General features: G+C 45.5%; 5 protein-coding genes and 2 long non-coding RNA genes across 10 annotated transcripts; 5 read left to right on the forward strand and 2 right to left on the reverse strand.

The window, feature by feature from the left end:
- Window positions 1-936: 936 nt before the first annotated feature.
- LOC135396082 (myosin-9-like) lies at window positions 937-62,144 on the reverse strand. 2 transcript variants are annotated; one of them, XM_064627121.1, is made up of 17 exons: window positions 61,902-62,143; window positions 61,770-61,842; window positions 61,611-61,666; window positions 60,233-60,341; window positions 60,034-60,105; window positions 56,655-56,705; window positions 37,001-37,162; window positions 29,603-29,694; window positions 28,386-28,472; window positions 26,013-26,202; window positions 17,538-17,609; window positions 16,273-16,496; window positions 14,189-14,381; window positions 13,106-13,242; window positions 5,822-5,939; window positions 1,971-2,018; window positions 937-1,907 (listed from the first exon to the last, which is right to left on the reverse strand). In XM_064627121.1, exons 1-17 carry the CDS (start codon window positions 61,937-61,939, stop codon window positions 1,875-1,877), a joined length of 1,755 nt encoding a protein of 584 aa, XP_064483191.1. In that variant the 5' UTR covers window positions 61,940-62,143; the 3' UTR covers window positions 937-1,874. The 2 variants fall into 2 exon arrangements, with proteins under 2 accessions (XP_064483191.1, XP_064483192.1); XM_064627122.1 differs by lacking the exon at window positions 37,001-37,162 and having other exon boundaries at window positions 61,902-62,144.
- Window positions 38,685-50,329, forward strand: LOC135394509 (neprilysin-1-like). 3 transcript variants are annotated; one of them, XM_064625283.1, is made up of 4 exons: window positions 38,685-38,831; window positions 40,180-40,248; window positions 45,201-45,431; window positions 48,346-50,329. In XM_064625283.1, the coding sequence occupies exons 1-4, from the start codon at window positions 38,775-38,777 to the stop codon at window positions 50,266-50,268; spliced, it is 2,280 nt and encodes a 759-aa protein (XP_064481353.1). In that variant the 5' UTR covers window positions 38,685-38,774; the 3' UTR covers window positions 50,269-50,329. The 3 variants fall into 3 exon arrangements, with proteins under 3 accessions (XP_064481353.1, XP_064481354.1, XP_064481356.1); XM_064625284.1 differs by lacking the exon at window positions 45,201-45,431; XM_064625286.1 differs by lacking the exons at window positions 38,685-38,831; window positions 40,180-40,248; window positions 45,201-45,431 and adding an exon at window positions 47,018-48,277.
- Window positions 62,145-62,283: 139 nt separating the features above from the next.
- On the forward strand, window positions 62,284-77,281 carry LOC135394510 (coiled-coil domain-containing protein 22 homolog). Its single transcript, XM_064625287.1, has 14 exons — window positions 62,284-62,455; window positions 62,664-62,835; window positions 62,913-63,045; window positions 63,360-63,484; window positions 64,945-65,011; window positions 66,706-66,851; window positions 66,964-67,152; window positions 69,785-69,961; window positions 71,167-71,403; window positions 72,810-72,911; window positions 74,354-74,461; window positions 74,534-74,629; window positions 75,915-75,974; window positions 76,981-77,281. Exons 1-14 carry the CDS (start codon window positions 62,406-62,408, stop codon window positions 77,167-77,169), a joined length of 1,851 nt encoding a protein of 616 aa, XP_064481357.1. The 5' UTR covers window positions 62,284-62,405; the 3' UTR covers window positions 77,170-77,281.
- A 3,196-nt stretch (window positions 77,282-80,477) lies between these two features.
- On the reverse strand, window positions 80,478-87,160 carry LOC135394511 (uncharacterized). The gene is made up of 3 exons (XM_064625288.1): window positions 86,741-87,160; window positions 86,490-86,682; window positions 80,478-81,370 (listed from the first exon to the last, which is right to left on the reverse strand). Exons 1-3 carry the CDS (start codon window positions 87,022-87,024, stop codon window positions 80,546-80,548), a joined length of 1,302 nt encoding a protein of 433 aa, XP_064481358.1. The 5' UTR covers window positions 87,025-87,160; the 3' UTR covers window positions 80,478-80,545.
- On the forward strand, window positions 82,891-83,895 carry LOC135394513 (uncharacterized). Its single transcript, XR_010422923.1, has 3 exons — window positions 82,891-82,946; window positions 83,075-83,140; window positions 83,665-83,895. It is a non-coding gene; the product is annotated as an uncharacterized LOC135394513 (long non-coding RNA).
- On the forward strand, window positions 85,129-86,718 carry LOC135394512 (uncharacterized). The gene is made up of 3 exons (XR_010422922.1): window positions 85,129-86,239; window positions 86,298-86,381; window positions 86,443-86,718. It is a non-coding gene; the product is annotated as an uncharacterized LOC135394512 (long non-coding RNA).
- Window positions 87,161-130,695: 43,535 nt separating the features above from the next.
- On the forward strand, window positions 130,696-140,867 carry LOC135394514 (uncharacterized). The gene is made up of 5 exons (XM_064625289.1): window positions 130,696-130,872; window positions 132,232-132,411; window positions 132,513-132,788; window positions 134,042-134,230; window positions 140,457-140,867. The coding sequence occupies exons 1-5, from the start codon at window positions 130,827-130,829 to the stop codon at window positions 140,465-140,467; spliced, it is 702 nt and encodes a 233-aa protein (XP_064481359.1). The 5' UTR covers window positions 130,696-130,826; the 3' UTR covers window positions 140,468-140,867.
- The last annotated feature ends 3,312 nt before the right edge of the window (window positions 140,868-144,179 follow it).

Raw genomic sequence — 144,179 nt, forward strand, 5'->3', positions numbered from 1 at the left:
GAAATATTCACTTCTCACGTTGCTCGCTTCGACGTTGTGAAGTTTGGTTGCCAGCGGACCGATGGTCGATCATGACTAGAGCTGAGCGCGGGTATACCCGCGGGTACCCGCAGTTGCCCGCACATCCTCACGATTTGCGGGTAGGAATTCGCGATCGCTGCGGGTAGCGGGTAAAATGCGGGTGTACCCGCAATGCGACCGCGGGTAATGCGGGTATACCCGCATTACCCGCACTCCATGGCCAACTAAGTGATCCCTCTCTCTCACACGCGAGCTCAGCAGTGCGCTATGTCGTTGTCAAATCCATGTGCCAGACTGCAGCAGGCAAGTGCTGGCGGGCGAGCTCGATTATATTAATGCATACATATATGGCTCTCTGTTGAATTGCAGTTTTATTGGCATACGATTGAAGCCGTCCGAGACACGTAGCCAACCCTCAGAATTTCCATTGTTTTAAAATAGAAACAGCGGTAAAGTGGACGAGGAATGAAAGTGGCCCGCGATAGTAATAACGTGTGGCTTTCCTGTTGGGGTGGGAATGCACTTAACAAACTAATGTGATGCCTTTTCAGCAAGCGGACCGCGGACAGGCCACCCACCGGCATTGTCGAGGCTATGTTCCCCCGTTTCAGTGATACCATAATCGCTGGTATATCGTGCCCGCATCGTCATCTTCATCACCCAGAGGGTGAACAAGAAAACGGGGGCTCGAGCTGGCGGCCGAGCGCGTGTATACCGCTCACTTCCCCCTGCGGGTCCCAATGCGTGTATACAGACAGCACTGCGGGTGCCGGTCGCCCAGACCAATTTCTTGCGGGTGCGGGTCACACACGCGCGGGTACTGCGCGGGTCCAAGTTTGCTTACCGGCACTCACCTCTAGTCATGACGTCTTCCCTAACTCGTGTTGCCGTTCAGGAACAAAAAGGAAAAAGAAGTAAAGGACCATTTTATGCATCGCTCATGAATATACATTAGGCGTCATGTAGGACGGGGAAATATGTTAGCCACAAAGAACAGACAAACAAAAACAAAAGACAAATGAGCGCGCGGCCCACAGTGCCCTCCAGTGGCAACAGAGGCGTGTGCGCTCTTCCATGAAGGTGTACTCCTAAAATTTAAGAAGTGTAAAAAAATATATCCTAATCCTGTCTATGTTCACAAGTTCCGAGGATGATATACGCATCCTATAATACATGTCTGCTCATAGCGAATTTCAGTTGCAGATCTGGAACAGCTTTCTTTGCTCCCGAGCGGATAAGCTCGGATTCATCCGGAACGCAAACGAAGCATCATCCCCATTTTTTTCTTATCACATCACATTTCACATCACATCAACCGAAGCACCGTCATCACTTCCCGGTCCTTACGAGGATGAGCAACAGCGAGCGTTTGGGTCGACTCGCTGACTTTACCGGACGTGGGTGACAACTTTCGCAAGGCTCTTGAATGGAGCGCGATTTTTCGCCGGTGGATTCGGATTGGATCCTTTAGCGCGCCGCACTTTGTTGCTCTGTAGCGGATTGAGTTGCTCGCTCCAGACTGACCAGTGAAATTCGCCACAAAATACAACTGTGTCGCACGGAGTCGTCCACAAATGCATACTGTGTCCCAAAGTGTCATAAAAAGGTGTACACCTCTCATTTTCCACACAGAGAACGATATCCTTTGGAATGATGGTTAACCAGGAGACTGTCATGCGAGGAACCTCCGTCTTTGGAGTGTGCGTTGTCCATAGCTGTCTCCCAGTTCTTTGGCGTTGGACATCGCGCTTCGCTGCTGAGTAAAGTTCGCGAAGTTTGTCACGTGCGAGCTTGTGGCATATGGTACAATGCAGAGGTGAGGTACGACAATGAGCAGTGGCAATGGAGGGGCCCTAGAGGGGTGCTGAAGGGGGAAGAATTCCAGCCTGAAATATGAAAGACGAAATATCATAGAAAAGCATCATAGAAATAGGAAAACTACGACTTACCACAACTTTCTGCAACTCCTTCCTGTATGTTGCTCTTTTCTTCTTTTCCTGAAAGTTTCGAAGGCGAAGAATGAGAGGCGAACTTGCCGATCTGTTGTTGGTATACAGTGCGGTGCATAAATATTGGGACACCTCTCAAAATTACGGTATCGCCTCCCACGCGCGGTTTCACATTTTCAGAGCTCTGTTATCTGATTCAGCATAGTTGAGAACAGCTGTTTGTTTTTTACAAAAAAATTTTTTCGTGCAAAATGTTCACAAATTTTCAAAATTTGAATCGGTGTAAAATTCTAGCGACACCCTGTGAGAGTGGCTGCTGAATTTAGCTCATGGTCTTACATGTCGGTCGGTCGCAAACGCCGCCTGACCGAGAAGAAGCAAAGCGAAGCTTCATGCAGCCGGAGTGAGTGTTCGGCGCGTCGCTGCGCAACTGCATCAGCCTTTGTTGTTGTTTGTTCAAGAATGGTTGTAAAAATGGGCAATTCAGTTCCGGAAGTCCCGGGAATCTGTCCAGGCGTGATGAGGCGAGGTTGGGCGCATGTTCAACAGCACTATATCAGCCAGCCAACTGAAAGCAGAAAAGGGCCTTGCTGTTTGCGCTGTCTGAAATGTCCCCGCGATCCTGTGCATCATTCACCGTAAGAAAGACATCGTCCGGGAAACCATGAAGGGTGCTCTGAGGCCCATCGATTCTCAGAAGCGCGCTCGAGTGAACTTTGCCCGCCAGCACATCAGCACCGATGAAAGCAAGGCCTCTACCCATAGGCGTGGCTCTCTAAAGTTTCACGCTTCAGGTGATCTTCGGCGATCGACTCCCGTCGATATTGGAGTCCAATACAGTATTGGAGGCATTTGCGCGAGGACCTGCTTTATCATTCCAAACGAAACCTCGGTGGCGGGTCAGTGATAGTTTGGAGCTCCTTCTGCAGCACGGGCGCGCTCGCCTTCGTCAGCTGTAGAATGCCCTCAGTATTCAGACAGTCATCCATACGTAACTTCTTCCGTTCCTTCGTCGTCGGCATCGTCAGGGTCTGGTCTTCCAGCAAGACAATGCTGCAATATACTTCGTCCTAGAAGTTTCTATATCTTAAATACTTTTTGAGACACCTGGTATCGAAATCTTAGCATATTTTTAAAAATCAGTTGTAGGAAAGGATGACACCAAGTGAGAGAACAAGTGTTTAATGCAACACGAGCGAGCAGCTATCTACGAGCTCGAGCTCTGATGATTCACCAAGATGGGCGCAGGTGGCGTCAGGTGATCCTCATCCTCTTCGCAATTTCTTATATTCTCCCGCGGCGGAGATATGGCGAGCATCTGCCTAGGTCTCCAGTTTGTGCAGGATCCCATTCACGCAATACTGAAATCTATGATAGCATTTGAACCACACGGACTGAGAAACCTTTGTTAGCCCCAATAACGAAAAATACTCACACCTTTGCGCCGTTTAGGTGGATGTTCTTTCCCCGGTGTGGACAGGTATTGTGATGATCCTTGGGGACTTGATTCAGACGACACTGAGCTCGTTATCCAGTACGTTGAAGAGATTCAGCGTACCCTTCGTAAATTCGATCATGCAAATGTCCGCTACAAACACGATCAGTCGATGGCACCACATCGTCTTTCCACTCCGGCGGTCCGATTGCTTCGTGGCATCAATAGCTGTCCGTCTCGTCACTGGGAAGCATGAGACATTGGATACCAGGCGAATATTGACGTAAATTAGGGCAACCAACTATCCAACATCGTCTCGGCATGTCGACGAAAACCACAGGATGCGACTGCGATAGACTGCGACCATCGCGCGGAAGCTGCCGTGTTTCCACTCCCGATGAACGCATACGCGGGATCCTACGGCTCGGCATCACGTCACGATGACGTGTTGCCGAGCCGGCCGTGGTCCCGTCAAGTTGCCCGTTGTGTCTCCGCTCGGCAGCTCGCCACGGCGCGGCGCCAGCTGTCCTCCCTTCGCCGCTCCGTTTAAATTCGCTCCCGAGAATACTCCTCGCATGATGAAGGTAGAATTTTGGTTCTAGACTCGGAAAAAGGTTTTCTTTCTGATAAAAACGAGAAAAAAATCATTTCATAGTCCCTTTAAGGCTTTATCAACTGGCATTCCTCAGGGGTCAATTTTGGGCCCCTTCCTTTTTCTTATGTATATCAACGACCTTCATCTCTGTCTGTCTGAGAAGTGTTTCTTATATGCCGACGACACCAATATTTTTGTTGAAGACCCCACCATTGCAGGGCTGTTCGTGAAGGCTGATAACGTTTTAACTAAGTTTTCCGCATGGTTGACTGTTAACAAACTCGTTCCTAACATAGATAAGGCTTCATGTGTAATCTTTCGCCCACGCCAAAAATGACTTGACCTAAGCCAATACACATTGCATTTTTGTGGGCGTTCCATGTCAAGAACGACATCCGTGAAATTCTTGGGGGTTACCTTGGATGAACATTTATCGTGGACTAACCATATCCAGTTTGTGCGTTCCGAGGTCACGCGGGCTCTGTGCTCTTTCAAGAATTCGATACCTGGTCCCCGTCAGCCGTCACTTGTCTCCTAATGGTTTTACATGCTCTAGTCCAATCGCATATTTCTTATGCCCTGGAAGTTTATGGGCTCACTTATTCATCCAGCCTGCTTCCTCTATTCCACGCTCAGAAGAGAGCAATGCGCATAATGATGTTCGCACATCCCCGCGATAGTATCTCATTTGCATTCCAGTGTCTGTCTAACCAGAGCATATACAATTTACTGAAATACAAAGTTGCCATCCTAATCTACAGATTATGCAACGGCATGATCTCAGATAACCTTATTTCAATCACACATCTACAAAAACCTTATTCGCTGTGGTGCCGAACCTGGTATGCTACAGGTACCTCAACCTCGAACGAATTACGGGATTTATTCAATGAGTTATTTCGGATCATGTCTGGAATTCGTTGCAGTCTCATATACGGTCCCTAACATCTTTTCCCCACTTTAAGTATCTGTTACGCAGTTTCTTACACTCCCAGCATAATGCCCCATCATCACTCTAGATGTAACCATGTGATGAATTAAATGATAACATATGATGTTTTGGTTAAAATTGTTTTTCTCAACAACTGTATATGCTTCTATGCACGTAAGGCTGCTCAATAACTTACTTACCAGTCTGTTTATTGTCGGGTAACTCCCCGTGTGTTCTTTAGTTCTTCAGTAACTTATCAGTGTGTTAGTTCTCGGGTCATGTACTTTTATTTTTACTTTTTTTTTAAAACGCATATCGATTTAACAATATCTTAATCACAACTAAACTGTATATTTTAGCTGTTAATTCTTGAACTGTGTTGGGACTGTACTACAGGGCTTGCCCTCACAGTCCCGCTTTGTCTACATTTTTGCAACATAGACTAAATAAAGATTACCAAAAGATTACCCCCGGATCCGCCTTCGATTCTGGTGCCGCAGGCATCGTCACTAGCCGCATTTACATGAGCTCGGCACACGCGCTTCGAGTTGGGCTGTCGGGTTCGACTCGCTCATGTAAACGCCTGTCGGGCCGTGTTGACCCCGAGTCGCGTCGAGTCAACCCGACAGCAGGGGGTAGGTTGACTCGACACGACACGCAAGAGCTAGGCTCGACGCACGACCGCTAGGTGGAGCTGCGGCCGCCTCCGGCTGGAGGGAATTCACGTAAACAGCGTCGCGTCTTCGGGTCAGCGGGTTTGACTCAACCCGCTACACAACTCGACAGGAGTTCATTCAGGAGTTCACATTCGATGCAGGGCACGCAAACCAGCATAAAAGGCACTAACCTATCAAACTCTGGCAAACATGTGACATATGATTGTAAAGTACCTTATCGAGTTTTCTATTTAGTTCTGCGTTGGTCCTCTTGAGTGAATCCGTCTTCGCATGCGTGCGTCTGCATTCTGTATCCAAGTCCATCGAAAGCTTCGCAGCTTCACTTTTCCACCTGCAAACAGGAATGCGCGATGCTGTGTTGAGTGGGGCACTGTGGACAGAAGGCGAATGTCTTTTCATTATCCCCATAACGGAGCAGTGCAGGACCATCTTTCTGATCGGAGTGGTGCATGGCTATAGATACGTTTTCATGCAAGGACTAGGAATAGATCATCTGCACAGCGCACCGCAGACGTCGGACCCCAACGAAACGTGCTTTCCATTTTTTTTTTTCTTCGCAAGCTTCCCCGGGCGGGATCCCTAGATTGAGATATGACGAACAGAGCACAGTCTTTAGGTAGTTAACTCTGACTTTCCTCTGCGCGCTCTCTATTTGTATCCCTCAGCGCTCACTTTCCGCATGCCTCGACATACCTGCCGCATTAGTTCATCGAATGGGTCTTGATGTGACTTTTCCAGCGCAGTGGTCACATTCAGCCCACCAACGCTCTGCCCTCAAAGCTCTCTTCGCCTTTCTGGATACCACAAGACTTGGATCCTTATTGTGACGGGGCTCATTATTTCATTTCCCGCATCACCAGCAATGGGGTAGAGTATCGCCCCATGCGATGAAACTCCCCATTCATCATCTCATAAAGTTGTTGTTGTATATCCCTCAGCCCCATGTCTCTACAGCAACAACTTTATTTTAAGATGATAAATGGTGAGATGAACTAGGGAGGTGATAGAACGGGCGAGAGTCCAACTGACTAAGAGACCCGGAGAGTGCGGTTCACGAAGGTTCGTTGTGGGCAATGAAGAAGGCTGTGCTCCAGGTCCTCTAGAGCACCGCAGTGACAGCATCTGAAAGAGTCAACCTGTCTCGAGCGGTAACGCCACTGAGCTGTAAAAGCCACATCAAGTCGCATTCGATGAACGAAGCATCACAACATCAAAATGCATCACTGCATGCATTACAGCATTCATCATACTCACGTATAGCGCTCATCGGTTTATTTTGTGCTGGCGCCAGGGACGAGACCAAACGTCGACATACTCAACTGAATCACGAAAGTATCAAAACTTGACAAGAAATGGGAAGCGAATGTCCTCGTCTGCCTAATGTTGAAGAAAACGCTAGCTGGCTTTCGAAACTCGATATGACTTATTTGCCAAGTGCACGTTATGTTGAAAGGGGCGCACTGTGTCTGGGGATCTTTCATAGAGGGCACCAAGAGTTATAAGTGTTTTGTTTGAGAGAGAATTCGAGAAGAATGTCGGCCGTATTCACGAACGAGAACTCGAAACTCGACTCGAACTGCTCCACCTTGCCATTCGAGTGGATGGGGTTCTCCGCGCGTTCCTCGAAAATCTCGGTGTAGAATCACTGTTACCTTAGGAGCGCCCTTCGAGATGAGTTTGGCCGGTGTCCAGGGTTCGGAACCGTTATTTTGGGAAGTTTCGGTTCCGGCCCATGGTCATGGCGGACGACCGGTCAACCGCTGCGTTCATCGGCTGGGTTTTGAGTAGACATCGTCGTTTTGAGCTACGATGAGCTTCTTCACCAGGATGCTGACGGCGACCGCCAGCGCGCTAGTGTGCTGCGATGTTGTCGTCTTTATCAGTACATTGCCCTCAGCGAAATGCAGAATAGAGAGCTGTGACAGCAGGAACGACGCAGAAAGAAAGCAGCGTTATTTTTCGTGTCAACTGTGTCATGCGTTTGCACCTCAATGTTGCACTGCATATATGCACGAAAAATTCAATTTATTGGTCAAAAGCAGCTACGTACTTGAGTGCTCAATAAAGCCCAAAACACATCACGTCCAAATTTCGAGCTCACGCCGCAAATTAATACAGGTTACGTAAGAGATTCGCTGACACGTCAGCTGTGTTTCTGGAGCATACCAGCGCAAGATGCACAAGAACAGTCCTCTGCTGAGTTTCAGCAAGTGGGGTTGTCATACCGGCTGTCACATCTTATGTAGAGCGTGGCGTAGGCAGATTCTGCAGCACCCTAAAGCGATGCTGTTTTGCTCGAAAACTCAAATTGTCCATTCACCTGTCGTGTAAATATCATGCTCCTCCTGCTAGTCTTTCTTCCAGCGGCTCCTCTTGTTGTTGTGGCGCTTCCTGAGGTACTTGACACAACGTGGTCAAATATTCGACGCTAGCCCTTCTCATGTTTTGCTCATGGCTTCTTTTGCCGATATTGGATGATGAGGACCCGCAGCAGTTCCCGATCCCCATTCCTATACACATATCTCACCGTTGCACACTCACTGACGTTTGCGACGCTAGTAGTTTTGACACCACTCGCAGAGACAAAAGCGTCCAAGTCCAGCTCGCTGTCACGTTTGGCTTTCTCGGAATAACTACGGGTCAAAACAGTTTCCACAAATGGAGCCTTCCCTACACCCGCCCTTAAGACACCCGCTTTTAGTGGCCTACAGCATGGGTCAAGCGGCGAGTGCATCTTGCGTGTCGGATGGCGGTAGTCGATCACGCCGCTCAACAAGCTCACCATAGCTGAACTGGTCGGTGGTTGTAGTTGCCAGACCAGAAAACACTTCTGCGCGTTGAACTGTTCACCACTAATCGGCTCCTTGAGTGGAAGAATTATGCTTTTCTCCACACGTAGGAGACGGCGGAACGTCGAGTCGAGTTGATACTCGACTCGATTGGTTACATGGACGTGTCTCGGAAATTCCTCCGTCAAAGTGATCCTCGAGGAACCGTCATCAACTCCAGCTTCACTCTTGTTCTGAACCGTCTTTCTATTACCATCGGAAGCATTGATTTCTGTACTTGATGCACATTTATGGCGCAAAAGATCAATATGTTTGTTTGTTTTATTTCGAACACTGTGGGTTACAAACATTAAGACAAGGTTTGAGGCAGGCAAGGAGGTTTCAGGCAGGTTTCAGGCAAGCCTTACGGGCCGTATTCTTAAAGGAGCCTCGACTCCACGCTTAACACGAGCTGTTCCTCGAGACCGGTTCTGTGCTTCAAAAATGGTCCATCGTGAGGCGGAAACGTGCTTTCCCTGAGCACTACACAGTAGGGCCGGTGTTACCTTGGAACCGAATGGCTCCCTCAAGAGGAGGGGCGTTCCTTTCCTCCACTCACTGGAGTCGAGGCGGGATGTTGAGTCGGCTGTCGTTTGCGAATACGCCCCCTCAACACACCTAAAGACCCTATAGTGCAGTTTGAGTATTCTACCACACCTCCTGCACATCGTCCAGTCCATCTTGGGCACACGAGAAGCAACACCACACGTTGGCGCATGACTTCTGCCGGAAGTCGCTGTACTTCTTTTTTTCTGTTCATCGTAGAATTAAACCGAACGCTCCCAGAAACTGCCAGCCTTTCTTTTCTCTCTCTCCATTTGCTGTTGTTCACGCCCACGATACCACACTGCCGGTTCGACGCCGTCGATACAGTCAAGTTGAGGCCAGAGATCCCAGGTCCAAAACGCTTTATTGACTCTGTCAAGTCTTCAGTTGTTCTGCCAAATCGACACCCCAGCTCGCGCTCGCAGTTCACCACGAGAGCCACCCAAGTGTTCACTTCCTCATCGTCAAAAGCAACGTGACAGATACTCCCTCAAAGTGCAGTACTGCACGGAGCTTCTGCGCGTGTCCTAGACAACACCCCGAGGATATATCCTCGCGATCCCGTCACGTCCGAAATCACGAGATATCCCGTCGAAACTCTGTGTGAACGTCCTATGGATATCTCAACGGGACTCCATCTGGAATATGCTATGCAAGTTGGTCAGCCTTTCGCGCAGCCCATCAGCTTTTCCTTTTCCCCTCGTGCACGTAGAAAGGTATCACTGAATCACCGGGATCGAACCCGCAATGTGGTGGAGGTAAACATTGCTTCCAGCACCGTGTGTCGGAGATTTCCGGAGGACGTCAAAAGAGCCCCAGGTGGTCGAAATTATCCACAATCCTATTCCCTGCGGCACGTGCAACATGTCGCCAAACTATAGGCAGACAAACCTTCCGTGTAACATGACAGCACCATTATTATTATTTCATTGGATCGCTCTCAAATAAGGTACCACAACAACTGCACGTGAAGTCCACGTTGCTTCATCTTTTTCACCATAGTGCTGTGGCCCGTCCGCGACTGCCTCCTTATTGCTGCTTTCTGAGTGAACCATAGAGATAATATAGTAGGAGTGAACAGACGCTTTGTCACGTGCTTTCTCCAACCTTTTCTTTCTCTCATGTGCAGAGACGTATAACTGTCGTAGTGTATATCCCCTAGACATCTGACTTGGGATATGTTCTGGACTCTATATGCGGAGGAAACGTGGACGTGTTCTTGTTCCCTTTGAACACGTTCCTAGTTTAGACGATTTCAGCAAGTTCCCGATCAACACGTTCCCACAGTTAAAAGCGGCGCTAAGCTCTCTGGGACTTTTTTGAAGCCGTCTATTAGACGTGCGTCTTCTTTTTTCTTTCTTTCTTTTTTGGGGTTGTATTTGGCGCCGCCCGCAGGACCGCATCTGAAGCAGCGCAGTCGACCGGTCGCCTCGCTAGCAGACGATTCTCAGCAGCAAATAAAGGTGCTCGGCTGAGCCAACGGCGCAACACGCCAGAAGTTGTTGAGAGAAATCGCCGCGCATTCTCATAAGCTAAATTTTTCAGGAAGTGCGCGCTTCCCAAACGAAATGTGTTCCGTGACAGACCGAAGTAGTATCCATAACTTAAAAACCCGAGACTAGGGGACATGGATCTATACCACTATGATGGATCTATACCACCAGCTCGCTTGCTACCTCTCTATCCTCTCGTTATCGAAGTAGTATGTTCGTATCACAAGGTAAAAAATATACGACGCCTTCCATGTTCCTTTAATAGATGCACTGATTGATGCATGGCCTCCATTGATTCATTAGCAAGTGCATTTCCCCTACCGGTGCTCTCGCCAGGTTGTGTGCACACAGAGAGTTAACTGCAACCAGAAACACGAGACGAAGATGTGACATTATTTGGGCCATTCGACCGGCTAGGGATTCCAAACACACACTCGCTACTAAGTCCTGGCTATATGCCGTGATGTCATTAAGTAGCTGAATCCTGTCTTCTGGCTCAGGTACAAAAGCAACATCCTTGCGCTTCAACTTCAACATCAGTGTAACCCTGGCTCGTTCCATAAGACAGAAATTCGTATGTGCATACTACTCCGTAGTTTCTAATGCGTTAGCATTAGGAGTGTCAAAATGAAAAAAAGCTGTATGTATGTGTATGTGTGTGTCCGTGTATGAGATGGTGAAGCCTCATCGAGGCAGAGGTATAAGTGGACATGTAAAGAGGATATAAGAGCGTAAATGTAGGTAAATGATTTGAAATTGAAGTGGTCGAAGGTAATTAACAGTAAGAGGTAAGGATAACTGAAAGTAATTAGATGTATTTAAAGGCAATTAAAGCAAGAAAGTTGAGTTTAAGCGTAGTGGGTAAAGGTAAAAGTAACTTACATCTCCATTTTTGCTTTATCACATCACCATCTAAAGGTAATGAATGTAAGATATATGCAATTAAGAGAAGGATGGAACGAAATTAAAGATTACCGAAGGTAATTAAATGTGATTAATGGTAGTTAATCTTAATTAAAGGGGAACTGAGAGTAATTAAGGCAAATAAACGTAATTAATGGGAATTCAATGAAATTCACGATTATCTCAGGTATCCTGCGGTTACCGCTGGTAATTAAAGGGTAATTGAAAGTAATTGAGGCTAATTAAAGGTTAAGTAAATGAACTTTCATATAGTAATCGAAAGTGTCGAACGAGAAGTCAAGTATAGACCGGAGGCGGACAACCGGAAGTCGAGTTGAACCGGAAGTGGATACCGGAAGTCAAGTGTAGATGGGAAGCGAATAACCAGAAGTCGGGTTTAGACAGGAAGTGGACAACCGGAAGCCAAGTATGGTCTGGAAAAGGCGTCTAATGCTAACGCATTTCTCTCGCATTTACATCTAAATCGCCACTGGGCTTTCTATTTATTTTTTATTCAGTGTTAGCGTCGCGAAGCAACTGTGGCTATGAGTGTCCTACAGTCATGGACAGATGAAGGGAGGACACCAGGAAGGAGTGGGAGACAGGGGGTTAGTATGCGTCATGGGCCGACTTCGTACTCCGTAGCTACAGGGCTGTATCCATGACGTCCTGTACTCCGTAGTGGCTCACATCGCGCTGAGGTTTCCTAATCGCGCTGCAGATCACACACGCCGTACATAGAGATGCGAGGCAAACGAAAACGAACAAAATGGAAGTATAGAAAACCTGGAAAATTTACAAAAAGCGTTCTTTCTTTTTTTCGTTTTTTCCTCAACGTCGGAAAAATTGCTGAAAATTTCCAATTCTCCCCCCCCCCAAAAAAAAAAGTTCTGGCAAAATATAATGAATAAACGAGGCTAAAATTACCCGTTTACTCGTTCTTCATGGACAACTATTGCACAAGTTCTTTTAACGTGAGTTACCCCATATTCTGCATTTTTGAGTTAGACCAAATAAAAGATATTCAACTTTTTATATACTTATATCATATATCATATCATACGTATACATATGGTGAATGATAGTATTTTTATGAACCTTCGTCACTGAAAAGTTAGTTTATCTCCTTCTTTTTCTTTCAACTGTTGATCAAAAGAAATGAGAGAGCCGTTCTTCCATTTCAGCTGGTCAAAATTACAAGGCAATTTCGATCCCCACACAACGACGTTTTGCGTTCGCTAGTTCCGGTAACCTATATTTGTAATTTATGCGTATTACGCCATGAGTGGTGCTCTAATGTTTGTTAATCAAACTAAGTTGCGCAAGATCGAAGATTTCGTTTTGTTATCAATCGTTAAAAATTGAAAAATCTTCTTCTTCTTTTTTTTCTGGCAGTTCAAAATTTCTTGAAAGTTTGAATCTCCGGTCATATAAGATGTGGCGGTGTTCCGTCGAATATGGTCGTCGCTCAAGCAAGAGTATAATAGGGCATATAAATCATGATCTTTACGATTTTTATGGTATAGGGCGTTCGACCCCCCATATGGTTCTAGGTCACTGCAATGCGGACCAAACACTGGCATGGAAGCCGTGGAAGCTGTGGATGGGCAGAAATAAAATATTTCGCGCTGAACGTCGCGATAGTTGTGTGCTTCGGTGTGAGAAGTTTACACGAGGGATCACTTCACTGCTCCTTTAAACTGCTTTGTACGTCCTCACAGGCTTACTTTTCGGTTGTCTTCATCTGTGCGTCCCACAAGGCTTGAAGGTCGAGCAGGCGCTTTTCGCACTCGTCTTTCGTACGTTGGAGCCTTCCGATGTTTTCGGCTTCGCGCTGGTTCATCGTCTCCTCCAAAAGTGTTACCTGACAAAATAGATCACATTTTTAACAAACAAACAAACAAACCAACAAAAAACCCTCGTGAGGCTTTCCTTTCTATGCTTGTTTGTTCCCTCATGAAGAGGGTTGTTGCACCCACGACTTACTAGATTATAACGACCGTGTCATAATCGGCAAACCCTATGAGGAGGCCATCCGCACGATCCGCTGGGGGCGCTACTCATCGGCCCGCGAGATCTACATTATGATTGAACAATGAAAATTTGAATTTTGAACGCGCAGAAGCGGACATACGACCACCGTAGTAGACGACAGCAACAGCTCCTATGAAAACGCGTAGAACGATGGTGATATGGACGCAACTTTAGAAAGAAGTATCTCCCGTGGGACATCCACCGCTTGTACTAAAATACCAAGGTAAGCTAAGGTACAAGGTATTGCAGAAATTGAGGAAGCGATAACCGGGCCGATCAGTAGCGCCACCGCTAGCTTCCAAACGCGGCGTTGGGAAGGGGTGCCTATGACATGGTCGTTATAATCTAGTAGGGCGTGGTTGCACCTAACCTGTCTCATATAATACAGGGTGGTCCACCCACCAACCATGATAGAAATTTATAGCAGATAACGTAGGCACCGGAGAGACATGCGGTCGAGGGATCTTTTTTTTTTTTTTCAAAAACATTTGCCACATATTGGTACCATTTTTATGTCATTTCGAATGATGCAAATTTAATTTCTTGAATTGAACTCCGAAATTTCCCAAAGACAACTTAACGCTTTGTTTGCGGAAATGTGTACCTCGTGAGCACCTGTAACGCAACGACACTCGCTGAAATAAATTTGTAACAATTGAAATTTTATTTATAACGATAGCAATGCCTGATTGCTTATAACGATTTTCTTTTGTAACGATTTATAACGAGACAAATAATGCTCTATGTGCAAATGATCACATTCCTAGCGTTCACACCTGTTCCTGTAGCTGCTTCCTCTGTGTAACAAGTTCCGCTTCCAACATCTGCGCCCTCTGTTTGTGCTCCGCCGAAGAGCGTTGGAGCTCGATCTGAGATGCTATCAAGGCGTCCGCCTTCATGTCCATCTCGCGCAGAGAAGTTTCCAGATGTTCAACTTCGCGTTCCTTTGACTTCATCTCGACCATGTATCTGAAACGAAATGCCTTTCACTTTCCGTTCCCTTCGACGGGGCGATAGCGGAAGTGGCAGTTATTGGCGAGGCGTCCACTGTGTTTCGAAAGGCAACTTGGCAGAAAAAAAAAAAGAAGAAAAGAACGTGCGTAAAACATATTAAAGGGGCACTAAAATGCGAAAACAAGTTCACTTCAAATTACGTTACACGCTATGTTAATTTCGTACTTGTTATCATAGTTGAAAACTTCGATTCGGTTACGGAGCTAGAATGGAAATAATTATACCGGACTCTTTCCTGCTTCGGCGATAAGCAGTAAACGTCGTTTCAGCTCGTGCGTCCACGTCTTTAGTTCATACTGAGCGTGCCACGCCATGGAGCAGTTTCGGTGAAAAACATAGTGCGCGTTGCCAAGCGGACTGGCGTCGTTGTCCGAAGGACGTGAAGAGAAATGTTGTCAGTGGAACATTCACCACAACTGTTGTGGGCTACAATTCAGTGAATCGGTGTTGAAAATGCAGCAATGTGCAGCATGCCGCGCATATACGGAACACGACAATCGGACCCGTTCCAAATCCACGCGCGCACGATAGGTATGCGCGCTCTTCTCCTGCTGTCTCATTTGTTGCCGCCAATCTTTGCCTCCTGGGGACTCCATTCCTTGCCGCCAAAGACGGCTCTGTTTTCATTGCGTTTTCCTTCTAAACGGTAGTGCAGTGCCAAGTAATTTTGCTCACATCATACTAATTGAAACACGAACTTCCACTTGAGAGCAAGTTATATCGATATCGATGTCAGATGGGGCAATAACTGTCGAGTAACCATGTACAAGCCAGGAAAAACATCGAAAAACGCCGATTTCGTGAAAATCAATAAGCATCGAAAAACATACGCCGAATCTGTTCAAAAATAAAAACCGAAAACGCAGAACCCTAGTCATGATGTAGGAAAACTGAGGGCACGGACAATCCTACATCTTCCAGCCTCAGCTATCCAAAGGAAAAAAGAAGTAGTAGAAGAAAAAGACAAAGAGAAAGAAGGAAAGGAAGAGGAAAAGCAGAAGGAAAAGAAAGAGAAGGAAAGAAAAAGAAGTAAAAAAGAAAAAGAAGAAGAAGAGGAAAAGAAGAAGACGAAGTAGGAGGAAAGTGTCATGTCACAAAATTGACATTGCGCCTCGCGAGGATTGTGTGGGCTGCGGATCTGGTGATGGGGATGTAAGTCGGATCTGTGTCTCTGTGCAGTACCTGTTATTGAGGGCCCGTGTCTTTGTTCTTTTCGGCAATTTTGTATAGCAAAAAAGAAAAAAAAGTCATCTCGGCTAACGACGGCAAGAAGCATGGAAAGCACTTCGACCATATATTTTTTTACCGCGTGACATGAACAAACTACCTTCGGGAACTGTCACGCAAAATATTTCCTTTGGGAAGTGAGAATCTCCCGAGAAGAATAGTGTACAAGATTGCGCGCAGCGACGGCGACCTCGCCGAGAAAGAAAGAAAGAGAGAGAGAACGAAGGAAAAAGAAGGCGCGCGCCTCACTATTGGTTGACTGACGTGACGTCGCAGACTGGCAGCCAAGGGAGGCAGCTTTTCTCTCTGGCGAGATTGAAAGCTCTATCGCGCACCAGACGGCGCGCTGCACTCGTACTTTTTTGTACGGATATGTATCCCAGGGCATGATCTTCCTAATATCTCCTCTAGCTGTACCTATTTGTTGCGAGTCTTTCCATGCTCCTTTAATGTGTCATGCCACAGTAATTCAAGCAATCAGAAATGAACGATGAAGGATTCTGCACATGTAACCTGCAAGTCCAGATTTAATTTTAGATAGCGGTGCGGTTTCTTTTATTTTATTTTTTTTCGAAAGCAATCACAAATGCGTACTAAAACTCACCAGAGAAGGCTTTACCTGTTTTGTAGTTCGGCAAGTTGTGCTTTTTGGGCTTCGAATTGGAACTTATACTTGTCCCGGTCTCGTTCAGCCTCAACAAGTGACTGACTCAACGTCTTGTAGACTGGCTCCATTTTGTCCCGTAGCATCGCATTGTCGCTTGAAAGTTTCTCAATTTCTTTGTCTAAGTTGTTTTTCTCTTGAGACAGACGATCCAAGGCGCATTCTTTCTCGCAGAGCGTCTAGTAGGTAGGAGATGCGATATCGCGAGTCAAGGTGAAATACAAGTGAAGTATTGAAAGCTAAGACCTGTTTCTAAAGGCCTGCGCTATAAGGTTTTAACGACGAAGGGTACACCATCGCGTTCCCTATTCCCTGGTACTGAAGAAGGAACGCCACACATCATGCACACCGGTGTTCAATGACCTATGGTTCAGCCACCCAGAACAGTTCATAGGCTGCGTTTGTTGTTGTAATGGCGCATGCAACACTATATTCACACGATTGACATTCCTACGGAATAGTTCCATTGGAAGAAAAAGAAAAAAAAAAACTGGGCATGACGCCAGGATATCAGGAGTGGCGTACTGTGCACATAGCAGACGACATTCATCGGGCCTGTCGTCTGCTACGAAATATCTTGCGGCACAGGATATTCCTAATGGTTAGAAGAGCACGAAAAGACATGTCGTTGAACGCGTGCTCTCACGCACGTGGTAGCAGAAAGCTATGACGACTTCCGCTGAAGTATTCCGGGGAATGTCGTTCGTGTGAATACGATATATGTGGTTATAGTCTCTCACGAGGGCGACTTGTGCGAAAACCAACAAACCTGCAATACATGATAAAATGGCGTAGAAGCGCTCAAACCAGCAAACGTTTACCTTGAAAGTTACAAAAATATAAGGACAACTTTTTTTTTCACCCAACCAACAACAATTCCTTTCTTTATTTTGTTTTGTAATAAATATATTCCCGCTTCCCCCTTATAATAAACTACTTCGTTTTACGAAGTAGTTAACAATCACTCAAACTTCGACATTCGGCCTTACTGACAGCAGCGTCAGCAGTGCGCATGACGGCAACGTTTGGGTGGGTCACGTAGAATGTGATGTACTCCCGCCAAGGTGAGAGCCTCACCACTGAAAGCCCAGTGCGCAAAGCCAGTGAAAAGATGCCCATTTTTTCCCCATACTTCGTTCTGTTCGAAGCCCAAGAGAGGCCAACGAAACTCCGCCGGTTGACCTCCACTAAAAGTGCGTTACACGTATAAATAAGCATACCGATTGTAAATGTTCAATTTGCTGTGCAAGGTCCTTGATGCAAGAGTCCTTTTTCGCTTGCACTTTATCTATCTGGAATGGAAAAAGAACATCGAAATAAACAGCCACACAAAAGCGATTTCAAGTATATTGAAATGATTTTGCAAAGTTGAGTTCGAAGCACTTATCTGAGTGATTTTGTTCGGAAGGGATGATTAACAGAGAAGACAAGTAATGACGGGCTCCGCAAGGTCTACGCACATTTCTATGGAAATTTTACGGCACAATTTCGGGGGTTCCATAAGTTAAATTCAGTCCCATATCCGTGGCTCCTGGAGATATGATCCGCTAGCAATTCCTAACGCTTTTCCAGGGGTTCAGAAGCTAAGTTTACACATTTGTCTGACTTTGACCTAAAATTTTAATCCCCAAAGCAACATGCAAACAGGTATACTTCCGATGTTGCTTCGGAGTAGCAATTATACCTCGTTTCACTATGATGTGTGAGCTCCAATGCTGTTCCATTGCTGCTGTAACGAAGCTCCTTAAAGGGATACTTCGGAACGATGGGTGAAAAAATTGCTGCACATAGTAGTTGGTGCAACATCCACTGTATACCTGCCATCAACTTCGTTTCTTTCTCATGTGACAAATTATGCCTCAAATAAGCGAGTACTCAAGTCGAAACAGAAACGTGGAGAGGAGTCGCGGAAACTTTCCCCTCCGAAGGCCAACGCGTTACGTCACCCTGCATAGAGCGGACAAGGAGTATACCACGCCGGTCGTAGCCGTCGTGTTACATTACCGAAACAAAACAATGGACGAATATTCGAGATCAGATTACTCAGACACAGATGGAAAGAAACAGCGGTCACCTGCTTTCCTGAGAGTCAGGAAACGGCGCAGGAACGATCCCCAACAGCACCGGATATCCACTGGATGTACGATGTCCTAACGTACGTGGTCGGATTCGTCTGTCTGATGGCTATCCCTCTGATATCCAGCGTGGGTGAAGAAAATAAAACGCGGAAATGATATCCTCAGGATATCCAGAAACGGACATACGCGGTGATCTATGCCCCAACAACACATGGCAGACCTAACGATGCCTGATGTACGTCTGAAGCTGGATGTTGGAATATCTCTTCTTCTTTTTGTCTGAGATTCAAGCGCTGGATGTGACATATTTAGTGAAACTAGCATTTTTTGCACCGTTAGAGTGGATCGACAGTTCCGAATTACGGGACAACATGCCGTGACTGAAATCGGAATCTGGAATTTCATAATTTTTGAAACATAACTGACAAGAAAAAGTGACTGTAGCTGTGTGATCCCCCACCCCTGCAGTTAGAGTGCCCTATAAACGTGCCTTTCCTTTTTTGGAAACATCAAAGAACCAGCATAGACTGTTTCATAGAATATTCGAACTTGGCAAGTGCGCACAACATGTCAGACAACCGACACAAAGCGAACAACGAACGATGAGAGCCGTGAAGTTGAGAGGCTCTCCCGTTGGAGAAGTCCACGAGGATCTGAGCGTAGCATTTACTGTGGTAAGAGGGAATACCAGCCTTTCCCACGTACATTTTCAATGGCGCGCGATTTGATGCTTTTTCTCAGCAATCAACGGTAAAATTTTTATACCTGTGGTATCTTAAATCCCCATTTTTCTTTTTCTATCACATCACATCACCTGTGGTATCGAGGAGAGGACGACAAGATCTGGGGCGTGTAGGGCCCGGAATTTTAGAATTTATTTTAGGTTCTTGTGCATACCCTCCAAGCTTTGATCATAAAATAAATGAGAACAATTTCAAAGTTCCAAGCCCCACCTGTTACTGATGTTGTCGTCCCCTTTCCAGTAAGACCACTCGCATTAAAATCTGACCGCTGGTTACGGAGGAAAAGCTTCAAATATGTCCCACACAGAATGCATATGGGGAGAGGGAGAAGGTATGCCCTCTTAACCATAAATTTAATGTAGTACAACAATTTCGTCTGATTAATTAAATTATTCACATTAGTAATATAGCGTGCGTGCTTTAAAATTAAGAATAGATTATGCCTGGTTTATTATGAGCATTAGCTGGAAGACATGCCCATAAAACGTCCCTCCCCCGTCCGCTTAACGTCCCTATAGATATCTTTCAGACGTCCCAGAGGACTCCCTCTTTCTCTCACTTGGATATGTGACCGTACATATATTGAACGAAACTCGTTATCTCCAGCATGTCCCAACATCCAGCTTCAGACGTACATCAGATATCCCGAGTACAGCCTTGGGGTGGATGTCTGTCGGATATCAAAGACGAGTCTTTCTTTCTCTCACTTGGACCTGTGAGCGTACATATATCGGACGAAACTCGTTATCCCCAGGATATCCCAACATCCAACTTCTGACGTACATCGGATATCCATAGGACAGCCTTGTGTTGTTGGGGTTTCTATCCTGTTACTACTTCCTGCTCCTGTACAGGGCGCTACATCATCTTGGACAATTAAGCGATGGAAAGCGACAACTGCTGGGCTCATATCGTTATGATGTAATCACTAAAGTAAAACATAAGAGAGGGTAGCATAATTGGCTTTCTCTGTCAACTGAAAGTGTATTTGTCAGCTCACTAACCCCATCGCTGGTAAACCACTTGTTGCACACGTAACGACGTGTAGGGGCACGTCGTGCCAAAAATAATTCCGCAACAAGAAAAAAAAAAGAACTTTGACGGAGAAACCGTGACACCTAAACGAGCTCAGATGATGAAGACAGCCGGTGCATCTTTTGGGCAGGCCTGGTTCAGCCGTATACCATGATCGTCGAGGTTCTTAGGTAATGACCATTGGGACAACATGTGGGCATCGCCGCATATCTATAGGCTTGGAATCACCATTGGTATAGCCGCCTGTACACGTGCACATGCGATATTTCATATGAAATTAGCAAGGTCTACTCTGTAGATACTAAGGTCTCACTTTTCCTGTAATACACCTACCCCATGGCCGCACTCTTCTTTTGTGTTACGCAAGAAACCGCCATCATCATCTTCCAGGTGATCTGCCACCGACTAACTGGCAGAAATACTTCAAAATGGAAAGTACGACGAGTGTTTTATGAGAAGACACAATGTCCACCAGAACATTAATCCAACCGGATGACAAACCCATGTGCCCTTTAAGCCGATATAGGACGTCTCTGCGCTTATTGGGCGTTGAATGCAGTGTTGCCAGGTCACCTAGGCGGAAATTCAGGTGGTCGGCACCAGAAAATTTAGTAGAATTCAGTAGATCTACTAAAAACAACTTTATTGCAAAAGAAAAGGGGCGAAACGCTCCTCCGCGACTCGACTAGTGGGCCACATGCATGATAAATCACGAAATATCACGATATATACGCGATAGAATAAGAGAACATACCTGTTATTTGGAGTACACAGTAAAGACGTGCTTGCACACCGTGATGCCATCATTTGCTCTCATACATAAATGTATTCGTATAGCTTCTACTGAGACAACATTCACAATAAAGTTATATCGTTACTTTTATGGCCCAACCACCTCATGTGAGATATGTTCAGTTGCGGGCATTGACTGTCTTGTACTGTGAGCATCTATGTGATTATGTTAACGCGATTATGTTAAACCCTAACATGCGCTTTCCGCTGCAATCGAACTGGCAGAGGTATGGGTTGACGGGGTATCCTGCGGAATATATGCGTAGTTCTGCAATGTATATGCTGTAAATTGTTTTACTTGGGCAGCCGCTCGCTTTTTTTAAAGGTGACTGCCTGGAGCCGCCACATAACACGTAAACCCCTCACTGTGTCAAATAGGGGACTTGTGTAAGTGTTCCAAACATGAACGACATGACTTTCCCGCATGTACGCGAACAATGATGGAACTAGAGTCACTAAATAAGCTACGCTTCCGAGTATCGACACTGAGTTCCAAGAGCGAGCATGCGCCATCTTGTTTCCGCGCCTCGCTACCCACGCGCATTTTAGCGCACGATGCCATCTATCGTGCGCGGGTGAAATGTTCCTTTCGTTGTTTCGTAAATTGGAGTTCGCAACGTAAAACCGCGTTCCAGGCAAAAAATTCAGTACATTTAAGCGCATTTTGATCTTTTTTCAGTATTTCAGTCGACCGACTTGAAATCCAGTAGATCAAGTGAAATTTCAGGAGATCTGGCAACACTGGTTGAATCTCAAGGAGAACTCAAGGAACTCATGTTTAGCGCACCTATAAAATTATTTCACAGGCCACTATAAATGGCTGCATCAGATCAAGTACACGGAGCGTACACAAGCCCTTCAAACGAGTATATTTTAGTGGCTGGTTACTCCTCCAAACGGCCGAAACCTAGACGAGGAAGAAGAGTGCATCGAGGCTCGCCAACCTCAGACCCTCCAAAGGGAGCATGGCTGAACATCAAGACCCCAGCCGCTTGAAACTCCTCGAGTCCCTGGCCAAAAGGAGCCCTCACGACTTCGGAAACACCGTCATAGAGACTACAAAATTCGCGGACGGTAGCAGTGGCAGTGCCCTAGCGTCGTTACCCAACGGCATCGTTGCGATGTGGTTGATCATGGTCGTCCTCACAGTTATTCTAATTGGAGTCTACATATATTACCTGTACAAGCCACACGAGAAGTCCGAGAAGTCGGCACAAGACTCCGAGACGACGGCCAAGCTCCTGGACCAGGACGAAGAAGAAGTCATCAACATTGACTTGGTGGGTGACGAACGACGGCGGAAGGCAGTGCAAGACCTTATGATTGGACTCAACATGAAGTAAGGAGGCACTCTGCTTAACGACGCATTGCCGAGGGACTCGAGATCGTCTCGTGGGTGCTAATGTTTAAGGGTCTGTAGGGCTGTTCTTTGAAAATCTCTTAAATGTGCAAGAGTAAACGTTCGAACGAGTATAACGCGGTTGTGTGCAGTTTCTAGTATACAAGAACGATGCGATGGGGAGGTGTCTGTTTCACTGTGCTGTGACGTTGTGGGGGCATGTACCGCATCATGCGGATCTGTCCAGTGGTTTTCACAATATCCGCTTTGGCATACAGGCCCTAAAGGGGTTGTTAGATCGAGACCAGAAGTGAAGTACACGCCTATCTTCCATCGCTTTCAATAGACCTCTTGCTGTTTGTAAACAAATGACGTTATAGTATTCGACAGCGCGCGCCACCAATTTGGTACAGTTGAACTACGCTCGAAGGTAGAGGTGAACAAGGTCGCGCCCGAAAAAGCCACGGTCTTGAGGGGATTACGATGGTCCCTGAAAGGGACGTGACCTTCGGTCCTACTTTTCTTTCAATAGGAGGCAGCGAACAAGTGTCCATTCGTGGAACCCAGCCCTCCCCTTCTGATTTGTTTCAGTTTCAGTCTGTCCACCGACGTCATGATGACGTTGCTTGGGTAGAGGTTTATTAGAATGTTCAATGTTCACTGATGAACTTACTGTTAAGTTACTGCGTCACGTCGTTGTGCAGGGGCTTCAAAGGGGGAGCGCATAGTGACAGTATAAACGAGGCAAATCTATGCGGGCGAACAGCCTGTTACTGGAGCTCGGCAAGTGACTGCAAAAGCAGACTGTAGTATTTCCTTTAAAATGCATGCATCATAAAATGCCTGACTAGCTCTGAAAGGGAAAAACTATTATAGAAATCATGTTTCGCTATTCCTTAACTATACAGCCACATTTCTGGTTTTTATAAAAACAATATGATCATGCTAAGAATGGCTATAATTGTCCATTAACGACAAGACGGGTCATTTATTCAGGATGGCTGTTGAATAGCCACTGAACAGACCCAGAACCAATGCGAATAACCTTGACACGTCTTTCGTGTGGAACCTGTCAGAGCTGCGTTCTAGTATTTCTAATTATCGGATATCTTTCCAACAAAAAAAAAAAAGACCACTGCCTTAGCTGCATCGTCATCCCTAGAGGGCAACGCATAGAAGAGCTCAGTCTCATGTGGTACTATTGAAAAATACGTTACCATTAAAACTTTAAAACCCTTTGGGAACTCCTCTTCACAACGGTACACAACCCTTCACAAACGCTACACGACCCTTCACACGACACTACAACACTAAGACATGGTCCTTTTGGCCCTTTGGTTTTTCTGGTCCTTTGGCGCACACATTTCTTACCCCATTGCACCACCACAGCTGCACTGGCGGCGCACCGCGTCGCGCTCTCTACGCGCCCTCTCCTCCTCTCCCTCGAAGCGCCTCTCTCAACTTCCGTGGCTACAGACAGACCACGCCGCGATTCTTTCGTAGCGAGGACTCTAATGCTAAAGCATTAAGAAATAAATACGAGAGGGCGTCGTATCACAGGCAAACTGAGCGAGACAATTAAGCAGTAAGTTTGCTGGTGAGTGAGGCTGGTCCGTTTGCTTCAAAAATAGAACCTGTTTCTACCACAACAAACCTAAGGGCAATCGAGCCCCGTAGGTTCCAATGGATCTGTTCTGGCTCCGTTGAAAACACGTGGAACTGGTGCAACGCAGGTGCAACGCAAGTGCAACGCATGTTGGCAACGCATAAGGCGACGTGCAACGTGCAACGCATGTTGGCGCTGGAGGTGATTTTGCGACCAAGAATAAGCGTGGTATAGTTCAATAATAGCAATTGTAGTAATAGCAATAGTAGAAAAAAAAAAGCAAAGAAAACCTCTTGTCCTGGTAAGCTGAAGTTGCTGTTCGCTCTTCCTCGGTGCCTCTGGTGTGTGGGGCCCACAGCCCAGCGTGACACGGAGGAAATCCCACATGCGACAACGCAAGAAAACGAAGCGAGATCTTTAGACTAGACAAAGCTACACCTGAGACCAATGGCGTAGCCACGGGGGGGCTAGGGGGGGGGGGGGGCTCGAGCCCCCCTACCTGCCACGGACCGACCCACACAAATCGTGCAAATCCGAGAACATAATAGATGTGGGGGGGGGGGGGGACCAGTGTGAGGATCGCGAAAGTTCTTGCAGTTCATGGCGTCTATCTAAGAAGCACTCTTGAATGGTTTTCAAAGTATGAGCTTTTCAAAATACTTCCAATCTCGTGACACCACCTCATTGGTCATGACAGCCTATACATGTAAGCGTACTGTAAACGTCTAAATCAACTATTTTCGTTCCTTTTTTTAATGCTCAGTTTAGCAGTGTGCACAAGTATGTGCGTGTTGTCGACACAGGATCAGCGGGGGGGGGGCGAGTTTTCGTATCGAGCCCCCCCCCCCCCCCTACCTTGGAGGTCTGGCTACGCCACTGCAGGCTGAGACAACTGATGTTCTGAGGCTGGAACAACATAGAAAGGACAAATACATGCAAAGCCTCAAATTGCCTAAGAAATTAACGATGAAAGCCCTGGACCGGTAATCCAAAAGATGTGGGTTCGAGTCCTACAGCTGGCTAACCTTTTCAGTGATTTCCATCTTTCAAAGCTACACCGTTTCCTCAACATTTCTGTCACCATCTATAAATCTCGGTGGAACAGAATCATTTCAGGAAAAGCAAAAGGGCGATTTTGCCCCACACTGTTACCTGAAAATGTGGTTTTAAAAAATCGTGAAGGCACGTCAACGTCCTGTACTCGTTTGGTGTTCAATTTGATACCTTAATTACTACTTCGCTACGCTGAATGGGTGGAGAAAACATCCCCCCTCCTCCTTACGATGAGGGGTAACGCCACAGTCAAGCTGGCCTTCTCATAACGTCTTGACCAGGGGCGGAACCAGGGTGTCCCCAATCCTTACAGAGTACCTCAATTGATCTTAGGCAATGTACGTAGCATGCTGTCCAAGACCATCCCCCCTTCAGCAAAATCGTAGATCCGCCCCTAGTCTTGACCCATATTCCACGAGACAAGACGCGCGTTAAGGTATACCAAGGTGAGAAAAATCTTCCCTTTGTTTCTGCGCATTTTCTGCCTACACGTTTGGTGACTGTCACATTTGTAGCTGTATGACACCATACCTGGCGCAAAATTTAAAAAGAAAATTATTGTGTATAAGAAGGATGTATCAGGGATTCCTCAGGAGCCCCTGATATTGCAATGACGTAAACCGTCTACCATGCAATTTTTCCCACACTTCTACTTTATCTGTGCGCTGATCTAAGGAAACTGCTAGGATTAAAACAACGTATGCGTGGGAATTGTCATCCGGTCGTATCACGTCCATACTCATATTTGAATGCGCTGTACTTTCGCGCTGCGAGAAATCACGGATCGAACAACGAATGTTACCTGAGTAGATCGAATGCAGCTGAACAATTTGCAGGGGCCATTTCTAGCGTCATAGACTGGTTTACAAGTAAGTTCTGACATTTGCAAATTGGTCCGTTAATGTGACAGAACCTTCAGCTGCACGACCATTCACTATTGTTTGCTCACAGACAACAGCCGGTGCACGAAACCAACAGACTACAGCCATAGTTCTCGATACATGTCTGCAGAAATGTCAACCGTGCTGATGTTAGTCGCATTTGATTACCTCATTCTTGGTCCGCTGTGCCGCCTCTTCCACAACGCAAGCTAAGGAAGCCTGAAGCTCTTCAGCCTCCTGTTCCACCTGGGCTTGCTTTAGAACAGCCTGTTGTTTTTCTAGAACAGCCTGCTCTGCTGCGCGGATGCTTGCGTCAGCGTGCTCCAAAGCTTCTGTCAGACGCTCCTCCAGAAGCTTGCTGCGCCATAGAAGATTGTGTTGAGGTACGGCGATACGAAGACGTATATGCGTTACAAGCACCACATGAGAATGCAAACTGAATCATAATTCTACAACCGAGATCCCATAAGGAGCAATTTAGAGTAGCTTGTCACGTTTCCAGCTACAGTCAGTGGCGGATCCAAGGGGGGGGGGGGGGTTGGACGATCGTCCCCTCAAAACCTCAGTTTATACATTAGATTTCCCTCTTCTCCCTCCCCCACTACGCGCTCCGACAAAGCAACCGCCCCCTCCCCCCAAACCGCCGGTATGGATCCGCCCCTGGCTACAGCGTTCTTCCCTTTGCGAATTGACCTCTACCGAAGAAACGTCACCGTGACGTAATCATGACGTTGGTAGACATAGTGAAACCGAAACAGCGCGGGCGGAGAGCACCGCCGTTTCACAAAGCCATATATTCCTTCACAAAGGTCACGTGTGGCTTCTTCGTATTGTACACACAAATGGGTTCACGTTTTAGTCGCGTTCGTTTCTTCATTCGCGTTCCCAGTCCACCGTGGAAAGAAAAGAAGGTTTCATCCCAAAAGTTGCATCGTCTGAAAGTCAATGTCGTAACCCTGTGCGGAATGTGGTTTGTTATTACGACTGAGTTCGTGCTTGCTTTGTATAGAGACACCACGTGCACTCCGAGAGGGCTACCGAAAAGTTAGGGCTACCGGTAGAATGGAGCAGAATAAGGCCATACAACTAATAACATATAAAGAATAGCAAAAAAAAAAAAAAAATCTTACAATATGAGAATCCACATTCAAACGTGTCTTTTTGTGACTTATTGATTTTTGCTATAGTAGTTCTACTCTACCAAGTTGGCGGCGCTGTCATACCATCTGACGTCATTTGTTTGTAAACAGGGATAGGTCTATTCCGATTTTCCAGGTATACAGGGTGTCTCAAATAACGTGCTTTAGGATTCAATAAAAGATGCTCAAGGGTCGTGTTGTGTACTGGCAGGCGGTGGGTTCGAATCCTACCGCCGGCTGTGCTGTCTGAGGTTTTTCCTGGGTTTTCCGAAGACTTTCCAGACAAATGTCGGAACAGTTCCCCCTGAAGTCGGCCCAGGACGCATACTAACCCCGCTGTCCCCCCACTCCTTCCTGCTGTCCTCTCTCCATCTGTCCACGTCCGTACGCCGCTGATAGTCACAATTGCTTCCTGGCGCTAACACGAAATCAAAAAATAAAAAAGACGCAGCGACCTACGCGAATGAAACCGACTGAATGTTTTCAGCAGTCGCGTATTGTAGTCACCGGTATTTTTTCATTGCGCTTAAAATTAATTAAAATTAGTTAGCTAACTTTTGAAACATCGGTACAAGACCCGAGGGAACGTTGTAGAGTGCCTGAGAAACACCCGACCGAGGTGTTTTCAGCAAGTTTAGCTTTATTTGATTTTTTTAATGCGGTTTTTTAATAGCATTAGAGTCCTCACTAGGCAAGAATCGCGGCGTGGTCTGTCTGTAGCCACCGCGCGGCGCACATGCGAGGTGAGTGGAGAGGGAATGAGAGGGGGCGATGTGTTGCAAGCACGTCGGCAGTGCCGCAGTGCTAGGCTGTGGTGGTCGACTGGTTCGAATGTGTCTGCTTGGGCGCGCCTTGGGTTATGAAAGCTGTGCAGCCACTTGACTGTGGCTAACAACTCTTACCCCCTACAAAGAAGAAGAAAGCGGCAGCGAAAGAAGGCTGACGCCGCGAGACGGCGCCGCCAAGCTGAATCGGAGGAAGCCCGAAAGGCTCGTTTGGCTGCGAATGCTGTCTTGCGTTAGCGTTATGTAAGGTCGTGTGAAGGGTTGTGTAGCGTTTGCGAAGGGTCGTTGAAGGGTGTGTAGCGTTGTGAAGGGCAGTTTACAAAGGGTTTTCAAGTTTTAATACTAACGCAATGGATCGACCACGTTTTTTTTCGCGCTCGTAAAAGAAAGACCGCGAAATACAAAAAAAAAGGTATCTTGTGACGATGCGCATTGCTAAGTTCTATAAAACATAACCAAGTGCTTATTAGAGCACCGAAGAAGCACTGGCTGGCCACTGTCCATTAGGCAAAACACTTTTTACGTCCTATGCACTCGCTGTGACGAGACAGTTCTTATTTCTTGGGTGCCCCAAACCTCTTGGGTACCCCACTCTAAAACTCCATAAGACAACTTACTTTTTGTTAGAGCTGTCCTCGAGTTCCTTAGACTGTGCCTCGCACTTGCTCTTCAAATCGCTTACTTCTGACGTAGAGTGATCAAGCCTAAAAAATGCAGCTTCATTTATGATTGTATACGAGTATGTGGCAAACAAGATGTAGGGAGTTCCATCGACATTATAGTTTTGCTGGGTACACAGTATAGCAAGCATGCAAAAATCAGAAAGGCTTCTAACAGTTAGACTTTTCCAAAGAAAACTCAAAGCAAACACGTTTCCGCTGCAAGCTGGTACTGACATAGTTCTCCACGTGGGGCGCATGAACTTATCACGCCGCCAGGAGGCAGCGCTCGCGCGGCTCTCACCCTATATACGTAAAATTTCTGGATGCACGAAATCTCCCCTTATCCTGCCATATGTACAGGGTACTGAGTACTTGTGACAAAAGTTTACGGAACACCGGGGTGTCGCATTTCTCCATTGGGGCGACACCCTATAGCAGTAAACAGGAGCGCACGCACATACTCAAGATGGATAGGATAGGCCGTTCCGACGAAGAAATACGCCACTGTCGTGCTCCGTGAATCTTTGTCCCAAGCTGTACATATAGAAACCTTCATATTTCTGTGATGCATGTAAGAAAACTATCTCACCTTATACTTCTGTCATTTAACAGGCATTTGGTGGGAAGAATCTTGAGCAACAGCTCTACAGACATGAGATCGTGGAAGAGAAGAAATACGTGGGACATGCAACACCGGCATGCAGTGCGCTTAATCAGGAACAAGTATACGAAAATTACGTACCTACGCTAAATTATTCATTCTAGACTTTTGATACCGATTTTTTAAAAGAAATACTACGCGCAACATCGATAGTATGAATCAAGTATTTTATATTAGTGTGTTATAAGTACGTTCGATAGTCTATATGTACACTGCGCAGAAAAATAAAAAAAAATACAGGTAATAGGACACAATGGACGTGGGAGACAAACTAAACTAAAATAAAATAGCTGCCACCATTACAGGATAATCAAGTATAGCCATGTCACGCACGTGTCCACGCCACGTGGTCATGTTGTGTCATGTATAGTGGTGGTTGGCCCAATAAAGCTATCACATTAAAGTGAAAGAAACGAAAAGCCCAAATAAGCACACAACGGCAAGTGATTCGCTTAAATTTTCAAAGCAGAGACCAAACTCATTCAATATCATACAACTGTTGTACTCGTACTTCGTTCTCAATGCCAGTTGACTTTCTTCCAGCTGTAGCAGCCTTTCTTGTGCAGTTTGCAAGTTCTGGAGCATTGCATCCAAGGTTTTTTGCTGAAAAAAGCGGAAACTACAAAAGTGAATGACGCCCTATTTGTTGCATCGCTGGTATATGAATTGCTCGTATAATTTCCTTACATGTTAGCCACAGTGCAAGGTGTGCACGCATATCATTCGATCATGTGTATTTGCTTTGTGAAAATGTCCTCAAATTGATACTTCTCAATCTAGCGTGCGCTCCCTAGATATGGCAGTCGCCAAGCTTGTGGCACCATAAGGTTTCTCTAGCATTCACCCCCTTGTAACTGAAGAGCTTAGAAGTATTAATTGCGAGTTTACACCGGCGAGACACCTGTGGTAATAAACACGATGATTAATTTTGCTCTTGTGGGGGTTGTTTAACGCATGCTGAAATCTGAACACATGGCATTCCGCATTTAACGTCCTTGCGGAGGACAATGCATGTAGTAAACGGTTTAATTACTCCTCCGTTCGACGGGCAGCTGAAGTTTTTCTGCTGGTTCACAAGCCCCAGCACGCTGCCGCCCCTGCTGTTCCGCCGCGATCACCCTCTCTTCTTTTTAAGTGATGAGAGAGGTCAGCCAATATTTGGCTTGCTACACTGTTTTTAAAAAAAATTATCAGGGCGCAAAAAATGCACACATAAAAATCCACACAAACATAGGACAATGGAAATAGCGCGGAAGCACACGCGTCACAGGTCCCGCAGGTTTGCGGCCGGAATTGTAGCAGGTAGCTTGCCGCCTTGCGGCATTTCTCCTCTGTAGACCATGCACCCAGAACATTGCACCGAGCAATGGTAAGTCGCCGGCTGTCCAGTGTGGAGAGACGCTTTTCTAGGATATTTCTCTCGTCCTCGTATTTCGTGCAGTACAGTAGTAGATGGATGTCACCTTTGCTTGAACTGTATTGTGTACACGTAGGGCCGTAGGTCGTGTTTAGCGTATACCTGTAAGCTCTTGTGAAAGCTGTACCAAGTCCGAATCGATGAGTGAGTACTGCGTCGGCTCACTCTTCCAGGCTCTGGTTTCGTTGGCTTTGTACTTCTGCGTCCCGATTTATCACTTATCCATGTGTTTTGTAGGCACATTTTCCCAGCGATTCGCCTGTGTGGTACAAGTACTTGGCAATATTCATTTTCTCTTGGTGTATCGGAACTATTAATTATGTTGGTACATACTTATACCTCGGCACATGCCAGTACAAGTCTCATGGTTTACGAGTGCATTAATTTCCTTCGTCTTGTGCCATACAGCCACAAGCGTTTTAAGAAACTTCCAGAACCCTCCACAGGATGGTGTCCACATCGTCCTCTTGTACCACTGGATCTTGCCTTGCTCGTGAACCCCACAGCCATGTTGATATTCTGTGCTCTGTAGATCACCTAGCTCATCGAGTCGATTTTCGCTTGGAGTTCGTTCTCATCCACCACCACAACTACACCGCACCTTGGATTCATTGGTGGCTATATCCCTGGCCCATTTGTGACCAAACAGTGGGCAGTTTGTGGTCACCACATAAATTGGGCCATCTGAGCTGGGGTAAGGTTCTTACAGATTTACGCTGCAACAGTACGTTATGCAAAATAATATCAGTCTCCAAATTATATCAGCGTCCTTGCTTTATCACCTGCTTGACATGCTGCCACACAGCAAGGTGAAGTAGGCATTCCGTAGACAGAGTGCAAAGCGGACGTGGCAAAGGAAGAGACCAGAGTCATGGGCGTACCGAGAGGGGGGCAAGGGGGGGGGGCACGGCCTCCCCCTGGAATTCCAAGGTCGTTTGTGAAAATAGTGCGTTCTTTAGTCATAGGTCGTAATGAGTATCCTCAGATGTCATAATAGGAATAACTGAACACCCTCACAGTCCGCAACGTACGTCTCCAGAAAAAGAGGTGGATGGGGGGGGGGGGGCGTTGCCCCCTTCCCCGCTGGAAGCACTTTGCCCCCCCCCCTTGTAAAAAATCCTGGGAACGCCCATGACCAGAGTGGTCTCTTCTTTTGCCACGTCTGCTTTTTTCCTTTTTTTAAAGGAATAACAAGGGCCTTTCAAGCTTGATCAATAGTCTTGCTCGAGAAAAATGAGCGAGTAAATGTAATTGAATAAAACTTTCGGAGGATATAGCGCCATCCTTCTCCGGTCAGAGACACGTGCAGCAGCGCCAGCTATTATGGTGGCGAGCAGTATGGAACAGCGATACATAATCAGCCTTCTGGTGAAAGAGAACGTCAAAGAAGCAAGGAGACAAGCAAGTGGAGCAAGGGGTCACGATTAATGCCCAGTACTACACGTTGATAAAGGGTGCCGTGCGAAACGCGTTTCGCAAGAAAGTGCCCTGAGATGTTGTCCGGGATGGTCATTCCTCGTTATGACAATGCCCGGTCCCACTCAGCGAATTTAACGGAGGCAACCATAGCCGAAATGCGCTGGGAGGTTTTGCCTCATGCCCCTTACAGCCTACCCAAGCAAGCAATGGCCGATGGCCGACGGTTGGCAAAAAGTTGGATGACAGCTGGCCAACGACTCCTTTAGCCAGCAAACGTTTGGCTAGCCGTCGGCCAGGGGACAGATCCGTACCAAGAAACGAGCTCGTTGGCCAAGCACGGCTAGGTTGGCAGGCCAAGCTCTTGCCAAGCTTGGTCCAATCTCGATATGTCGCCTTAGGGAGAGGGTAACGCAGAATGATGTAGTAGTGCATAAGTTCGACTTTCGATGGACCAATATACGAGGGGCGTTCAAGTCAAACCGGGACTTTCTGTCTCCTGAGTGTACAAATGGCTCCCGCTACTTCTTTTTCATCATTTTCACACGCGACAGGCCTCCGCGTTCACCACGTAGTGCTCCAAAGTTTGTGCAAAACAAAAGACACGTGCTAAACAAGATGGCCGACAACGAGGTGAGCGCGCACATCGAACAGCGAATTGTCATGAAGTTTCTCGTGAATGAAGGCGTAAAGTCATCTGAAATTCACAGAAGACTTCAAGGTGAGTATGGCCACGGTACACTTAGCCGCAGCAAAGCGTTTGAGCGGTGCAAATGTTTCCGAGACGGCCGTACATCAGTGCAGGACGATCCCGGCCGGGGCGGCTCAGAGCCCAGTGTCAGAGTTCCTGAGAACATCCAACTTGTGGAGCGCCTGATCCTCAAGGACCGACGGATAACATGTCTCGAACAGGCTCGAAAGACGGACCTTTCTGCGGGAACGTTGAACACTATCATTCATGAACACCTCCAGTTTCGGAAAGCCAGACCTCATCACCAAAGGAGTCCTCCTCTTACAGGACAATGCACGCCCGCATACCGCGCATCTCACGACACGCACCTTACAGGAACTTGGCTGGGAGTTGCTGCCACATCCCCCTTACAGTCCAGACCTCGCCCCCAGCGATTTCCATCTCTTCGGGCCACTGAAGGCGTTCCTTGGGGACCGCCACTTCAGCTGCGACGACGAGGTCAAGATTGCGGTCCGATCATGGCTGCTACGCGGCGGTAAGTATTTTTACGCTGCTGGCATTCAAGCCCTCGTGAAACGCTGGGACAAGTGCACTAGTGCAGCAGGAGATTACGTTGAAAAATAAAACTAATTTCTCGCCCGTAAGTTCATTTTACTTTTGCAAAAAATGAAAAGTCCCGGTTTGACTTGAACGCCACTCGTATGTATGACTCAAACCAAAAGCAGTGAGAAGCAGAGACGTTATCTTCATGGTGAGTTAATACGACAAGCAATTCATCATTTCAGTGTTGTTTGTGCACGCATCGAATTAAACTTAGATACCTTACCCTTCATTTTGACTAACAGGAAAGCAGGACTCTCGAATTTCTGGAAGCTCGCAAGACAACCTATGTATGTAGTATCTGTTCTTCCTCAGGAAAGGAATGCAATTGCTTTTCTTTGTGAGCTGTTTGGTCCTAGTGGTCTCGGACATCTTGCGAGCTTTATGATTCTCCCTCTCTGTTTTCTGTTCTTTCTTTTTTTTTTTTTTTTTTTGCACTTTGAACGTCGTGCACATTGTCCGTTGTGGGAAATTTTGTGCTAAACGTCGTGCTCACTGTCCGTTGTGGGAAATACGAGGAACCAATAAATAATGATAAATCGTTACCTTATGCCGTGAGACAATTGAGTATGAATGTGAGCGACGCCGCAGGAATGCTTTGGTCTGTATCTTGTCCTGCGTCTGCTTCGCCAGAGCGACATCATGAGCAGAACCGAGCTCAAGGATGTATGTAACGAGGTAGTTTCGGCGCGTTGGTAAGAATCAACCATGATTACGAGTGCGAAGGAACAGGAACAGAAAGGACTAGACACAGATGTCTCGATCCCCAGTCATTGTACGAATGATCCTTATATAGACACAGAAAAATAACCTGTCGAAAAATATTTTTGTTTTTTAGTTCTTCAGCTTGTCCTTAGGTTGCACCTCTGAAAAGTTAATCAAGAAGATCAGGAAGCCTTAGTCTTGAAGATACGAGGGGTGTTCAAGTCAAACCGGGACTTTTCATTTTTCGCAAAAGTAAAATGAACTTACAGGCGAGAAATTAGCTTTATTTTTCAACGTAATCTCCAGCTGCACTAATGCACTTGTCCCAGCGTTTCACGATGGCTTGGATGCCAGCAGCGTAGAAATCCTTACCGACGCGTAGCAGCCATGATCGGACCGCATTCTTGACCTCGTCGTCGCAGCTGAAGTGGCGGCCCCCGAGGAACGCCTTCAGTGGCCCGAAGAGATGGAAATCGCTGGGGGCGAGGTCTGAACTGTAAGGGGGATGTGGCAGCAACTCCCAGCCAAGTTCCTGTAAGGTGCGTGTCGTCAGATGCGCGGTATGCGGGCGTTCATTGTCCTGTAGGAGGAGGACTCCTTTGGTGATAAGGCCCGGCCGCTTTTGCTTCAGCGGCTTATGCACATCCCTGAGAACCTTGCAGTAATATGCATTATTGATGGTGGTACCACTGGGCAGAAAATCAACATGAACAACGGCAGCCTTCTCCCAGAAAACCGTGGCCATGACCTTACCCGCAGATGGGGTGCTTCGGAACTTCTTGGGAGCTGGCGAGCCCGGATGCTTTCACTATTTTGATGCGCGTTTAGACTCAGGAGTGAAATGATGCACCCACGTTTCATCGCACGTGATGGTCCGATCAAGGAACGGCTGTCCTTCAGTGTCGAAACGGTACCTTGGCCCTTGGGAGATTTCCAGACTTCTCTGCGGTCAAACACGGAGAACTGCCTCGGGACCCAACGGGCACTAACTTTCCGAAAGTGGAGCTGTACATGAATGATAGTGTTCAACGTACCTACATGAAGGTCCGTCTTTCGAACCAGTTCGAGACATGTTATCCGTCGGTCCTTGAGGATCAGGCGCTCCACAAGTTGGATGTTCTCAGGAACTCTGACACTGGGCTCTGAGCCGTCCCGGCCGGGATCGTCCTGCACTGATGTACGGCCGTCTCGGAACCGTTTGCACCACTCAAACGCTTTGCTGCGGTTTAGTGTATCGTGGCCATACTGAGCCTGAAGTCTTCTGTGAATTTCATATGACTTTTCGCCTTCATTCACGAGAAACTTCATGACAATTCGCTGTTCGATGTGCGTGCTCACCTCGTTGTCGGCCATCTTGTCCAGCACAGGTCTTCTGTTTTGGACCACCACGTGGTGAACGCGGAGGCCTGTCGCATGTCAAAATGACGAAAAAGAAGTAGCGCGAGGCATTTGTACACTCAGGAGACAGAAAGTCCCGGTTTGACTTGAACAACCCCCCTTAGGAAAGGTTCAGAAAAAAGGTTCTTGCACCATGAAGAAGTCTCGAAGGACGGTTATTTTTCTGTGTGAACGCTTTGAGGTGAAGCAGCTTCCACTGGAGCACCCCTCCCTATCGGCCTCGACTCTGCTCTGAGAAAGTTTCTTCTTCGCTCTGATCCATCTCTCTTCGTAACAGATGCTTTTTGTACCGAGGGCACTTTTGGATAAGTTAAAGGTAACTTGTCTCGCACTATTCGTAGCCACTCCTCACTTTCGGGTTTTGCAACGTCTGTAGAACTTACAACAAACTGCCTGTTCAGTCCCCATTTCCCCACTCCCGCTCATCGCGAATATACTTTGGAATTGGCCAAGGTGGCAAGAACGATTTCAACGATAAACCGGCTTGGCAACTTCAGTCTTCGCATTTCTCTTGCAAGCTGCAGCTCAGGGTTCCGCTTTGTAGAAGGAACTTCCGACCCCACCTAGCTCAGGCTTCTCATACACCAGCCTACCTGCACTTACGCTGTATTGTCTTCGACCACACGTTTTCCGAGGAGCCCAACCTCCGACGGTGAAGCGCTGTGAGACAGGAATTATCCGCAGGGTCTTCTATCCAGAGCGCTGAGGTATGCCACCAGTTTCTATCCGACTGCACAAGTGATCTGATAGCCCGGTGCTTTCGCTGGAAACCTCACCCATACTCGGCAGAGGTAGATATTCTTATGCATGGGTCAGGGTGTGCCCTACTGGACCTTCGCCTTTACCATATCGTCGTTATATCCTTGCGCTCACTGCATGAATGACTTCCGTCACTATAGAAGCATCCCTTCAGTTTCTGTGGTTCGTCTTATTAGAGAACGGACGCTGAGAGACCCCTCTGCCGTCCTTTAATTCTTGCAACTTTATGATGGAAGGCTTGAGTGTTGTAAGCTCACGTGTGTCCATCAACCTCTTGCACCTCCGGCAGTGGCACTACCAAGTCTTCCGCTCCATGTCAACTCGAGGAGCATGAGTGCTGTCTCTAACAACAGGACACCAAAGTACAGCTTGACGTTTACATGAGACTGTCCTTGTCATTTCTCGAGACACCATCTCTGGTGCAGCAATAATTAACGGCTATCTAGTGGTCCTACACGGTTAACCAATCATTACCATACCAGGCTGCCACAAAATCAGATACTGGCTTCGAACAAGTAGTCGTACACCGTAACAGTAACGCGGGCACGTGCCGATGCACAATGATCAGTTTCACTGAATGACACTTGCATGAACTGCAAGCTGCAATCGTATTGGAGGCACACGGATGCACTTACTTCGTGCTTTAGTAATACAAGTAAACATTTCTAATGAGCTGCAAGAACCTTAGTAGAATCTACGACCACTACAACCGTCATAAAAATATATGAGAAAGCGTTTTTTGCACACGCAATCGTGAAATGAAACAATAAACAACAACAACTTAATTTCGGGATGATGGGTGGGGAGTTTCATCGCCGGGGGCGATGCTCTACCCCATTGCTGGAGGTGATGCGGGGAATGAAATAATGAGCCCCTTCACAATAATGAAACAATGAAACAATAAAACATGATATAGACTATACCTTCTCCTGTAGCTGGCACTCGGCATGCCCCACAGAGCTATGTTGAATGAATGCCTTGGTGGAAGCACGACGAAGCTCATCCTGTGCCTTGTGTAAGTCGTTACGTGTCCTTTCCAGTTCATTCGTTATCTCTTCTAAAGCCTTGGTGTACTCGCTCCTTAGCTGTAACATTGAAGAGCTACGAATTTAACGAACGTAAGATACGTATAGCCGCACTGCATCTTTCCGCTGTATTGGAACAGCGTAAACGACAACAGGTGAGGAGCAAGGACTTCTTCCCACCTATAATATTTTGCCCACCAGTTCTACGGAGTGGCTACAAGAGCCCAAAGTGCGTGCTAAAGAAACTGTCGTAGAAACCGTACTGCTATAGAAATCGTAACCGGGTGAGCATCATGGGCAGCCTATGGGAAAGTCCTGCGAAACAGAGAAACTGAAAGTTTCAAGACACTCTGGATGTCTGAGCATCGTTCTTGCACACACACACTATGCCCCAGCTCCTATAGTCACCGTTCATCCCCGCGGATAACACCATCACGGATACGTCCTCTAAGTTACGGCAGATCGTATGCACAGGACTGAGAACTGACAATAGCTGTAAATCACGTTCCGAAGAGTGGCAGATCCAGAAGGAAGTGGGGGCGATCTCACCCTCCCCCCCAAAGCAGTGGGTTAAACGTTGGGTTTCCTCCTCTTCCTGCCCTGGTACACGCTTCGATACAGATGCTGCCCTCCCCCCAAAAGTGAGGGTCTGGGTCCGTCCCCGGTTCGGAGCTTACGTGTTCGCCTTCTATTAGCTACGAGCAGAGGTATGACGATATGTTCGAGTTATGGCTGAATTCTCCAAAACACATAATAAGTATCGATATGTTTGAGAGTGCAAGACAGTGCAGACAGCATGTTAGTTGACATGAAACATGTCGATGCAACGTTGTCCGCGCCCATCATTGTCTGTTTCGCGTTGCTTCGACATGTTTATATGTTTCAAAGCCTTGGTCATTAGCCTCTATTTCGAGCAGAGACTGTTCTACAAGAAGCACGGCCAGGAGAATAACAGTCTCTGTCCGAAATATGGTCTCCTGACCCCAGGCTTCATTCAAAGTACACCGGAACCTGGTGCTAGCCGGTGCGAATGAAGGGGATCTAGCGACGTACACTTCACACGAGTGGCTCAAGCAACTGAAATGAGAACTTTGTACGTCCGGCTCCAAATATTCTAGGTGGACGACGTTGACGTCTTCGAAGTTCGAACGCGATATCACTTTCCATTATCAGCATCTGTCCGTCCCTGCAGCACTTAGACCTATGTTACTGTCCCGTCGCTCTTCCGTGGTCAAAACACAAGTGAGCGCGCCTATAGCACAGCAACGAATGAAAGTCGCGCCATTGCCCTGAGGTAGAAGAAGAAGAAGAATGAAAGTCCACCGAGGGGTTGTGCCAGTGGGTTGTGCGCTTTCCTAAAAGCAAGCGTTACCATTAATCGCTTGTAGTGACCCAGGGACGGTTGTCATGTGTGCCATGACCACCGTAATAGAGCGCTTAAAAACAATGGAGCTCCAGGCGGTCGGGGCCACCAGCTTCCACGGAAATTTCAGCGTAGTTACAAAATAAAATAACAAGTTATTCATGAAAGAAGCAAATGAGGTCTCACTGACGGACGGACGAAGAAGAAGAAGAAGGAAAGTCGCGTGTTGGAAGGCGTGCTTGTGTTTCGTGAGACAAGTGGCGTTGGCGTTCGCGAATTAGCGTCAGTTGGTAGTACTTACCCCTTAAAATGAGTGAGGCGGCGGAACCCCAAGGAGCGTTGCCAGAAGATGGAGGTCGCACCCCGGTAAGGCATCGAACGTATAGCTTCCGATAACATCACAGAGATCCACAAGGGGGGCATGTCCTGTGACACTTCAGTTTTTCTCGTGGGAAGCGTACAGGGAACAGGACGACTTTCAATTCGCGGAAAAGGTTTCTGCGTGTTTTTTTTTCTGTGAAGCCTGGCAATAATGTGCTTTCAAGATTTTCGTATCCTCGCTTAAAGTCGCAAAAAAAGTACGAGTTTGGCTCCTCACTTTCATTACGCTCCCTATACTTCCATTCTGTATACTAGTTGTGTCCAAAGGAATAGGCGCAACGCATCCAAAACTGAATGAGGAAATGATTCTGTGTATTACATGCATCTAAATGGTCCGAGCTCTAGTTTCATTCCTTTCCATATTATGTTTTCTTCTTAAACCACACGTTAAACTGTATTAAGTGTTCCACAGTGGAAATTACTACCCATTTTCAACACGACCGGGTGCCATGTTTCCACAATGGAGGTTCAACATTCACGAGCTGCTGGAGTGATGTTTACAGTAACGAGTACTGGTTTGAGCAAACCGTTCAGATACTGAACGCATTTCCTGCGCGTTGCAATATAGTTCGCGATAATTAATTTACTTCAGGCTGTAGATGCGAAGGTTACGGTAATTGAAGACAACTTGGCGGGGTCTGTGTAAGTAATGTAGTGATTAGCTGTGTAATGTGGTACAAATCGCGGTATAGACTTGCTCTCGGGTTGTGTAAGAAATCTCATTTACAAGCCCGCCATCCTCGAGCAACTATACAGGCAACTATTTCGCCTCTAATACCTGAGCAGAAGGTGTGTAGCGTTCACTGACCGGGGAACCACAGGCAAGGGTTGACCACGACGGCGGAATAACAACCAGTGGCAAATCCAAGGGGGCGGGGGGGAATCGCCCCCCCCAAAAAAAAACGTCAGTTTATACATTGGATTTCCCCTCCCCCCTCCCCCATTACGCGCTCAGACAAAGAGACCCTCCCCCCCAAACCGAGGGTCGGGGTCCACCCCTGGATACAACTCGTCTGACCACCAAATGACTGGTTCGCATCGAGACAACGTTGCCCTATATATGCAGAATAAGTTTCTGGCATTTACTCAACTTGTAAGAGATGTTTCAATCACGAGGGAACACGGCAATATTGTGAATGCCAGGCACCCTGCGTAGCAAGGTGTAAGGAAGTAGTAAACAAAATACTGTCGAGATCTCTTTTACTTGAGAGCGCATATCTGTCCTTCAACGCACGAGTGCTTTTGTACTTGCCTGGTTTATCGTTCTGCGGGAAGCGCGTTCTGGGAGCAGTTTATATTCGTTGTGTGTGGTTACAATGCCATTCATTTATAGTTCCAGCGTCCAATGTCGACTATCGAAGCCCAAATGGTGAGGGCGAGGGCCCGGCATGCTATGAAAGAGGTACGTATGGAACGAGGTATCCTTGCGTTATGAAATAGGTGCGAGTATACTTGCACTGATCATGGATACTTGCGCATTATAATGAAATTATAAGAACCGGAACCGAACCGATATTTCTTTCCCGCACCAGAACTGGAACGAACCACTTCCTTTTTTTTTTTTTTTTTGCCGTATTGGAAGAACTAAACCGCAACCAGAGCTCATGAAACGTAGTGTCCGAACCGGTCTGGCAAAAGGTATTCAGTGTCATTCAAAACTCTCCGTCCCAATGTATTTCCTACATGAAACAGTTTTTATGCTTTTTCTCGGTAAGCTCCGCGCAGATTTTGACGCGGGTGGTTTCATCATAAAGAGGAAGACGAGATGAAGATGAAGAGAATTATGTTAGTAGATTTCTCATACATGTCGTATGTATTTTACGGCGACGTCACGAATGCGAAAAAAATACACAATTTTTCTCCTCCCTCTTTGAACAGGTTTTTATTACACTTCTATATCCATTTCGAATAAAACTTTCCATTTACTTTCTCTGGAAATATTTCAGGAGTCTATAGACATCAAATTTATGTCTACCACTTTCCGTTTTTATAAAAAAGCATGAGATGTAAGTACGGATAAATACCGTCTCAAAGCCCGGTAAACCGCATCATTCTGTGTCGCCCTCTAGCCGTAGCACAGGAAAAACCGCGGGGAACATTTTGACCGTATCCATCCGCCGACCATGCGGCGCGCACGCGCACCGTAGTGTTTTTCGTTTAGTTCGCGTAGTTTTTCGGGGAAGAAAATTCGGCATCTCGGGCGAGCTTTGATTACGACTTCTCCGTGATCATTCCTCCATTTGGCAACTAGCGCTCATATTCATCTCTGGAAACCCCAATTTTGTAATTGCATCTGTGTTGCCCTTCAAGAATAGTGATTTTCCTAAAATACGCATAAATTTGGCTCACATGGTGTCCAGTTCTTCAGCTTTTCCACGACTGAATTTCACGTTTTCAAGTTAGGATTGAATTAACTGAAACCTCAGCATCGAACACAACGAAATCTGGAGTAAAAATTTACGCTTCAGAAGTTCTTCTAAAACCCACATAATAAGGAGGCCGAACTGCACTTTTTTGCAACACTCAAACAATAACGTGTTATGTTGTCAGGTGACCATTGTTACAATTTTTCTACTCTGTGTCCTTCTATTTTTTGTCGAATCATTCCTCTTGGCGTGTGACTGTGTTGGGAATATCGCGACTCCCGCTGCGAAGCCTTGCTGCCGCTCGACCATTCCATATCATCTTTGTTTGGTTTCGGTGTGTCGACCCGAAGCCTTTATCGCCCTTCACCTCCTTTGTACGGTTTTGCAAACTGATGGCACACCAGAAGAAAGGGAGTCCCCTATCACTGGGGTTGTCGACTGACATCATTTTTCTGAACGGGTGTAATGTGAAAGAAAAAGAACGGAGAACGTGGGGGAAAGGAGCCTTTCAAATATGTTACTGAAGTTTCCGGGTTATAACAAGAAGTCTGTTCTACGACGGAAATTTTGAAAAGTCTTTTACACCAACGCCTTGCAAATGAATTCAGATATTTGATAATGCTTACTTACCAGAGATGTACATATCAAAATGTCATTTTTGCATGAGTTATTATCAAGGTAAATTGCATGTAAGCCAGTGCAGAAAAAAAAAAACAAAGGAATACCGTGTCGAGCACTAGATTTTCCAGACTGGCATTGTAAGCGCTGTGCATAGGCAATGTTTATAGCCTAATTTACAGCCGCTGGTAGATCGAGTTGAGAGCCTCCGAGATACCGGCATCCGTACTATCCGATCACACTTGTACGTCGGCATACAGTAAGTATGCACTAGTAAAACAATACGAAGAGCAACTAAAAATTCCGTAATCAGTCAGTACAGACGCCAGTGACTTGTGAAACAATTCTAGCATAAATATATAACAACAAAATAAAAATAAAGTACTCATATAGCAATAGGAGACAAGCAAAAAAACGTGAATGTCTCGAATCGAACTGCGGACATTTCGTGGCAAAGTCCGACACTAAAACACAAACAAACACACGTAAACAAACACAAACACGAGCCTTCGTGTTTGTGTTTGTTTACGTGTCTTGCCCATCGCTCAGGCTTGCCTATCATGGAATTTATCCGACACTTTACCTCTCGAGAAACAGTGCAGAGGGCGCGGGCCGCCTTAAACTCGCGAGGTCAACCATGCACAATGGGGATTATTTCGGGAGTCGGAGGCGAACGGCGTGATAAAAACGGCGAGCGTGGCGCCATCTAGAATCGGGAAAATCGTGAATCGGAGTTGCTCCCCGAGTGGCAAACTCGACAATTATGGAGAAAACAGAATTCAGGCGAGATGGTGATCCATCCCAAGGAGCACAATATCTAGAGGTGTGCGCGGGTGCGGATATGTCCGCGGTTATCCGCAGGTATCCGCACGGTTTGAGATTTGCGGGTAGAAATTCAATGTCTGTGCGGTTGTGGGTAAAATGCGGGTGTATATTCAGCAATGCGTCCGCGTATAGTGCAAGTAAACTCGCATTACCCATTACCTGTTGTGGCCCCACCTAGTTCATTAATTTTGGCATTTCCCTCGGGTTTCATGGAGAAAAATACCCGAATAAGTAAAATTTTTTCACATATTATGATGATTTGAGCTTTCACCGGAGCACCTGTGGTCGGAGCTGAACGCGGTCGTGGAAATGCGTTCTCTTTTCTGGTTTGTTTCGCTGTTTTATTATGTGCGAGTCTAAACTCAGTGTGGCTGCAGGTGGCGGGTAATTGCGGGTAAACCCGCGTCATGCGCCGCCTGCTGCGATTGTGGCTGGTACATCTGCGGGTGCGGTGCGGGTACGCATTTACTTATCCGCGCGCGCCTCTAACAATATATTGGCGCAATATTGGCTGGATATTGGCAACACTGGTGAAATACTGGATCAGTATGTGGGCTAGTATTTTCAATATTGGGGGCCAAGGTGTTGCATTGCACGGAATGTTGTGTGCCTGCGTGTTCCTTCGTCTCGGGGGTTCCGTCGTTCCGTTTCCAGCGACAATACACGCAGTCGTACTAACGTCGTAAGGTGCTGCCGGGTGCAGACGTGTCTGCTGTGTGCGCTGCCGGTCAACAAGGGCTTACATGTAACGGTCTTTGTCGTAGACGATTTCACTGTGAATGTATCAGTCATTCCGTCCGTCCATTATGTACTGCGAAACAATGATCTCTGTTTGTGCGAATACAGAATTTGTACAAAGTGAGTCACAAAATAAACAATCTACTGATGTATCCTCGATTACACCTGCTGCTACGCCCTTTTGTTGTTCCGGTGTCAGTCCCAGTTCACCGCCGGAAAAATAAAGAACTGAATTGAGCTAAATCGACAGCTACGTGATAAACTTTCTCAATCCTGTTACCACAGTCTACATCAGTGTTTGCACTCCCGCTGACACTCTTCGAGTTGAAACGAACGTGGTCGACTCTGTGTCGTAGATATTTTATTGCCACATATACGTGGCGTCGGAAGGAGGAGGGTCTGCACATATCACTGCGCGTTTCTGTGGCTGGCCGGAATAATGTTTCCGTGAACAACCTTCGCTCTTAGTTTTAGCTTCCGCGAACAAAGCCGCTCAAAACCACACTCCCGTGTAGTACTCATGGAGGATTGTAGCCCCTGGTGACCCGCAGAATTGCTCTATTTAAACGTCTTCAGTGAACAACTGTCACTAGTAGCTATGATTAGAGATAAGCGCGGAAAACACTGACAGTATCCACACGGGACGCACGCAGGTGAGATCCGCGAACACATCCGCGGTCATTGCATTTGTTGGAAAATCTGCATTTCACGCCAAGTTCTACGCTCCGCAAAATGCTTTTTAGTTCGCAACATATACACACTGCTCAGGAACCATTTATGTCAGCCATAGTTCTCCAACAATAGCAGCTCAACGCGCAGTAAATTGCCATTACTCACATTACTGTGCGACACCATTCTGGATTCACTGCCTGCTCTTAATTATGGCTCCTCCTAAGGAACGTCGGAAGAGACACTAATGCTATAAAAAACGCAATTCAAGGAATGGGCGCCGCCATTAGTGCTGCCACCCAGTGGTAGTCACAGGAACTGTGCACGTGTGGACTGCCGTTTGCCGAGTTCCTTCATTTTGCCGTGTGTGTTTTCGTTCATTTTCGTGTCCGTTCGTGTTCATTTCATGCCGGTTCTTTTCCTCCCCATCGGGAACTGGTGTAGAACAGATATTGCATCGGCCAGCACTCCTCACGTGAACAAATGTGCATATCGCACGCGGAAGCAAACAATATTCTTTTTCCTTGATCTTTCGAACATGGATACGCTACTCAGATGTTAACCGGGTGACTAGTTATGCTCATTAAAGACGGCGGCCACCAGTATTCATCCCAATGGGGAGAGCGATTTTGGCAGTCCACACCTGTTATGTGTCGTCGCTGGGAACGAGGCTATAAGGAGCTCACGGAGACTAGTGGTTTGCGAGTAACGCGACAAGGTTTTATCCTCGCAGATTTCAAACCCTTACATTTCCACCCGCAAATGGTGCGTTCCTTGCCATTTCATAGCTTCGCAAGTTCTCTCTTGCTCCGCCTTCGCTTGCGCAGAGTGGGAGGACACCGCGCCGATATCCGCGCATATCCGCGGATATAACTGTACTAGGACACACCTCTATAGGAATGATGCCCCTGTCTAGCTGCCTTGTCCAGAATGACTGCGCGCATGATTCGAGCGAGTAATGACGTACACCAGCGAATGGCGGTGGAGGTCCGCCATCGGCATTCGCTGACTTTCGTCAGCTGCCGCCTTTCAGAGCTTGTAGCGCTCGCCATGTCTTTGGTCTCGAAATGAGTGAGGTGACAATTACTTGAGTTCAAACTTTATGCATGCATGCCTTTGACATACTTGTCTTTTTTAGGAGGAACACCGAGCTAAAGAAATGGGCAGCCTGACGTTCGCTGTGATCTCAATGAGTGTACTGTTGGCTGCCGCGCTGGCTGTCTTATTGTTAATCTGGATTATAAAACTACAGCAAGCGTCGCACCGCCCAGCGCACAATAAGGACCAGTTTTACGGGCAGGTGCCAATACCGAAATTGATGTACAAACCTCATTCACGTGATCATACGGAATACGACGAGAACGATAAGGTAAGGGCAGCGTACGGGACAGAAACCCTTTGTACCTATTAGAATAAAAGTGTGTTCACACGAGCGAACCACCGAATATTCTAGTGGAAGAAAAAGCAAAATCTGCTCACGGGACTGAAGTTCCGCCACGTCTTATGTTGAGGATTCGCACGGTGCCGGAATATCGGGAGTGGGGGGCGCACATAGCAGACGACACCGTCGGCCCTGTCGTCTGCTACGGAATACATTGTGGCTGAGTCGCAGGATACTTTCCATTGTTAGAAGAGCACGAAATGACATAACGTTGGCAACAGAAAGCTATGACGTTTGCCGCGTTTTCTGTTCAGGTATGTACTCTGGGGAAGGTCGCTCTTGCGAATGCACGGCAAGAAGAAAAGTCCGAACCTTTAGGGTTGTCCAAGCTTGCTTTCTGCTATTAAAAAAACTTACATAAAAGGAGAACTGCGACAGAGCATTGCAAGTAGAGGTGTGCGCCGATGCGGTTTTCGGCGGCGGCTGGCGGCGGCGGCGTTGGGCCCATTTTTGGCCGGTGGCGGCGGCGTGAATCAGCGTGAATTGGCGTGGCGGCGGTGGCGACGTGATCATTACTGCCGCACTTTTCCAAAATGACATTTTTTTTGCGAAATACCCGAAATATCCGTGGTCATAACGGTGTCCGTTTCAGTTTCTTTTCTCTGTAGGTGCTAAACGACTTATAGTTATAAGTAAGAGAAGGCTTAGAAAGAATACTTATTCTGGGCTTTACGTCGCCAGAGTGGCCCTGAATTATTATTATCTTTCCCGGTGTATGATACCAATCCGGTGCTTCCTAAGCATTCTATCACTTATAAGTAGCCTAGCACCTACAGGGAAAAGAAACAAACGGACACCGTTATGAGGCCCAGAAAAAAAGACAAAAAACAAAAAACGAGACTGGGAGTGAGAATGAAGCACGAACAAAACCTCTTGTGCGCATCGTTCTTGTATTGACGTGCGTTCACACGATGGGAGACACGCATCTTAAACGTTAATACCGTCGAGAATGAACCGGCACGCTTGAAGAAACTTCTGCTATCCAATTACGGCTTTGCTATCCAAGCCCGACAGTTACTGGCTGCAGCTCATGAACATTTTGCAACAAAGGGAGTAGTATAAAAGCCAATTTATAGGACGTCTTTATAGTAATAATTGAAAGTAACTCTTATGAGGCTGAAACACACAAACAGGCCCATTGACTTGAGACTTTCAATTGTCCGTTGAAGTGCACATGGCCCGTTATTATGTGGGCTCCGCTTGAGTCACACGACGAGGCAGAAGGCTGATGTCCACCGATAGATAGAAAAGAAGACCGCGGTGTATACCAAAGAAGAGTGGATTCCCCAAAATCACATCACATCACATTTTGTAGCGCATTTGGGAGAGGGAAAACTGTGTGACATCTCCCCCATGTAACGTTTCCGTATAAACCCCTCTGAAAAATAGTAGTGAGTTTCAGTGCAGCGTACGCTATCGCCTTTGCGTACGTAGGGGATGACGCGGTGGCTCTGCGCACTACGCGAAGCTCTTTTATATTTTGCACGTGCGCAGAATCACCAACGATCGACACCCTTTACGTATACGGAAAGGCGATAGCGTACGATGCAAATTTTCTTGGCTACGTTATACTCACAGAAGACGTCATTGTCGGGTGACAGCCTGGCAGGTGCAGACATGGACAGTAATGAAACGACAGTATTGTTGGCTTCGAAGATCGAACAGTAACGGAAGAAAATATAAAAAAAATACGGCTTATTGGGCCTGCGACTACGAAACAGTTAACCACACATATGACGTGGGACGTCAACCACACAACTTCGCAATGTCTGCAGTCCAATCACATTAGCAAATCGTTCGTAAGCAAAGCTCGATTTGGTGATAGAAGACTGCCACAGAAATGACAAGGGACTTGCTGGTCCTTCTCCGCCTGGTCTCTTCGCAGGGCAATCGCAACACATCCAGCATATGCTCAGGGTCCACACTGCGAAAGTGTACAGTGGACGCGCGTATAGTTAGCTGTTCTGTAAACAAAATCTGTCCAGGTAATAGCTAAAATTCCAAGAACGTAGTTGGGTCACGTTTGATCAAAAGGAGAAAACCATAGTGTGTTGACGTGCTATGAGCTCTACTCCGTAAAGTGTGTGTATTGATATTGCCGTTGCTAAAGATAGCTCGTGTACCTTGGCTCACGCTAAGTGAACCTAGAATACAAATTTGTCAGCGCTTGGGTCCACAATAAAGGCGACAACAAATGACCGGCAGTGACGGCCTCGCATTCCCGCCTATGGCAACGACAACGCAGACAGAAGGAGGCCTGCCCGATGTCTCCCATCTCATCTTCGCTAGGTGGACACAAAGTCGCGGTTCATTCAATCGTTCCAGACTAGCCATGGCGTCTCGTGACCACACCTACGGCTGCCGTAAGCATGGTTAAGACTACATGGCGGACTCATAATGGCTACGTCATGTCGATTAAACTACAGTGCACTGTACTAGACCTTTCTACAAAAGCAAGCGCCACCTGTGGCACGCAAGGGATCATGGGAACTTGGAGCGCCTTAGAGCATTACGAGACGCCCAGAGGCGGCGGTAGAAGAACAACAACGTTCCCGGTGTGCGCAGCAGCAGCGTCAGCCGGATTAAACCATAAGCGAAGCAGACGACGGAGCAGTGTCCCTCAGTTCCTATGCTGCTTTGCGCCGCGCGCTTGGTGGCGCGCGCACCATTTTAAAACCGTCCATTAAACCATCAGGCTTTGTTTAATCTAGGTGGCACTGCCTGCCGCCGCTCGTCACACCCGGTTAAAGGGGGAAATGGCCGTTGCATTCCAAGTGAGACAGAATTGCCATTGTGCATTCTTATATGCGAGAATTCGTGGCTAATTAGATGTTCTTTTAAGGTCCAAGAAGTCTGCAACACGGAGGACTGCCATTACATGCGCTGGCTCATCAAGCTTTCCGTGGATACGAAGAAGGACCCCTGCGAAAATTTCTACGCTTTCGTCTGCAGTGGAGCTGAGCCGCATCTCTCACAGCTGTACACCCAAGCCGGAGGAGGGAATCTGGATTTAATCACTTACAATATCTCTCTCGCAATCTTCCGGAGCTTGAACGACGAACCCGTCCCGCCTACAGGGCAAACCGGATTTCAGAAATCGGCAGCGTTCTTCCAGAAATGCATGCACAGTCCATCTGATAAAGATGCCGCTGCTATAAGGGATTTCTTAGTTCAGCACGACATGGATATAGCGATGACAATGGTCTTTGATCCGCTGAGCCTTATGGTGGAATTCATGGTGACAATCGACATTCCTTTAGTGTTCTGCATGACTGCAAGCGCTCCGCACGGGTCTGAGAAATTCACGATCCAAATAGCCCAGCATTCCGCTTTCATACGGTCGCGGAGCCTTAATGCGAAAAGTGAGCAACAACGCAAGAATGAGGTCGCCAATGTCCTATCTACTATATTTTCGACGAATATTGACACGAGCCTCGTGGATAACATCGCGAAAGCCGAAATAGATGTTATACGAGTATCACGGAGCAATGACCAAAGTACGCGCACTCTGAAGACATTCGAAATATCACAGTTGGGAAACATAGGAGGAGACAATGCACTGTCCGTCAGGTGGAGCACAGTCCTCTCGACTCACACCGGCTCGCGTCTTCCACAAGGTCGACAAGCTATCATGAGTCGAGAGAACATCGAATTCTTCCACCACCTCTTCGGAAAGAGGAGAAAGCTTACAGAAGCCGAGCTCAGACTATACTTCCTATTGAGGACCGCCATGTACGCCTACGGAGTTTCTGGCTTCGGAGTGGATCGCGCCCTCCAGCAGGACCGGTGTAAAGTGTCAGTACAAGAGAACTTTCCCATCGCTGCCAGCTCTTCCGTGCTCTTTCGCACAACGAACAACAGCTCCAGAATTCGTGCTGTCAATCGGATGGCTGATGAAGTCATAGCGGAAATCAAGAAATCCTTCGGACATTCCTCATGGTTGGATGCTCCTACTCGACGACGTGTCCAAGAGAAGATATCCTCGTTGAACAAGGTCATCGGCTACCTAACACAATTCGACACGCCTGGAAGAATCGACACATTTTACAGAAACCTTCCTGGCCTACACGGTCCCTACATCACGGACTTTTTCAGCGTGAACGAGTTTAGGACGAAGATAATGTGGGATAATATTCTCCGGGACAATTTACAGCTCTCTGAACATCGACATGTTCCTGTGCACATCGTCAACGCCTTCTATTCAGTGGCGGACAACGCGATGATAGTTCCACCCGCCGTCATGCTTAGGCCAGCCTTTGCGCTTGGAGGTCCACCGGAAGTGAACTATGGCGCGCTGGGACGAATTTTGACCCACGAAATAATGCACGGCTTCGACGAGGTCGGCCGCCACTTTGACGGTAAGGGCGTTAACAATTCGTTGTACGCAGAGGCGAGCCTACAGAAATACGAAGCATTACTTCGCTGTCATAACAAAAGCGTCGAGGGTGCAACGAAAACGAGGAGGTCAGCATCTTACAAGAACGAGTACCTCGCAGACACAATGGGCGCTATGTCTCTACATAAAGCGTACAAGAAGGCGAAGCGCGGCTCAGAGGTACACTTAGGAGACGTTACGGGACTGACGAGAGACCAGGTCTTCTACGTCTCCTGGTGCTTGCTATGGTGCGGAAAGTACCTTGAGGACGGTGAACGCATGGATGAGAGGTGCAACATCCCGTTTATGAATTCTGCGCACTTCAGCGAGGCATTCTCTTGCAGCAAAGATTCGCCCATGAATCCTTCGAGAAAGTGTCGTTTCTGGTAGGAATTGTGGAAGCTTATACTAATAATGTTTCGTGCGTATTAAAACGTCGTTCGCAACAATCTATACGGCTACTTCGTTGCCTGTAGTCACAACCGCCATTACTTTCGAGATGCGATGTCATAAAGAGGTAAGACTCTTTCCCAAAAAGCGGCCCGTAAGGCTAGGATACGCACGCAGACGAGGGAGTGAAGATGAGGGAAGTGCGGGGGATTTTCATCTCGGGAGAGCGACGCAGTTCCCTTGTGGAAGGGGTGGGAGATTGCAGTATCCGGCGGCTACTGCCGTGCATATTCCTATAACATGTATTCATATCGGAATTTTCTTTCTGGCGTGGGGGGGGGGGGGGGGGAGGCTGTGTTGTAACTTCGAGAAGGGTGCTACAGGGGATACCGGAAAAATGCGTCGGACGTTTTAGTTCGTGAGATTTTGTAAATAAATCAGCAGGTCTGGTTGGTATGCTTATGGATATTTGACGTGGGCACAGCAATTTATCATATACTTACCACACCCGTTTCGACGAGTACGTCGCATGTTCCAGCCAGTTGCCGTGGTTTCTGGTTCAGTACTGCTCAATACATATCGGCACAGACTACGCTCCAAGGGCATCTTCACCTTATCCGACACGTGGATTTGAAAGCGCACGTGCCTGAAGGGCGTTTCTCATCATAGTTTCCTCCTTGTACTCCTCGACATGCCATGCCATGTACTGGCCGAATACAAACAATGGTGGCACCATCGCATTCTGAAACTGTTGACCACAAATTCATTTGGCTTCCCACGTTACAGCTATAGGGACAAATGTTAACGGAACACCAGGGTATCGCATTTATTCATTGGAGCGGCACCCATACTGGGAGATGGATAGAATAACTCGTCACCCGTTTCCTTATCTTTAATAAACATATCCCCCCCCCTCGTTTCTTATTCAATCTCTTCTTGACATCTAGCAGGTGGCCGCTCAGTTGAGGAAGTACGGCAGTGCCGCATTCCGTAAAATTTTGTCCCAAGCTGTATTATAGCCTCGGAATACCTGCAGTCGAGTTGTATCGCAGCACCGCGCTGTACTGGGCCCACGAACTCAGAAGCTCCGCATCACATCCTGTCCTTCGAGGCATTCCATTGTTGCAGGACATGGAGGGACATCCTCACTGGCGCCGTGCTACCACAACGGTAACACGGACTACGAACAACTCTGTTGTATAGTCGGTAGAAGAGGAAGAACTGAAGGATCGAACGTGATGAAGAGCAGGAGACGAGCAGTAGCTAACCCTTACGACCTGACAGTAGCTGGCTTCCATTCGTTCTTATAGACACAACAACCGACGTCTGGTACACAGTTCTACGCATTTTCGTCAATGTTCTAAATGTAACAGCCTCGGAACAACCTGCCTGCCACTCAAGTATCGGTGCTTCGTTCTTCCGAGGAATCGCATGGCAGCCCCACGTTCATTCAATGAGCCGACATCTCCCGCCTAGTACCGGTCACGGTCCACAGAGATCTACGCCCCTGCGTTTGTAATGTTCACTCCATCTGAGCCGTCCGGCTTCCTGCGCTTTTTTCGAGATGGTCCGACACCACGCAGTGTAGTTACGGATCTGATGTGTTGACATTTTTGGACGCCATGGAACCAGAACTGCGCGCATCTACACTGGAAGCTTTTTCTCAATATTACGAAGCCATTCAGAGCAAGTGATTCGGTTCCGTTGGGAGGAACGTGCAGGGTGATCTTAAATATGGTGAGGACTCCTTTTGGTACCGCGCGCAAATCCTAAACCCAAATCGTAAATCCGAACTTAAGAAGAGTTTTATTCTCTACGAAGAATTAAGTGTTTTCCGCTGTACTTCGTGACGAGTCTGTTATGGATGGTTTGCGTAAGGAATTTTCTGAGTACGCCCTGTACGTCCCCCCAGAAAAGGTTGTTGCTCCGCCACAGTTTTGGGCATCGCATGAGAATACGTAGCCTGCTCTGTCAAGATGTGCACTGGAAATCCTAGCAATTGCAGTCTCAAGCGTAAACGTAGAGCGAGCCTTTTCGAAATTCCGTGTCGTGAACCGTAAAGAACGAGCAGCCATGTCTGATGAAAGTTTAGCGATGTATTCATGCTTGTACTATAATAGGCCCTAAACGGAATTAATGTGTATAAATGTGCTGTAAATTGTGCTCTGTGAAATAAAGCAAATTTCGAAGCGGGTATAACATTTTCTTCCATCGTTGTTTCGCATCTTGTATTTCGTGCGGTATTTGGGGAAGCTGCGCATTCCTTGATATTTTAGCTGCCGACTTTCCGGCATCTATTTTTCGCGCAAACGATTTAAAATGCCGAAAATATCCCCCTCCCCCCCCCACCACGCACGCACACGCGGTGCGGGCGTCGAGACTGTGCCTCGGGTTAGATCAGACGACCCTCAGTAAAGATGGCGGATCGCCTTCAAGAAACGGGCAATAAAAATTTTATACGTTTCACGCAATATACGAGGGTCATTCCTGTTTAATTTCGTTACTGATTGGCTCCTCTTTCACGTAAAAGCGTTTGATTTTTGTTTTTATTAATTTCTCTTCAAGAAAAGCCAGTGGTCCCGATACGGAACTCCATCCTAGAGGAACTCCGAGTCCAGTCGAAGAGACCGTTTATTGCGGTGACGACTGAAATGTGGATCGAGGTCTATCGCATGCAGATGATGTCACACAGATAATGTCACGCAGACGATGTCCGAGCTCCGCACCCGCTTCCTTATTTTCCCCAGTTTTCCTACAAACGTATCAAGGTGCCCCTCAAGCGGAAGCACCGCTCCGTACGTCAGCGGGTTGAGAGTGACGTGGCTACCCATTGATATTCATTATCCACGTACTAGAAACCCCTCTGTCTTTTACCCTTTTTGTGTCATTATCGTGAGTTTGTTTCCGCAGTTCGTGACCTGCAGAGTCCCAATCCGCGTGTTACGCCTAATGTGACATATGTAAGCAGGGAAACTGCAATGCGAAAAACTGGACGGAGGGAAGACACACATACACACACAACCGTATAGCCGTATAGCGCTGTGTATGTGTGTCTTCCCTGTTCAGTTTTTCGCGCTGCAGTTTCCGTGCTCAACATGTACCAACTTGCCCACCCCTATTGCATCCGGAAACGTATGAGACCATTTCACAGTCAACTTGGCAAAGTTTCTCTTCTGGAAAGCCTTCGATAAATACACCGACTTTCGCTTATAGGTCTGTTCGATTAAACTTGCACCCCCTGAACCAGTTCCGGGCGGTGCAGGGCCAGTTCTGAACTAGCGCAGCACTATAGGCCAGCTCCAGTTCAACGGTGCAACACTAGTGCCGCCGCGAAACGAATATTGAAGTGCAGCGCTAGTGCAGGCCTTCTGCTCTCCGCGAGTCTTAATGCCGTTACGGATTGTAAGAACGCGTGTGACATTTCAATCACATGTGTATTGCTGTTTCTAATTTCGAACACAATGAACTGTTCAACAATTGTGCAAACAGCCATGGGACTTGTGGATTCTGACAGCGAGGACGAAGGTTTGGACGACCTGGTAACCGTGATAGCGTTGAATCTTTTGCGAACTGACAGGAACCGTGTACCAATTTACACCGAAACTGTAGTGAATCGTTATTTCGACTTGGAATTCAAACGTCTCTTCCGGTTCGCTCGGGATACGTTCAAGAATTTACATTAGCTATTATTTGCAAAGTGTCGTCTGCTGCCATTGCCGCCATTACTCTGCACTACCGTTGAACTGACCCCTGCGGGAGTGCAGAGTTTCCTTACACTAGGGCTACACTTGGCGTGCACTGGTTTGAAACGAACGAGACGGTGCAGGGGGCGCTCGGCTGCACTGGCTAAACGAACGAGCGAGTGCAGCGCCACCGGAACTGGTTCAGGCAGTGCAGGCCTAACCGAACGTACCATACACCAGACTGAGTTCTAACGTCACCATGCAAAAAGAAGAAAGAAGGAAGTCACTGGCTTTCAGTGTTTGTCCTTTCTTCTGTGTTAAAGCCTCGGAACATCAATTTCCATCGTGTTCAATGGTGTTACACTCCTGGCTGCACGAACCACGACCATCTCTAAAGTAGGTCGTGGTACGAACACGTCGGCACACCAACATTCCGCAAGCCGATCACAGACTCTCCCGGAGCTCTCGTGCGGAGGCGGATACCGTAACGTCACCCTCGTCGTGACCGCGGTGTCGACTGCTTCAAAACCTGCATTCTCCATCACACTTTGAACAAAACAAAAATGACACGTAGTTGACGTTTCCGTTGTGTAGTAAGATCTCTTGCCGCAACGCATATTGAATAGATCGTGGTGTCGATTCCGGCGGGATAGAAACAAATACGCTTTAGAAACATATTGTTTTCTACCAAAAAACATGCAGGACAAAAGGAGCAGTACCGGTAAAAGGTGCCGACTGACCCAGTGTTGCTTTCAGTGACCTCTCGTTTCACAGAGGTGGTGCACCCGCTTTATAATAAACTCATTCGAATAAGATCTGCTCAGTTTTGGAAGGAGATATTTGGTACGCATGTTCCTGACAGCTGAAAGGTTACAGATATACCACAACTTTTGTGGCGATTTTGTGGCGCAGTCGCACTTTAAACGGGCACTGAAGTGCGAAAATTTCTGCACGCGGAATGAAAGATGCCGTTACCTAGATACCAACACAAAAGGAACGGAATCCATCGGTTGCGTCGTTCGCGATTCGAGCGAAATGAATCGCAATTTAAGCTTTCTCTCTCCCTCTCCTTCTTAAGAAGGGCGCCAATGCGGAGCGCGCCCTCATTGGTCTCCTCAAACGCGGGAGATCTTTTGAGGAAACCAAAAGGAGGCCTCTCCACATGGTCACGCTTCTTGAGAGGGAGAGGGAAAACTTAAATTGCGGTTACTTTCGCTAAAAATTACGGGCAGCAGTGCCTAACAGAAGAAAGCAACGATAAAGAGTATGCCTTCATACGAAGCTACCAGAAATACAAGTGATGTACCTATGGCAGGTTGCCAGTCATGGGTAAGCTACTCCAAAAAAGTAACAAAGTTACAGTTAGCCTGCAAAAATAGTAACTGGGTTGCAGTCCGTGGCGGATCTGGCGGGGGGGGGGGGGGCGATCGCTCCCTAAAAAAAAACATCAGTTTATACATTGGATTTCCCTCCGACAAAGAAACTGCCCCCCGCCCCCCCCCCATACCGAGTGTCTGTGTCCGCCCATGGTTGCAGTTACAGTTATTCTTTTTTAAATATTATTAGCGACTTTACAGTTATGGTATTAGAGAAAAAAAGCTGAATAAATGTAACTTTGTTTTTGCACTTGTACCGTCCTATAATAGTTATGCCGTGTTGTAGAGTTGCCATGGGCGATAACAGCACGGCGGGACTTAGTCTACGTCCTCCCGGCTGCGTATGAGTTGGTAAAACTCGTGGAATTCCTGTAGGAAAAAAATGGCAGGCTACTCGGAGCTTCAACAAAACGACGCTAGGGTACTGACCCGTGAGAAATATTGCAATACCTGAGCATCTTAGTTACATTTACATCCTACAGTTAGCGTACCAAAAGAGGTAGCTAGTTACTAGAGATGGGACGAATCCAGAATTTTCCGAATCTCAATCCGAATCCGAATCCAAGGAAGGTTCTGAGAATCCACGAATCTTATGAATCTCGAATCTTTCGAATCCCCGTTAAAAAAAAAGTTGAAAAGAATAAGACTGAATAAAAAAACACTTGTACTGAAAAGTGTTTTGAAGCAGAATTTGATATCTTTGTTTAATGACAAAAGTAATTAAATAATAGTTCACTTTCAGGAGAAAACGTACCCATATACTTCTTCTTAAATGTAATTTATTTAACACGTTGTTCATCGACTACAAGAGTTCCATAAACGTTCGAGTCTGAATTCTTCCTATATAAAACAATCAAAAGCAAAACCATGTTACTTCTAAACTTGTAATGGTAATGTCGGAGCTTTATGCCGTGATTTGGGCGTACGTTGGGAGTAATTTGGGAGTCCGCAAGCCAGTCAGGCTTTCGGCGGACTCCGGAGGTGTAATTTTGAAAAGAAACAAACAAACGTGGTTGGTGGATTCGAAAGATTCGATTCGCCGTTTTGGCCACTGGGGTACGGATTCCCGATTCTCGCAGATTCGTTGGCCTAGAAAGAAGTTACTTTTGTACGTCGTTACAGTTATAAGTTACTTGTAACTTAGGTACTACTCAAGACTGGCAGGTTGCGACCTGACCACTTCAAACCGGGATCCGAAACTCACAGAAAAATCTCGTTTCGCCATTCTATACAAACGCTATAATATTTTAGGTACATGCGGCGAATTTTATTGAGCGGTGCACGATCCTTATTTACCTCGATAGAGTGGTGAGGAATCTACGCTTACCTCTAAAACACCCTCCTCGAATGTGTCCACATCAATGGCACCTTGTTTGGCCTGAAAGAGTCGCGAAATAAATAATACTGGACGAACTGAGCAACAAAAGGCAAGCGAGCTGGTGAGTCACTTTTGTGAGTCTCTACGTTAACTTCGTTACTGTTTGTAAACAACATGTGTTGATTATTGATCAGTCATACCCTACTGCTCCACATCAGTGGAATTACGTAGGGGAGAGGGGTGTAGGAAAAAAGGTCCCCGGAGATAAGGTCCCCCACGCCGATTCATCGAACACCGTTTATCGCATCGGTTTATCGCGTCGCCTCTGGTTTATCGAATCGGTGGCCGCCGCTTTTTCTTGCGGCAACGTGTGAAATACGCAAAAGCCTCTCCTGACCTAACCTTGGTCAGTCTCCCTATAGGGTCTCCCCAACGTGTGAAATGCCTAAAAGGCTCTCCTGACCTAACCTTAGTCAGGCGTCGATGAAACGGCGTTCGACAAAAAAACGTTCGATGAAATGGCGTTCGATAAAACGGCATTCGACAAAAAAACGTTCGATGAAATGGCGTTCGATAAAACGGCGTCGATGAAACCGCGTTCGATGAAGTGGGCGGACACGCCATTCATACAAACACAGGAAGAATATGTATATTCTGCCCTCGATAACATGGCCTTCTCATAGGTTTCGGATGACGCATGTGAAAGCTGGTCCACTAATTTCAGGATAACTCATGATGATCTTTGTGGCAATGGCCAACACGCCTGACGGGGCAGTATTCTGGCCGTTGGGATCTGGTTCAGTGGATAGAGCTAACAGCCACAAGCGAACGTACGTCCGATCCGAGAGATAACGCGGAAATCAACAGTTTAAAAACAAGGCCTCGGAAAATCCAAAGTTAAAAATACACTTTTAAATCTGTATCATGAAAATATGCATGGTGTCGAGTTCCTGGGTGCCGGAGTAGTACAATACATTTCCCTCTTTCCATGCTCGGTAGCTGAAAGTTCCCCACGCTGCTTTTTTCTTTCTCTCTCTCTCTCTCTCTCTCGTCTTCCACCACTTGCTATATCTCTATACGGAACTCTTCTTATCAGTCCCATGGGTTTGGACCAGAATCTCGTTTTTACAAGACCATGTCAACAATACAAAAATGACGTGAAAATTCGCGCTCTAATACAGTCAAACTCCTTTATAGCGAACACCTTTTAACGAAAATACCACTACAGCAAATTTTTTTGCGGTCCCGTATCACATCAGTGACACGGATTCGATAAGTCAGCATCTAACCAAAGTGTGTGCCCTTACTCCGAAAAGAAAGAAACCAGTTTTTGTGAAAACAGAGTATCCGAGTTTGAGAGGACAAGGTCACGTGGGAGGCTGTTCCAATGTGGTATTGAGCGAACAAAAAATTAATTTTGAAACACAGAGGTGCGAAAACGATATGGTTCAATTTTACATTTGTGACCTAGTCGATCAGAATGTAGTTGGGGGGGCATCAAATAAAGGTCACGCGAAATAGTGATGGTACTATGATAAATATCATAAAAGAATTTATCCTACGCCGAGTTTCTAACGTGGTACAACCTAGCACGGACTGTAAGCTAGAGGACCTAACATAAGGCGAGTAGTTGCCTGTTACCCACCTAACGGCTCGTTTTTGGATCTTCTCAATCTTGTTCTTGATACCTATTTCCACTGGGTCCAAAACAACACTACAATATTCTAAAAGCGGGCGAATGTACGACTCATAGACAGTCACTTTAACGTCCTTTGCGGCACCCTTAAAATTCTTTTTCATGAACCCGAGAGTCATACTAGCCTTATTAGTTATTACTAATATAATCTATGTGCCTCTCCCACTTGAGGTTTCTACTAAGTACAACCCCTAGGTATTGATATCCTTCAACCGTTTCTAATGCTTCGCCATTTAATTTGTAATCTAAGGTGCACTTGTTAATCGAAAACGCAACGCATTTACATTTTTTTAGAATTTGAGGTCATACCCCAAACTTGACACCAGTTTTCAATTTTAGTCAGATCATTCTGAAGTTTGTCGATATCACTAGCTGTTTCAATTGCCCTATAAACAACACAATCATCTGCATACTTGAATCAACTATGCCGGCGAGGTCATTTATAAAGATTAAAAACAAAAGTGGGCCCAATACGGATCCCTGTGGGACAACTGATCATGTGACAGTAGCTGGTGGTGACTGAGTGCAATATTACTACACACTGTCTCCGATTCTTAATATAATCTTGCAACCAGTCCAGTACTAGAGGATCCAAGTTCAGGAGACTTAACTTAACAAGAGGCTATGGTCAACGGTGTCAAACGCTTTCTTAAAATCCAAGAAAACGCAACGTTGTTCTCTCGTATATTTCCTCCTCAGACTCGAGGAAAATGTTGCTACCGACACTACGTTCTGCACTGCGTTTCTTTGGTGCTGAATTATGCAAAACTCTGTTTTATGACAACCTATTCCATTGGCATAGGAGGGTCAGGTTTTGCTTTTGGATCATGTTCCAATGGCAGAACAAGGTCACATGTGGGTGGTGTTTTGGTGTTTTGGTGCTTTATGGCACAAGAGCGACTAAGGCCAAATAGTGCCAAGACACATGATTTATCTCTGTGCTGTGTTTTGCATGTTCTATGCTGGTTTGAAATAAGAAGGATATTACGTGTCATTGATTTAAAAGGAGCTGTGACTGTTTTTGTTTTGACTACAGTGCTAAGAAAAAATAGGTGTGTTGTTAAGTTTGAAGCAAGGCACGGAGAAGTATGTGGGATTTAGCCACGGCAATATACTGCCACTGATACTCTCCGGCCTCCCTTCTGTAACTGTCGCATCCATGGCGCCCACCGCACTGCGAGGGTCCAGAAGCTTTGGGAAAAAGTCTCTGGCGAGGGAGTCGCCTATGTCACATGTGGGATGCTCAATTCAGGAGGAGAGGTAAACTTTTGGGACTCGTCAATTAACGTGGTATTTCACATGGGGCGAAACATAGAAATCTTATATGGGGTAAAACGAGCGGAACGGGACGGTAGACAAGAGGTCTGTGCGCGACAAAATTTGGGAGTTTTGCTCGTTGTCAGCAGCGCCAAAACTAGTACTACATCTAGCAAATGAGCACTATACCATCTGGAGTATGTCGCGGTTTCGAGACGTCCATGCGTGGATACGCATATAGCCATGCATGCGCCGCACGCACACGTATTCTCAAATCCTCTTTCGCCGTTACACGTAAGGTTTGTAAGGTGTCAAATTCTCTTGTGTACTGAGGCTATCAACAGGATGCCCAATTGGATACACTCTGCTCTCTAAGGAAGTAGAAAAACATTTCCACGAAATCACACACACACAAAAAAGTCAATGTTAACTCACTTCAAGCTGTTGTTCAAGATTTTCGATTTCATTCACAGCTTCTTGATACAACTTTAGGGTGTCGTCTTTCGCCTTTCGAGGAAAAAGAAGAGAAAGTGAGATAAAAGATAAATGCACCAGCTGGACTGCGCACCATCAGCACATCGACTGTTGGAGAGCCATAGATATATATTTAAGGGACAAACGCATTTGTATTTACTTTAATGGCAGATTCCAACTGCTCTTCCAGATCATTTCGTATGTTGCAGGACTCGGGCTGATTTGTGGATAATCTCTGCTCCACCTGGTGCTTCAGACGCCGAAGGAGGCTAAAAGACCCACCAACGTACATCAGTTTCTCAGTTCCAATAGGCTCTCTTGGCCGATTTCACGTCAGATCAGGCAGGCAGGTCCCACCGACCTCCGGAATTTTCATTATTTTTTTTCTATTTAGAAGATCATCACATAAACAGTGGTCCTCAGCCACATCCTCAGCGCGCAGACGGAGTAAATGGACGCGCTTTAGGTGCTGTGACATGCACGTTACCATATCTTGTCATCCTAGGATGGCATATTTCTCTGGTGAACCCAGGTTATGTGTCGTGGAATGGTGCTTGATTATTCCACCGACGTGCTGTAAACAGCCATGGCTGTTTACAGCAACAGGCCACGGCAACCACCCGAGAAAGATGCCATCCTGTAGGATGCAAAATCCATTCCTTTTCTATGCAAAAGAAAAAGGAATGGGTAAATGCACTGCATCAACCAGCGTACAAGGTTCGCATGTGTGGCAAAGCAAGACATCGGAAAGTGAAGCCCGAGGAACTTTCATAGCCCGTATACCATGGACAGTGAATATTGAAAAGTGACGTTTTCACAGAAACTGAGTGAAATCTTTTATAATTGCCATAACTAAATACTGTTTACGCTTTCGCAGACTTGTAAATGTATGTACGTAAACTACCAGTTTTGATTACACAAAGAAGTGCTATCCCGCCGTATACCGCCATGCCTGCTCCGGCTCGTACGCGCGTAGAGTAGGGCCGCTTATCGCCAGTGTGCAGCTTTTTGAAGCAGAATTTATTTTTTTAGAGTAGGGGAAAGGTCTAACATAGGTTCATGTCCTTGCAAAATATAACCAGATATCTGTAAAAGGTACACGCACATCAAATGAAAGGGCATTAAAATCAGAGTATAGCAATGGGGGATATCTACATCCAGATCCAGAGGAATCGCGTGTTCAGGTTGTAAGAACATTATGCGACAGAGCGTGGCAAAATTTATGCTTGGCCTACTGGCCTGGATGCATACTAAAGCATTAGGAAATTTTGCGAAAATTCAGGAGATATGCGCGTGCAAAAACGGCAAAAGTGAAGCACTCGAATTCAAGGCCAGATTTTCTCGATTTTTTTGCACATAAACTATTCGGTGGAAATCGTTCGTTTTACCACTGTTCATCATCATATGTGATGAGCTTCTAAAAAAAAAAAAAAAAAAAAGAATGGTGAAAATCCAGGAGGTCGATGGGACCTGCCTGCATGATCTGACGTGAAATCGGCCTGTTGCATTATATAGAGAATGAAATCGAAATAACTTACTCTTGGTTAACTGCTACCACATTCGCAGCTTGAGCCCTGACCAGGCGAATTTCCTTCTGTAGAAACAACGACACGCAATGAGAAGAATCTGTGCAGAGCGATTCCTAAGTCGCTAACTCCCTAATGCTATGTCAACGACAGAAGAAAAACGGTACACACCTGGAACGATGCTACCTCATTCAGTATACACCAAATTTCTGCCTCGTACTTTTTCAGGAGCCAGGCTACGGTACTAAATACAACAACGACGCTCGATGTCTGACACATGTTTGAATTGATAACTGAACTTACCGGCGATGCTCACTCGAATGAAAGCCGTGACGTTCCATGTTCTATGTTATAACCTTAACGACGTAGACAAAATGCCCCACTGTATCGTAGGATTGTTGTTGTTGCCCATTTTCCTCATGCGGTTAGCTGCAAATACTTCAACTGAACTCATTTCTGCACAGCGTCTTTACGTGTGTTTAAAGTGACCGCCATAGCAACGCAATTGTAAACAAATGCAGCGACGATCACGATTTGTGCGTGCGATATAATCAGCGTTAACGCGAATGTTTTAGTGAGAAGAAATTAAAGAAATAAATACTAGAACATTTAATTTGGTGTATTAGCTAAAGTATGCATGATATTTTCGAAAATTGAAACTGAAACAAGTGACAGTTCATGGTGCTCCGCGGTGAAGCCGTGAAGCCGGGGGTGGCTACCTGTACGAGCAGTTGTGATTGCGTGGTGTTCGCAAGATAGCGAAAATTCTATTGAAATCACCGTTGAAAGACACGATCGCGTGTCAGAATGGAGGAGGTTGATCAGATTGTGATTCACACGCTACGCCAAATAGGCTGGTATGTGCTTGAGTACTCTGTACTTCTTCCAAACATCGCCCACACCAACGTAAACATGCACACCTCTCACGCGTTATTCTGTGATCGGAGCGATTGAGATTCGCAACAACGAGCTACTTTGAGCGTTATTCTTCGAATTTTGCAAAGGCCTATGCTTTTCTTTTACAATATTAAGCACATATAAGTTATTTAGCGACACAATTTTCAGTGACTTGGACGAAGACACGACCTCCTTGAAACAGTTCACCACAGAGATCACCGTTGAGGGAGTGGTTCGCTGCTTGCGGTTAATAAATCCGGAACTGAATTTGCCAATTCGCGTGTCACCCAACATGGTGGCACGTTACAACCTCGGCATGGCGCTAGCCAGTGCCTGCACAGTAAGTTCACTCTGCTTATTTGACCATCAGGAACGGTGAAAATAGTTTTAATTTATTATTATTATTTTCCTAAACAGGAGCTCGGTTTCAAAGGTGACCTGGGCTACCAAACCTTTTTGTACTCTAACGAAACGGAGATGAGAAGAATATTTATGTTCCTTTTTGAAAAACTTCCTAAGGAAAGTGAGAAAGTTGTGGACCAGCAATTAGGTTAGTAACCTCCACCACTAATCTGTGCACTAAACGAGATGCAGTACATTGTTGAGAGCTGAAGTGTTTTTCTGGCGTCAGAGATGATATCAAGGGAAACAAGAGCTGGTACTGTCACATCTTTGCGTACTGCTGTTGTCATGTTGAATGACCGCAAACGTGTTGTGTAATAACAGTACTCAGTGTGGGATGCAGCATTAAATCGTGTTGTTTCGGAACTTGTTTCGTTTTGTGAAAACTGTACATTTTCTCCAGTTTTTGTTACGTTTACGAAACATTTACGAGCAACTTACACACTTCACAAAAAATTTCAGGTAAATCTGCCATTGTGCTCCGAGCAATATCGGAGCAGATCTCTCTACAGCTGAAAACACCTTGGCTGCCAGCCTACTGCAAGAAGGACGGCATTCGTAGCACGGGTCAGCGTTGGTGGAGAGAGGTAAAACAACCGAACTAGGCTATAAGTAGCGAATCACAATACAAATGACATGTACTATCAAAACATGGCAATTTAAAGGGTACAGTTTCGAGCCTCTAACTTTCTTTTGTGAAAATACCTGAAGTGCCCATGTTGGCATTACCTGTAAGCATTTTGAGATTAGAGCTGTATTTGACTTTAACTTAGATGTGGATGCCCGATGCAAAGTTTAATTCACCATGGTATTGTAGCTTTCGTGATTAAAAAAAAAAGAATACAGCATATTCACATCTGATTTCAATTTTATGGTAATGTAAATGTTACCCTACCACTGGCGGAGGTAGGGATGATTGAGGACAACATATAGTTTGGAAATCTCGTTAAACCATGTGTTTTTGTGTTGAATGAGTGGCTTCATTGTTTAGTAGAACAAAAGTCACAAGCTACTGACAGGGTATAAGTCGGTTAAAGCTTCTCGGTATAAAATTCTATTCTAAATAATTGTTTGGGAATCTCATTAAATTTTATGCAAAGTGGCTCTGTGAATCATAGGCAAGCATGTGACAGCATAGAACAAACAAACAGAACAAGGAACATAGGAACAAGTAGAATGTGACGTGATCACCATGGCGAGCAGTGTACTAACATTGTCTGTCTGAATAAGCAACCCAAAGTGGTGTTTCGAAGTCCTTCCCATCGTGATAAGTGGTGATATGGCTTCTTGGTGACTCGGCATGCTACTAAAAGTAGCAAATATAACGTGAGCACCTGATTACTTTCAAAGGTGTGAGACATTATGAACATATGAACGGTAGAGTATGCTTTGCGACATCGGGCATCGTAATGTAGACCTACTTGTTTCAAAATGAAACCCCCCTCATCAAATTTTGCTTGTGCATTGGCCTTTTGTCGGCATCCTAGCCTAATAGCGTTGATGTATGGTTGAAACAAACAAAAAGTGACTATATTTGTGGGCATTTTTTATTTTTATTTTCTGTGTGTCTTTTGGCCTGTCACCTCAAAGTGGAAGTGCACCAAGTGGGAAAGCACCTCTACTGCAGATGAATATAACTCTCCAGGTTCTGGGAATTATTGTAAAACTACATCCAGCTTATTTCCTTGAATGCAGTAGAACCTCTATATGGTGAACCTGCATGTAGTGAAGTAAACTTGTATGTGTTGAAACCCTAACCATGAACTACTGATACAGTGATGTTTTTAACGATCCGACCAACTTCACTATGAAGAGGTTTTACTGTACATATACTACATTACAGTGCAACACAATCCATGTAATACAGAATGTAATGCAGACCTTCGTTTTTTTCCTCTGTTGTCGTAAAATGCACTTGTCTTGCTACAATAAGTGCCCATGTGCACCCTCCTTCATCACACTTAAAATGTACCTGATAAAGCAATGGATAACATGTTTTCCTGTTTATTTAATTTAATTTTTTTAATATTTCCTTCTTATGCTCTAGGATTACAGCAATTGTACGAGGCTAAAAACTTGCAAATTAGTTTTGCCTCACAAAGGTGCTAGTCATGGTGAGTATTTTTTTCTTGATTGCTTCATATCTGTTTTCTTCCAAGGGTATTTGAAGCGTTTTGCATGTCTCTGATAGGTGCTCAGTTTGAGGAACTTGTAATTATTTCACCTCCTTACTACGTATAAGGCCTTGTATACAGGAAAGGGTTGCTGGATAGCAGCACAAACATAACTATGGATAGCGCAGTAATTGATTGCTCACTGCAGCTATATGAGTAGCTCTTTAGAGGTTGTGGAGGTTCCAACAGCTGACAAGCAGGGGTAGTGCTATCTTTTAGGTATATGTATAGTCTGAGGTATTTATGGGAGCTCATTTTTGACACAGAAGAACTGCGGAGTTGATAACTGTAGGGAGCGGTGTCAAGGTGTTTTTGAAGGAAGGTGATTCTGATGTAGAAACTACATAGTTGTATAATACGCAACCGTATGCAAAAAGTCGAAGCGACAAGGAAATAGAATTCGGTGAGGAAAAACAGCAGAATAGGTGTCATTTATTTACAGTGCTTGTGAGTGATCCTGTAGGTTGTAATATTTACACAAAAACATGTGCCATTACATTGGGAATAACCTGAATTAAGGAAATGGAAGGATTGTCAATTTGTCTGCACGTTATGGCAGTTGTCCCTGAATTGACAACAGCTCCTGCCACATTGTAAGATACGGAATGCCTTAACTGTGTGTATCCCAAGTGACGGAATGATATGCTTTAAAACTTGCTTACGGCAGAAACTTGGTGAGAGAGGCAGGAACTTGGACTGTATGTTGCACTCCTCGTGGTCTTTCTTCATCAGTACTCTGCAGCTGTGCAGGTGATCATGAACACTGTGCTTAAAGATGTCTTCATGTCTGGCTGATATAAGCCTTTTCTGATGGAAGTAGGAACATGCAGGCTAACACTACCATCAGTCTCCTTTAGTGCATTTGCTATATCTTGCTTAGTGCTTCCTTCCACCCACTTGCATCCCAGGAAAAAAAGTTTGTCCCCTTAAGCTAGGGGTGTGCGAATCCGAATATTTGAAGTCGAATCGAATATTAAACAGTCATGCAAAGTTTACAATACATGCTTTTTGCACAAAAAGTTTGAAATTTCTAGCCCATGACTTTAGCGTAGTTTTTCTGGCATTAACTGTCACAAGAGACACGTAATTCATGTGGGAAGCCCCTATACTCTTTAATGTTACATGATAGTGTTTCCTACTTTTCAGGTGAGTACATACCGGGGTAATTATCTAGACTTCAAAATTTTATGTCAGGCAGTGGCATATGTTACACAGATGAGGCTGCAATTGTTTCTGAACATCCATAGGTCACTTGTGAAACAAAGAAATTTGCGTCCTGCCTCAGCTTTATCGTGAACGTCTTTTAGCTTTGCTGAAGAGTGTATGTCTTGCCTGGGGAAGCTATGTTGCTTTTTCGAGAAGCAGGCCAATTTTGTAAAGCAGGCTTCACCTCATGCAGGGAAGCATCAGGTTAAGCCCACTTTCGGGAGGTGTCGTTCATATTTGGCGAATAGTTGTCGAATATTCGGAAAACCGAATATTAGCTGTCCTGATTTGATTCACTCGATTGGTGAATCGAACACTTCGAGTGATTGACATTCGATTCGAATTTGGGAACTCGAACATTCGCACACACCCCTACTTTAAGCACTACCCCCTCACACACCCCTACCTTAAGCAGTTGACATTTTCAGTGATAAGGCCAATATGGGAGCAGACGTTGGAGGCAAATGATGTCGTTCCATCCATTCTTGAGCTCAATACGGCTGCTTTAGTTCAAGAACAGGAGCAAGAGGCAGAAATGCATCAAGCTGGACTGCTAACGAAGGGTTCACAGCAGGTGAGCCAGATATGTAATGACATTCCTTTCATTCATCAGTGGATTGTTCAGTATTACTGCATTTTCTTCATAAATTCCTAATCCAGAAAATGCAATGTACATAATGTTGTAGGAGTTCAAGCAACGCAAGAAAGAAAGGATTCAAAAAAGGATACTCGATGCATTCCGTAGAGTGGCCATCTCATTGGATGAGAAACAGACATTAGAAGTGGTTTCTTCTGCGAGACCCAGGATGACGGAGGACACGCTGCGTGACAAGGGATCAAAATTTGCTCGTGCTGAAAAATTACAATTCACAAAGGTTTGTCAGTTTGTCTACGTTCAGCATCATAAATGGCAGAATAGAAAAATGTCATACTGAATAGTTTGAGAGCATCAGTTAATGATGTCCAACTTATTTCTAACGAAACCTCATTTGTTTTGGCAGTACATTGCATTAAGTGGCGGAAAGACAAGCATATGGCTATAAGATAGCCGATAACAAAGCTTTTACGTAATGCAAATTGTAGAGGTATGATCGACCTGGCAATAGGTTAAAGGTTCAATGAGTTTGCATTGTATGATACATGGGCAACACGATAGAAATGAGGATTGCAGCTTCGTGCAAAACAACCCACAGAATTTACAGCTCACACAAATATGCATGCAGCTATCAACCGCAATATTAATCAACCTGCGCTAATGCATTCAACTACCATGACTAGAGGTGAGCGCGGATAGAATTGACAGCATCTGCATCCGCATGGTATACGCGCACGTAAGATCCGCGATAGCATCTGCAACCGCATTGGTTGAAATAGTTGTATCTGCATCAGCGCGGATACTATTGCGTTTTTTTGTAAATCCACGGTCATTAAATTTACAGGAAAAAATCAGCATGACGAAATTTACGTTTCAGACATTTATACATACGAACTCTCTCAGAAACATCATGCCATCTACAGCTGTCCAATAATAGCAGTTAACACAGCAGTGCAAGTGATGGCACACATCGACACCATTTTGTATTCACTGTGTGATCTCAGCTATGACTCCCTGCAGGGGATGTTGTAAGAGGTAATAATGCTTATTTGTGGATAAAATGTGGATATCCGTGTATACCGCATTTTTACCGTGCATACTGCAGTTCTGTCCAATTTTATTTACATGGATTTCAAAACTTTATATTTCTATCCGCAACACCAACACGAAAGGAATGGGTTTCATCGGTTGTGTCGTCCGTGATGGACGAGCGAACAAAACCACGGTTTTACTTTCTCTTTCCCTGATACTTCTTCAGACGTGCGACAATGTAGAGAGGCCCCTGAGGCCGTAAACAATTTGTAATGATCGTTTGAGGAGGCCAATGAGAGCTCGCTCCGCATTGTCAGCCCTCTTGAGAAGGAGAGAGAAAGTACAAATTGTGATTTATTTTGCTCACGTATTGCAGACGATGCAACAGATCGATTCCGTTCCTTTTGTATTCCTGTCAAGGTAAAGGCACCTAATGGCACCTCAGTACACAACTCAATGATGGCAGAATCTCTGTGAAACGGGGGAACTCAAGTCTAAAATGAAATGTAGCACAATCAAAAAAACCAACACTGAAGCTTCCTCAGTTTAATAAATACTAAGGAAATTAAGATTATAATTTTATTAATAAATGAGTAAATTAATAATAATATTATTAATTTACTAGTTATATATTATAATATATTGTATTACTTTGTGACTTACTTACTGTGCTACTGTGCTTGTACTACTTACTCACTTAATTACTTATTGTGACTTACTCAAGAAAAACTAACATAATATGCAATACATACATGTGTTCCGATGCCATCAAGCGTGTCAATGTACTGAAGGATATGGGGGTTGTTTTCGACACCCAGCTGCGTTTTCATGATCATGTCTCTCACGTACGCTCTTCAGCTCTCAAAATTCTTGGCTTCCTCACATATACATGCAAAATCTTTACCACACACTCTGTATTTCTTCACCTGTATCGTTCCTTAATTTTCCGCGACTGGAATACGCGTCTCCAGTGTGGAGCTCTCTTTCCTGCACTGACTCGTCACGGATTGAACCTGTCCAGAAAAAATTCCTACACATTATACATAGCGTATTTTTAAGAAAGAGCCCTCACTTTAGAGTGTAAGTCTACAGAGAGATAATTTCATTTCTTAACCTTGATCCACTCTCAACACGACGCCGTTTTCATGATATTATGCTCTGTTATAAGACCTTACACAGTTTTCTCGATACACCATCTTTATTACATCAGTTTCATATCGTCGTACCTGTCAATGTAACCAGACACACTAATATATTGTACCTATCCCACCATATGCATGCAAATCCGATCACACGTAATCAACAAATGACAAACGCAGTTCACCCCACTCTTGATATCTTTAACCCGCATACAAACGTTTTCAAAACTCTCCTCTGGCGTTCACTGAGTAACATGTGAAGTTCTACAGTCTCTTTTTTTTTTTTTCTCCTTCCCTTTTAGTGCCATGTACTGTATATCTGTATGTTTGTAGTGTATGTATCAATGTGAATATCTTCCTGTTATGTTCTTGTTTGTGAATATGTCCTAAATATGTTATGTTTTGCATAATCTGTATATGTTTTGTTCTGTATATAATAATGTTTAATCTGTATATAAATAATATATGTTTTGTATATATATGTGTATATATTTGTAAGTACTGTATTGTCTACGTGCGCCAATACCAAGGCTTTGGCTGTTCTTGGGCACGTTAATAAAGATTATTATTATTAATATTATATATACACGTAGTATTATTATATAGTATATTATTATATAATAATAATAAATTATTTATAATATACTAATAAATTAGGTACATTAAATTAAGGAAGGTTCAGTATTGGTTTTTTGATCACACAAAGAAAGATATTTGCTGACCAGTATTTCTGTTGCTCAGGACGAACAGCCTCAAAATGTTTCTAGTCATAATGAGATGCTACGAACACCAAAGAAGACAAGTGAGCAAGAGGCCGAGGCAAAAGTGGCTACTTTGCAACAGGAAATGCACAATGTTGCGCAAACTTTGGAACAGCTTGAAAACCAGGAGAAAGAGTTGTCTGCATCCTTGATGCAGGTAGGTGACACACTGAGGAAAGCATGCAAATACATGTCCCTTGTATCGCAATTGCTTTATATATTTTTGCATTTTCATGTTCCAGCCAGACCAAGTAAGAATACCGAAGTACGTAGCAATACAAACAGGTTGCATTAGGGGCTGTTTCCAGAACGCGCTGGCAAAGGCATAGCGAGGGGGAGCGCTGAGTGTGCTTCTGGCCCCTTCCGAAATGTAGTCGATAACGTGTGCATGGCACCATTTCTTCAAGGTTGGCTCACGGGTGTCACTGAAATGCTCAACGAATCAGATCACCACTCAGCAGAGATCGCCTAATGATCACTGTGTTAACGCGCATTATGCACGTTCATGTTGGTTAGCCACGTCTTTCTTTTTTTCTTACATGTCACCTTGTCACACCTCAACCCCCACTGAAAAAATTCCTTGCTACGCCCATGCTCGCTGGATATTTCGTTTAAGTAGTTTTGTATGAAAGAATAATGCAGTCCGTCATATAGACAACTGTGTTTCTGGTACATGCAAATTATACTCAGATACAAGTTAACTGCATCATCAAACATCAGCTCTTTACAGAGTGGGATGTCTGTCGCTAACACTGTGCCGTACTCACCCATGCCTGCTTGAAGTGGAATACATTTTGTGACACGTTGCAAAATGCTGTAACCTAATTGTATTAGAACCTAATTGTAAGTTTCTCAGGCCTGCACCTATAGAACATGAAAACAATATTGTACAAGTGAGATTGCTGATAGGCGCATACACAAAAACGATAATGACAGGGTGACACGATGGTGCCGTACTTTGTAAATAAAACTAACGTTTCCCCCCTGGCTTTGACAGAAAAAAAAGTCATAATTTGAGAACAGGGGAGTCACGTGCACTAAACTTCAATTATATCGTTGTAGCACCACATACATGATTTTGTCTGTGTATGCAAGGAGTTATGATTGTAAGAAACCCAAAGAATTATAATCAGCAGCAAGGACGTAGCAGCTGAGTGTGCCACGTCATTGTTGCATTCCATTTAATTCTTGCATCATATGCTGAGTAGCAGAGTATGTGTGTGCCATGTAGCTAAGAGCATATTAGTGCTCCTCTTGCCGATTTGTAAGACTTCTAATAGTTATCGGCTTGCAGGAGCCGTGAGTATCAATATATGTGCTGAGCATAAACTAAATTTTGACTACCATTGTTCGATTCTGCAGATTGGAGAGGACATCATCCAGAAGAAAAGCAAGACAGCAGAATTGGAGAGCAAGAACCAGTTGGAACACAAAGCCTTAACACTCCTACCAAATGCGGAGGAAAACATTCTAAAACTTCAGCAGAAGATTGATGGTGCTGCACAAACGTTACTCAGCCTCTCTGCCCAATGGGAAAAGCACAGAGCACCTTTAATAGAACAGTACAGGGATTTGAAAGAACAGTGCTCCAAGCGACTGGTAAGCTTTACTGTAGCGAAAGGAAACAATGGTCATGGCGAAGGGAGTCAGAGATGTCATACGGGTTCTTTATTGTCCTGATCTCTGATCAGATCACTGTGAAAGATGGAAATGTTCTACGGAAGCATAATTGATTTTTAATGCTCTCATTTTCACATTGTACTCTGCAATATTGTACAAAAGATATATCTCATTCATTGATTTACAGTCGAACCTGCATATACTGAACACGAAGGGGATAGCAAATGGCATGAAGCGTGGTGCGTCCAGACATCTCACATTGTCATTGTCCCCTGTTACAAAACACGCATTCTCTGCGGCTGCGATAAATCTGGCTCTCCCGAAGCAGTCTTGGATGGTGTTTTGTTTTCCATGAGCACAAGCCCAGGCGATGATTTCAGTTCCACTTTGAGTTCCATGTCCACTTGGAGGTTCACTAGGAGCCTCACCTTTGCACACTAACATCGTATGTGTGCCGTGTGCAACGGCTTCTCGGACCCCCTCATTCGCATTTTCACTCTTTCATCCCACGTGCTCGTGCCTTCCTTCGTCCTCCCTGAGCCACCTTTTCAGGGGCTCGATGTTCAACATATTGGGTGTTCCGAGGTACGGAAGTTCGATACAACCGTATTTCTGTGCTATACTTTTACATGTAGTTTTCAAGCGGATATTTTGGTTGTTCTATATAGGCAATATTTGGAAATATACGGGTTTCAAGTATGCGGATTCGACTGTATACCACAGGACATAGCATTTACATAGTGGGCACTTAGGTGTGAGACGTAGTGTCCCGCACCTTAACACAACCTGTGCTTGTATTAGTGACAGGTTGCTTTTAGTTCCGTAGCTGTCACTTCGAGTGTCGTGTTCAGTCAAATCAATGTTGCTACCTGCAGCTAACCCGCCACTTAGCAGTATAGTGGTACACACTGTGCGAATACCGCGTGAAATACTGAGAAAAGTCGGGATAGAGCATAGCATAGCATCTACTCCAACAAAGCAAACCAGAAGTACACACATAAAGACATGGATGTGCCCTGACCTAGGATCAACCTTTGTGGCTACATGACCTTAAAGCAGTGACTCCAACTATCGTCTTTGCAAATCACTTTTCAAGGACGTTCTATCCACAAACATCAAAATGTCTTCCGCATAGAAATCTGCAGTATCTGCAGCATTCTTTTGGTGTGTACACTAGCAAACTGACAGAATAAACTAACTATGTATTGTAAAAATAGTAGGTAAAAATAGTCGGAATAAAGCAAGTAACTGTATCAGTTATGCTACACGGGAGGCATTAGAATTAGCCCAATCGCAAATGAGGTTTCACACTAAAAAATTAGCCCAGTAGCATTTTTTGTGTTCACAAGGCAGAGGGACAAATATCTAAAAGATGTGATTTTCAGAGTGAAACACAGCAGAAGCTGGAAGAAATCAAATCTATGCGGGACAAGATGAAAGACATACAGGAGCAAGCAAGAAATAAAGATGAGCTTCACAAACAGTTGGTGAGTTAGTCACGTGGATTGTACCACATTTTCTGGTGTATAGTGTGCACCAATGTTTAATGTGCATCCCCGAAAATGAGTGGAAGTTGAGAAATGTCTGTAGTATGGTGCACATTGGTGCATAAATCGCAACACAAGGTGAAAACATTGGTGGGGTCATTAGTGCACAAAAACTGTAACCTCTACATCACTGTTGGTGTTCACGATAATCCAAGCCTGTGCATTACGCGCGCATTCTTCGCAGAATTTCGCGGAATCGCGGAGAACCCGGGGCCTTAGTTATGGAACTGCAGCTGCAAATTTGAAATGTGTAAAAAAATCAGATGGAGAAAAACACTGAAAAAAAAACATAGACGAAAATATTTACATAATTTAAAATGGAATTCAGATTTTTGTTTGCCGCCGAGCCGGCTTAGCATGGAAAACAGCACTTTCAAATCCATTTTAGGCCAGGATATAGAAAGCACACCCACTGTGCACATGTGGTTGAAAGAGTACCAATTACATCCGCATTGAACGACACAGCGCGTAAGAAATTAAAATAACGGCATCGAAGCTGCACAACTGAGCCAAGTCACATGACAGTGATGGAAGCGCCCTTTTTAAATTCTGGCAATCACAGCACGCTGAAGGTGCCGAGGGCAGTGGGAATCGATTATGTGCATTTATACATTTTTTTGTGACATTCTGCAAGACCTGAGAGGGCCTGGTAAAGTTCTGTAGAATGCTGGAGCACCATCCAGGATGCCACTCGAGAGGTTGCTTTTAGAATGTATGTAACAAAAAGTATGTGCTAACCAATGGATAAACAATAAACCCCTATGGCTTAAGTGGGCAATAAATGCATTGTATTTAATGGTAGTACAGTTTGGGGATTGGTCGGGACTACGTGTTATGTGGACCTACCATTTAAGTGAGTGTGAGGTACCACTTGTAAATAATCCTCTTTACTTGAAACTGACAAGGGAGTGTAGCAGAATGGTGTGGTAGAATTCCTCTAGTGACCTTGTTATTGGTAGTTCGAAGAGTCAAGAGGTTATGTGTTGCCACCGTTCACAGATATATCAAGTGCAGTGTGCTAAATGGTAACTATCTTTCGAAAAACTCGGATCTGTTCAATACTTCAAGATGAGTTGCTGTGCAGAATCCCTGCAATCAGTCAGTTAATGCATGCTACTGATCTAAGCTTGGCCACTATCTGACAGAAAGATGACTGATCGTGTGATTACTCAGAGTGATAATCGTGTGATTAGAATGTTTTACTCAGCAGCATCATGAGCACATTGCACAGCACATTACCTTGAGAAACTACACTGAGGTTTCATTGATCCTGACTGCGATAGCACATAACAATCATGAGCTGTTACTATCAGTCCCATAATATCTGAACATCTTTACTTGTAACGAGATAAATATGTGCCGTGATTACGGTTTCTTTGCAGTTGAGTGAGTACGAGAAGCTTGTGAAAGATGTCAGCCGTTCGGCATACACCAAAAGAATTTATGAGATTGTGGGCAACATAAAGAAGCAGAAAGAGGAAATAGCGAAGGTCTGTTTACTCCACTTTCATTATGAAGTAGACACACATAGACTATCATGCTAACTAGTTTATTACTCCTAGGTGTTGATGGATACGAAAGCCCTGCAGAAGGAAATAAACCACCTGACTGGAAAGCTCGACCGAACGTTCACGGTGACAGATGAGCTTATTTTCAAAGTAAGTGAAAGAACTCGTTAAAAACATCCCTGCTTCACAGTACAGTAAACTACAACTAAGTTGCAACGTTTGGCATGTGAACATGATAGAATTTCCATTGCGAATAGTTTTTCATACATTTCACTTATACTGTGAATAGAATCTCAATAATTTCTTCAGATGGCAAATTGAATTCGAGTAATCATAAAAGGCCTAATTCAAATAATTTGGTTGGTAACAGTAAGAGAGAAGGGCTCTGTCGTGTATGGTAGACTGCATTAGTGGGATGAACTGCATCGAGAGTTAGTCAGCGTGTTCCATGCAGCCTGCTTTGTGTGCATCTCCTCATTTCTATGTTTGCATTGTGAATTTCCTGTGTGTTATTTAGAAACTGCACATATTTCCATCTGCTACTGTGCATAAACCTGGAAGTTGGGAGTACACTTACTGGAACCTGCAATGCTGAGAGTACAGTGTTGACCATGAGCTCCCCAAAATTTGTAGACTTTAGTGACAGAATATTATAAACAGTGTAATGTGGGCTTCACCTAACGCTTGAGTGTAATGCACTGAAGCTGACTTGGAGAATGGAACAATACGACGCTAGAGAAATTAACAACACGACACGTTCTCAAACTCAGCAACCCCTTTAATGACAGAACACCTACATTCCCAATAACCTCCTGATGGGTGAACAGGGGCAAACAGAGGGGACGCTAACACAATTGCCTCTGGACCTAATGTCCTTGAACTCGGCTAAGAGTCGCCCAAACTGGTCACGCACCTTTTCTAAAACACAGGTCTCTTTAACCGTTGCACTTCTACCATTGCAAAACGGAGATGCACACGAAAAGAACAATGGTAGTAACGTGAAGTGGGCTTTGCATAACTCTTGGATGTAATGAAGATGACTTGTAGAATTTAGGTAGTGCTGCCTTGCTTCAGTACTATTCGAAAAATATTCGAAAATTTCTAATATACTGAAAATAGGTTGCAAATAGCATTCGAATAGCATAAGGTGTTCGTTTCATATACGAAATTTTGAATATTCGCACAGCTCTAGAAAGTGGCTTTTTAGGCCAATGTCTTGTTTCAGTGCATCCACACTGCTATCTTACAGAAATCAAAATCAGAAATCAAAAACTAACTTTGCAGGAATAAAACCAACCAGGTGATAGCACTACAGGGTAACCAGACCCAAATTTGCAGTCTCTCAGTATAGATACATAGGAAAGCTCCTTTGTAATGTAATTATATCGTGTGCAAGTCTATACTACGTACTTCAAAGGCTTTGTGTTGCTTGTAGGATGCCAAGAAAGACGAAGCTGTCAGGCGAGCATACAAGTATTTAGCAGCCGTGCATGAGGTAAGGTATTAAGGGTGAGACGCATGTACGACAAAATGTGCAACGCAAAGCACCCTGGGACGGATTCTGGTGAAATAGGTCTGTTGGAAAGGAGCAGGACCCAAGCTGTATAGGGAACCTTTAATGGCAGATGACTAGAACAACTGTGTGGAAGACAATGGCAGGAGCAACTGCCGGTGAAGTGCGCTTGTCACGAGCGTCAAGTGACGAATCTTGAGCTTCCTTTTTCTTACAAGGTCGTTGGCAGCAGTTCTTTCCGACATGTCACGGCACGACAAAACTTCTTGGATATCTCCAGTGCCGTGCAGGCGGGTTGTCGTGCGGAGGTGGTGATTTCCTGAACCAAGCAGCCAATGAGCCAAGCAGCCTCTCGTACATGTGGTGGCTCCGAGAAAAAATGAGGCACACAGTGTGCCTCAGAATACAATTAATGACCGATTTTGTCCTATTGGGTGGTGAAAAAAAACAAAAAGAGAAAAGAATGAAGGAACAGATTGTTCTCGTTTACTGTATTTTATCATATGAGCAAATTTCGTGACATTACATAAAGTGCAAGTGAATGTAGCTCTGGCCACGCTGTTTTAGCAACACGGCGGTCCAGAGTGACACGTGGTGGGGATGTCGCTGTCTACGTGTCTGCAAATGCAGCATGGGACAAGTCGTGATGCAAAACCATGTGATGTGTCATGCATTTTGTCGTACATGCGCCTCAACATTAGTACATCTGAGTAAATTGTACTAAAATCGATAAGAACCCCCAGTGTAGGGGAAACGAAAAAGGACAGGACACAAGTAGCCACTGGACTCGAAGACCTTATTGGATGAAAATACATTGCTTTTAAGACCAGTAAATTGTGAAACATTTATGCACTGCCAAAATTAAGGTTCTTGCACAGCAACCATCTTACATCCTAGCCTCTCTTTCTCTAGCCTTCAGCATCAAGATGCAGTTGGCACAATGAATAACATGACTGATGCCAAACCCTGTTTCATTTGCGATTCTTAGAACTCCAACCAGCTGCTTCAGGCAGTAGAAGACACCGGTGCCATCTTACGAGAGGTTCGTGACCTAGAGGACCAAATTGAGCAAGAAAGCCAAAAGAAGGTGGTTGCCAACCTCGAGCGCATCACTGCCGACTACAAACAGATGAAGCAAGAGAATGCTTCACTTCTAGCTCAGCTCAAAGCAGAATAAGGACAGGGAACAGTGTAGTAGTTACAGCAATGCACTTTTGTACAGTTATTTTTGTAGTTATTTATACAGCTTGCAGAATAATAAAAATGGCAGTGTACAGTTTTCTAACTGATGTAACATGTTTGTTCAGGCACTCTTCTTGTATGCGACAAGAAAAAGAAATACGAGGAATGACAGCAAAATACGAAAACATGACTGAGCAACGTGAGTGGGACAAGGGCAGACTCGGATAGCGTTACGCTAGCAACAGGTTTGCTCTACTCACACTTGACAATGACTAGCCATGCAGGTCTGTGGCTACAAAGGCGACCTCAACAGGAGAAAGGAAAACAGTGTCCGAGACGGTCCTTGTCTCCTTCGCGTTGCTTTGTCATGTTTCAGATCGATCAACACACTCTGCACCTTCTTTCACTTCTAGCAGTAGATCCATTCATTGAGATATAGAAGAAGTAAAGCGAACATGAAAGCAGAGCTCTTCCATGTTATTGCCAAATACACATCAAGGCTATTCATCAAGGTTCTCGATACGTAGTTGGGACAGGCCAGACCACTATGTATACTTGGGCATATGCATATCGTTATTTTTTTTTTTTAACTATTGGAACAACCACGAGAATTACCAGCCCCTGTGGCATAGCGGTTACGATGATCGCTTTCCACGACGAGACTGGGAGGTGACACGGGTTCGAATCCTGTCACTGGCTGTGTTGTCTGAGGTTTTCGCTGGGTTTTCCAAAGACTTTCAAGACGAATGTCTGCGCAGTTCCCCCCGAAGTCGGCCCAGGACGCATACTAACCCCCCTGCCCCCCACTCCTTCCTGCTGTCCTCTCTCAATCTGTCCACGTCTGTACACCGCTCATAGCCACAGTTGCTTCGCGGCGCTAACGTGGAATTAAGAAAAAAGAAAACACGAGAATTAGCAAAATGCCTCTACCTGTTGCCTGTTGCAGCTCTACTCTACCTCACTCTCAAGTGACCATCTAAGTCATCAACTGAACTTGTACCTGATTAATTCCTTCATTCTGACATTCCTGTGAATGACATTCGTGTTGCAGAGCACGCAACTTCAAAGGCATCTGCAAGAAGTAACAGCTGTTCACACTCTTCACCTCGTTCTCTGGCCCTCAAGTTTTTTCTCAGCTGTTTTCATGACGAGGGCAGCAAACGCGGCTCCAGGAAGCGTTTTGATTTGAACAGGTACGACTCCCGTCATAGTTAATAATAACACTGGAAAAAAATGTGGTCTCGTTCGCAAGCACGGTTACAGCAAGCCTTGGAGTCATGAGGAAATCTTAATTGAACAAAAATATTCTGTTAGTTTAACACAATGATTTTGTTCACTTAACATTCCCCCAGTGCATTCAGGGTGACGCTCAGAAGTGAGAATTTTTTCCAGTGTTATTATTAACTTAAACGGGAGCTGTACACGCCTTCAAATGAAGTTGTGCGTGCTTGACAGATTTTGTACCAGTGCAAAACCTTGTTGCGAAGTTTGCTGCCTTCCAAAACTTGAATAGACGAGTTCAGAAAATCCCAGTGCTCTTTGCGTACGCATTGCATCCTGGGCGCTTACTGAGCGGCGGAACGAAGAATAATCCTTCACATTTCGCTTTCGCTGACCTTGACACGTCGTGGACAATGGACCGGTAGGGGAGAAATTGGGACAGTTTGGAGGTCACCCGTTTCTTTCGTATTAGTAAACTCCCACAGTTCAAAGCGACACTGAGCACTCTGGGATTTTCTGAACTCGTCTATTGGCAGACAGTTGCGCGTCGCCTGTAGGTGAATACCCCTGGATGAGGTGCGTACTCGTGAACAACACAGTTCAGATTGGTTCCGACAGTGAGAATGATGATAACTTATCTGACTACGACACTGTGATAGCGAGCAATGGACGCCGTCATCGCTCCCAACAGGTTCAGAGCCTCACGTGGTATTGGCGATTACCTATATGTTGTTGGAAAAAACTTCAGCTGCTTCAATCGACAGCTTGATAGTATTGTTTTCTCGCTTTCAATAAACATACATATTTAGTGTCTATTCCTTCTATTCTATTTGTACCGTCCTACTGCCAATGTGATCCCGAGCAGCGATTTCGCAAAACATTGTAACGATACTCCGATACAACGATCAAATTTTGTGTTCCTGTCAATGTCATTATAAATGGGCTACAGTGTCACTTGAGAAGGGTGCTGCATGCCACGACTGTGTTTGTTTGTGTGAATGTGAGCAGGGATTTTCCCAGGGCCAACTCTGGGCATGTGGGACCGAACCAGGCCCCGCGCCTCGGGTGAACATGACCGTCTCAAGCAGAAAACATAGCGCCTCCAAAGTGCAAGTCCAACATGGTATCCATTACACCAACCGGCCCAGCAATGCTATCAAAAAAGAAATAGCAGAGTCTGTTGACTTATCCAATATTATTTCAGAGTTCACTAGAAAGAAGGAAAGAAAAAAAAATTTGGAAGTGTGGAACAAGGAACATTGTTACTTGTTCGGAACATCATGGAACTATTGTGTTACTTGTGTATTGTTACTAATCATCAGTGTTGCTAATGCTCTATTCATATCCTTAGAGCAGTGGTTCTTAAAATGGAGGTCTGCGGGGCCCTTGCTCATCAGTGAGACAAATGCCACCGAATGAAGAATGAAAGCACACGTGTGCGCCGATATCTACCAGCAGCCGCACGTGAGGAGTGAAGGAGCAGTTTATCTGGAGCCCCCACATCCCCTGAAATGTTTGGCAATACCTCGCTAACATTTTTTTTCCCTGTGTACTACCGTTACAATGTACAATGTTAATGAAGTGCAGCTGTGATGATCCTGCACCAGAGCAGCACACAACAAACATATGAGAAGCTATCTCGAATGGTTTATAACCTCAAGCAATCTCAGTGTAGTATTTGCCTTGTCATTGGGCAAGCTTCAAAGGAATGCAATACAAAGCTGCTTCAAAGTGAGGCACGCTAAAACGTCCTTGTTGTTTCAATAAATATATGCATTCACCAGGATTCTACTTACTCATCATACAGCTGTATTTCTGCTAACGTTACTTTGGCATGTATGATTTATAAACATGGTCTACTGCTCTTCCCTGCAAGTTGCACCAGTACAAAGGGCTTCATTCTTCCCTCATCACAACTGTACTGTTTTCTCTGTTATATTTCTAATCTACTGATGTAGTAAATCATAGTGCTTATGCTTGTCAGGACCAGTCAGCACTACTTACACGTAAAATCTGTTAAATGCGTGTACAAAAGGTCATCCCATTTCTCAAAATCCTGAAGTATGAAGAGACATGTGACAGCAGTTTTGTAACCTGACTAGCTTTATTTCCAAAACAGCTCAGACTTAACATTTATTATGGCCCAATGCTCACAGTGGGACCTTGTACAACAATTCACCATCAGCATCATAGTAGCAGTTCCCAACCTTGTATACCTTTCCTTCCTCTTTTGCCCTTTCTGGAACCCTAATATACTGTTTTGGCACATTCTCCTTACCATATGGATACTGATAGCCAGTTTTTTCGTCAAAGTGGTACGGTGCTTTTCCTTTAGCCGCTTCGTAAACAACATTGATGCCCTCGTTTTTATACTTCGATATAGTGCTGACCCTCTGCCCAGAGTACTCTGTGCCACCATCGAGAGACGTCGGTTCGGCTTCAACAGTCAATGGCTTTGCAGTCTTCTTTTCTTCCATCCACCGCTCCCACGCACTGTCGGCATCGTCTTTCTTTCTTGCTGTAATGTCGCGTTTAAATTTCTCAAATGTGACGTGAGGACTATTTTTAATGTGCGTGTAGCGAGTGGCTGCTATAGGATCATCGTGATGTTCGTCGTGGGCTGGTGATGTAGACTCGTTTTCTTTATCATCTTCATCCGCGAGCACAGTCCTTGTTGTCCCCTTTTTTATGTCGAGGTACTTCGCAATAATCTTGGTGTACTCGCCAGGCTTTATCTGATGGGCTAGAGGCTGCACGTCTTTGCATCCGCTCTCGTCTTCAGGCATCGGCAAGGACGGGTTGCCATAAACAAAGTCTGACTTTAATTTCCCCTCTCTGTACAGCTGGCATGTAACAGGCGAGATGCACTCATTGGGATTTCCACCTTGGAGTGTTTTCCAGCTACGTATGACTGCTAAGTCGTGGCGCTTGATTCTCTCTGATGAGGCCACTGTGAACTCAGTTTTCAGAAGTTTCTGCATGTAAAGGGAGTACCCATGAAGGTTAGTGCAGAGAATAGCTTAGAGCAATAAGTTTACATACTGCAAAACTACGGGACAGATCCACATATAGTAAAAGACAGTTAGGAGCATCTATCTCTCTATTTATTAATTACGAGGCTTTCGTGCGTGAAACTGCACTTCTTTAACCTGAAAAAGTGGAGTTACATGCACGAAAGACTTGTAATCAATAAATAGACAGATAAGTGCTCCTGATCATCGCTTTCTCTTCTTTTTTTTTTTCCATCTCGTCGGCAACTCGACACTGCTTTTACACCTGAGTAGGTCTACAAATACACCACACTTGACAACAGATATCAAACAGCTGGACAAAATTTCACTTCAGAGAATCTGTGTGACACCTGCTGACAGCAGAACAGAGACGAAATATTGCAGGGCTGAAGAAACACTTGGGAATAGTTTGGTAAATGTGAAGCAGTGTACAAGTGCTATATTTCTTTAAACCTGTTTTCTTCAAACACAGCAGCTTTTCTTTTTTACTGATATACGTCACCATAAAGTACCGTAATTTCATTAGCATTAGCTGCACCATAGATATGGCAACTCCTATTCGCACATGTGGCAAAATTTCTTACACATAAGCCGCACTTTCCGGTAAGCCATGGCTAGTACGCGGGAGGGACGTCAGGTTAGACACAATAGGCATACCTACATGAATGACAAGCGAAACATGCTTTTTAACTGTACGAACTGGTTTCCCGCAGGCACTGTGCTGGGGCCGCACTTGCATTTCTAGCAAAGCCACTGGGATATGTGTCAAATCGTCAAACAACACTGAGCTCTCAAGTGTGGAGTGATGGCTTTGTGGCTGACACTTTCTTAAAAATCAGTCAGAACGGAGAAAAGGGAAGGCATTCCATAGGGAGCTTAAGTCATCCTGGAGGACCACTGACCACACAAAGAAGAAAGGTGACAGAACCAGGTCAGTTGCCACACATGGGTCACATACAAATGAGGGCTCATTTTTGCTAGCTATTGTGGGAAGAAATCTCTACAGAGAACATTTCTTCAGGTAAGCTGCATCTGTGCATATCTACAGAGTAGCATTCAAAGATTTTTTTAAACAGATAAGCTTTCGTTTATATGCGTGAAATTACGGTACTTGGAAAGGAAAACATGTATGATGTCCTCGTGTTGATAGAATACATCTGCATCCTAAATATGGAAATTTAAGATGCAGATGCCCAAAATATTTTGTATTTTTCTCCCTACGTTACTGCACTATACGCAGTCTTAAAATAGGAGGGAACAGGGCAGCTTTAGTCAAAGGAAAATACACAATAATAATGCTTAGAGTCCTTCAATTCGGCTATCTTTCGCGTCAGAAATGGCACGTGGCACGTCTCTATTGTTCAATGGGTGCAGTTATCGAGGAGGCATTGGAAAAGCAGCAGAGCCGTTATCCTCGTTTGTCAATGTTGTTAATTGTCAGTGGTATCGCACTGTCTCTATCACGTCCGTGCCTCAGAAAGGATAAGCAGTTTCTTTGTTACGGTGTCCAAGTGTGCATATCCGTCTGCAAATGTTGAAGGTAAATATTGCCGTATTACTTCTTGCTCTTGGCTGCTTGCACGAAACTATAAAAAATCATAAATAGATCCAGCTGCTATGCGCGTAATTCGATTTGTTGACTTTTAACACCGCCCTTCAACTCCACAGAATTCATTTTTGTGCATGCTTGACGCAGCCACCTCGACGAATGCTCCTCCCATTCTCTGATGAACAGTAAGCATTAAAGTCCATGCAGTGATGATCCAAAGCCATAGTGCCCTCCGCAGTATATGATGGTTAAATGTTTCAGCCTACCAGTGCAAAGATGGAGATCCGTAAAATGCGGCCTTGTTTGAAAGACAGGTCAGAGCTTAATTTGAAGTACAGTAAAACCTCCAAAGTCGGACACTTCCCTACCTCGGACAACTCCCCATGTCGGACAAGATTTCATTGCACGGGCAGGCTCCCATTGAAACTACATGGAGACGAAATTCTCTGTGTCGGACACCTCCCTATCCCGGAAGTAGGACAGGGTTTTCCTTGCTAAGTCGGACAAAATCCTGGCCAAATTACCTCAATCTCGGCCCATCTTTGCACCAAAAAGACCCAAAATGAGCCAGTGGCATTGACTTTCGCCCCTTTTTTCCCCTATACTGGTCTCAGCATTTTGTTTGTTTTAGTTTTTCCATGTCCAAAAACAAGTGCTGTCAGTATACATTGTAATTCTTTGTGTGAGCACTTGTCTTCGGTTTGTCTAGAGCCTTTGAACGCGCACTGCACCAAAGCAACGAAACGCGGGCTGACGCTTCAGAGACAAGTCCTCGCTGCTCGAAAAGCTCTAGAGTTAATGCAATTGAGTGGAATCTGAATGGAATTGAATCTACCAAAATCAGTAATAATTATCAGTGAAGAATGGGTAGAGATACCACTACCACCAGGTACCACTACCAGGTACCACTAAGGACCATAAATTGAAGAAGGGGGACATTTCTGGCAACACAGCTGTGATCTTTTCCATTTTTTGTTTCCCTCATATTCTGAAACTCAGACACCTCTATAAGTAGGACACGCTTCGGCTGCACCACGGGTGTCCAACATAGGAAGGTTTCACTGTAAATATATCGCAGGTAGGTATGCTGTGTAACAGGGAGTGTTGAACATGTATATTAAACTGCAATCGTTCAGTTGTTGTGCTTCCGGATTTTCTCACTCAAAACGCCCTCTCCCAAAATCCCCTCCCTCTTCACTCATTTCTTGAACTGCCCCCCTCAAGATAAAATCCTGCCGACGCCCATGGGCCAGTGGAAAAAAACGACATGTCGATAAGCGAGCAAAAAGACACGAACAGCACAGGACGAGGTCAAGGACGAGGATGAGCTCGTCCTGTGCTGTTCGTGTCTTTTTGCTCGCTTATCGACATGTTATTACACATACACAAAAATTATTCAATCCCACAAGCACATCTTAAAAGAGCACTCAGGTGACCCCCAAAATTTTTTTCGTGTTTCCTGGCATTGACGTTCGAGCACACATTATTGAGTTGAGAACCATACCATACATGATCAAGTTGAGAGTTTAGGACAATGGTGGAACGACTAAATGATGTTCAAATAATGTGTGTAATCGAAGTTGAGCAGTGCAAATGTTGCAAAAGTTCTTTGTACTAAAATAGTGCTAAAATTCTAGGCTTTTGTGTCATAGATATCAATATTTTGCGGGACATTAAATTCACAACAAAATGATGATTACGAAGTTTGTAGAAATTACTGTATTTCCAGTATCAACACAAATCTAGGTTCTCATGGAGCAAATGACCACATGGCAATGTTGCTTCCTGGCACAGCTTCTATTTGTAATGTGTCAGTGAAAGCAGTGCTAGATTTGCCAGACTGAAGTACCAAAACGACAGCACCTTCTCAAGAGGCCACCAGGTCAATACAGAAGGTTATTTCCACAAGGTACTGTTGCTACCAATTTTGAAGTGAATGTGTATTCCCAGCAGCACAAGTTGAAGGGACAGTCTCGTACACACCAGGTGATCCTCAAACTTAACTGAAATTATATTCGTAAGTACTACAGATGCACAACTGTGAAAGTTTCATTCAGAATAACGAAGCAGTTTTGGGAAATGTACAGAAATATATCATAATAGCAGACACCAGATATTCATTGTTGAACCCCTCACTCAGTGTGACCAATGGGTGCATGGACTGATGAAAGGTTTCCCTCAAGTACAGAATCAGTTATATGTATTTATTGAGGTTTGGTCATCCTTCCCCATTGTCTTTGAAGTGATGAAAGCTAAATGATTATGACCTGCTTCCTATGTTTTCCAGGTCCTCTCCTCTTCAGACCCTAAGAGGATTCAAAACTTGAGATTCGTTTTTCTTTCGTCGACACTCATGTAACTAATTGGAGAGACATAGTGGATGTTGTTGTTTTAGCTTGGGGTTTCGTAATGGTAACCATGTAAACCAGAAACAGTGACCTCAAGTTACGGCTCCTGGTCACTGTTGTTCTGACGAGATCTTGTTCTAACATATGTTGAATTCCAATGGCAGATTCGGAGCGCTTCCGGAGCTCCGCCAGGAGCAAGTCTGTTCTATTAGGAGACTAGGAACAGTGCTGGAGTCTTCCAATGGGAGCTTTGGGGCGGCCTTCAAGCCAAGGTCGCTCGAAGGAGCAACCGAGACTGCTCCCTCAAAATAGGCAGATTCAACCGGACTCTCCATGACGTATCACTTGTAACACTGCGCTTCCCATTTCCTCTCTCTTCGCTAACATGGTCGCTTCGTAATGCATCTCCGCCGTGACTGGTATTTCGCGTCGTACGTTGCCGATTTTGCTTCTCGAAGAAGGTGATGAGTCAGACATGTTCAGAGACTGACATGTGTCAGACATGTCAGACACTGAGTGTAGATAAAGCAAAGTTTGCATCCTTTCTACTTGAGCTATGGAGGCGTCCGTAATGGTATGCACACGTGATCTCTTGAAGGCAGCGTCCAGCCCCATAGAAGCAATGCCTCTCTTGATTAAATCAGAGAGGGTAAAGCTAAAGGGGAGAACTCCTTCTTTCGAGTAGGGCATGTATGTCCAACACAAATTGAGGGGTGACGGGTACATGTGTAATTTCAGGAACTGTAAAGCACCTTCTTTTGGCAGTTCAAAGGGGAAGTTGAGGTCTCTAGAATTCGACCGGAAAACGCCAAGGAGAGTCTGCTCTGAAACACTGACAGTCAAACTGCCCACACCCTTCTCATGCACTACTAAAAAATCTACCACATGCGGGAAGATATGATAGGAAGAATTCTTCCCAGCTTGGCATCGAATGAGGTGAATGTCACACAAAACAAGTGAAGTAACCGTCCTGCATTGTGTTTGTTTCTTCTAGAGTGTGTCCATGAAGCTTGCCACTATATGTGATTTGACATATGAGATCCTGTTCTTACAAAGCTAACAGGCAAGGGATGGAAAGGTTAGCCTACAGGTATGGTGCATACAACTTTGATCATGGCAAATTAGCGAAACCCTTACAGCATGAGAAGAAAGTCACCCGTTCAAGATGCTACAGGAATAACGTTACCTTGGCTCCGGCTTCGCTGATAGGAAAGCATTCTGCAATCCTTTTAGCATCCCATTCCTGCGGGTCTAGCCCGTGGAGGTAATGTATCTGCTGCTTCGCTGCCCATGTCAACAAATTAGTTTCTGGTGGCTTCGGAAAATATTTCCGCAGCGTGTTATGCTTTGCTCTCATACTCCTCTCCTTCCGGAGCTCGCTGTGAGAGTAAACATAAAGTCAAACACGTTTTCAAATGTGTGGTTCTCGCGGCTCACCTCTGGTGGTAGTCGTAATACTCATCAGCTCTATCCAAGACAGCGTCTTGCTCTTCTTCGTCGAAAGCTTCCCGTTCTGCGTCTTCGAGAGGTGGAAGCGGTGCAATGTTTAACGGATTATCCCTCTTTCTCACCCTATCAATGACAGCAATCGGTTTCAGCTTCTTAATGGGATTCCTTGTTTTGACGTGTCGGAAACGGACCGATATTGACAAAACATTAGCACTTGTAATTAAAAACGGACTTGAGCAGCGCAGAAGGCACACACAGCTGGGCGCCGCCATATTTAAAATAGCACCACCATGCGGTCAGTTTGCGTACTTTAGCCCTTTTGGCTGATTTAGCTAAAGGGCTAAAGCATGTTGAGCATGGGCTAAAGTCGCTAAAATAGGCCACCCAAACTACGTAGCATCAGCCGGCAAGAGCATGACGCATCATCAAGAGCCTCGCGCATAGGAGAGGGGCGCGAGGGAGAGAGGTGCGCCAGAGCCGTATATTAAAAGGGAGTCTGGCCATTGGGAGGAGTCACAAAAAGAGGCTCGACCTGTCAATCACAGTTTCGCTCCTCTGATTGGTTTGCTTTTTACCAAGGGGGTCGCCATGACACCATACTGCCACCCAAAATGGCGACGAAAACAAGCACAGTGAAGCGGGGATTTCGCGACAAAAAATTTTCACAGACTAACCTGATTTTACGCTGCAAATGTACATCCTAATATAAATTTCTCGGAAATCAGTTTCAACTTATGCTCATCCATCGATATCCAACTGAAAATAATACGTTTTGTCGCCGGTTAGGTCTAGTGAACACGGCGATCACAACGAAATCATAACAAAAACGGCGCTGTGCTGTACAATCTTATATTTAACAGCTGGATTTCATGGATATAAACATTCTTGCCTCTTATATTCCAACTATTCATGTAGATTTGTTTAAAAATCATACCGACAACAGAACGTGTCCCAGCAGGTGGTTCTGCCGGCAGCGGTACAACGACGGAAGCAGACGACAATTCCCGACGTGCCTTACGCTCCCTAGGTGGCGCATATCAAATCTGCACCAACAATTCACTACTTTTGCAGATTGCGAGTGGTATCCATTTCAATCCCATCCAATCCACTTGCCACCCAAAATGGCGCTGCCCATGTTGGATAGGGGGGAAAATAGTGAGGATAGGCTGATTGATAGCGCCCCATATTTCAAGACTTCATTGGTCGGAAAGCTGAAAAAGTGGGTGGAGCTTCAGGTATAGGCATGGCCCATTAATGGCCAGACTCCCTTTTCATATACGGCTCTGGGCATGACCCATTAATGGCCAGACTCCCTTTTAATATACGGCTCTGCTCCAACGTGGCGGCCGGTTGGCGCACCTCAGAGCCGTATATTAAAAGGGAGTCTGGCCATTAATGGGTCATGCCCAGAGCCGTATATGAAAAGGGAGTCTGGCCATTAATGGGCCATGCCTATACCTGAAGCTCCACCCACTTTTTCAGCTTTCCGACCAATGAAGTCTTGAAATATGGGGCGCTATCAATCAACCTATCCTCACTATTTGCCCCCGTATCCAACATGGGCAGCGCCATTTTGGGTGGCAAGTGGATTGGATGGGATTGAAATGGATACCTCTCGCAATCTGCAGAACTAGGGGATTTTTGGTGCAAATTTGTTGAACGCCACCTAGGGAGCGTAAGGCACGTCGAGAGTTGTCGTCTGCTTCCATCGTTGCACCGCTGCTGGCAGAACCACCTGCTGGGACACATTCTGTCGTCGGTATGATTTTTAAACAAATCTACGTGAATAGTTCGAATATAAGAGGCAAGAATGTTTACATCCATGAAATCCAGCTATTAAATATAAGATTGTACAGCACAGCGCCGTTTTTGTTATGATTTCCTTGTGATCGCCGTGTTCACTAGGCCTAACACCGGCGACAAAACGTATTATTTTCAGTTAGATATTGATGGATGAGCATAAGTTGAAACTGATTTCCGAGAAATTTATATTAGGATATACATTTGCAGCATAAAATCAGGTTAGTCTGTGAAAATTTTTTGTCACGAAATCCCCGCTTCACTGTGTTTGTTTTCGTCGCCATTTTGGGTGGCAGTATGGTGTCATGGCGACCCCCTTGGTAAAAAGCAAACCAATCAGAGGAGCGAAACTGTGATTGACAGGTCGAGCCTCTTTTTGTGACTCCTCCCAATGGCCAGACTCCCTTTTAATATACGGCTCTGCGTTGGAGGGCCCACTGGCGCCGGCTGCTCCCATAGGAAACAATGGGAAGCGATTTGATTTGGAGTATTTATTGCGCTTTAAACGCTCCTCATTGCTGATTAGCATGTATCTTTCTTAGGAATCAGTGTGCTGATGTATTCCAAACGTGCTTCAGTCGTGTTCCTGTAGTTTTTAATGGTATAATTGCCTTTTTTTTTCTTCTCCGCTGCCTGTACTCCGAATAGGGGGCCGTAAGTATTGTGCACAGGGAGCATACGCATGAAGGTTAATTCGGTGAATGTCAACCTATAAAATTCATTCTTTTTGCTCAGAAAGGTTTCACACTGTTTGGTATTTTAAGGTACTTCCGTTTTTATATTTTTTGTTTGTTTTCGTTTCTGTTCGGTTTTCCTGTGGCGTTCCGCGGTTCTCGTTCCTTATTGCGTGGTTTGGTGTTGTATGGTTCTCGTTTGACTTTTTCTGTTATCGTATTATGTTCTACGAGTGTCTCTGTGTGTATTGCAGAACACACAACCTCGATCCTCTGAAGGGGATCATTATTTTATTCACCACATCACCACCAGCAATGGGGTGGAGTATGGACCCTGGCGATGATACTCCCCATTCCTCATCTTAAAATAACGTTATTGTCACGAGTGCTTTGCAGTTGTTCAGCTGTCAGCGTATTTCAAAATTCGAAGCGCTGTGCACGAAGAGCATGCACATGTATGACTTATCACACACGATGTACGAGCGACTGCATAAACATACGAGGTTAACACAGCAGTTTATTTACTTCCACCGTACTTCACAGATTAAAAGAACAGTGGAACAAATTGGCATATTGGCGTGGGTTCTGCATCCGGTTCTTCGGCACAGCTGAGCGACTGTGAGGGGAACCTGCAAGCACAATCGCATTGTTTATAGAAAATACATGGTCTTGAGATTTGTAGGAGCAGCCACACATAATTTCTTAGTACGCAATGGCACCAGCAAAGTTGCAATGCAAACAAGTCCAAGTTGTCAGATACGCATGCGATACGAATAAACAGATCCCCCCCCCCCAAAAAAAATAAAGAGCTTACCTGTGAAAAATTATCCCTCTTTCTCTGTCCGTGTGAAGTGTACTCAAAGCTGCAACAAACTGGCATGACATGCCCTTTAGTTTAAAGTAAATCTTAAAAAATACGGGCGGCTTGAACTAAATGCAGACGACAGAATGCGTTGGGCCCATCAATATGGCGGCCGGTGACCATGCTGTGGACTGTGGAGCACCCTATGCCCCCTATGCGCGATCCAGACTATTCGCCTCGAGATCGAACTGTAGGTGGCGCTGCGGCGGAGCTCTAGTAGCTCTAGTCGGGATTAGAGGTGTGCGCCGTGGGCATTTTTTTCGGCGGCGGCGTAGAGCACGTTGAAGGCCCGGCGGCGGCGGCGTCACGCCGATGCTGTCATATCGGCGTGCGCCCCGTGGGCTATCAATAGGTGCGTTCTTTTCGGCAAAAAAAGTGCTGCACCTAAATCCCCGGTTTTCTGGGTTGGAAGACCGCAAAAACCAGTTTAGTGAAAGGTGCAAAGGAACTAAACCCTTGAAAAGAATACAATTGTGCGCCGGGGAGGGGGGGGGGAACTGTCGTCTGCTACGAAGCTGGGCTGTGTAGCTGCGTAGTTTTGAGTTTTCGTAGAGCGTGGAGTTTTGTTCGTACGCGCAGTCCTACATTCTTCTGGTTCTTGTGACGGTAATGGCGTGTAACGCGAGTCTGGCGGCCTTTATGGAGCTAGTTGATTCGGACTCAGAAGACGGGTGTTATGAATCGCGCTTGGTTTGTGCTACAATCGAAGTTCTCGAGAGGCATGAACGCTGTCGAATTCCTCTGTATTATGAAACTGTCGTGCCGAGGTACATGGAATTCGAGTATAAACGTTTGTTCCGACTGTTTTGACGCCGTGTCCAGCAACTTGCCGACATGTACGAGGCCTCCGAGTTCTACCCGTCGAGCAGGGGCCAGATTTCGAAGACCGACGTCGCAGCCATTTCACGATGTCGTCTGCTTCCACACTTTTTCACCCACGTACGGGAAGGTGCAGAGGTTTTTGAGTTCAACGTGAAACTGGGGCAGATGGAACTACGAAAAGAACGCGGGCGGGGCAAGAGTGCGCCGAGGAGGGGACGAAAAGAATGAAAAGGTGCTGCACCCTCCGAACCGGTTTGCTGGGTGCAAGGAGGTGCAAGCGAAAAGAACGCACCTAGTATGTTCTCTCCAACGGGGACGCACGAACACATCAGAGCGGGGGTATTTTCTCCATCATAGTCAACGCGACGGTGGCAGTATTTACTGTACCTTGCACCAAACAAGTGCGTCAGCACTGGATAGTATTATGAGAGAAAACCGAACACACAAAGCAACATTAGGTGAAGTAAAGCACTTCAACAAGGTCGTCGCCCAAGAACTTCGACTGGGCGCGTTAAGTGCGCGTTAAGCGCTGGAGAAAACAATATAGCTAGATAATCAGAACGACGAACCATCCCTTTAATAGCAACTACACGTAACAGTTATAGCGAGTGCTGATCGAATGTTCACAGGAGGGCGACGCGTGAAAGCTCCGTCCACTGATCCGTGGCTCTTTTTGGGAAAGCGAACGTTAGCAAACGATATGACATAAGGCGCACCCACCACGTCATTGAACAGTATTTTTCCAGAGGCTGTAGTTATCATGAATAAATACTGTAAAATCATTTAATTTCGCAGCCCTAAATTTTCGCGAATTGAGTAGGGATATATTCGCAACAACTGAATTTCGCGCACTCCACGAGTTCCTCGAACTTTCTCGATTCGCAAAATTCGTGAAAATTAAGGTCTCGCAAAATTAAAGGGTTTTACAGTATAAACTTGTCCAGAACGAGTGTGTTGAGTCTGCCATGCTTCACGCGCATTATAAGCCCCGCAATTCCGCGATTGAAAACACCCTCTCTGACTGTGTGCTTTTCGCCGGCACTCACAAAATGCACTATTTGCTACGCACTTTTCGAGCGCAGAAAGAGCGACGGTCAATCTACGTGAGAGGACCAAGTGCTTTGGAGCGATCGAGCTGATTGGTGTAGGCGTCAATCTGTTGGTCAGATAGACCGCTTTCCAACCCAGATAAGGCAAAAGTCGCGTCATTTCTGCGCTCGGAAATGGCGTACTTCTTGTTTCGGCTCATTTGCATAGCGACATTCAGCGTCGGATATTTCAACACACGTGCGCCTTTAAGAATTTCTTAAACATGGAATGGCTTTCAACGATGAGTATCTTCCGTTCTGCTATCCGTTTTTACGCGAAATTCCTTAATTAAAGAATTAATGAATTTGAGGTAATCAATGATCTTATAGTTACATACTTTCTTTGAGATAATATTCGCATGACCAACTCAAAAGCGGCATGTATTTCGTCCCGCTATTTTTTAAACAAAAATTCTGTGACGAATAAAAAACAAAACACCCTGTATATGGATAATGACCAGTGCTATGATGTTGGTGGATGACCGGCAAACAACCTGCAAGAATTGAATGACAAGTTTTCCTGGAGTTGTGTGCCTCCAGGGTCAACTATGAAACGAAACTCTAAAGCATAAACAGCATATCAGGAGATGAAATTGTCACTTCTAAGAACACCACAAATGAAGCCTGGAACCTAAGATGAAAGAAAAACAAACAAAATATTACGTATGGGAGATATTCGTTTATAGAAAGTGGATCGAAATGGGCACATTACACAGCCGCGCCGATTTTTCAACATCGGCGGCGGCGGCGCGCCGACAGTTTTGGTACGGCGGCACACACCTCTAGTCGGGATACGGCACGATCCGGCGCGGCAGGCGCAGGCTTTTCTACGCGTGTTTCGCCACAGGGGTGACACAAACCCGCCATTGTTGTAACTACCCTCAAGCGGGTGCCTTTGGCCAAACTGCCATCTTGTCCTGGTCGCACGTCACAGAAAACGTCATTTTGAGGTCATGTGACTTTGTTTACATGTCGTTTTGCCGCTTACCGACATATCTCCGTCGTCATAAAGCCAAGAGATTAACATATTTTGCCAGCGTAAACCATGCGGTGCTTCTTCCGCAACATGGTACCCAATTTCTCCTTAGTTTAAGTACATCGCATCGGCTCGGTGAGTCTAACGGGCGGTCGTCATCACATCTTTGGAAGTCGTCAATAGTACGAGGCCTTATGTGCAAAACTGAGCGTTTTACTGCGAGATTATCGAATAAAAATAATTACCGTGATCAAAAGACATCCAAAACGTCGCGCAGAAACAACAACCGCATTGTTTACAAACGGTTTGGCCGCCGATCACGGGCGCCGCCATCTTTAAGGTCACGTGCGCCTTGACGTTTACTGTGACGTGCGACCAGGACCTGTCCAGGATGCATTGCGTTCGTTCAGCACGCTTTCGTCTACGGAGCAATACATTGAGTGCCACCCCTGTGTGTTTCGCAGTGTTCCTGGATGAAATGCCGCTGTCAGTGCCTCACATATTGCGGATGTGTTGAAATGCGCTGCTTAGAACGCTCAAAAGGTGTGAAACTTAACAAAAACTTCTGCACTGCGAAACGTGGAAGTCGCGAAGTTCTGAAAAGAAAATCTTCTGCGTGCTTTCGAAGGGAAACACTGCCAAGTCATTCCTTTGTTGCAAGCCAGAGTTTGTTTTGGTCTTTTGCTGTTCTCACTCGAATATTTGTTCGTCACCTATATAGCTGTCTTTCCCTCTTCCTTTTTATCTTTGATTGAGACAACAAGAATTTAACAAAATAAAAACTACTCAAAATTCCTGTCAACACTGGTCTTGGCAATCCAAATGTACAAGTGTGCAACACCGCATCAGGGCAGAATAGTCCAATAGCTACTGAAGCCCTTCGCTCTAATTTCTGTGTCGTATAACAACGGTGGTTTCACGTCGTGCGAGTCTGAGAGAGGTTCGAGGTTTGATTCGTCTCCTGTGCAGGCATTCGTTGATCGCACCTGTGTGGATGGTGTTGACTTTGTGTGGGATGCTACCAGTTATGTAGTAACGACATACAAAATACATTTTTGGTTCCAGTGGCAGGTATATCACGTATGTGAAAGACAAAAGTCAAGCCTGTCATGCGGTCAGATGAAATGAGATGAAAGTTGGAAACTCACACATTTAAAAACACCCATGTCATACATATATTCATGCATTGATATATTCCTCGCATTCCATATATTCATACATTCGATACAACTTGTGTTTAGCGCGCGTAGAATATAATAACTGGATTTTAAGAAGTAAGATCGAACCGCTAGCACAGAAATCATTCTATAAATAAGTGAGACAACGTTATACTGATGAGAACAAAACAAAAAAAAAAAACTGTTACCACATTGAACATTGACCTTAGCTCTTATTATATTTTGTTTGACACAGAGAACCGCTGTGACAAAAATGACAAAGGCCGGCTGGAATCCCCATACTGGAACATATGCACGTTCTGTAGTTTTCTTGCCTGCTACGCACGCTTGTGCTGGGAACTAGACAAGTTCAAAAAGTTCTCCACGAAGTCATTTTCACTCATTTTGAAGCGATTTTGAAAACTCAAATGTTCAGAAACTGTGCCTTCCAACCACGTTTTCGGGCACGATGACCACAGCGCAAGCACCGGCTCAAGCAGCGCATCCCCACTAAGGGAAGTTCACGGAGCAGCCGCACTGTGGCGACACTGTTCGATCTCGAGGCGAATACCAGGCGCCCACAGCTCCCCATAGAGCCCATAGTTTGAGATAATTCAGGCAACACTGGACATACGACCAATGAAAATGCGTCGTGATGCCTAGCAGCCAACCAATCAGCAACCTCTCAGTTTGGCTCGGCTTTCGGCCGGCCCTGGCTGCCATTGACTTCTACTGGTTACCATACCTGGCGCCCGTTATTCCAAAATAACTAAGACATTTTTGATAGGCGAAATACATATTTATTGATGCAACGTATAAACTCAAATGTTTGACTCATATGTGTATTGTCATCAAGCAGGAGAGCTACCTATGGAGGTAGTCCCCTTTGGACAGACACTAACTTTACGTTACAGTCCTACAAGCTAGATAACAACTCTCTAGGAGAGTTTGCTTTTCGTACTGACCATACCAAGCGAACAATCCAAACACGGGAGAGCCGCTGCAGAGTGCAGTACGGTCCTAGCGAGCTGGCTAGAACATGATTTGCCACTCACCCTGAACGTGGCGGAAAAGACGAGTAGACGTCAGCCAGCGGCGAGAGCACTCCACAAGACCATACCGACCATACATTGCTTGCTCACGGACAATGTGGCTACGAAGCTCTGACCTGACAGCCTGAAATATGGCTGCGTCTCCGAAGTCTGGGCCACCGAAAGCCAGCCGGCAACGACGGATCCAAATTTGAAAGTTGATCTCGGTAATTAATAAAGCCAATTGTTTACGCTGAACGCGCGGAACAGGCAACGGTTCCAGGAACTGTACGGTGGCCCAGGCGACAGTCGACAGCTGAAATATCTGGGTTACTCATATATTCATCGTGCGTACAGGACGTTTCGTTCCTTGAATAGACAGCAACCAAACCAAGTTCGAACTTGCAAAGCGCACATACAGTCTACTTCTGGAGGTGAGCGAAGTCCACGAGTGCGTGCGTTTCACAGATGAGCATCTTCTTTTCATTCTGGCGACGCACCGTAGGTCACACAGTCACGGGAAATACTTTTGTCGTTACGAACACTCTCTTCTCAGTCACTGTATTTGAAAATGCGACAGCGCTCGAAAGTGTTCCTCAGGCGTCAGCTCACCAAGCATTCCAGTTCCGACCCGGCAAGAATGTCCGTAGGTTGACACTTTATCGGAGATCAGTACGTGGCCATAGTCACTATAGCTCACGAACAAACCCGCGCGTACACTTCCTCTTTGGTCGTTGTGGTCAACCGACATCGGCGAGCGGCGGAGACTCAGCGACCTTGCTTGGAGCTGCCCGCTTGGCCGACTGCCCCACTGATCTCGATTGTAAAAGGCTGGATGCTGGATCGCGGATAGGGCGGATAGGGAGCGCGAGCGTGAAGAAACCGGCCGCCATCTTACAGTACCCACAACAGTCGCCGCAGCGATCATGGCAACTTCTTGCAATTACGGTCGTACCAACCGTACTGGCAAGGCTACAGGGCCTAAATTTATACAGGTGAGTCACTCTTCATCAAGGAATAAATAGGCGTCCATTCTGTATATTTAGTTGACCATTATGAAGTGTTTTTTTGCTCAAAACGAGCAACTTGTACGACTTGCTTGATCGCTCTTCCGACGTTCAATCGAGCCCACGTGCATTTTACCCGGCGGCAAATACAGTTTGAGTGCATAGTAGGCTTGAAAGAACATGTTACACTGCACAGGTAGTGTTGTCATCAATATATGTGCGAACACTCGAGCGCTTTTTTGCATGCATTGCTAGCATATGGTACACGGTGTTCTATGCGGAAGCAAGTGCCACATTCATTTCTTTGAATTACCTTCGCGCACAAGTTCGGTATTACGTCATAATGAGACCACGATTGTCACCTTTTTTCATGTATTGGTATTGTTTTGTGCCTTGGTTTGATTTGTGGCAAAGAATCCTACGTAACGGTGGTGTGGCGCGACTTGAATAGCGCCTTTGTGTCTGAGCTGTATCGTCAGCTTGTTACGATAGTAATAATTTGTAGCGTGTCGTGCTATTTGAAGCAGTTTTTAAGGCAAAAGTGGTCCCTCAATACAGGTTTCGTCATGAGGGCTACCCAGTGAATAATCTGTGCAGTGTGATACGGCTGGGTGTACAGGTAAGTATCACGTTCCTCATCCACTGGTTTCTACTTTACAGGAAGGAACAACCTCAGTGCACGCACTGTGGTTAGCCTCTCTCAGTTTTGCATATTTTCTTACATGTTTACCATCAGAAACACACCTTACACTTTAGGCTCCTTGACCCAGTAATATAATAATTAGAGATTATAATTCTTTTTAGAAGAGTTCCCCATATTCTTTTTAGAATAGTTTTTAATCTTTTTAATTTTTAGAAAATACAGGGATTGTAAACCATGTTTTAAACTGATGTTTTAACATTTGTCTATTGCATTTATTAAACAACATATTCATTTTTAATTGGTTGCACCCAAACCAATGTTCTGATGTATTATTTCCTTTGTTGTTGATGCACCATAAAAATTGGAATAATCATCATCAATGCAGGTTACTTCACAGCTGCCTCGACATACTCAAGAAATGAGTGCAGAACCTGCGTAATGCCCACAAACTTTGGCTACCACAGCACCTCCAGAAAGTAAAGGCATATGTGTCACATGGGATTTTTAAAGGCATTCACAGTATATAATACCTTGTATGAACTGTTGTAGATCTAAGCAGCCTCTACAGTACACTCTCAGAAATTAAAACTTGTCAGGGAACTGTGATAATTGTTTCAGTTAATAGGCATGCACATATACGCTATAAGAAGAAAATTATTTATTGAGAATGCACTTCTCTGGCTACTCATGTTGTTTACATCTACCGTTGATCACATTCATTTATCACATATTATATTCTTATATATTATTATTATATTATCACATATTCGATCACATTAAATTTAAAATTTAGCATATATGAGAAAATATCAGGAGGGAAGTTGCTATTCATTGCTCATTCCAACCTAAAATTGAGTGCTACAAATTTAGAGAGCGTACCTGACAATTGTCATTCCTAAAATATATATTGCCATTGTAGCAAGGTCACAAAACAATAAATGTAGTCTTTTGCGACCTCCCTGCACGTTCATTGTATCCTGAAACGCATAAGTGCAAGAAATAAATCTTGAACTTGAATAAGCTTGATGTTGTATAAATTTGACATAAAATGTTGAATAATATCATCATCAGTGATCTTCATTACAAAAGCATATCGTGTTAGACTTTTTTGTTTGCGTTTCACAGACTGGGTACACGAGGGCCAAAATGACAAAATCACAACTGTTTCAAGCTTCAAATAGTCCTGTTGCAATTTGAAGACCATACGTGGAGCTGCATTTTTTGGAACATGCTCCACATAACAAGCATGACAAAGTCAGCACTGGATAGCAGGACCCCGTCCCCAAGCAGCTTTTCTCAAGCCGCAGTTGTATTCAACAAAAGCATGTGAGCGCTGGAGAAGGACATTCAGTTTGGCACAACCGCGCCTGCAAATAATCAGAACAAATAAAGGAAAAGGCAAACAAACATAGAAGGGCTGTACTTCAAAAAGAGATAAGTCCTGTGTCTCAAGGAGGTGTTACCACTTTCTAAGTAACTTAATTGATTAAGCTTACATCACTACCTGATTAACTGTCCTAACGAGTGTGATCTAATTGCGTGAAGTAATTATTTGGGCTGCTTCGGTGTGTCCATATTTGCGAGGCAAAGCACCGCTGTCGTTTACTAAAAGACTCTTTCCAAGGCGATGCTTGATATAAATCATACTAAAGGCATACACGGCTACAACAACGGCTGTGATTCTACAGAACGATCTCTTTCTGCCATGCGAGTATATCTTTTCCCGGACCGTTCTTTATGGAACAATTTTTGCCCAGAACGCAGTACGGGACATTATATACATGGTTGTTGTTAACCTCAAGTCGTTTCTTACTGAAATATTGGCTGGGAAACGTGCTGCAGTACAATCCCCAGCGCTGCACTGCAGTGACGGTCTAGTTTCGGAATGCAAAACATAACGTAATTAAGAATAGAACGGCAGGACACCTGTGAAACACTGTTAGGATACATCAGTATACCGGCACCTTACAAAATTGTGTGATGACAAACAATGATCAATGCTAGCAGCGCAATAAATACAATCTGTGTTGCCTCCCATTGTTTTCTATGGGCATACACAGCACTTTAGGGCCCACCAACATGGCGGCCCGAAGGCACGCCTCTCCCCCATGAGCCCCTCTCCCACGCGCGATCCAGCCTTTATACATAGATATCAGTGGACTGCCCCTGGCGAAAATTCGGGAGGTCGGCGTCAGAAAATTCAGTAGAATTCAGTAGATGTACTAAAAACAAGGGCAAACACTCCACGGCGACCTAAATAGTGTGCCATATGGTAAATAAACACGAACTGTCACGATATATAGGCGATAGAATAAGTAAAATATACTTGTAATTTGGTGTACACAGTAAAGACGCACACCGTCATTCGATCACGTACTCTCGCTGATACATATTGGCAGTTAAGTTATAGCAGTTCTTGTCTCCTATCAGTCCCTTCGTGTCCAGCAGTCCTGTGATAGCTCCTGTCGAAAGCTGTTCATGACACACCTAAGGTTCAAAGGTTCACCTAAGACAATATTCGTTCCACGCACGCGCTCGAATGTGGCAAGCAGAGGGGGTTTACAACGAAACTTCCTAACGACGGAAACATAAGCTCGTCAGAACTTGTGTTCATGTTTGCTATGTTACTGGGTGTCCAATGGAATATTGCATACTTCTGCAATGTATTTGCTATTAATTGTTTTACTTGGGCAGCTGCTCGCTTTTTTAAAGGCGACTGCTTGCGGATGCCACATGACGCATATACCCCTCACTATGTCAAAAGTACACGATTTTCTCGCTCGTACGCGGACTACGATGCAACCAGACAGTGCCAGCAAACCTGAATTGGAGTTCGTTATGTAAAACCACGCTTCAGGCAAAAAATTCAGTAGATTTAAGCGCGTTTTGATCTTTTGTCAGTATTTCAGTAGACCGACTCGAAGTCCAGTAGATCTACTGAAATTTCAGTAGACCTGGCAACACTGCCCAGACTGCCCGCGAAAAGTGAGCTCTGTCAGATATTTCGAAACTTTATCAACCAATCCCAGAGCGCGCATCCTCCTTTGGCCAATGGGCATCCGTCATGATGCCTGACGATGTAATACCACGTGCCTGTGACGTGATTTTTCTACTGCCGCAAATGCGGGGAGCTGTGGAGGCCTGCCTATACTATAGAGATCAGTGTTTCGAACAGGAAGGGAGTTGCCTCAGGACAGAAGCCGCCGATATTTCGAACAGAGACTGTTCTTCTTCTGAAATATCGGCGGCTTCTGTCCTGAGGCAACTCCCTTCCTACATCTCTACCGGTTCGCTGGATTTCTACCCATCATAGTGTTTCGAACAGATTTGCGTGGGACCCCTCTGGCGGTCGCTCCTATTAAAATCGACATTACTTCCTGTCCACCACGTGATCCTCTCTGAAGTTTCGGTTTATCAACGCTTTGTTGCTCGTGCTCCTTCCCGTGCTTTTAGGCTATTTCAATATCATTTACTCTTAAAATGTGAGTACCATTGCGTAAACAACGTTATGCTAACGTGTTCTTACCACGGCTGCGACTCTCGTTCAACGGATAGCAACTCTGTCACGGGAATTACAGCCCTGCACGGGCTCGGGCCCCCGACCCGGGACGGGCGTGTTATTGGCTGTGAACTCCGGGCCGACAAAAGACGCCGGCACCGCGGGCCGGGCCCGGGCCGACAAACATATTTCCGAGAGTCAGGCTCGGCCGGGCCACGCAGACACAATGGAAGACTATTCTATTAGTTCATATCATCACGTGCTTGCGTCATTCCTGTGCATATATTTGCAAAAACAATCAAAGGACACTGCATTACATGCGTATGATTCAACACTCCAGAACATTCTCAAAGCCACTTCACATTGCTCCTGACTCCTCACGTATTTCACAATCACATTCGGAAAGCTTGGTCAGAGGGTAGGGATTGGGAGAAGGAGTTTGTCGACAACATCCTCTACCTCCGCGAAAACTTGGTAGTGTAACGATAACGGGCTTGCCCGCGTGCGTTCTGGATTTAATTTGGTCTCGTGCTGTTGCGGTGTGAAACCGCCAGCACTTGTATGTTTGTGGCCTTGTTTTCTGTTCTTATAAATTTACTTATAAATTTGTTTGATAAGCGCTAGAAACGCGTATGTCACGGCTGGAAATACTAGGCCAGGCTATACTGGCTGAGTCACCGGGCTGTGCTCTACTCACTGGGCCACCGGGCAGGGTCGGGCCCGGAAAAGTCGGCCCGTGCAGGGCTCTAACGGGAATAACGTTTCGTTCATAAGTACGTACTTGATTTCCTCCATTATTGTAAAAGTTTGATTAATGGCATTCTTTACCACTTGAGCAACAAGCACACAAAACGTGACCACTTCGTCACACAAACGTCGTTGCCACGCATGATGTTTCGAGTCCTGTGCGCTTGTCCTGCAGACCGTGACTGGTCTTGTAAAAGAAGATTAAACGAAGAGTAAACATCCAAATTCCAAACACACTGAAACGCGCGCGCGCGCGTTCATCACTATGCAGATATCTGAACAACCACGACTCACAGAAACCAATAGACCTCTCCCTGTTTGTAAACAAATGACGTCATAGTGTTCGACAACGCTACCAATTTGGTAAACTTGAACTACGCTCGAAGCTAGGGGGCGAACAAGGTCGCGCTCGAAAGCCACGGTCTTCAGGGGATTACGATGGTCTCTGAGAGGGACGCGACCTTGGGTCCTACTTTTCTTTCAATAGGAGGAGGAGGAGGAGGAGGAGGAGTGTCGTTGGGAGGAACCCGAGAGGTCTAGAGATAAACTGATGTTCGATCCCTACAGCTGGCTAACCTTTTCAGTGACTTTCATCTTTCACCGAGAGGTCTGCCTGCCTGATTAGGCGGCATGTTTCTCGGGAGGAGGAGAGGAAAGGGTGAAGTGGAAGACCGAGCGGAATCCGCTCGGGGGGAGGATAGCTGCGTCCATGGGCCGACTTCAGGGGAACTGTGCCGGCATACGCCTATTACACATCTGAGGGAAACCCAGGAAAAACCCCAGCCGGCCCGCGGATTCGAACCGCGGACCTCCCATGGTCCGCGGTCCGCGGACCTCCCAGTCTCCAAGCGCACGCGTTACCGCTGCGCCACCGGAGCTGGTTCAATAGGAGGCAGCGAACAAGCGCCCATTCGTGAGACCCAGCCCTCCCCTTCCGATTTGTTTCGGTTTCAATCTGTCTACCAGCGTCATCATGACGTTTCTCGGGTAGAGGTCTATTAATTACTGCAACAAATGACCCGCTTCGGTGGCAGATTTTTTTGTAAAAGTTTAAAAGTTATGTTTGTTCACGAACTTCATTTGAATTTTTATTTAAATATTGAGCGCCTCCCACACAGTCACACTGTGCGCATCTTGTAGGTGGTATCGGACAGATAATTGTAAAAAAGAAAGTTCCTCGATTGGTGCAGTCGTTCGCGAATTATTTGGCCCGATGATTTAATTGAAACGCCCTGTATAAGTACGAAGCTTATAGAGTGACTGTAAGCCTGAGCGATGTTGCTGACCGATGGTGGCCGACGTCACCTCGATAATGTGATCCCAGACCCAATGAGGAGCGTCCCCTCCCCGCACGTCACATAATGACGCGCGTCCCGGCGCTCATCACGTGTCTATCGTGAAGACGAAGGAAGGTGTTTCGCGCCAGGGAGGTTCGGGGGCTGTTGTATAGGCATCGCAAGTTCGCTGCGGATATACTAATAGTGGGAAAACGGTTTTCAGGCACCTAACAGTCCATACCGACCAAAAACAGAAACAAAGTCGTGTGCCTCTAGGCTGTTCCTTTAATCCAGTGATACCACCGATACGTGGAAAGATCTTCGGCCTGGGAAGACTGTTAGCTGTCCTCAGGGCTGTCTCAGGGCGAGCGCAGGACCCGGTGCTGTGAACCAATGCGAGGATATGAATGATGGAAGCACGAAAAAAAAAAAAAAATACCTCCGTCATGGTCAGATGGAGTTGAGTTTACGCCAGCGACAAAAAAACATTTACTACGGTTGTTTTACTACATTTTTGTGCACTCTTACTTGTACTTTATACCTATTAATTTTCCACTACATTTTCCTTCCGTTTTTTCTGGCAAACTCCGTCTTATAAGTCAACCGATTCTCGTCAACCACCATTTCTTCATCGATCGAGAGCACTGCGTGCAAGTCCGGTCTGTGGGTGATGGACAGCGCCGTGGACTCAAGCTTTGGGGGTGCTATATCTTTTCCGCTCTAGTCAGTGTTGTTCGCCCCAGGCGCTGGACCTCTCAAGGCGCGGGGCCCGGTGCTTTCGCACCAGCAGCACATGCCTAGAACCAGCCCTGGATGTACTTATTCTTGTGACTACGTCTTGAAATGCATGCGAAGATTCCGAAAAAGTCAAAATTTTTGTTTAAAAATTTTTTGTTGGACGCCGCTATTAATTACGTCGGAAGCTGGATGAAGAAGAAGAAGAAGAAGAAGGTGGTAAATGCCTCGTTGCACGAGGCGTTCGTTTCAGTTCCCAGCGGCAGTGCAGGCTTGAGGTACGCGTGGAGGAGCAGCCTATCGCTTTGCATGTGCCAGACGCCGCTTACCGGGAAGGAAAGTTTTTGAGGTCTAGCGCCTTAGTTCTTTTTTCTCCGGAACATCCAACCAGCGGACATGGACAGTGCAGGCGAATTCAGGAGCTCCCTCTACCAGCGCTCCGGCTCACTTCGTGCCGATGACTTCGGTCACAAGGCCACGACGTCGAAGGTGCCGTGCATCAACAGCTATGGCGTCTCACTGAATAACTTCCTCATCCTCGCTGTGGTCGTCTGGACTACCTGTCCCTACATCCGTCGTTGTACCTTCGAGCTGGTCACCTGGATCATCACAACCTACGTCCCCATTCGTGCAGGCAAGCCGATGACAGAATACGACAAACCGAAAGTTGGATGTCTTTCTAATCAAGACATGGAGGATCTCCCAATCGACTGGGAATCTGCGTCTGTCGTGGCCCTACAGGACACGAAGTCAACTGAGAAAGATAGTGCGGCATGCCTGGGTAAAATGGAAACTTGCGTAAATGATTCGAGTGAAAGAAAAACCGAGGAACTGAAGCCGTTGAAATGTAACGATTTCGAGGACTTTGAAGATACCGAAGAGTCTGAGGAGTACGAGGTGATTGATGCGGATGATGTGCCCGAAATCGACGCTGCTTGATGAACGTTTGATGGACGCTGCTGCAGAATAAATTGAATAGAATATTATAATTTGTGCCTGTGTCATGTGCTAGTGTAAGGACTACCCTATTTAAAATACACGCATTGTTTTACTTAGGAAGGGTGTCAACGGATGACGCACCGAGACGAGCCGGGAATCTTGTTGCTAAGACCGTTCATGCTTCTTGCTTGGAGTTGACACTACTATGGCGGCTATAGTCTGCACTGTACCAGGGTTATAAACAGGAGTCAGCGTGGACTGCATCAACGTGGAGCACTGTCCACAGCACTGATCCCTACAATGTCTTAGTTGTCCGAGTCATACTAACCTTATAAATTTTCCTACTTACCAGAGGTGTGCCCAATATGAATGATTATTTGGTATGCTGTATACCGGGTGTCTCAGTTAAGTCCCCGGGCTAAATAATTCGCCAACCGGTGCACCAATCGAATAACTTTCTTTTTTACAAGTATCTGTCCAATACCGCCTACAAGATGCGCACCGCGTGAATGAGCGGGAGGCGCTCATTATATAAATAAAAATTCAATTGAGTTTCGTGAAAAAAGCTAACTTCTAAAGCAGGGCGCCGTCGGCATTAAAATGGGTACTACCCCTTCTGGGGCCTTCAGTAGATACCTTTTAGAGAAAAATCTGCAACCGAAGCGGGTCATTTGTTGCAGTAATGAATTGGTTTCGGTTTACATATTTTTGTCGCGGCTGGTCGCGGTGAAGCGCAAAAGGACGCTCTTTCACTCCCATGTCCACCAATGAATTACGTCCTTACACCAATGAATTACACCGATGAATTACATCCTTTTGCGCTTCGCCGCGACCAGCCGGGACAAAAATACGTAAACCGAAACCGATTAATTACTGCAACAAATGACCCGCTTCGGTGGCAGATTTTTCTCTAAAAGGTATCCACTGAAGGTCCCAAAAGGGGTAGTACCCATTTTAATGCCGACGGCGCCCTGCTTTAGAAGTTAGCTTTTTTCACGAAACTCATTTGAATTTGTATTTAAATAATGAGCGCCTCTCGCTCATTCACGCGGTGCGCATCTTGTAGGCGGTATTGGACAGATACTTGTAAAAAAGAAAGTTATTCGATTGGTGCACCGGTTCGCGAATTATTTAGCACGGGGATTTAACTGAGGCACCCGGTATATGCTAACACGTAATTTACCGCTAACTGCAGGCAGTACAAGACCCGTAGTACGTTAAAAAACAAACAAACAAAAAAAAACATTGGCACCCCTCTTTCGGTAACGGATCTATATTTCAGCCTCAAAGGAGAAAGAATTCCTAGAGCGAACTTTTCCGCTCACTTGAGGTTAGCAACGAAGACAAAGTTATTAAAAAGAGCGTTAGGAGGACAAACTAATAGGTTGGAGAAGGTATTACGGGTTAGAAGTTATACACCGTAAAAATAGAAAAACTGCCCCCTTCAGAGCTGTTTCGAGGAGGATGCGAAAGGGGTAGCCGCCCGGTGGTCAATGCCAGTGGTCGACGCCACCCAGATACAGAAGGCTTCCCTCACTCCTTCGCAAGTATATAGACAAAGTCATGGTTTCAGTCAATGGTCGCAGTCGAATTCAAACACAGGCTTTCTGTGGATATCATAGCTGCCCATGCGACTAATGACGGCTCGTCTCCATAGCTACGGCCACCGAAACATGGTTGTGATTGGCGGAATTCAAATTTTTACGGCAGCGACGACCAGGCTTTGTTTCTAGAGTGGTTACGATGGTGGCATTCCTTGCCGAGACTGGGAGGTGACCCAGGTTCGAATCTGGGCGCCGGCTTTGCTGTCTGGGTGATTAGAAAAGACGCTGACCTGATGGCCAGACAGACCGCTTTCTCAGACGCTCTAAGACAAATGTTCCTTTTAAAGTCAGTCCAGGACGCACGATTCCCTCCTGCGACAGCCATGACGTTGCCCGTCTGAGCGTGGCCGACTGCGACAAGCAATTGCATCACCACTTCCCGGGCGCCTTGCCAACCAGAGGCGCTTGACGACTGAGGTTCCCCCTGCGGGCAGGGTGTCCAACCGAAACCTTTTTATTCCGGTTTTCGTTTCGGTTCAAAGAAAACGGTTCAGTTCCGGAGTAAAATATTAACGGTTCGAAACCGGTTCTTAGCGCTTGAAGCGCTGACCGCATACGGCGAATTCTCGACGGAAAAACGAATAATAACCGACTTGAATAATAATCGACTTGAATAACGCCTTTGTGTCTGAGCTGTATCGTCAGCTTGTTACGATAGTAATAATTTGTAGCGTGTCGTGCTATTTGTAGCAGTTTTTAAGGCAAAAGTGGTCTCTCAATACAGGTTTCGTCATGAGGGCTACCCAGTGAATAATCTGTGCAGTGTGATACGGCTGGGTGTACAGGTAAGTATCACGTTCCTCATCCACTGGTTTCTACTTTACAGGAAGGAACAACCTCAGTGCACGCACTGTGGTTAGCCTCTCTCAGTTTTGCATATTTTCTTATATGTTCACATCAGAAACACACCTTACACTTTAGGCTCCTTCACCCAGCAATATAATAATTAGATATTATAATTCTTTTTAGAAGAGTTCCCCATATTCTTTTTAGAATTGTTTTTAATCTTTTTAATTTTTAGAAGATACAGGGATTGTAAACCATGTTTTAAACTGATGTTTTAACATTTGTCCAATGCATTTATTAAACAACATATTCATTTTTAACTGGTTGCACCCAAACCAATGTTCTGATGTATTATTTCCTTTGTTGTCAGTCCACCATAAAAATTGGAATAATAATCATCAATGCAGGTTACTTCACAGCTGCCTCGACATACTCAAGAAATGGGTGCAGAATCTGCGTAATGCCCACAAACTTTGACTACCACAGCACCTCCAGAAAGTAAAGGCATATGTGTCACATGGGATTTTTAAAGGCATTCACAGTATATAATACCTTGTATGAACTGTTGTAGATCTAAGCAGCCTCTACAGTACACTCTCAGATATTAAAACTTGTCAGGGAACTGTGATAATTGTTTCAGTTATTAGGCATGCACATATACGCTATAAGAGGAAAATTATTTATTGAGAATGCACTTCTCTGGCTACTCATGTTGTTTACATCTACTGTTGATCACATTCATTTATCACATATTATGTTCTTATATATTATTATTATTATATTATCACATATTCGATCACATTAAATTTAAAATTTAGCATATACGAGAAAATATCAGGAGGGAAGTTGCTATTCATTGCTCATTCCAACCTAAAATCGAGTGCTACAAATTTAGAGAGCGTACCTGACCATTGTCATTCCTAAAATATATATTGCCATTGTAGCAAGGTCACAAAACAATAAATGTAGTCTTTTGCGACCTCCCTGCACGTTCATTGTATCCTGAAACGCATAAGTGCAAGAAATAAATCTTGAACTTGAATAAACTTGATGTTGTATAAACTTCACATAAAATGTTGAATAATATAATGAATGATATAAAATATTGAATAAACTTGAACTCGTACATTCTATTTACTCATCATCAGTGATCTTCATTACAAAAGCATATCATGTAAGACTTTTTTTGTTTGCGTTTCGCAGACTGGGTACACGAGGGCCAAAATCACAACTGTTTCAAGCTCCAAATAGTCCTGTTGCAATTTGAAGACCATACGTGGAGCTGCATTTTTTGGAACATGCTCCACAAAATAAGCATGACAAAAGTCAGCACTGGATAGCAGGACCCCGTCCCCAAGCAGCTTTTCTCACGCTGCAGTTGTATTCGACAAAAGCATGTGAGTGCTGGAGAAGGACATTCAGTTTGGCACAACCGCGCCTGCAAACAATCAGAACATATAAAGGAAGAAGCAAACAAACATAGAAGGGCTGTACTTCAAAAAGAGATAAGTCCTGTGTCTCAAGGAGGTGTTACCACTTTCTAAGTAACTTAATTGATTAAGCTTACATCACTACCTGATTAACTGTCCTAACGAGTGTGATCTAATTGCTTGAAGTAATTATTTGGGCTGCTTCGGTGTGTCCATATTTGCCAGGCAAAGCAGCGCTGTCGTTTACTAAAAGACTCTTTCTAAGGCGATGCTTGATAGAAATCATACTAAACGCATACACGGCTAAAACAACGGCTGTGATTCTACAGAACGATCGCTTTCTGCCATGCGAGCGTATCTTTTCCCGGACCGTTCTTTATGGAACAATTTTTGTCCAGAACGCAGTACGGGATATTATATACATGGTTGTTGTTAACTTCAAGTCGTTTCTTATTGAAACATTGGCTGGGAAACTTGCTGTAGTACAATCCCCAGTGCTGCACTGCAGTGACAGTCTAGTTTCGGAATGCAAAACATAACGTAATTAAGAATCGAACGGCAGGACACCTGTGAAACACTGTTAGGATACATCAGTATACTGGCACCTTACAAAATTGTGTGATGACAAACAACGATCAATGCTAGCAGCGCAATAAATACTCACAATCTCTGTTGCCTCCCATTGTTTTCTATGGGCACACACAGCACTTTAGGGCCCACCAACATGGCGGCCCGAAGGCACGCCTCTCCCCCACAGTTTTGCGGCGTTTCGTATGAAACCTGTCCGTCGTGCCGTAAGTCATAAGTCGCAAGACGTGCCACTGACGTCATATGGTACTGTGTGGTACTTGATAGAATAGATTGCTGTATAGAGTTTCCTGTTTCGTCGGGCTGCCTCAGTTCAAAACCAAACAAATAAAAAAACAGTGAAGGCCAGCCGCGGTGATACCTGCAACAAAACAACTGATAACGAGTGACTCGTGTCCTTGTTTTTCCGTATCGCATCCCAAGCACTGACATTCGCACACCAGCGCTCTTGGGCAAACTGTAGTGGAACATCACGTGACTTAGGAAAATCCGCCAGAGCGCGTGTGGTGTCAGGACCACAAAGAAGAGACAACTGACTCCAAGGAAGGTCTGGATGAGAATGAATGTTTAATTCCCGCGCTCTCGCGGTTGTCGAGCGGACGATACCGATGAGGATGAAGACGATGCGCTACACGCGGCCCTATCGCGGACTTCAGCGTCCCTGGAGCATCCTTCAATTTTGGGTACCTGAAAAACTTGCCGATTGGCACACCCGCTAGCCCACCATACCATCCGGGCATCCGAAATGTCCGGCACGTCCGCTCGTGGAACGACAGCGCGTGACGCGGTCATATTGGCTGCCGCCGAGCGGCCGCTTCCGCTCTTCGCCGAATTTTTCTGTCCACCGCTGTCGTCCAGAAATCGGTGAAGTTCCCATTGCTCGCGTCGGCTCACCGGAAAAACGGTGACGGTGGCCGTTTTTCCGTCGAGAATTCAACGTATGCTGTTACCGCTTTACGCTCTGGCACATTGTTGCGATGTGAGGTTCGTGCACAAATAACTACAATGTCTTTGACCTAAGCAACAGCGAGTCGTCGAGTATTTCCGGGGAAAGACGGGACCTTTGATCCGAGAGAATGAAGTTCAGAGATTTCCGCTTAAACACCGACGGATGCCATGTATTGTGCACTTGAGCTCTTGCGGTATATGCTCTTGAGGTCCAAGTATAGTTCAATATTCCACACAGGCAGCACAGGCCGTCGGCCCACAATCGGGCGTAGCCGGGGAGTGACCCGACTTTGTCGGCTCCGGTCGTCGGTCCATACGACGCTTTGCAACACCGGGCCGCCAAAGGCCTGAAGTCGGGATGCGACGAACTCAAGGTAGCATCCCAACGGCGTCCCGACGAGTACCCGATATTCTATTTCCGCTCTCCCGCCTGGTATTTTTACCCATATATCTACATATCAGAATATATTTCAATAATCACACCATGTTTCACAGTGAAAAGTTTTATTGGTGACACTGAAACACTCAAAATAGGTGTGAACTTTGCAAAAAAGAAGAGTGCCCTGACTTGAGACTTGTGTGTTGTTCTTTCTTCTGTGTTCCAGCCTCAGAACATCAATTTGCATCATGAAACCTCGTCCTACATACAGCAACATTTTGTCATCAATAAAACACAGGGCTTCCTTTTATAAATGCGAGCCCATGTTGTTGCACCAGGGGTTGTCCTCTGTGAGCCTCCTGGTCACCGTCTTTTCCTCAGTGCATGCAAACTAGAGGCTAGCTTAGATTTCTTACTGGGTGACATCGCTGTATCTTGCTTGTAGTACTTCTGTAATAAGAATAGTGAAAAAAGAAACATGTTGCTCTGGGATGCAACCTGCATTGATAGTGTAACCACACCAACTATATACAGGAGGAGCAAAGAGCAAGTTGCCACAAGAAAAAATGACAACGAACTGTGAAAAAATAATCAACCATCAACAAGATGCCTTTTTTTATACATTGGCTTTCTTGCTATGAAACCTTATTATATTGATATGAGGGGGGGGGGGGGTCATTGGGAAACCACTGAGCCTGGGAGACCATACCAACCGACTGACCGTATACCTCAGTGACCTCGCCTGAAGCATCAGCAATGGGAACAAGAATGGCCCCAAACTATGCAAATATCTTCAGGGCATCCTTGGAAGAACCGTTCCTCGGAAATTGTGTACTGAAGCCACTTCTATATAAGAGCTTCCCATATTATATATTCATCATTTGACCCCGCTCCGAATGCGACCTTCAATTGTTTGTTAACGATTTTAACCAAGTGCATCCTTAATATTAGATTTACATGTGGATGTGGAAGTTAAACTACATAATGGAACCATAACCACAAGTCTGTATCGAAAGCCTACCGACTCCCAACAGTATGTATCGTTCCAGAGTTGCCACCCGAAACACACTAAGCTAGCTATACCTTACAGTCAAGCGCTGCGTTACCGGAGAATATGTTCTAACGATGATGAACTAAACAATCACCTTCAAAGGCTTGAAGAAACATTTGCAGATAGAAAATATCCTAATCAGGTCGTAAAAGATGCCATAGCCAGAGCTAGATCAACTGATCGAGAGAACATATTCCAAAGACAGCCCCGATCCGATAAGAATTCCTCAGTAAACCTCACTATTAGCTTCAACGGTTATGCCCCGGACGTAAACCGCATACTTAAACGGCACTATGCAATCCTCACCCAATCTTGAAGAGCTCGTAGCTGATTCGCTGGGTTGGCTGGAGACAGGGGCGAATGCAAACCATGCCGTGGATAGGTACTACATTACTTCTTAGGAGGAAAACATATACACAAGGAGCCATGTCGCAATGCGAACTGCAACTGTACAACACAAAGAAGTTCCAACGTGGTCACGTGACAGAGGGAATAAAGATCCATACGGAAGAAACATCCATAAGAAAAGAAGATCCAAGCGAGAAAGAAGATGCCATGTGGCATGCGGATATGGGGAAGATCCATATGCGGAAAGAAGATCCACTAGTGGATCTTCTTTCCCTATATGGAGCTTTTTCCCCTTTGGATTTCCCCCCCTGAAATCATAGCTATTTAAGCAACTTCTTATCTTTATTAATGGGAAACATGGACGCGCCAGGCATTACGGGGACAGAGACAGAAGTTGTCCCCGTTATGCCTGGCGTGAACATTCATAACCAGAATTCAGGGACACCTCCTTTGATTCAGGTTCTGCCTGATAGCAGAAGAACATGTAGGAAAGTCAACTTGAAAGAAAAGTATGAAGTGAGGAAGAAGGAAGATGGAAAGAGGCGTGGGCAGACGAGAAAGGGAACATGAGATATCGCGCGCGGAGCATGGCTATCAGCAGCAATTGCCTAACGCAGAATGAAAACGTGATAATCAGTTCTGACACGGTCCTTTGATACTCTCTCTGGTCAGGAAACTCCGGCGAAAAGTTACCTTAGGGCGCGCCGCTGCCGCACGGCGGCGCGCCGATAGATCGAAAGTGATCTTTCCGGCTGTCCGGGCTTGTTTACTACAGCGTTGCCGGTGCGTTTTGAGCACGCGTCTGTGAGTTTAATAGGGTGCTCGCACACATAGTGCAGTACACATTGGTTGCTGTTAAATAATATGTGAAATGCCAACAGCAAAGTCTCGCGTGCGCTGCCAGGAAGCGTTTTGCGGCGGAACGTTTAAGGACCGTGGTTTATGCAAACGAAAACGTTTAAAGGTATCCTGGGAAAACGTTTACATACGTATACGCGCTGTTGAACGTATACCTAACAGAACACGTTTAAACATGTTTTAAGAAAACGTCTAATCTGTTAAACGTGTTACAAAACGCGTTTCTTAAGAAAACGTTTAAACGTTTCGACGTTTAAACGTTTAATAGAGAGCTCTACAGTGGATAACGCCACTCAAAGCGAACACGTTTCACTACAGCGTTTTATTGCGGTCCACTTCTCTCCTTTTCACGAGGCTTCCCAAGAAACGAATAAAATTTCGTTCAGGGCGGTGCACTTCTATAGGTGAATGCACATTTCACCACGCAACAATTATTTTTCGACTTCTTCAGCGCCATACGACGTGCAGCAAACACACAATATCAACACGCTGGACGCTGCGCGCTACCGACCGAGCCCCGGAAAAAATTTCCGTGCTGGACGCAGGGCGGCGCGAGAAGCACTCTGCACGAGGCGTATATCGGTCAAACAGCTACATCCTTCAGAATCCGATTCAACAACCACAGATCTGACGTCTCAAAGAAACCTAATCTGCCAGTATCTCGACATTTTAGCAAACCCGGCCACTCAATCAATGACATAGCCATTTTCGTTCTGCAAGCGGGTTTTCCATCCCAACGCCTTAGAGAACAAAGAGAATCGTTCATTATTTACAAATTTAAAAGCCAGATTAACGAGGACCCCGGCGTCCTCTCAACTGTTCGCAACCTGTATCACTTTCAGACTCCCCGGTTGGTCACCCCAGGAAATCATTGCCCTCCGGCGAAGAACATGACTGCCTGTGATTCATTTTACCCTTTACCTTTTTTTGACAAAGCACGTGTGCTGCTCTCTCCCCTTGTACATACTTCCCTCTCATTCTTTGGAATAAAGTCCCCCTTTTATACCGTTTCCAGTAGAAGCACTGTCTCCACCTCTGATTCTTATTGAATATGTACACACATATATACTATATCTCTGGGTATATATAGCGCATATAGCGTATATACAGGGTGTCCACGCTAAGTGTGAACAGATTTTTTAAAAATATATCAGTCACTTTTTCCGAGATGAAATCAATTGCAATATAGCATATGCTGAAGGGCACTCCCTAGAGGGGCATTAACAGACTCCTAAGGCAATGTCTTAATTAACTTTCAATAATTAACTTTTTATTTATAAAAGCTACGAAGTTGCTCCAATGAGAACATCTGATCTCTTCGGTCACCAGATACCAAAACCGTTTTCAGAACAAAAATCCGTTCTGTAGATCGTCCGCAAAAAATTCGTGAAGGAACGCCATTTTTTTATGAAAGGCAACTTGAGGTCTTGTTTGTATCTGTCCCTTCTATGTTGTTCCAGCCTCAGAACATCAGTTCCTCTCTTGCCATTTTTTTCTTTATTTGGTTTATTGCGCATCTTCAAAGAAGCGGCTTTCCTTTACCCCCAGTGTGAGAGAGTGAAAGAGCACAGTGCCGCCTCATGCGTCGAAGATTAGCTTTAACTTGCGGAAACAAAACAAAAACACAAATCTATCGGGTGATTCTATCCCGACTGCCCTTATCTTGGGCCGCATTTTCGGTTGTCTTTTAATCTTTTTCCAGGACGCAAGAGGCGATAGTGTGCTCTTTCACTCTCTCACTCACAGTGCCGCCTCAACAACAAAACAAAAAGAAATGTATGGGGTGACCCTATGGCAACTGCCCTTATCTTGGGTTGCTATTTCTGTTTTCTTTTAATCTTTTTCCAGGACGCAAGAGGCGATAGTGTGCTCTTTCGTCGTCTCGTTTTGGGGGTGAAGGAAAGACGCGCCTCTAGAGATGCGCAACGCGGCTGGTCGCGGTGAAGCGCAAAAGGACGCTCTTTCACTCCCATGTCCACCAATGAATTACGTCCTTACACCAATGAATTACATCCTTTTGCGATTCGCCGCGACCAGCCGCGACAAAAATACGTAGACCGAAACCAATTAATTACTGCAACAAATGACCCGCTTCGGTGGCAGATTTTTCTCTAAAAGGTGTCAACTGAAGGTCCCAAAAGGGGTAGTACCCATTTTAATGCCGACGGCGTCCTGCTTTAGAAGTTAGCTTTTTTCACGAAACTCATTTGAATTTTTATTTAAATAATGAGCGCCTCCCGCTCATTCACGCGGTGCGCATCTTGTAGGTGGTATTGGACAGATACTTGTAAAAAAGAAAGTTATTCGATTGGTGCACCGGTTCGCGAATTATTTAGCCCGGGGATTTAACTGAGACACCTGGTATATATACTATATATATATATCGAAAGGGGTTCGGGCGACCGCAAAATTAAACAGGTACCAACACAATCTGAGGCAGACAACGAAGATGGAGGGTGTAGGAAAAGGGGGAGTTATTTATTCACTAGTGGAAAGTTAAGGGGGAAGTCAACGTTGCGGCGGAAGCTCCGCCTTCGTCAGGACTGAAGAATGACAAATGACACTTGGAGTTTTATACAATGCTACAATGACGTCACGATCGGGGGGCCCCGCCACCTGGCGGCCGTCAGCAGGTCAAGTACAAGGAAGTGGTTGAGTCATGTTCGGTGTAGAGGTCATCGTCCGGGAGGTGGGATGGAATCCAAGGGCTGTGAACTGTTGTTGTGAAAGAAAAGGGGAACAAGCAGCAGCACCCTATCTAAACAAAGAAGTTTCTTATTGTTGACAGTACACCAGGGTCCTCGTTTATGATAGATTGGAATTTGTAAATTCCAATCTATCGAAAAAAAAAAAAACAGCCGAGAGGCTCGACCCTGCCTTGCAACTTGCGCACTGTGTACAAAATTTGTTCGGGACGCCTAGGAACAGTACTTTCTTTGTGCGGTACCCAACAATTACAGCCTGCAAAAACGAAAAAATGTCAGGATTGTATTCCACAAAACTCTACCCGCAATGACAATGTTTCCAGGAATTATGCATCTGTATGCGTATCGTACAAACTCATGCCACAAGATGTATACCACTCTAGTTAATGTGTTTACCAAAAGACAGCAGTGCCACTAATAGCACCAGAGGGGTCAACTTTTTCCTCCAAATAAATGCTCATAGTGTTCTTTCCGCAAATGGTGGGCACAGACTTCCTCTATATCCTGTCTGCCAAGCGGTGTGCAAGATAAATCCTTCTTTTTCGGGCACCTTTATTTAGTGTAGATAACAATATTTACTTACCAAGCCAGAAAGAGCGTCGTACTTGTTCTTGTATGAACGTTTGCACCAAGCACCATCGGCAACGACCGTAATTATAGGAAAACCGTCAGCATCGACGTCCCCAGCCTCCCTAGCTAACCAAGCTTCCTCAATGCCTGCTTTTCTTATTTCCTCCCAAGCTGTTTTCTCGATTCCTTTAGCAACAATATGCTGATACTTACTGTACGTGCTACTAGCCATGCCGGGTATATCCAGAGCACCTAGGAGCTCGAGAAGGCCTGAGAAACCAGAACCTATAGACAAGATACCGTTCACTGCTGAGGAATTGACGTCCATGCGTTGTTGAACAAGTTGATCAACTGGTGCCTCCGTTGTGACTACATCTTTCCTCAGACACATCCTGCACTTCAAACTGAAAGAGCTACACGGACCTCGCCGATGTTCTGATACAATTTCCATGTCAGCCAGGCCGCAACCAAACGGACTACGTACCGACAAACTTTGCAAAGACGAGAAGAAGTGATCAATCTCCACTATACGCCGACCATTCACACTGCTTGTGCGCTGACTCTGTGTCTGGTGAACATTGCCAGTATCGAAAGATGGAGATCGACTGGGTGTAACAGCGGCAGTGGTTGGAACGGGACTTGCTCTGGAACCGGCAAGCTCGTCACAACTTGAAATGCAGGGGACTAGATTATCTACCCTAGCTGAATCAGCAAATGACGAATTTGAAGGACGAATTTCGCTTGTGCTCGAAGCGAAACAAGCATTCCGACCGGAATCACTTACAGTTTGAGGAACAACACTACCACCAAAGGTTGAGCCTACAAGGGTATCTGCGCGATGTGGAGTCGTCGAAGTGCAACGATCACTCGAAACAGCACGGCTGGAGCATCCTGCATTACCAAAATCTCTCAAATCCGCAGGTTCCGTCACATGCCTGCCTCTACCACGTAAATTCGCAAAGTCCTTCTTCTTACGTTTCCGTTGTCCGTAGACGTGACTTCCAGCCATAATGGGTAAATACTATGAATGCGCAGAAACCACACAAGGACAGAGAGAGAAACCACGAAGAACAAGAAAGTAAAAAAAAAAACAAAAAAAAACGCGTAACTTAGCCACGAATTGGTCACTTCAGGACGAACCGAAACCACGGACGCCGATCAGCTGCTGCGCAATACGCGAGGTTTACAAGCGGAGTACGTTCGGGCGCTGCGAGCGGACGGCGCCACCTTCCGGAATCAGTGGTAAACGCGCCTTGGATGCATGCCTGTACTCACTTTTAATTCCTTTTCGGAAAAACAGAATGCTAAAAACACACAAAAGACGGGTCATTTGAATCCTGAAACATGTCTCCGGTTAACCTCAGAAGCGGATTGTTTTTATTAGCTTTCATTTATTTATTTGAATTTTTTGAAGCTGTAGCGACAAAATTCGTTTCTTTTTCTTTTTTTTAAATACAACGCTAGAGCGATATTTCAGTTCCCAGAGTTAAGAGATCTTGACGTCACCTTTCCAATGAAACTTTCCGCATTCCGATCTGTCTCGTAGTTCAGCCACAAAACCTATGCGAAGTTCACATAGAAAACAGGGGGTGGTATGTCCTCTTAACGAAGGTGATGAGTGCGCGCTGTGCACCCTGACGATGAATTGCAGGTCATTCGCCCAGCACTTTCACGACGTCAAAGTGTCGGCTATCAAGACCAAGGTCCAGGGATCTCTGAAGTTGCAAACGCGCAGTTCGAAACCGCGCACATTCGAGAAGAATATGTTCCGAATCTTCACGCACACCTGCACACGTTGAACACAACGATGAAGGATGGGCGCATATCTTGAACAGAAATGCGTTGGCCAATGGGACATTGAGTCGGAGTCTGTGAAACAAAGTTTCGAGCGGCCGGGACATCCGCGGAGTGATTCGGTAAGACGGGTCCGGGTCAATTCTGCGCAGCAGCGACGTCGGCTGTGCGGAATTGCACCACTGACCCCGAACTGAACGATGCTGGATGGCGCACAACATACGTTTCGTGTCCTCAGAGGTGAAATATATCTTTTGCGTGGGACCTCTTTGGTGAGCATCACGTGCCTCTCATGTCAGCAGCATGATTCCCAGCAATGCCGATGTGACCGGGGATCCACTGGAGCTCGATTGTGTGCCCTTTTGCGACAGCGGCATTGTAGGATAACATGATGTGGTACACTATGACCGCAAGGCCACTGGTGGCCACAGGTGCGCGTAGTGCTTGAAAGCCGCTTTTGGAATCAGAAAAGACTAACCAGTCACCAAGTGTTGCTTGGTCAGCAATGTAATGGACGGCATTGAGAACAGCGTACAGTTCTGCAGCCGTAGAAGACGTCTGGTGCGATACGCGCAAAGCATGGCGGACACTGGAGCCCAGGATGGCGAACGCGCAAGAATGTCCTGTGTTGTGTGCATCCGTGAAAATCATCATCCTTTCTGCATGCCTTGTGATATGTTCCAGAGTGAGCTGCTCAAGGACTGGCGTTGGAATAGATTCCTTATTCGTTATACCGGGTATATCCACGATAACATCAGGCTGACGAAGGATCCATGGGGGGCAGCTTGGGATACGCGACGCTTTGCGGGGCGGAATTTCATGAACCAATGGGATTACAAGCCTATGTATGACAGAGTTAGTGCGACGGAGGATAGCCCTGGCAAGCGGGTGACGTCGTATGACGGGTTACAAGACGAGTGTAGTGACGTAAGGCTTCAACATTTCGAAAGGTAGGTATGAAGGGTTCCCTCGCCTCGGCTAAGGCTGTTATGTTGGACGTTGCAGTTGGAACTCCGAGGCATAGCTTTACACTTTAAGTCAGGACTCGCTTCTCTAATTCTAATCCAATCTAATCTAACGTATAACATTCTGAATCATGCACTCTGATATTTGTTCCGGTAGGATTAGGAGCAGTACTGCAAGCAATACTGCCCCGCGACCGTTCGGCCGTATTTCAAGACACGGTCTGCCGAAGCAGACTGATGCAGACCGGTAGGTGCGATAACTTCACGGCAACGTTATCAACGGAAAGAGATGGCGTGTACGATGCACTAAAACTATATTTTCTACGGAGCGGATGAAATACCTTACTTTACCTTGAGTAAACCTGTACCTTGCCCGCGATACCTATGTTATGCAGCATGAACCTGTCGTCTCTTTTGATTGCTTTATCCCGCGTGTCATAAGCCCTTTCATTTTCATACGACAGCCTAGATGTTCACACAGTCCCTGCTTAGCTGCACGACTTACCAGACCCATGGCATCGAAAGAACATACTTTGCGCTCTCATCCCCCCCCCCCCCCCCCCGCATTCAATGACCATTCTATGGCCACCTCGTGGAGCAGAATACAGCGGACAGCCAATGAAAAGTATTGAAGCGTTATTTTCATTCAAGCCTTTGCAAGTTCGTATTCATATTTATTTGAGAGTATGAAAATAAATATGGCACGTTTGTAAAGAAACCTATTAGAGCATAATTTGTCGCAAAATATGCAGTTCTCACGAAAAAGGTAATGTCCTCTGACTTTGAAAACTATATCGACGCAGCGGATCGAGAACAGAGAAACTCGGAGACGTGGAACGCTTCAAAACTGACGGAAGGAGTGACGAAGTCATTTTTCAGATTACCGAAACGATCCACCTACCTATCTTCGTTCTCTTGCGCATGTTGCTGCGAATCTTGGAGCGACGCACCGTCATTACCTTCGCGGCCTTCAGGTATCTCGCCGCTTATCGCTCCTTTCGAGCGTCTGGTGCTGAAATGACAGCGACCAGTCTGGATGTAGTCGTGCCCTTTTCAATCGAAGGAAGCGTGGCATACTCGCTGCGTCCAGCTGCTTTCTCGAAGGATATTGAATCGTCTCTTGGCTCGCTATGAGTAATTCGACCCAAAACGTGAAGTACGACAGGGGCGAAGCACAAGGAACGGACACCGACCAGGTATCAAGGCCTTCTTTCACGGGAACTAAACGTCCCGGGAATCCATGCAAGCCAGTGACGAAAACTCGGAGTGCAAGGACCGGAGGAGCGAAGGGTCACGCGTTGCAGTCCGTCGCTGCCAGCAGCGCACAGCACAGCACTGGAAGCAACACAGAGAGAAGGACGTCAATGAACAGTTGTAGGAGCGAGAAGACACGGGCTTTCGACTCCTTGCTGAGAAGAACGAACCGACAACAACTGACTACTCCGCACCGAGGGACCTCTCGCGGGGAGCACGACTGCCAAGCATCCGCAAAGGACGGTTCCCTGTGTGATGGCGGAAGCTCCGTTCCTGAGGAGACCAAAACTGAGCACGACAAAGTGGGTGACGGGGGTGCAACGGGCAGCGGCAGTGCAGCTGTGAAGACTGCAGTTCGTGATGTCGAGGAGGCTATGCTGACTAAGCAGCAAGATGACACCGTAGAGTACACAATTTTAGCTAGGCCGAGCAACAAGCAGGGAGAGAATGAAATGGTGACCGCCACGGAGTCTACTAAAATGGTTCCTGCAGATGACGGACGACGGGTGACGGATGACAAGACGGAGGCCAACGAAGAGTGCGATACGAAAGTGGAAGGAACGGCGAAGGGCAACCGGGGCAGAGGAAGAGGTCGCCCTGGGTGTATGAGCCGCATTGATGCTCCATATCTAGACGCGCCTCCAATGTTTGGCCAGTTCTCTCCGGACTTCGTTCGCCCGCCATACGAAGAATGTCCTTGTATTCCCACTCCGCCATGGACATGCTCTCAGCCGCCGCCGTTTTTTCCCGGACCGTACGGACCACCTGCGATGTTCCCTGGCCCTGTGGACCAGTACTGCATTCCGAAATTTCAATGCTACGATCCACACTTGCCACCCCCTTACATGGACGGGTCCTGTTACTCACCTCTTCCGCCTTTTCCGCCTACACCTCCAGTAGGGATTCCACCATTCCCTCCTATGACTCCTCCAATGTCATCATACCCAAGTCAGGGTAGCTGGTACGATAAGGGTTTCGTCAATCGGCAGAGAACACGCTGCTCGTCATATCCTCGAAGGCTTAATTACGAGGGCTCTAATACGCGCTATCAGGACAGGCGCTCTCATGACTACGGGGATGGAAGAGATTATGCGGATCAAGGAAAAGAGGACGACGTCCCCAGAGAGATGAGGAAAAGTAATGCTGACACGAAAGCTTCCTCGGCTCAGTCGTTCAACAAAGTTGGCTTCAAGCAACGATCATCAGCATCCTGGCCATCCTCCTCACTGCCAGACGACGACATAGAAGACCTGTTTCCGCTTATCGACCAGCTAGCGATTGCATATCCGTCCTCAGACTCATCGACGGACAGCACGAGAGATAATGATCAGCCGCTACCAGATAAGGATTCCTGGTTTACTGTGCTACCAAACAGCGTAAGCGCAAGCGACAGGTTCATCTGGTCTCCTCGAAGAGACCTGCATCGGCCAAAATCGATATGGTCACCGATCAATCCCAAGCTCGTCGACACAGCTCAAGACGGTATGAGGCCAAGAAATCGGAACAGGACGTACACGGAGAGCGCTACTCGGAAGGTCCCGGAGACGGTTATGGAGGTGAGGAGGGCGATATCGTGTGAACAGATCAGTCCATCGGATGAAGTAGAGATCTTGCCGGCTGCTGAAAGCGGAGGATGGTCACCATGGGATTGTCGACTGGATCCTTTGAAAGATATGCAGAAAAAGTAAATGCCTTTAGGAACGTTTCTGGATGACGGATTGAAAGATGCGGAGGAGCTATGGGGCTTCTCTTATATTTGACGATATTTTTTCCCCCCTAACTTTTGTATATTTACTAACATGTTTCTCTGAAACTCGCATTTGTGACAGTACCTCTATTGACAGCAGCAGGCCGTTTTCGCGTTAGCGCTTAGACATTCGGCCGTGTGCTACGATGAGTTTCGCATAGTGTCACGGGTAAAATAAATCGAGAGTTTTTGCAGTCTGTGTGACCACGTTCGTACGCATGATTAAGTCAAAAGTAGCAGCATTGGACACGGCGAGCTGAGGGATTCGTGCTGGCACGGTGTTGCTCGTACGAAAAGACATACGGGGTAAACAAACAAGAAAAATGGGGCTGCATGGAAGGTAAGCATTAAATTTATCTGCGGCATTCCTCGGGGTTCGCTTTGCGCCATGCCGGTTATGGCGTTTGCACAATGCTGCGGAGGCCCGTAACTAATCGTTTCTATGTGTTCGGTCTAATTTAGGGGAGTGCTCGTACGCATTTATTGTCTGGAGCTGGAAGGAGCATATCTGATAAAATAGTATAAATGCAGGCAAGTTGGTGAGATTCATTGTAGAAAAAGCCTGAGCTTGGGCAAGAGAATGACAGAAAGGACGACAGAACACAAGCGTCGTGTCGTCCTTTTGCCCAAGCTCAGGCTTTTTCTACAATGGCAGGAACATAGCAGCAAACGTTACACAGCGAAATATAAGTATAGAAGTCGCTTTCCATGCCACCACCTCGTTTTTCTTGCTTTGTTCTTTGTTCGTGCGTGTCTGATTCTCGGACCGTGGTCGAACGCTGCCCACCAGCGTCTTCTTGCGGAATTCCTGCGCTCCACCGGTCTGGCGACGGACCTCTGAAAGTGCGCCCCCCATCGTCATCTCCTCATCCGTTCCCAATGTGCAATAGGGCAGTGTACTGCCACAGCGGTGGTGAATCTCCCACCTCATCATCACCCAATGTATGTGTGTGCGTGTCTGTTCGTACACCTGTATGTGACAGGCAACCCCCGTGCCGGCACCAAGCCACCCCTCGATGAATCCAGTATACACCCTTCCTTCGTTCTCTACCAGTCGAGCGGGAGTCAGGCCACGGAAAGGAGAGGTTGGTAAGAACTGACGAAAGGACAGTACATATGGCAGCTCCTTGATTGCGCCCGAACTAAATGAAGGTAAAGCCCAGCCATAAATGAATGTTAATTTCAGGTCTCGGTTCCAACCACGAATAATCTTTACGCGCGAACAAGAAATTACCGTACCTAAAAACGTATACGTTACGTTTTAACGTTCAAGGCACGTTAATAGGTTCGATTCCTGGCGTCAGCACCTCTTTCCCCTGAGTTGTTTGAATTCGTTAATTTCTGGGCGTTTGAGGCTTACTCGTTTGTGTCGTCCCTAATTGTGGCCTGCCTCGACCAATTCTCGTTCGAAATCATGTAACCATATAATGTGTTCAAGAAAGAAGGTATGTAACTGTTGCCGTAGTCGGCCACGCTTAGGCTAGCAACGTCAGGCAACGTCGGCCTATCGCAAGGTGGAAGGGAGTATACATATTCACCAATCATGACATTACATCCTTAACCGTATTCACTATTTATAGGTTCCATTTGGAACTATGTTATACTCTTTTTAACATATCCTGATGATGGTGCTGATGAGGTAAGAGAAGAAGATGGGGATGTGATCTGCGACACAGTCGGACTGGCTGCCACAGGACGCCTACAAGCGGTGAAAATGCAAGGACAAAGGTTTCAGAACGAGTGAGGATAGTATGATAGAAGCAGAGTTGTGCGTAACGCGTAATCAGTAATCAATGGGAGGCAGCGAACAAGTGCCCGTTCGTGGAACGCAGCCCCCTCCTTCCGATTTGTTTCGGTTTCAGTCTGTTTACCAACGTCATGATGACGTTTCTCTGGTAGAGGTCTATTGTAGTAACAATACCTATGACCTCCTGCACGTCAAAAAGGTCTTTCTCATGCCTCCGACGGGTCAAAACTTACTTACGCTCTACAATGGGGACAGGCCCGGCTAAACCATCCTGCCTTCCTTCATTGCCACAAAGAGCTTGCTCGCGAAGTGGACCTAAATGCTGTAACAAAGGAGTTTATCAAACGAACAACCCTAAGAGAAAACACATTTCAAATTCAGATTAGGACTGCGTTTTTACATACCTTCTGAGCAGTATATTCTAAGGGTGTGCTGGTTCTGCATCTGCTTTCTTTATCAACCAACCGTGTGTATGCCAACCATGCGGAAATGAATGTTTCACTTGGTTCCCACACCACCACCAGCAATGGGGCAGATATCGACTGACGCCCCTGGCGATAAAACTCCTCGATCATCATCATCATCACTCACTCTTCACATCCTTCACTCACTCTATGGTGCGGTTACACGTCCACTTTGGATGCGTTACTGCTTTATCACCAAACGCCCCGCCCCCAAGACGTACTCGCGGCTTGCCCCCCCTCCCCGGGAAAATGAGGCGCTACGCCTCTGATCCAGGTCATCCCTTCTCACGTTCTTTTCGCTCTAGTGTATCAACCCGATATGCCTGTTGTTATTATTTAGTATTGTTTTCTATGGCACCACGATGCTGCCTTTGGCTAACCCTACCTGCACCCGTCGCTCGCTTCCATCTATATGCCATCATCGAGGAAAACATCGGGTCCGGTAATTTGCATCCCGCGTTGCATGATGGGTTGCACAAAGACCTCGTCAGCCAGCATCAGATTTTCATTTGTAGTACCCATAGCAGAGCACGGAAAGTAATAGAGAGTTTTAGCACATCATACGGTATCGCTTTTGCGTACGTAAGGGATAGCGGTGATGGTTCTGCGTACGCCCATAACATAAAGAGAGCTTCGCGCAGTGCGCAGAACCACCACGCTATTCCTTACGTACGCAAAGGCGATAGCGTACGATGCACTAATACTGTAAGCAATCAAAAACGATAAACAAATTTAATTACATCAATGTTTGTAATATCTTTCAACAGAAAGTTCTACGAGGGGCGTTCAAGTCAAACCGGGACTTTCTGTCTCCTAACTGCACAAATGGCTCGCGCTACTTCTTTTTCGTCATTTTCGCACGCGACAGGCCTCCGCGTTCACCACGTGGTGGTCCAAAGTTTGTGCAAAACAGGAGACACGTGCTGGACAAGATGGCCGACAACGAGGTGAGCGCGCACATCGAACAGCGAATTGTCATGAAGTTTCTCGTGAATGAAGGCGTAAAGTCATCTGAAATTCACAGAAGACTTCAGGCTCAGTATGGCCACGATACACTTAGCCGCAGCAAAGCGTTCGAGTGGCGCAAACGGTTCCGAGGCGGCCGTATATCAGTGCAGGACGATCCCGGCCGGGGCGGCTCAGAGCCCAGTGTCAGAATTCCTGAGAACATCCAATTTGTGGAGCGCTTGATCCTCAAGGACCGACGGATAACATGTCTCAAACTGGCTCGAAAGACGAACCTTTCTGTGGGAACGTTGAACACTATCATTCATGAACACCTCCAGTTTCGGAAAGCCGGGCCTCATCACTAAAGGAGTCCTCCTCCTACAGGACAATGCACGCCCGCATACCGCGCATCTCACGACACGCACCTTACAGGAACTTGGCTGGGAGTTGCTGCCACATCCCCCTTACAGTTCGGACTTCGCCCCCGGCGATTTCCATCCCTTCGGGCCATTGAAGGCGTCCCTTGGGGGCCGCCACTTCAGCTGCGACGACGAGGTCAAGAATGCGGTCCGATCATGGCTGCTACGCGCCGGTAAGGATTTCTACGCTGCTGGCATCCAAGCCCTCGTGAAACGCTGGGACAAGTGCATTAGTGCAGCTGGAGATTACATTGAAAAATAAAAATAATTTCTCGCCTGTAAGTTCATTTTACTTTTGCGAAAAATGAAAAGTACCGGTTTGACTTGAACACCCCTCGTATATAGGTGAACCACACAGAAATATCAAATGTGAAATGCAACTCAGAGATATGAGGCATTCCCGTCTCAGAGATTATTTCTACTTATGTTAATCGATTGAACAATTGAAACAAATACAAGGCAATAATTATTTCAGGTAGTAACTTCACAACTGATAGAATATCAGTCGAGCCTGAAACAAAGTCAAAACAATAATTAATTCAGAAAAATCATTTCTAAGCAGCAGCGTCAATACAGAATCATTGAAAGCACACGTTTTTTTTTTTCCTTGCTCATCATACCCTTTTGTAAAACATTGATGTTTCCTTTCTTTGTATGAATGTTCTTGAATGGGCGCAAAAGACAGTATTAGATGAAAATTGTCCGGTGGTCCACCGCAGTTGATATGTTCGTTGAGCTTCAATAAGTGATGATACGTACATCAGACCTCGTACAACAATATTGAACTCCTGCTCATTCGACATCGTTGCAAGAACTGGTAGAAGAAAATAATTGCGTTGCCGTGGTAGTGGAACACATAGATTGAGAAGTTACCGGTCAAAAAGAACTCGTTACAAGTTAAGTTACCGTGTGTAAAATGTAACTAAGTTAATAACGAAGTTCTTGAGCCTGAAATGTAACTCGCAGTTACTGAGTTACTTAAAAAAACGAGTTACTTCCAAGCTACTTCAGACACAAAATAGCATTACGCAGGTGCAGCGCGCGTGAGCAGTTGAGTTAGACCTTGAGTTGCCTGCGGAGGAGTGCAACACGCTTAGATCGTTTTCGTTTATGTCCAACAATAGACCCCTCCCTGTTTGCAAACAAATGACGTCATAGTGTTCGACAGCCCCAAAAAATTGGTAGAACTGAACTACGCTCGAAGCTAGAGGTGAACAAGGTCGCGCCCGAAAGCCACGGTCTTGAGGGGATTACGATGTGGTCCCTTAAAGGGACGCGACCCTCGGTCCTGCTTTTCTTTCAATGGGAGGCAGCGAACAAGTGCCTCTTCGTGGAACCCAGCCCTCTCCTTCCGATTTGTTTCGGTTTCAGTCTGCCTACCAATGTCATGATGACGTTTCTCTGGTAGAGGTCTATTCGAACGCTTTGCATCTTACTCCTGTGGGCGCACAATGGTTCAGCTTCATTTCAATGGCAGCGGTTCTTACTTTCTGAACAAAATACTGTAATTGATTGAATATCACGTTTCATGGCAAAAAATGCCATGAAGGAACCGGAGAGAAAGCAAGAAAATATGTGGACGTGAGTGAAAAGCGAGTTAAAAGTAACTTGGAACTTGACTTCAGTTAGTTTGGCAAAGTTATCTGAAAAAGGAACGAGTTCCTCTGAAAGTTATCGCGGCGCAAAAGTATCGAGTTAAGTTACAAGTTACCAAAAAAAAAAAGAACTTAGTTACAGTAACGAGTTACTTGTAACGAGTTACCTCGAACTCTGGTGGAACATATCATGTGATAAGATTTTATGTACTTTCCATCTCAGATATGTGTAATTTCAACAAATCCGTAATGAATCGTGCGATATAGACCGCTTGTATATGATAATTTGATCTGACTGCTTTCTTGATGAATGCAATGCCCATTGCAATGATTACAATTACATCTGGTGTAGTGTATTTCAATTTTTCGTTAGCAAACCTCAAAAACTCCGCCTTCAATCCCAGTGGCCCTTCCGACGTTAATGTGCAGATATTTTTATAAGTATTGTAGATTCGGCATATAAATTCTTGCACCTTCAGTTCTGTAGTGTGTACCATATCTCCGAATACGCCCATGTCTAGGACGTATTGAAATGCAGCGATAATGGAATCGTTTCGCGGCTCTTCCTTTTCGAAGCAGTTTTTTATCACATCTTCCCATGACTTATGGTAGCGAGTACAAAATCTATCCATCTCTTCAATGTAGAGCAATTGTCTCTTCTGTTTTCAAGTGCGCCTCTACACTTAATTAAAAGCATATCTATGCTCATTTTATTGATTAAAATTTTATTATCTGGTTTAGAATGCTATAATATCCACCTGTCGTGAGAATTATGGAAAATGATTTACAAAAGGATATGATGAGCAAGAAAAAAAACGTGTGCTTTCAATGATTCTGTATTCACGCTGCTGCTTAGAAATGATTTGTCTGAATTAATTATTGTTTTGACTTTGTTTCAGGCTCGACTGATATTCTATGAGTTGTGAAGTTACTACCTGAAATAATTATTGCCTTGTATTTGTTTCAATTGTTCAATCGATTGACATAAGTAAAAATAATCTCTAAGATGGGAATGCCTCATATCTCTGAGTTGCATTTCACATTTGATATTTCTGTGTGGTTTATCTATATAGAACTTTCTGTTGCAAGATGTTACAAAAATTGATGTAATTAAATTTGTTTCTCGTTTTTGATTGAGTATTGTTACTATCATTTAATAATGTGGACTTTCTCTGCATGTTCAATAAAAATATCGCATCTGTACAAACTTAGCCGACTTGTCATCCACTTTGACGAAAGACTTCCGTTTCAAGGAAATGATACGAAAAGATAGTGATCTCCGCGAATAATATCGGTATCTATTTGCGCTGCACAGTCAAATATATCGCCTTTGAACTATCTTATCTGAAGGAATATAGCCCCCAACCCTTTGAGTGATAAAGCATGGGAGTTGCTTCGTTTTGGTCATATAGATAGAGACATAAAGTCTCGCGGCTTTGAGCAAAAAGAGTGAAAACCGAGATGAAAACTATGCATATTTTCTATGTCTTGGATACCTCCACCAAGGTTTGTAGCATTCGTTAGAATGAAAATTGTATTGTGTTCGATTAGATTAAGTCACGAAGATGATTTTATGATGGTTCAATGATAGATTATTTTCCTCTGTTGTTGTTTACGTGGCGCCGCTTATAGAGTGTTCCTCTGTTCTTTAGCGTTAAGTCTGTATTAAATTCGTCATGTTTCTTGTTTTGATAGATTGTTTCGCTCTTGCATGTATCTGTTGTTTACGTTATGGCTAGGAGCTGCAGGTGTGGCTCTCTATCAATGCTAACTGTTGATTGTAATATTTTTCATTATTTCCTTATGTCTATGTTATTCCTATGTTATCCTTATGTCTATGTTATTCCTATGTTATCCTTATGTCTATGTTATTCCTATGTTATCCTTATGTCTATGTTATTCCTATGTTATCCTTATGTCTATGTTATTAAATTGATTAACTAAAAGTTGTGTAATGTTGGAATAATCAACTTATCTTCTCTATTGCGCTCGAAATGTTCATAACTGTCACAAAACAGGCGTACGCTTCCCGTCTTCGACAAAGGCTTTTGATCGGGTGCCCCACGTCCGTCTTTTTGCAAAATTATCTAAACCCAATATCGACCCCTTCGTGCTCTCATGGATTCAGAATTTCTTAAGCGGCAGGTCACAGTTTGTGACAGCCAACGAGAGAGCGTCTTCACTGGCACCTGTATCCTCAGGAATCCCTCAGGTTTCTGTGATAGGCCCTCTTTTATTTCTCATTTTCGTTAATGACATCTGTAACGGCTTAACTTCTTCTGTCCGTCTTTTCGCGGACGGTTGCGTCATTTTCCGTAAAGTATCTTCCACCCTTGACTGTGTTACACTCCAACAGGACCTTGAACGTATATCATCTTGGTGCTCGGCATGGTTACTACCTGTCAATACTCATAAATGTAAAGTTCTCTCCTTCTCACGGTCCTTTCCTCTAATTTCAAGTTACTACTTCGGCACTTCCCTTCTCGCCCGCGCCGAATCTTACAAATACTTAGGTGTAACACTAACTGCAGACCTTTCATGGTCCCAACACATTTCCCGTATTGTCGCCGACGCTAACCGTTCCCTTGGCTTCCTTCAACGCAATCTTAGGCTTGCGCCCTCTCATATAAAAAAGCTTGCTTACACAACTTTCATCCGACCAAAACTTGAGTATGCTTCGCCTATCTGGGACCCCTACCAGGACTACCTTTCCTCTGCAGTTGAGCGAGTACAAAATCGAGCAGTTCGTTTTGTCACTAACTCATATGGCTATGACACTAGCATTTCCGCTCTTCGGAGTGACCTTGCTCTTCCTACCTTATCGTTGCGACGTATCCAATCTGGATTTTCGCTCTTTCACAAAATCTATAACAACCATTTCTTAAGTACATCTCTATTACAGCCTCCTTCCTACGTATCTGAACGTCATGATCACGAAAATAAGGTTTGCTTACATAAGTATAATACCCTTTACTGCTTCCAGTCGTTTATTCCCCGATTGTCAAGACTCTGGAATGACCTTCCCCGCCATGTAGCACTTTACACTAATCATCCCCAGTGTCAGGCGGCCATCACCAATTTGTTATCTCTTCCCTGACTCTTCTTTACGTTCTTTTTTTTTTCGCACTGTTTACAGGATCTATATGTGTACATCCTTGCTGGTTTTTTGCATTATGTCTTGATGACTTTAGTTTTGTACTTCCTTTTTTTTAGTATATCTGACGTTTCTTTCGTTGTTTGCCGATCATGTTAATTACTTTTTTCAGTTTTTTAAGTGTTATTGTCGCCCAACTCCTCCGTTATGTTGTACCCGTTTGCGTCTTTAACGTATTCTAAATAAATAAATAAATAAATAAATAAATAAATAAACGAGGGCAGATATTATTAGAGCTGGTTGTTGGTTAGGAGCGTGCTATGTGGTTAAGTTCATTTTTAACATATCTATTTTCTGTGTTGGATTCATAAAACGCAGTAAGGTTTGTAGAGTCTCTTAGAATGAAAATTGTATAGTGTTCGATTAGTTTATGTCACGAGGATGATTTTATGATATTTAAAATGATAGATTATTCTCCTCTGTTGTTTTGATTAAGAATATCTTCTTTGACTAAATGTGGTGTTATAGATTTTATTTCCTCTTGTGTTCGTGTCGTCCTTGTCGTTCGTGTCCCATGGTCTTCCAGGGTCTCTGCTGTTCACAATTAATTACATACATCTATTAGAACTTGTAATTAAAGCTCCACTATGGTGGTCACGTATAGGAATATTAGACTTTTTTATAATACAACTTGTAATTTTGATTGTAATCATATTGATTAAGAATATCTTCTTTGATTAAATATGGTGTCCGTTTCTCGTTTTGATATGGTATTGTGTAGCTATTATTTCCCTACATGTTGGAGGATATGTCGGTTTGGTTCTATATTAAAGGGACTATGAAATTTCCCGAACCCCCATACTTTTTTTCGATGGAAACTGTTCTTCCCGCAGAGAAACTAATATGCCACAAATTTTTCCGGACGAAATCGCTCCACTCTTCACGTCTTTGCGGACAGAAACGCCAGTCCGCTCCTCAAGGCGCATATGTTTTCCACAAGGACTGCTCCATGGCGTGGCACGCGCGTGCACGCGCAGCGTGGACTAAAAATACCAAATCCATGCACGAGCTGAAACTACGTTCACTGCTTAGCGCCGAAGCAAGAAAGAGCCCGGTATATTTTTTATTGTCGCTTGGTAATGGAATCAATTTTTTGAATTATGATAACAAGTACGAAAATAACATAGCGTGTAATGTAATTTGAAGTGTACTTGTTTTTTGTGTGTTCATTTTAGTGCCCCTTTAACTAACAGTAAACGTGTTTAGGTCCATCCCTGATAGGTTGTTTCTTCTTCTCAGTAGTGGTCTCCAACATGGCCACGAACCAAAGGGAAACGGGACACCTACACATACGGCAACTGAAAGCGATCCTCGGGAGTCATTCTCTATGCAGTGATGCAGAAGTTGGCTATTGTTCTAGCGTGATATCCGCTCGTCTCTGTGGGCGATGTATTAGACGTCTCGCTTTGGAAGTCTTATGTCCAAGTATAGCTGCAAGAATGTTGTAGCTGGGGATTCCTGCCATGGGGCATTTCGGAGTCTTGTGGTTCTTTCTGCTTCTTCAAAGAGGTATGGGACATCGGTCGCATGTTGCTAGTATGTCGTCCGTTACATCGGCGTGCACACAATGTGGGCTTTGTCATGCACGTGGATACACACTTTGTATGCGCATGCACATTAGTATACGTATATTACCAGCACAGTCAGTTGATCCTTCATTTCCGTTAATTGGTTCGTTCAAGTGACTGGAAGAAACTAAGTTAATTAGTTAGCTTAGCCAATCCAGCGTAGGTGTACCGAGATGCAGCCAGTCCATCGTCACGACTTATTCCTTGTTCATCTTCACCATCGCCATCTTTACTATCAAACGATATCAAAAGATGCGGTCGCAATTCATCCTGTCACGTGTTCTCTTTTCCCTCGTTTCCTTTCACAAATTTTCACAATGAGACGTGCGATGCCTGATTTGAAAATCGATAACAACAGAAATGAGACTCCACCAGTGGGTTCCTATAATGGCTGCTTGTGTAGAAGATTCCGACTTATTCAGTATAAACTTTTATTAATGTTCTAGTTCTCCGCCTCGTGCGTAACGTTCGCGTTCCCCCCATTAGTGTACACAACGGAAAAATACGGATGTGATGAAATGTATTTCCTTCTCTGCCGATGAAGCGGGAGTGCCCCTAACTGTGTGTTCACACGAGCGACATCCTCACGGAAGATTCTAGTGGAAGAAAAAGCGAAAACGCCGCTCACAGAGACGAAGTTCCGTCCCGTGTTATGTTGAGCATTCACACGCTGCGGAATATCGGAAGTGGCGTACTGCGCACCTAGCAGACGACACAGACGACACCGTCAGCGTCTTTCCTGTCGTCTGCTACGGAATATCTTGTAGCTGTGTCGCAGGATATTCCTCACGGTTAGCAGTGCACGTGGACACTGGACGTGGAGAGCTCGCGCTCAGGAAGCTATGACGTTTTTCGCGTCTTCCGCTTCTGCGGGGAATGTCGCTCGTGTGAACACACGGTAAGTTCCATATCCACCGGTGCAACACACCAAGCCAGCACAGTCAGATCAGTGGCGTAGCCAGAAAAATATTTCGAGAAGGGTTCTATGAGGGCTCAGCATGGGGAGGAGGATTTCTCCCTTGTTTCACTCTCCCAAATGCGCAACAAAAGGCAGGATTTCGTGAGGGTTTGAATGTCCTAACCCCCCTTTGACTACTCCGCTGAGTCGGACCGCCTAAATCATGTCAGGGACCTGAAGTCAACGAACCTGTAGTTTCTTTAAATAGGCTACAGAAAGCATGCTCCGTGCGTCATATCATATTACTTTCTATCAATCCTTTTAAGCGCTCAAGATGTCCGTCCCAAGTCGAGAGACTGGCTCGTTTAATTCCTTGATATTTTAATTTGTGTGTCCTGGCAGGCACTGGTGATCTGTGCGACATCTGTCGCCGCAATCGAGACAACGCGATACGGATGCCATACAATCAGCGGTGGTTCTTCGACCTCTCCGTCTATCTGTGTCAGCCATTCAATTTCTGCGACGATGAAATCACGGAACAGCTCAAGGGCCAAAAGTCCAAGCAAGAAATCAGATGCGACGGTAATTTTGTATCGTAAGCTTCTTAATAGAGCAGACGACATTTCATGCGAAAGGACGAGCTTACAGGCCTTCTGTCTGTTTATAAGTACTGTCGTTCCCAGGCATGGACTGCTTCGAATGGCTCTACAAATCTCTTCAGAGGCGCGAAGCGGAAGAGAGCAACCTGCCCAAGGTTCTTCTCAAGCACCGCACTCACAAGGAAGCGATCACCAAGGTGTCTGTCACAACTGCACCACCAATGACGTCCACCGTGAAAGCAACGATGCCGAGCCACATCGAGGCAGCATCGACAGAGACAGAACTACTTGGGATGCTGGACATGGCCTTCGACGATTCCCTCCTGCCCAACAAACCAGAGGTTGTTCATGTTGTTCTTGGTACGTCTGTGGACGTTATCATGTCATGGAGACCGATAAAGCGACGCTATTCTTAGACCGAGATGAAGTTCGTTTAATTTAAAAAGCGATAGGAGATACCGAACTGGAGGCCGGGTGTGCCTGTTAATGCAGATGCACACCTGCGCATCCTGCGTGCAGCCGTGTTCAACCTGCGACACCTGTTGTCGTGTTCAAGCATGCCTGCTGCTGTAATATATGTGCAATGCTTTCTTTTCGTTACAACCCAGATTTAACCGCTTCACTGCATGATGACACGATCGGGGGAGACCTACTCTACATGCCCGAATGTTTTCGCTCAGCGACGTTTTACTGAAATGAGAAACATGCTGACAGAACTCCCATGCATATTAGATATGTTCATATCCCTCGATAACAATGGAAGAATTAGGACGTGCATGCGATGGCCTCGTCGTGTTTCGTGTATGCACGCTGCATTGTGCATTCACTGTCCGTGTTTTCGCACGAGCGACATTCCTGAGAATACTGCAGCCGAAAATGCGAAAAACGTCATAGCTTTCTGCTGTCTCGTGAGCGCGAGCGCTCAACGTTGTGTCTTCACGTACACTGCTAACCGTGGGGAATATCCTGCGACACAGCTACAAGATTTTCCGTAGCAGACGACAGGAAAAGACGCTGACGGTGTCATCTGCTATGTGTCGTCTGCTAAGCGCGCAGTACGCCACTTCCGATATTCCGGCGCCGTGTGAATGTTCAACATAACACGGGGCGGAACTTTTCGTTTTCGTTTTCGTTTCGTTCGTATTTTCGTTTTTCTTCCACTAGAATCTTCCGTGAGAATGTCGCTCGTGTGAATACACGGTGTCTGTAACCTCTGCCTAGTACATGCCCCCTTATCTGCTTCTTCTTTCATCGCCACTGTTAGATGCCCCTTTTGTCCTGGCCAATCTCCCTTAGTGGCTCACGGCCATTATCTCATTGGTAGAAGAAGAAGAAGAAGATGTAAAACACATGACGCTACATTTCACGAGGCTCCCACTTCACGAGACGGATATGGATGGTGCTCGCTTTCATGCTTAGGTGGTCGTTGGCTCGTAAAGCGTATCAGCCTCCGACTTAAGGGTCTGCGATCTGATTGGCTGGCAGCGGTACGGAGTCGGAATCTGTATGCGCTTAGGGTTCTCTAAAAGTCCTTACTGGCACCTGGCTCAAAGCTACGATTTTCCCTTTCTTTCGTTTAGCCAAACCTAAGAATATGTGTTGTGGATTCGCAGAAAAGAACACGAGCCACAACAAGCCCCCCTTCTGTGCCCTCAACCCGGACCGTGGACGACGGTGGCCGTGTTCGCAACGCTGGTATTACAATGCTGTATTCGACGACTGCAGAACATTCACTTTCTGCGGACAGAAGGGAAACAAGAACAACTTCGTGAGCAATGCAACCTGCTACGAGCAATGTCATGGTAGTATACATTGTCGCTTCCGTTTGCCTTGTAGAGAAAGGTTATTCGAACCTCATCAACTGTACTTCCGTAAAGAAGTTTAAAACAGCATCGAACCAAAACTGGCACAACTGTAGAGTTCCCGTTTGGTGGTTCCATTTCTTACCACCTTGTGGCTTGATGGTCGCGACCCTCCAAAACATCGTCTATTGTACGCTTCATAATTTTGTTTCAGCAAGTAGGTAATGGCTTTGTAAGGTAGCTGGTATTCCTGTAGACACTGGCGTAGCCAGAAGGGGGTTCTGGGGGTTCAAAGCCCTCCCGAAATGGTGCATTTGGTAGTGCATTTCGGAGAGGGAAACGAGGGGAAATCCCCCTCTCTCATGTAAAGTCCCCATAGAACCCCTCCCGAAATATTTATCTGGCTACACTGCTGCCTGTAGAGTAAGCGTCCTTAAGGTATATAGTTGGAGCGACTGGGCCAGGCATGGGCCAGGCGAACAACAGGTTACCAGTGGAGCCAAGCGTCTTGTAGCTATAACCTTGTACAACAACAACAACTTTATTTTGAGATGGAGAGTGGGGAGGTTCATAACCTTGTACACATGTACGTATACATATAGTAAAGGAAAAAAAAAAGCATTGAGAAAAATTTCGACCAAGCAAATGCAACCGGACGAAGGTGGCAACGTCGTAAAATACGTTAGTAATGCTAGAAGAAGCCAACAAAACAAACCTGGCTTGGGCCGGTGCTTCATGCGCACCCGCTCGCACCAGCGCAATAAACTCGTTCTCGTTCTCCCGGATGGTGGTCACCTTTCTCTGCGCTCCTATGTCTTAACAGGTTTTGGGCCCAGGACGCTAACGGATTGGAAATGGGAGACGCAGGCAAGTTTGCGGTGGCCAAGCTGACTGATGGTAATTAACTTAAAGTTTGGAAATTTAAAATGAGGATGTTGTTAATTCGAGAAGGAACGTGGGGCTACATCGAGGATTTTTCGCCAGACACTCGTTCGGACGCCTGGACTGCAGGGGATCAAAAGGCACAGAGCACGATTTCTCTTGGAATTGAAGACGGCCAGATCGTACACGTCCGTAATTGCTCCACAGCAAAGACAATGTGGGATGAACGGCGCAAGGCGCACGAACGGGGGAACCTCTGTAACAAGCGTTACTTACTGCGGAAGCTTTATCAGTCTAAGCTGGAAGCGGACGAAGAGATGAAAGCCTACATTCGACGTACCTTGGAGTTGGTTGAGCGGCTGAGGGGAATTGGTCAGGATATCACAAGACTTCCAAGTGGCTGCTCTCTTGCTCAGCGGAGTTACAGAAACCTACGAAGCGCTTGTTACAGCATTAGATACTAGACCGGACGACGAGCTAACCCTGGAATACGTGAAAGGAAAGCTGGCGGACGAATACAAGAAGCTGGTGGCGGCGGCTTCAGGGTCTGTCTCGGGAACTGCGCTTCGCACACAAGGGGACCACAGCGAGGCGACGTTGCCTGACAAAAGACGGTGCTACTTCTGTAAGAAGCACGGGCATATTAAGTGGAATTGTCCGGCTCGGAAGGGGCAATGGAAGCTGCGGCAGCGTGCGAGAACTGCGGCGACCAGCCGTCTTCTGACGCTGCCTTCATACTTACTGCGGAAAGTTCGCCGGGTCAACATTGACTCTGGTGCTACCAGTCATATGTGCAGAGATCGCGCTTTTTTCACCGAGAACTACAGGGTCTCCTCAGAGACTGTTACCGTGGTCAATGGCCACCGAGTCTCAGCACAAGGAATAGGGGACGGCGTGCTGCACTGTCGTGTTTCGGAGACAGCGGTTTGCACAGTAAAAGTCAAGAACGTCCTTTTCGTCTCTTCACTGGAAAGTAATCTGCTTTCTGTAAAACGACTAACGCAGCAAGGGAACATCGGTAGGTTTCAGAGGAGATCGCTGTGAAGTAACACGTAGGAAGGGGACGGTAGCTGTCGGCACGGTTGAAAATGGCCTCTACCGGCTCTCTATTGCGAACCCAGCAGCTGCATATATCTCTCGAACGTCATCTCACCAGGAATGTATCCACATTTGGCGTCATCGTCTCGGACATAGGGATCAGGAAGCACTCAGGGATTTTCAGCGAAAAGATTTGGCAGACGCCGTTCAGATCGCGAGGTGTGACCATTTAATGAAGTGCAACAGTTGCATCAAGGGCAAAATGAAGAGGACCTCGTTTCCAAAGGAGACCTCGTCACGAACAAATAGCTTATTACACCTCATTCATACGGATGTGTGCGAACCTATGAGTGTTTCAACGCCCAGGAGGAACACGTATTTCCTTACATTCATTGACCATTTTTCGCGGTACACGGTATTGTACCTGCTGAGGTCGAAGGATGAAGTTCCCACTAAAATAGAAGAGTACTTGGCTTTCGTGCACACGAAGTTTGGACGGTACCCGAAGGTTTTGCGTGCTGACAATTGGACAGAGTACACTGGTGGCAAGTCTCAGGCAATTCTGTGCAAGTGCGGCGTTTTATTCCAGTCGTCTGTTCCGTACAACCCTGAACAGAACGGAGTGACTGAGAGGAAGAACCGCACCCTTTACGAGAGTGGCAGAAGCATGATCTTCGGTGCAGGCCTACCAAAAATATATTGGGGGGAAGCGATTGTGACTACCTGTTATATCCAAAACCGACTACCCAGCAAAGCGATCCCAACGACACCATACGAGCTGTGGATCGGTCACAAGCCACATTTGGGTCACATACGAATGTTTGGTATAGTGTTGTTCACGTGCATGTTCCCAAAGAGAAGCATGACAAGTGGGACAGCCATGCCATATGCAAGGCATTCTTGTAGGCTTCAGCGAATCACAAAAGGGATATAGAGTGCTCATGAGGGGGAGTAACACTGTGAAGGTATCATGCAGTGTCGTTATAGATGAAAGTGCAGTCATGGAGAAGTTCTGCAGCGGATCTTCTGTTGTACCATCGGAGGCACTCGGTGAGCACACGGACCCTTCCACAGAGATGTCGTGGATGTACTCCCAAGCATCCCTCCAGAACAGAGTCGGCCGTTACGCGACGAAGGCGAGAAGAGTACTTCAGGACCTCGCGGGGATGGTCCTGTGGAACCACGTTGTTCAAGTCGAAGCAATAAAAGAGTGCCCCCGGACCGCCTCACGTACATTGCTCACACAGAGTCAGCGCCCGATCCTACTAGTTGGAAAGACATGCAGAGGTTGCCTGCCTCTGATAAAGACAAGTGGATCCACGCAGCTGACGACGAGATCCAGTCACTCCATCAACTGAACACGTGGGTTCTCACTGATCTACCAGCTGGAAAGAAGCCGTTTGGATGCAAGTGGATATTTAAAACCAAACGAGACGAAGACGGCAAGGTTGAACGCTACAAGGCAAGATTGGTAGCCCAGGGATACTCACAGCGATACGGGGAAGACTATGACGCCACCTTTGCCCCTGTCGCTAAGCTCACGACACTACGAATTCTGCTCACAGTAGCGGCTACTGAGAGGTTGAAGGTGCGCCATTTTGACTCAAAACCGCATTCCTACATGGGGATATAGAAGAGGATATTTACATGGTGCAACCGGAAGGATTCGTGACACCAGGAGAAGAACATCTTGTATGCAAGTTACAAAAATCACTATATGGGTTGAAGCAAGCAGCACGAGCATGGAATGACAAAGCGAATAGAGTGCTACTAGAACTTGGTTGTACCCGTAGTCATGCCGATCCGTGTTTATACACTCTAACAGCAAATGGATCAATGATGCATATACTAGTGTATGTTGATGACATGTTACTTATCAGGAGGATTCGGCCATTACCGAAGTGTGGCGTCACATGAACCAGCTTTTTGAGTTGAAGGATCTGGGCCATGTATGCCGCTATCTTGGCATAGAGATAGAAAGACGACAGGAATACTGTTTTCTCCTCCATCAGCGAAACAAGATAGACGCTCTTTTGGAGAAGTACCATCTGACTAATGCCAAAGTAAGCCTGACCCCGATGGATCCCCGATTACCTCAAACAAACAGGAGAAGATCTCCTGCCGGAGATCCAGCTCTACCGGGAGGCAGTGGGTGAACTCTTGTACCCCAGTACTACTACACGGCTCGACATCGCGTGTGCACGCCACCATCACCTGCGTGACATCGTTGCACGCAAGATCGTAGACGTACAGTATTGCGAATCGAGTCGAATGACAGCCGACGCACTTACGAAGCCTCTCCCAAGACGTCGACTGGAGGCACTTAGGCAGCAAATGGGGCTCGTCATGGGTTGGTTGTCGAGGGGGTGTGTTAGAAGAAAGCGACAAAACAAACCTGACTTGGGCCGGTGCTTCATGCGCACCCGCTTGCACCAGCGTAATAAACTCGTTCTCGTTCTCCCAGATGGTGGTCACCTTTCTCTGCGCTCCTATATCTTAACAGGTAAACAATGTGTAAGAGTAATAGGGTGAGAGTAGAGCAGGGGCGGATCCAGACCCTCGGTTTGGGGGGGGGGGGCGGTTCCTTTGTCGAAGCTTCTAGTGGGAGAGAGAGAGAGAGAGAGAGAGAGAGGGAAATCCAATGTATAGACTGAAGTTTTTTTTTGGGGGGGGGGCGATTGCCCCTCTTCCCCCTTGGATCCACCACTGCAGTAGAGCGATGTAGTAAGAGGCAAGCAAAAACCTCATATCCTGCTCACGCGCGCGTGGACTCTCTTTTGTAGATTCGGTATTTCCCGGTAGATCCGAATATATTTTAAGCTGGGAACTGGATTTTGGAATGCGGCGATAAGCATCAAAGCCATACCATAAGTCATACAATGCATGCAGTTATATAAACGTACGGAGCGCCCTCTCTCGAGACTGCTTGTGTGAACCAGAAAAAGCGTGCTCTCGGGACAACAGCATGCCCGTGTGTACTACGTCCTGCACTCAGAGAAAAATCTATACCTTTAGAGGTATAGATCGCCCGCTCAATAACTTAGCCCTTCTTAGGTATTATTTTATACCCCGCTTACAGGTATAAAAAATAGTCCTCAACAAAGGGCTATATGCCACACCTTTAGGGGTACAACCCTATACCCCTCTGAGGGTCTGTACAAGTACCATCATGGTATTAAATCACACCTAGGCATAGGCATTTTTAGAGGAGGGAACTAGAAAAAACTACAAAAATCTAGAAAGCTAGGAAGTTTTTGACATATTCACACACACACGTACTACAAGTAGAAAGCAAAGCTCGTGCACATTACTCCCCATGTATAAAAAAAGAAAATATTGAGTTAAAATCTAAAGAAAATTTTCAAGGAGCAAGATCGCTCAGCGCAGTCATCAAGTGTGTGTCACGATGTATCGCGAGACATTTGCAGAGCAACAAATACTGATATACTGATATACTGTACGCAACCCTAAGGGTGACAACATCTAGATTCAACATTCCAGCAATACAGATATCACACAGCCATAAACTAACCATGTGGATTCAGATAGTACTGTACTGATGTCTGTGTTTCTTAATTAAATATCCGTTTAACTCAGCTGATACCGTCTGAAGAAAAAATAATAATGATGTGATACAGCACGTTGCGGAAGTAAAGGTATAAAACACCATAAAGGTATAAAGAAACAGAAGGTATAGCAGCCTCATGTATACCGTGAAAGGCATAGCCTCGTGATATATTCTTGGTACTGGATATAAACGCGTAGTGATGAGGTATAAATGTGGTACGTTAGCCCTCCTTTATACCTCTTTCATACCCTTGAGAAGGGTTGGAGGTAAAAGTATATAGGAACTTTGTACCTCTTCTATACCCTCCGAAGGTATATATCTGAAGCAGAAGGTATAAAAGAGGTATAAGAGCACATTATTATACCTTCTTTATACCTTTTTTTCTAACAGTGTATGCGGTTGTGTTTTGAGATTTGATATTCTCTACATTGTAAATAAATGCATGCGTGAAAATCATTTCGCGTGGATTCAAGTGCTGTTACACGCTGCCGGTCGTTGTAAGCAGGTGTGGTATAAGCAAGGTACATGTTCTTTGAAGAAATATAAGCCTCAGCTTGGGCACTTTTGCTCGTTTTGAGCTGTTGTACATGACGTTCTTCTTGAGAGCGCTGCCCAAAGCTCAGGCTTATATCTTCATGAATCCCTTCCACAAGCTGACCTGCGTTTATGCTGTCTTATCTGTACACGTATTTTGTTGAAACGTTAGGCAATTCCAAAATGATGCACGTTCATTTTCAGATCCTCAATGAAGTCGTCTGCTGTGTATTCCTGTCATCACATCGCTCGTAGACAATAAATTACATCGTGAACCCACGTACGTAACGGTGGGAACATACGCTAGTGGCACACTGATATCATGAGTGCATGTGAGATGCACGATGCAAGCACGATTGCAAGTTGGTCACCTTATACCCAGGGATGGCGTAACGTCCTGAATTCACGGGGGACCCCAGATCCCAACCGGCGGCCCCTTCCATTTCCCACCGCTACCACCAATTTATGCCCCCCGGGTCCCAAAAAATCGAGGCAGTCTGTATGACAAAAAGTGGCAAATGCCTTGGGGTTTTCGTCTTGTATGGATTGAATGTATATTGTTTCAGTATACAGAATAATAATACAGTATACATAATAAATAACACTTTCAGTTCATGTCGTCGTGAGTTCTACCGCATCAATCGACAAAGCCTTGACTATATATATGCTGGCAATTTGATCGATTCAGGAAAAGGGTTTATGGCATTTTATTCACATGCGACACCTGAGATAACACTTTGGCGCCTCAACTCCATGGGAATTTTGCGCTCCCTTCAGAAATTCCGGTGGTCTACAGTAACCCCATGTAACCCCCCTTCCGCCGCCCCTGCTTTGTACAGGGTGCTTCTGTATACGACCACGAGGCGCGCTGCATGCTCAAAATTGCAACGCCTTATATAATAAAGTACCTTCTACAATAACTATGCTCGGTACTAACGGTCATCCGAAATAATATTTTGCTTTAAACAGAAGACCTACGACTTTTTGTAACATTATCAGTCACAAAAAAGCCTCACCTGCAACGAGTGAGCAAACTAAGCGATATCGCTGTTGAAAGTAAGGAGGAACTCCGAGTTCGGTGTGAGAGACCGTTTATTAAGTTGATGATGACTGCAATGTAATACAATCATAGATTGAGAAGTTACCCGTCAAAAAGAACTCGTTACAAGTTAAGTTACCGTGTGCAAAATGTAATTAATAACGAAGTTCTTCAGCCTGAAGTATAACTCGCAGTTACTGTGTTACTAAAAAAAAAAGAGAGTTACTTCCAAGTTACTTCGGACACAAAATAGCATTACGCAGGTGCAGCGCGCGTAAGCAGTTGAGTTAGACATTGAGTTACCTGCGGAGGAGTGCAACACGCTTAGATCGTTTTCGCTTATGTCCAACAATAGACCTCTTTCTGCTTGTAAAGAAATGACGTCATAGTGTTCGACAGCTCCACAAATGTGGTAGAATTGAACTACGCTCGAAGCTAGAGGTGAACAAGGTTGCGCCCGAAAGCCACGGTCTTGAGGGAATTACAATATGGTCCCTTAAAGGGACGCGACCCTCGGTCCTACTTTTCTTTCAATGGGAGGCAGCGAACAAGTGCCCGTTCGTGGAACACAACCCTCTCCTTCCTTTCGGTTTCAGTCTGTCTACCAATGTCATGATGACGTTTCTCTGGCAGCGGTCTATTCGAATGCTTTGCATCTTACTCCCTGTGGGCGCACAATGGCGGCGGTTCTTACTTTGTGAATAAAATACTGCCATTGATTGAATATCACGTTTTATGGCAAAAAATGCCATGAAGGAACCGGAGAGAAAGCAAGTAAATATGTGCACGTGAGTGAAAAGCGAGTTAAAAGTAACTTGGAACTTAACTTAAGTTACTTTGGCAATGTTACCTGAAAAAGGAACGGGTTCCTCTGAAAGTTACCAGGGCACAAGAGTACCGAGTTAAGTTACAAGTTACCAAAAAAGGAGCTTGTTTACAGTAACGAGTTACCTCGGACTCTGAATCCAAGTGTATCGGACGCAGCTGACGTCACAGAGATTTTAGAAAAAATATCTTCCCGGGAACAGCACCGCGAAGGATAACCGAAAAGGGAGTGAAGAGCCCTGCACTGATGCGCAGGACAGCACCATGGGCCAAGTACTTTGGACAAGCTGAATAATCTATGGTCGAGGAGCTCAAGGTGGCGTCGAAACACCCGGCGTTCACACGTATACCGGTCACAGTCCTCGATGATATGGGGAATCGTAGCTGGGGTGTGGCAAGCTCGGCACAGCGCTGTGTTACTGCCTAATGCCAAACAAGTATTTATAATATTCAACATGTTTCAATGGGTTACACTGTTAGACTTGAGCTTATTTGTAGACTGGCTAAATATAGTTTGGTCAGATATAGTTACTGATTCTAGGCGCATGAGGTTGTGCTATTCAGAGTGTCACATCGAAAAAGGGCCAGGGGCTAAAGAAAAAACGGAGTGCTCTACACAAATGGAACCAACTGTACGGGCTTGGCAGTTGTGTGGTCTATCCAAACATATATTTTTCATCTCCCTTTGTCAATTAATTAGCGGTAGTTAATTTTCTAACTTTTTAATTATCGGTTTTAGCTCTTAGATGTCAATGAGGAAGTTGTAGTATATGTCGAAAAAGACGCAACTCAAGTGGTTCGAGGTTGCTATAGATTATGGTTTCGTTTTTCCCGGGTTTAAAAATTGTTTTCAGAAGCCACGCGTACCACTGAGTGCCAGTGAGTACCACGCGCGCGACGATTGCAGTGCACTCTGATAGGAGTGCCGTGAAACAGGTGAAATATCTTCCTCTTGTGTGATGTGGCCCAAGGATGGTCTCCAAGCGCTAATCTCAAGGTCAATATACGCCGGAGGGCGCTGGAATCGTCGCGCGCGGGTGCCGTTTTGTGGGCAGCGATCTGCCGTCCGCCCAGCATCTGAAACCAACTTTTAAACCCGGGAAAAAACGAAACCACAAGCCATAGCGACCTCGAACCACTTCAGTTTTGTCTTTTTGAACATGTTCTACAACTTCTTCATTGACATCTGAGAGCTAAAACCGATAATTAAAAAGTTAGAAAATGAATTACCACTAATTAATTGACAAGGGGCGATGAAAAAAATATTGTTGAATAGACCACACAACTGACAAGCACGTACAGTTGGTTCCATTTGTGTAGCCCCTGGGCCTTTTTCGGTGGGACACCCTGTATAGGTCGCTCCTGTTTTGTTTTTTTTCTTATTAGAAACCGATCTGATTGACCAGTAAAATACACATTCGTATGGAAACAATCACGCAATAGCTAATCTGTCGACTACCCTACACCAGATGGTAGCAGTTGTCAGGAACACCGTCATGTCATTATTTCAATGAATCGGCAAAGGACTCAAAAATCCCATCTCCATTTGTTTTTATTCTACCATCAATATCATCAGCAGCAGCAGCAGCAACAACAACAACAAAAAAAAATCAAAGTTATCGTGGGGAAACACGAAAATTTTCAGTTTACTTCCGTTCATGAAACATATCCGCATATCTTGTACATGTTGAGGGAAGAGGCATTCGATGAAATAACGTTCGATGAACAGGTGAATATGTGCTTTTCAGTATCCGTCGTTGCTGAACAATACATGGATATGTAATGACAATTGTAGAAAAGAAAAACGAAAGAAACGTAAAAAAAAATATCATCATTGGGCACAGTAAATCGATATATTGTTAGTATATGGCTAGTAAATGAGCCGTTGAAACTATTCTCTGGCCAGAAATGGCATCTTCCTCCGTCCGCACTGAAGTGACGTTCTCCACAAGAAGGTTCGGCAAAGTATCCATTTGTGGCTCAGAAAATGCACAACATACAGGTGTTTGCAAAGGGGTGGCTGCCTCAGTTAGGCCACCGGGTGAGCCTGAGCCGCGATGCTG

The sequence above is a fragment of the Ornithodoros turicata genome, chromosome 5 (genome assembly GCF_037126465.1).
Source record: "Ornithodoros turicata isolate Travis chromosome 5, ASM3712646v1, whole genome shotgun sequence".
In the NCBI taxonomy this organism is placed as follows: domain Eukaryota; kingdom Metazoa; phylum Arthropoda; class Arachnida; order Ixodida; family Argasidae; genus Ornithodoros; species Ornithodoros turicata.

Bases quoted from the DNA above. Each gene is read 5' to 3' on its own strand.
- LOC135394509 (XM_064625283.1), top strand. From the start codon at position 38,775: ATGAGTGAGGCGGCGGAACCCCAAGGAGCGTTGCCAGAAGATGGAGGT. The intron at 38,832-40,179 runs GTAAGGCATCGA...ATTCATTTATAG, and splicing joins AAGATGGAGGTCGCACCCCG to TTCCAGCGTCCAATGTCGAC. The intron at 45,432-48,345 runs GTAAGGGCAGCG...TGTTCTTTTAAG, and splicing joins AATACGACGAGAACGATAAG to GTCCAAGAAGTCTGCAACAC.
- LOC135396082 (XM_064627121.1), bottom strand. From the start codon at position 61,939: ATGGAACGTCACGGCTTTCATTCGAGTGAGCATCGCCG. The intron at 60,106-60,232 runs GTAAATACAAAT...TTTCCTCGAAAG, and splicing joins AGTTGGAATCTGCCATTAAA to GCGAAAGACGACACCCTAAA. The intron at 5,940-13,105 runs GTAAGCCTGTGA...TCCTGTTTGCAG, and splicing joins CAGATGAAGACAACCGAAAA to GTGGAAAAGTGAAGCTGCGA.
- LOC135394510 (XM_064625287.1), top strand. From the start codon at position 62,406: ATGGAGGAGGTTGATCAGATTGTGATTCACACGCTACGCCAAATAGGC. The intron at 69,962-71,166 runs GTAGGTGACACA...TCGATTCTGCAG, and splicing joins TGTCTGCATCCTTGATGCAG to ATTGGAGAGGACATCATCCA. The intron at 71,404-72,809 runs GTAAGCTTTACT...TGTGATTTTCAG, and splicing joins AACAGTGCTCCAAGCGACTG to AGTGAAACACAGCAGAAGCT.
- LOC135394511 (XM_064625288.1), bottom strand. From the start codon at position 87,024: ATGGCGGCGCCCAGCTGTGTGTGCCTTCTGCGCTGCTCAAGTCCGTTT. The intron at 86,683-86,740 runs GTGAGCCGCGAG...TTACTCTCACAG, and splicing joins TATTACGACTACCACCAGAG to CGAGCTCCGGAAGGAGAGGA. The intron at 81,371-86,489 runs GTAACGTTATTC...CTTTACATGCAG, and splicing joins TCAGCGAAGCCGGAGCCAAG to AAACTTCTGAAAACTGAGTT.
- LOC135394514 (XM_064625289.1), top strand. From the start codon at position 130,827: ATGGGGCATTTCGGAGTCTTGTGGTTCTTTCTGCTTCTTCAAAGAG. The intron at 130,873-132,231 runs GTATGGGACATC...GTGTCCTGGCAG, and splicing joins CTTTCTGCTTCTTCAAAGAG to GCACTGGTGATCTGTGCGAC. The intron at 132,789-134,041 runs GTACGTCTGTGG...GTGGATTCGCAG, and splicing joins GGTTGTTCATGTTGTTCTTG to AAAAGAACACGAGCCACAAC.